We start from the raw sequence: 126,058 nt of genomic DNA on the forward strand, positions 1-126,058 counted from the left end.
GTCAATGTTGCCAATTCATTCAAACTATTTGGGTTGGGTTATTTGCTTGATGGTTAACATACCTATGGTCTATCACACCATTTGTTACTTTGGTTTTAGGTCAATGTTGCTGATTCATTCAGTATCATCGATATGTTCAAGAGAAGTCATCTTTTGCAATACCATAAACCTTCATTTTCATGGCCACCATTCCCGAACCTTGTGTCGTCAGTCAAATTCCTTCTCTAAAATCACTACACTCGTTTCATGTCGTTGATGTGGGATACATCAAGGCCCTCTGTGACAAGTCACTTCTTGTCGACATTAGCACATTATCCAAGAAGTTGACTTAGAAACACCCATTCAGTGCCTTGAGCCTTGCATGCATCAATGGTAGGTTTATCGCTTCCATCGATAGGAATACATCAATGGCCTTCGACTGAAAGACTTTGTATGGTGTTCAACATCAAATCATCCATTCACACCATGCAAAATGTACTACAGTACCTTGAGGATCATTATCATTATCGATTATTTCTCTCGCATCTGTTAACAACTTACATCATTGGTTGGTAATCAGATGGTGTCTTCCCATGTTTGACTTCAAATCACATATTCACATAGTTAGACTCGTACTTGAGCAAATGGTTGAACGAGATTGAGGACCCCAGATCTAGTTTCATCCATCTGGACTGTGATTTCAGGAGTACTAAATCATATGTACAATGGGTTTACATTGATGGCCATTCCGATCATGGGTCTATATCTGTAGATGACTATTTATGTACATGTAATGAAAGTTTATAAGTTGAGCATGGGCATGCCTTCCCTCAGTAGTTCATGTAAAATCAAATATCATGATATATGTATTGTAATTGATGCAGGTCACCTTCCACTTTGATACCTCCTCATCACATCGTAAACCATTTCATTCGACATTGGAATTTTTCCAACTTCATGCTTTAGGGGACAACTTTTACAGATCCATTTGGGCACATCAAATCCCAACATCTAGATCAATGTTTTAGGTCTCATAAAACCCTAATTTCAGTTGCTTCATGCCCTAAACAAGTCACCCCTTTGAATGACTCCTTCCCAGACAGTTTCATGACTTGAAGACATCCAGAAATAGCCTCTAGAGGGACCAGCGCAGGTAAGCCCTTATGAAGGTGCACTGAGTAGCAGTTAAGTCCACTGCCAGGGTGCTCTGTAGAGCACTTAGGCTTCCTTTCACCTGCACTAGGCGAGAATGAGCAAAATTCACATAGGGTTTGGGGAATATTCTTATCTTTTGGAGTCATCTAGAAATTTCCCTCACTTATCAACTCCCATGAGCTCGAAAATGGATGAGGAATGAGTTAAGGTGCATCATATCCTCTCATCCCTTCCTCCATGGAACTAATTCTAAGTATGGAAGGCCATTCAATGCCACCATTAATGAAAAAACCTCCTTCATCTTCCTATAAATTGACCACTCATCTAAGTGATCAGGGGCTGGATTATGTTGAATTGTAAGGAGATAATGCTACTATGAGATTTGGCTTTGAAGCAAGTATTGTGATGCTACAAGTTTGTCATGCTTTTGATGTGATGTGGATGGGATCCAAGCTGGAGGAATGGCTTTGAATCAGACACCAATGGTTGTAATTCCTTCTTCTATCTAATAAAGTGTTTGAACCTTTTTCCCATATGTTTGTATTGTTTTATAATGCTTATATTGTGAATTGTATCTAATTCATTGCACTTATATTCAATAGATCATGTGATTTGATTGGTTTTTGTCTTCTGTTGTGTTTACAGGGTACTTCTCAAGCGGATTAAGTACGAGAAGGAGCGACGAAATCGATACAAGGGAAACGAGAGGAAAGCGGAATTACAGGTAGTCCTTCTATCTTCTCATCTTATCTATTGCTTATAGGAAAAGTCTAAAACAATTTAAACTATTGTTCTACATATAGCTACTTATCTAGGGAATTAGTATTTATTCGTAGATGCTAAATTCTCCAAAACAAATTGGCGACCATACTGTTTTGGAGAATTTAGCATCTACGGATAAATACTAATTCCCTAGATAAGTAGTTGTATCTAGAACAACAATTTAAAGTGTTTTAGACTTTTCCTATAAGCAATAGATAAGATGAGAAGATAGAAGGCCTACCTGTAGTTCCGCTTTCCTCTCGTCTCCCTTGTATCGATTTCGTCGCTCCTTCCCATACTTAATCCACTTGAGAAGTACCCTGTAAACACAACAGAAGACAAAAACTAATCAAAGCATACGATCTATTGAATATAAGTGAAAGGAGTTAGATACAATTCACACATATAAGCATTATGAAACAATACAAACATATGGGAAAAAGGTTCAAACAATTTATTAGATAGAAGAAGGAATTACCACCATTGGTTTCTGATTCAAAGCCATTCCTCCAGCTTGGATCCCATCCACATCACATCAAAAGCATCACAAACTTGTAGCATCACAATACTTTCTTCAAAGCCAAATCTCATAGCAGCATTATCTCCTTACAATTCAACATAATCCAGCCCCTGATCACTTAGATGAGTGGTCAATTTATAGGAAGATGAAGGAGTTTTTGTCATTAATGGTGGCATTGAATGGCCTTCCATACTTAGAATTAGTTCCATAGAGGAAGGGATGAGAGGATAGGATGCACCTTAACTCATTCCCCAATGTGAATTTCGCTCATTCTCGCCCAACGCAAGTGAAATGAGGCCTAAGTGCTCTGCAGAGCACCCTGGTAGTGGACTTAACTACTTTGCAGCGCACCTTCATAAAGGCTTACCTGCGTTGGTCCCTCTAGAGGCTATTTCTGGGTGTCTTCAAGTCATGAAACTATCTGGGAAGGAGGCATTCAAAGGGGTGACTTGTTTATGGCATGAAGCAACTAAAATTAGGGTTTGATGAGCCCTAAAATACTGATTTGGATGTTGGGATTTGATGTGCCCAAATGGATCTGTAACAACTGCCCCCTAAAGCATGAAGTTGGAAAAATGCCAATGTCGAATGAAATTCTTTACAATGTGATGAGGAGGTATCAAAGTGGAAGGTGACCTGCATCAATTACAATACATATATCATGATATTTGATTTTACATGAATTGTTGAGGGAAGGCATACCCATGCTCAGCTTATAAACTTTCATTACATGTACATAAATAGTTGTCTACAGATAAATACCCATGATTGGAATGACTGTCAATGTAAATCCATTGTACATATGATTTAGTACTCCTCAAATCGCAGCCCGGATGGATGAAACTAGATCCGGGGTCTTCAATCTTTTTCAACCGTTCGCTCAAGTATGAGTCTAACCAGGTGAATATGTGATCTGAAGTTGAACATGGGAAGACATCATCTGATTACCATCCAATGATGTAAGTTGTTAACAGATGCAAGAGAAATCACTGATAATGATAATGATCCTCAAGGTACTGCAATACATTTTGTGTGGTGTGAATGGATAATTTGATGTCAAAAACCATACAAAGTCTTTCGGTCAAAGGCAATTGATGTTAACCTATCGCCGGAAGCAAGAAACCTGCCATTGATGCATGCAAGCCTCAAGGTACTGAATGGGTGTTTCTAAGTCAACTTCTTGGATAATGTGCTGATGTCGACAAGAAGCAACTCGTCGCAGGAGGGCCTTGATGTATCCCACATCAACGACATGAAACGAGTGTAGTGATTTTAGAGATGGAATTTGACTAACGACATAAGGTTCAAGAATGGCGGTCATGAAAATGAAGGTTTATGGTACTGTAAAGGATGACTTCTCTTGAACATATCGGTGACACTGAATGAATTGGCAGCATTGACCCAAAACCAAAGTAATGGATGGTGTGATAGACCATAGGTATGATAACCATCAAGCAAATAACCCAACCCAAATAGTCTAAATGAATTGGCAGCATTGACCCAAAACAAAGTGATGGATGGTGTGATAGACCATAGGTATGATAACTGTCAAGCAGATAGCCCAACCCAAATAGTCATGGAGATGAAGTGAAAGTGTCATGTTCAAGAGTGACCTGCTACCATAAAGTGGTTTTTCCCTTTTCCCATTTTCTCCAGTCATTGATGACCAGTACCTCTTTATTTTTATCAAGCTTGAGGAGGATAACATATGCTTGTTGTATAATTTCACCCTTTAGGCAAATCCATCGCTATTTGATGTTTTAACGAGTCTAGCGAAGGTGAAACTTTATCTTGTCTAGATGGACAAGTTTGTTGCTATTTGATGTTTTAACGAATTTAAAGACAAAGATAACTCGGTCCTTTTCATGTTTAGAGAGTTTCAAAAGGGACAAAAAGAAAATTCCACAAGTTATTTTTCGTAGATTAATCTCTCAAGCCTGAAAAAACCTAAAATAATATAAGAGAGATATCATTTCCAATTCGTTAACGAGCTAGAAAGGACAAGCACTCAACAATCTTTTCATATTTAGAGAGTCTGAAAAGAGCTTAAAGAGGACTCCATTTTTAGGAATGAGTGGTGTCTAGGGTAGAAACTGGTTCCGGTGATGTTGGAACTTATCAAAACATGTTGATTTATGTGAAGAGGCTGCCTAATACGACCACCCATTGCAATTGTTCCTCAAAAAGCGTAAAACAACCAAGTGAAAGCGTATGATCGGCAAAGGGGATGGTGGCGATGGGATGAAAATAACCAAGGCTCATCTAACGAAAGAGGCTGATAGAATGGCGATCACGAGGGTTAAAAATGGAAATGAGTTCATTTTTACACAAACTTGAACCATAGGGAACTATGCTTGGATTTAGTTTCATGTTTACACAAGGTTGAAATGAAAAAACAATGCTTGGATTCAATTTCATTTTTCACAAGCTTGAAACAAAGAACTATGCTTGAGATTAGTTTACATGCCCCCAGCATGATGAAAGGAAGAGTCTCCTGTAACTAGATATAAGTCATTGCGGTGAAGCAGGATGGTTATCCAACACCTTTTTGGCTTCGTCCAGATAGGGACAAAGGTGAATGGGGTGATTCCCTTCACATAACCTACAGGGAAACTTAACTTTACCACTAGGTGCATGCCCCCCAAGCTTCATTACATTAACCTAAGTAGACTACTCATGGTTATCAGGTGGATGGAATGAAGGTTCATTTACGAGATCAAGTGAAAGACTCAAATGGGATTTTACGAGATCTACTCAAAGAATTGACTTGGAACTTTGCTCCAGCGGACCTTGTTTCATTTTTTAAAGAGCTTGACACAAGACAAGGAACTTTGCTCTGATTCCTTGTTTCATTTTTAACGAGCTTGACACAAGACAAGGAACTATGCTCATGCTCCTTGTTACATTTTTTAATGAGGTTGACACAAGACCAGGAACTATCATCATATTCCTTTGTTTCATTTTTAAACGAGGTTGACACAAGTCTAGGAACTATCCTCGTGGGATCTGTTTCATTTTTTAATGAGGTTGACACAGTAAAAGAACTATCCTCATGGACCTGTTTCATTTTTTAACGAGGTGGACATAGTAAAAGAACTATCCTCATATCCTTGTTTTCATTTTTTAACAAGGTTGACACAACACAATGAACTGTGCTCGTGGACCTATTTCATTTTTTAACGAGGTTGACACAATAAAAGAACTATCCTCATATTCCTGGTTTTTCATGACCCATGATAGGAGGTCATGACTTCCAAGAGGTTCTCATCTAATGGGAGAACAATGCTTTGGAAGGAGAGATTTGGTTCCAATGCCCCCAGTACATAATGTACAACATCATGGAATTGATCGTCCGTTGACATAGGCATGGAACTAGTTGCCACATAATTAACCCGTGGCGGGGATAATACCATTGGTACAAAAGGACCATTTAGGGAATATGGTTGACTGGAAGCCATATTTGGACCGGAAAATGAAAGTTGGTCAACGGTGACAATTTTGCCTTCAAGCGGGAAGGAAATCACTCGAAAGAGTGTTGAAACAATAGCTCCCATGTCATAAACATAATCGCACCCAAGAATTAAATTGTAATCTAAAGGGCCTGGGACTACCATCACGTTCAGATAAATAATTTTTCCTCCCAAATTAATAGGCAACTGAGGAAGGATCCCTAATGGTTGACTGGTTCCTCTGTTAAAATCCAACAGATTTTGGGTAACAGGCACAAGAAGCGGCAAACCGAGCGCTTGCCAAGCAGTTGAGGAAAGGATACTCACAGATGCACTTTCATCTATAATAGTGCCAGACACAATCATATTACAAACTTGTACTATGATCTGGAAAGGCACATAAGAAGGAAGACAGAATCCTGTCAGTCAATTCCAATCAAAAGAAGTGACCAGACTACTTGGAGGGGGTTCCATAGAAACGAGAGATTTAACCCCTTGAGTTACGAGAGCGGGAGGAATTTCCTCTTGTCTTGATGGAATAGGACGACTTCCCCCAAGCTCATTAGAATCTAAAGAAACAAAAAGAACTTGAGTGGTATCATATTCACTCTCTTCGGGAAAGGTACGATTAGCTGAAGGTGAAATTAGGTCAATTGTTACCTCGACCTGTTGATTTGGGTCAAGTATAGGCTCATAGGATTCACTTTCAGAGACAGTGGGTTTGACCAACGGTTGATTTTGGTCAGTCAATTCATTAACTAGTGAAGGTTTTAGGGAGAGTTTCCTGTAACTAGATGGAAGTCGCTGCAGTGAAGTAGGATGGTTATCCAACACTTTTTTGGCTTCATCTAGATAGGGGCAAAGGTGAATGGGGTGATTCCCTTCACATAACCTACAAGGAAACTTAATTCTACCCTTCTTTCAATGAAATTTACTACCACTAGTTGATGGTGTATCACCAGCATGATCTCCAGAAGTTGATGACACAAGATGATGTGAACGAGAAGACCATTCTTCTAAGATCTGAGGAATATCAGGACAATTTCAAAGAAGATGGTCTCCCGCACAAAGTTTGCATGGATATCTAACTTTGTGAGGCTTGATTGACGATTTCTCATCAGATATTACATTCAAAGAAATGGTTGCTTGGTTTCCCCTCTGCTGAGTTTGCTTCTTCTTCTTCTTCCCTTTCTTCTTCTTCTTAGACACCTGGTTACTAGTACCAATACTTTCACTAGGTGAAGAAGAAGAAGGGGAGGAAGAAACAATCGAGGAAGAAGGCAAAGGGTCAACTTTAGGATCAACTGGAGGTTGATTTTGTCTAGTTGGAGGAGTACTCGATTACGGAGAAATCACAACATTTTGAACCAAGGAGGTTGAAAACAATCATATTGGCAAGCCAATGGTAAGCTCGGAAGGGACAATGTAGCCATATAAGGAGCACCAATATTTCCAAAAGGAGGAAAAGGACTAGGATTCCCATCAAAAGGAATTCCTTGATCGGTGGACTCCAGATTTGTCGCCATATGTCTCAACCTAAGATCAACTAAGGAGTGAGCGTGGAGGATGTTATCCATGGTCAATTAATTTTATTTTAATCAAAGTAACATAACAAAAAAAAAGAGGGATAATATAGGCAAAAGGTTTACCAAGCAACTGTGAACTACATAATACCTCTTGGTGAACCAAGAAGTACGGGCAGGCAATCTCCCCGAATGCTGTGTTTGGTGTATCACAGTGTACAAGGTGGCCGACTTGGTTACCTAAGGATGGATAGCAACCTAGTGTTGTCCTCCCATATATACCTGAAAGTACGTGGAGGCCCAATCCATATAAGCGTTGTCTAATGCAAAACCGCACAATGAGAGCATTCCCATATACTTTACATACTGTAACACCGCCCTATATACCCGAAGGTACGTGGACGAGCTACAATATACTCACGTACGTGGAATGAGGTATCACACTCGGGATGTATTGCAGACAAGTTAGTGACAGCTGCTTTGTTTTATGACGCCGGAACACGTCTCTAGCCTAGACCTCTAAATGTTTTTAGTTAGGTGACAATGCTCCATTAGGTAAATTCAGATAAAGTTTAAGTCGATCTTCTTTAGAATTTTCGTTTCAAGGTTCACCACGTGATGTATGTTTGCAATTCCTAAAATTTAACTAATATGATAAGCATTATTTTCATTCAATTTAACAATGAAAACCTTAGCTAGTAGGGATAAAGCAATCAGATCTTTGACAAAGAGCAAAGAGCACATCTAATGCAATTTCCCTAGCTATTCCTTTCAAGCATTAACAAACTACAATATGAAGGATGCAAGTTTTCCTTTTCGAATCCCTTAATGTTATGATGAACAAAAAGGAAATATGCACATATAATCAATCAATCTTTAATAAGAACGAAGAATTTGACGACAGTTCTGTTTCGAAGGAAAAGAAGACTTTACGATACTTTCTTTCGAACAAAGATTAATCAAATATATTCTAACTTGACTATAGACTAATAATGACAAAGAAAACATTTAAGAAACATTAATCAATAAAGTCAAAGTAGGGCTAGACAAGGAGATAGAAATTTGTTCTCTGAGACATGACATTCATTGATCAATCAGCAAGCAAAGAAATTTGTTCTCTGAGACATGACATTCATTGATCAATCAGCAAGCAAACAAATAGAGAAAAGTTGGCAAAAATACTTTCCAAAGATGGGAATTTGACCTAAGGTTGATCAACGCAAGTCAAATAGGGCCTAACTGCACTGCATAGCACCGTCTCTCACTCAAGGATGCTCTATAGAGCATTGTCCCCTAACCAAGCCTGCGCTGATTTCTGAGAGGCCACTCAAGAGTCATCTAACTTCAATTTTTGACCAAAATTCAATGCAAAAGGGCTGAAATATAGTCAATGAATACAAGTAGGGTCTGCAAGGATTGCCTAGGAGGTGAATAAGCTACTAGGAAAGGTGATCTTATCCCAGTATGGTCGCCAATTTGTTTTGGAGAATTTAGCATCTACGGATAAATACTAATTCCCTAGATAAGTAGCTATATCTAGAACAATAGTTTAAAGTGTTTTATACTTTTCCTATAGCAATAGATAAGATGAGAAGATAGAAGGCCTACCTGTAGTTCTACTTTCCTCTCATCTCCCTTGTATCGATTCCGTCGCTCCTTCCTGTACTTAATCCACTTGAGAAGTACCCTATAAACACAACAGAAGACAAAAACCGATCAAAGCATACAATCTATTGAATATAAGTGAAAGGAATCAGATACAATTCACACATATAAGCATTATGAAACAATACAAACATATGGGAAAAAGGTTCAAACACTTTATTAGATAGAAGAAGGAATTACAACCATTGGTGTCTGATTCAAATCCATTCCTCCATCTTGGATCCCATCCACATCACATCAAAAGCATGACAGAATTGTAGCATCAAAATACTTGCTTCAAAGCCAAATCTCATAGCAGTGTTATCTCCTTATAATTCAACATAATCTAGCCCCTGATCACTTAGATGAGTGGTCAATTTATAGGAAGATGAAGGAGGTTTTGTCATTAATGGTGGCATTGAATGGCCTTCCATACTTAGAATTAGTTCCATGGAGGAAGGGATGAGAGAGTAGGATGCACCTTAACTCAATCCTCATCCATTTTCAAGCTCATAGGAGTTGATAAGTGAGGGAAATTTCTAGATGACTCCAAAAGATAAGAATATTCCCTAAACCCTATGTGAATTTCGCTCATTATCGCCCAGCACAAGTGAAAGGAAGCCTAAGTGCTCTGCAGAGCACCCTGGTAGTGGACTTAACTTCTCTGCAGCGCACCTTCATAAGGGCTTACCTACTCTAGTCCCTCTAGAGGCTATTTCTGGATGTCTTCAAGTCATGAAACTATCTGGGAAGGAGGCATTCAAAGGGGTGACTTGTTTAGGGCATGAAGCAATTGAAATTAGGGTTTGATGAGCCCTAAAACACTGATCTGGATTTTGGGATTTGATGTGCCCATATGGATCTGTAACAAGGGAGAGGCGTGCAATTCCATAAGAATCTTTTGTTTGATTTGGGAATTCTTACATAGATATAAGCGATCTTTGTACCGTAAAGAATCATTTTTCCAGCTAAATGTATCAGATGTATTGGGATCTTGCTGTATCTTTTGAATGAGTGCCCACACTTCTTTGTCATTATTCCATTCACCCCTTGCTTCATTTATCCAATCTGGTTGGATAATAAAAATGGCGCAAAGCAATGCTTCCACATCCTCATCCTTTCTTGAGAGTGCATCTGCCACAACATTTTGCTTCCCTTTTTTGTAGATGATTTCAAAGTCATAACCCAACATCTTTGTGACCCATTTTTTTTTCTCTTTTGAAGATAATATTTGTTCTAAAAATTATTTAAGACTATCATGATCTGTTTTTACCTTAAAGTGTCTTCCCATTAGGTAGGATCACCATTTCTTAAGGGCATGTAGGATTGCCAGCATTTCCTTCTCATAAATAGCTTTGTGTAAATACTTTCCTTTGATTGGACGACTTTTGAAAGCAATGGGTCTTTCTTCTTGCATTAAAACAACACCAATTCCATTTTTTGAGGCATCACATTCCACAACAAAGGTTTTTGTGAAGTCTGGCATAGCTAAGACTGGTGCTTGGCACATTGCCTCTTTAAGATGTTCAAAGGCCTTCGTTGCTTCTGGAGTCCATGAAAATGCATCTTTCTTCAATACTATTGTTAGAGGTGCTGCTATTCGCCCATAATTCTTAACAAACTTGCGATAATACCCTGCCAACCAGAGAAATTATCATAGATGCTTTATGGATGTGGGGATTTTCCATTTCTTAATGGATTTAATTTTTCTAGGGCCTACCTTCACACCTTCATGAGATACAATATGGCCCAGATATTCCACCTCTTTTACTCCAAAGAAACATTTGGAGCTTTTTGCATATAATTGTTTCTCCTCCAATAGTTTGAGATCCCGTCAAAATGTTGAACACGATCCTTCTAAGACTTGCTATAGATTAGTATATCATCAAAAAATACTAACACAAATTTTCTAAGGAATGGTTTGAAAATGGAATTCATCAAACCTTGAAATGTAGAAGGTGCATTGGTAAGGCCAAAAGGCATGACCAAAAATTCATAATGACCCTCCTGAGTTCTAAATGCTATCTTTGGAATGTCTTCAGTCTTCATTCTGATTTGATGATATCCTGAACGAAGATCCAACTTGGTGAAGTAAATTGATCCATGTAATTCATCCAATAATTCATCAATGATAGGAATGGGAAATTTATCCTTAATAGTGAGCTTGTTGAGCTCCCTATAATCCGGAGACATGTGCCATGACCCATCCTTCTTGTGCACCAATACTACTGGAGTATAGAAAGAACTTTGACTAGGTTGAATTATACCAACCTCTATCATTTTTGCAACCATACGTTCAATTTCACGCTTTTGGGCATAGGGATATCTGTAAGGCCTGATGTTTGGAGGAACACTTCCTGGAATCAAATGAATAGCATGATCATGATCAAGAATAGGTGGGAGGCCTTTGGGAATCTCAAATACATTGGAATGATTGTCCAAGACTTTTTGGAGATCTGAAGAAATAGATGATTTCAATGTGGGAACCTATAGCAAACATAATTGTGTAATTATGCCTTGTTGTTCTTTCATTAGAAGCTTTGTCATTCTGTTAGAGCTGATTATCTTTCTTGGTTTCTCTGTGATACCCATTAATTCAGCTTCCTTTCCTTCCAAAGAAAATTTCATGAAAATTAAAAGCTATTGCACCCAAGGATTGTAGCCATTGGACTCCTAATACAACATCAACACCCCCCATTGGAATGGAAAGCATTGTGTTATTCAATACATATTCTCCCATGGATAGATTGATATTATGACACTTTCTAGAGAAATTTATGGTTCCTCCACTTGCAACCATCACTTGACACTCTGGTGTTGGATATAGGAAGCAATTCAATTCCTTGGCTATCTTACAATGAATAAAATTATGGGTACTTCCCGAATCAATCAACACTATTACCTTTTTCTTCTTGATATGTCCTTCTATCTTGATAGTTTGGGGAGTGGTAATTCCGACCAATGAATTACAAGATATGTTCAGATTCATTTCTTCTTTCTCTAGGGTTTGTTCCTAGTGTATATCCTCTTCTTTTTATGTTTCTTGTTCCTTTTCTTCCTCCTCTTCACAATCTATGTAAAATAATTTCTTCTCAACACACTTACGACCTTTAGTGTATTTTCTATCACAACTATAACAAAGCCCTTTTGCTCTTTTTTCTTCCAATCTTTGTGGTGTCAACCTTGTAGGTTGTGGAAGGCTAGGGGCAACAACACTTCTATCTTTATAGTTGTGAGTGGTAGGCTTCCTTGTGGCCATAATTTTTCTTTCCATTTTTCTTGCTAACCTGAATGCCTTCTCCAATGAATCGGGTTCCCAAAGTCAAACCTCATGTTGGATGTTATCCTTTAAATTCCCTAAGAACACATCAATATTATGCTCCTTTGGAATATTTTTTACCCTTATATTCAGTTTTTAGAAGTCTTGAATGTGCCCCATCATTGAACCCTTATGTTTGAGATTTATCAATTGGCTAAAAAGTGTTGATTTTTGTATCCTCATAATGTGCTATCATTTCTTCCGTTAAAATTTCCCAAGTGACAATTTGTTTATGAGATCAAAGACATTGATACCATACAAACTTATTTGGTTCCAAATATAAAGTTGCAATGCGCACCTTTTGTGTGTTTTGCACATTATGAAGATCAAAATATTGCTCCATTTGTAGTATGTTGGCATTATGACACAGGTTTGGCTCGATGGCATAAGTGTTGTCCTTGATGGAAACTCACTCAAAATTGCAGATCACAAGTTCAAGCTCTCAAAATAGAAGAAAATGAGATACCCGTAGGTTCCTGTTTACGAAGCCGCGGATGTACGCAGGCGCGTCGAACAAAAGATGCAGACATATCCACAGGTGTACCGAACAAAAGGTGCGGTTGTAAAGTACACACACTTCCATGCAGAGAAAAATGTGCGCACGTGGGAAATCTTATGGTTGATCCATGGTATTTAGTCTGACATTTTTGATCTTATGGTTTTGGTCCGTGGTTTTGCTTCTAAAGTATTGAACCCAGGTTTTGGGTCCCTAGTATTGGATCTCTATGGTTTTGGACCATGGTTTGAGTAAGGCCTAGTCTATAAAAAGGAAAGGAGATCATTTGGTTGTGCACTCATGTGTTGAATATCTTAAGAAGAGCAAGATCTGAAGTATTGGTGATCGGTTGGTGAGTTATAGTTGGACCTGAATCAAGGAGAAACCTGAGCATTAGAAGATAGATCTACTGATGGGTCGAGATCTCTGTGGTGCATGATCAGATCTGTAAATCTGATAGTCTGGGGTATACTTGAAGTCTGATAAAGTATCTATACTCACAGGACCACAAGTGCAACACAGCTTAGGTGAGGAGACCTGCATAGTAGAAACGGTGTAGGAGCGGAGATCCGCAGGCTTGGCACGACGCAGGTGCGAAGATCCGCAGGTTTCACACAGAGAGGGTGCGGATATCCACAGGTTTCTATTGGTGAAGTTGCGGACTTTTCTTGAAATATGTTTTAGCTATTTCTGTCTATTACTATTGTGTTCAGGGTTCTGAATTGGTGTCTGGTTGCTGTGTGTTGAGAAGTTATTGATTCAGTATTTGTACAAGGAAGCTGGTTGATTGCAGATCTATTTGATGTTTGATTGATATTCATGGATCCAGTCTGAAAATTTATGAAATGTGGTCCCTGGAAGAAAAGAGAAGGTTGTAGCCTTCTGTAGGTTGAAGCCTGCGTGCTGGTATAAGACTGCACCAGTACAGAATCATTGTAAAAAGAAGTTTTTAATTGAAAAAAGATAGAGACATATTGCAACAGGTGGTTTTCACCCACATTAGGTTTCCACCTTATATATTGTGTTCTTTGGTGTGACTATCTATTTTTCTTTTTCTTGTTTACTATTATATGGTTCTGACTCACAGATTAATGATAAACATCTGAAGAATATATTAAATTATAAGTCTGGAAGGTATACACAAGTTTCATTAGTCAGATCTGCAAATATTTGTATAAATTGAAAAGAATTTGATAATACTGATTCAACCCCCCCCCTCTCAATATTATTTCCAACAATTGGTATCATAGCAGGTCCTTTAGGAAAATCTTGATCACTTAAAGGAAGATCTATCATCATGAGCAACTACGAAAAGGAAGCATCTATCAGGCCACTGATTTTTGATGGAAGCAACTTCGTCTATTGGAAGGTAAGAATCACTGCCTATCTTCAATCTCTTGGTACAAAAGTTTGGGATATTGTGGAAACATGATACACATTTCCATCAACAACTCCTACATATGCATCTGGTAAGAAGCAGTATGAAACAAATGCAAAAGCTGTCAATACTCTATTAGGAAGTCTATCTCAATCAGAATTCGTCAAGGTTATGCAGCTCAAAAGCGCAAAAGAAATATGGGACAAGATCGTTATGAGCTATGAAGGAGATGAATAGGTAAAACGAGAAAAATTACAAACCCTTAGAATTCAATATGAAAGTCTCAGAATGCATAATGATGAAAGTGTGGCTAGCTATTTCCTACGTATAGATGAGATCGTAAATTGTATGAAAAACTTGGATGAAGAAATTAAAGAAGTTGTTTTGGTTGAAAAGGTTCTAAGATATTTGTCTCCTAAGTTTTATTCAAAAGTTTCCGTCATAGAAGAAAAGCAGAATCTATAGAGCCTTACCATGTCACAGCTGCACGGAATTCTAATTGCTTACAAAATGAGAAAAGGAGGACCATCAAACAGGAGAGAAGCTGCATTCAAGGCTTCAGGAAAAGGAGATTACTATGAGTCAGGACATATGACAGAAGATGAGGAAGAATCAAATTTTGTCAAGAACCTTCAACGGGGATCTGGAAGATTCAGAGGTAAGCTGCCTTTCAAATGCTTTGCTTGTGGAAGAGTCGGTCATTATGCTACAAAATGTCCTCATAAAGATAAAATGGACAAAGGTAAGGAACCTGTTAGATGGAACAGAAAACAGAATGTAAATAAGAAGAGCTATTACACACATGAAGACAGTGATGGATTGTCAAATAGTGATGAAGATGAACAAGGTAATGATGATAGACTTTTGATGGCTTTTGAAGATGATGATTTCTTGGATGCTACAAATGAAGAAGGTCTTTATGAAGAAATTTCTAAACTTAAAGTTTGTTTAGAAGAAAAGAATATGATTATAGATACTCTAACATTCCAACTTGCCGAAAAGGATAAACACAATGAAAAGTTAGAATGTGAAATTGTGGGACTTAGAAAAGAAATTGAGAAAACAAAAGCCCTTAATCTCAGATTTGCTAAAGGATCTGAAACTCTAGATGAGATTATCAATGTGCAGCATTCTCCTCTAATCAAGACAGGTCTCGGGTATTCCGAAAAAGCATCTCAAGCTCAGAAGCAAGCACAGAAGCCATCCACCTCCAAAAGTTATCTTGATGCAGCAAGGAGAAGTGAACAAGCTGACAATCGACAGCAAAATCATAATGCAGATCATCAGGTAAATCAGGGACAATTTGCTCGGGGGCAATCTACTTCAAGGATGAACAAAAGCTTCAAACAACCATAGGTAAGTCATTCTCAATTTGGCTCAAGAATGGATGGAAACTACAATCATATGGTTGGTAGATTTGATAATCGCAGGAATTTCTTCAATGGCCAATGTTTCTCATGTCATAACTTTGGTCATAAAGCTACTCATTGTGTTGCCTACAAGACCATCATGAATAGGGAAGCTCAAAAACAAAGGAGTATGACAGAAATCATGAAAAGAACCTACAATAACTTCTCAGCTCTTGAAAATGAAATAGAATGTTCTATTTGTAACAACTTTGGTCATGAAGATTCTAAATGCAGAAGCAGGTTTTGGCAAACAATTCAGAAAGAGCAAGCTTCATTGAGTTCCAAAATATGGAAAAAGAAAGAAACACAACCAGAAAGATGTGGGATAGCCTTATATGCAGAAGGACATGAAAATCAATGGTACATCGACAGTGGATGCTCGAAACATATGACAGGTAACAAAGAAAAACTTCAGTCATATAGTGCCTTAGAAAAAGAAAAGAAGGTATCATTTGGAAATGACACCCCTACATTCATAAAAGGTAAAGGTTCTATTCGTTTGAAAGAAAAGGTCAAGGTTGGAAATGTTATGTATGTTGATGGCTTAAAGCATAATCTATTGAGTGTCAGTCAAATGTGTGATAAAGGAACTGAGGTAATATTTCAATCAAATGGTTGTATTGTTCGTGAGCTTGATACAGGAAAGACAGTGATCAGAGGCATAAGAACTCCTAATAACTTATATATACTCAAGGGAGAACAACAACAATGCTATTTAAGCAAGAATGATGAACACTGGCTATGGCACAAAAGATTGGGGCATCTTAGCTTCTCTCAGATAAGGAAAGCATGCAAATATCAAGCAGTTTGTGATCTTCCTGACATCAGAATTCCAGACAATACAATATGCAAATCATGTCAATTTGGTAAGAAAACCAGAACTAATTTCCCTGAGAAGGAAGGATCAGCCAGCAGGCCACTTGAACTTGTCCACACCGATATATGTGGTCCAACTAGGAAGAGGTCACCTCGAGGAGAAGAGTATTTCATATTGTTCATTGACGACTTTTCAAGGATGTGTTGGATAGGACTCATGAAGTATAAAGATGAAGCTTTCGAAAAGTTCAAGTCATTCAAAGCTTTGGTTGAAAACCAATCAGATTGCAGAATCAAATGCCTCAGATCTGATCGAGGAGGGGAATTTACCTCAGATGAATTTTTCGATTTTTGTGAAGAACATGGAATAAGAAGGGAATTTTCTGCTGCAAGGACTCCTCAGCAGAATGGAGTTGTGGAAAGGATGAACAGAACAGTTCAACAAATGGCTCGTGCTATGCTTGATGAGTTTGGAACTCCTGCAACATTCTGGGGTGAAGCCACATTTGCGCTGTTACTTTTCTCAACAAGACAAACATCCGGGTAAACAACACTCAGACTCCTCATGAGCTTTGGTACAGTAAGAATCCCACGGTAAAATACTTCAAAATTGTTGGAAGCAAATGCTACATTAAAAGGACTGATGAAAATCTTGGCAAGTTTGAACCTAGAGCAGATGAAGGCATCTTACTTGGCTACTCTCCCCACAACAAAGCTTACAAATGTTATAATAAAAGACTTGGTAAAATTGTTGAAAGCATTGATGTGGTGGTTGATGAAGAAGGAAACACTCCTAGGCAGGTAAAATCTGAAGATTTCGAAGATGGCGAAGACTATCCGTCAACATCAAATCAGATTCATGATGAAGAAGAAACCCATGAGGCACCAGAAGAACAGATAAGGATAGAAGAAAAGACTCCATCCAGATATGTTCAGAAGAATCATCCAGAATCTCAAATTTTGGGGTAGAAAGAGGCAGGTGTACAAACAAGGAGAACCATTTCAGAAGCTTCAAGTTATCTAGCATTGCTCTCCTCCACTGAACCACAGAATGTAAGAGAGGCTTGCAAAGATGAATGCTGGGTCAAGGCCATGGAGGAAGAACTCAAGCAGATTGAAAAGAATAATACTTGGGAGTTGGTTCCTAGACCAAAAGATAAGAATGTCATAGGGACAAAATGGATCTTCAAAAATAAGCTGAATGAAAATGGGGATGTCGTTAGAAACAAGGCAAGACTTGTTTGTAAAGGGTATGCACAACAAGAAGGCATAGACTTTGAAGAAACATTTCCACCAGTTGCCAGACTTGAGGCTATAAGGATGTTCCTTGCTCTGTCTAGCTTTCAGAAGTTCAAAGTATTTCAAATGGGCGTGAAGTTTGCTTTCCTAAATGGAGACTTGGAGGAAGAAGTATATATTGAACAACCAGATGGGTTTATTCTTGGAAATGATCCAAAACTTGTATGTAGACTCAAAAAGGCTCTCTATGGCCTTAAACAAGCTCCTAGGGCATGGTATTATTGGTTGGATAAGTACCTCCATCAACAAGGCTTTATAAAAGGATCAACTGATAGCAATCTATATATAAAGGTTGACAATGAAAATTTTCTAATACTTGTTGTGTATGTTGATGATATCATCTTTAGCAGCAATGAAGAAGACATGAGTCAAAATTTTGCCTTGGTGATGCAAAAGGAGTTTGAAATGTCCATGCTTGGTGAGCTCACATATTTTCTTGGTTCAACAAAACAAAGATGGTATTTTTCTATCACAAACCAAGTATCTCAAGCAGATATTGAAGAAATATGGGATGGAGGATTCGAAACCAGTGTGTACCCCTATGGTGACAGGATGCAGCCTCAGCGCAAATGACGAATCAGCAGCAGTACATAAACCAACCTATAGATCCATGATTGGTAGTATGCTCTATCTAACAGGTACCCAACTAGACATTATGCATGCAGTGGGAATAGTTGGAAGGTTTCAGGCAAATCCAAAAGAAACTCATCTTCAGGAAGTTAAGAGAATTTTCAAGTATCTTCAAGGAACTCAAAACTATGGCTTATGGTATCCTAGAGGTACAAATCTCACACTTCATGCATACACAGATGCGGATTGGGCAGGAAGCGTGGATGACAGGAAAAGCACTAGTGGTGGTGCATTCTTCATGGGTCCTAGATTAGTATCTTGGTTTAGCAAGAAACAAAGCTCTATTGAATTATCTACGACTGAAGCAGAATATGTAGCTGCCACATCTTGCTGCACACAACTCCTTTGGATGATGCAAACATTGCAAGATCTTCAAATCACCTCCACTCCACCTATCTCTATTTTCTGTGACAATATAAGTGAAATCAGTATTTCAAAGAATCCTGTCATGCATTCAAAGACTAAGCACATACTGATCAAGTATCATTTTCTCCGAGAACAAGTGCTTGAAAAAAAGGTCAAATTGGAGTATGTTCCCTCTAAGGAACAAGTTGTTGATATTCTCACCAAACCACTTCCCAGGGAGACCTTTGAATACCTCAAACAAAAGCTGTGGGTAGTTGATGCATCATCTTGTTTTTTAATCTTGTCTATTTTAGAGATTGTTAGTTGTACGCAAGTTTCATATGGGGTATACGCGTACATATGCTGGTTTATGTGGGTACAGTCGACTTGAAGAAGAGCAAGGATGAAGAGTCCGATATGGGTATGTCAGAGACAATCTGGCACAGGTTCAGGGGGAGCATATATTCTTCTAATAATGCATTGTTGGCATTATCATAGAAGATCTTGGTTCAATTCTTCGGTTGTCTTGATTTCAGGAGGAGCAAGTGAAGAAGGAGAACATGGATACTGATCTGAATAGTGCTTGACAGATGCTACTGATATTTTGTCTCTATCTTTCTTTTGTCAAGGTCATGTAATGGCCTATCTTGGTTGCCCCACTATGCCTGGGATGGATAATGTCATATGCCTATGGGAGTCGTATGTATGAGTCTTTGGTGATAGGAAGGTCAGTTATGATGTATAAAGTCATATTTCTTTTGTAGATCATCTTCTTGCAGATCTTGCCTATATGTCAGGGGGAGCTTGGACAACACAGCCGAGCAGAGATTTTAGCATGTACTCAGAGGGAGCATAGCCCTTTGCCCTTGATGTCAAAGGGGGAGAAAAGACTTTGAGTGACTTTGGGTTGCCATCAAGTCCAAAGGGGGAGATTGTTGGCATTATGACACAGGTTTGGCTCGATGGCATAAGTGTTGTCCTTGATGGAAACTCGCTCAAAATTGCAGATCACAAGTTCAGGCTCTCAAAATAGAAGAAAATGAGATACCCGCAGGTTCCTGTTTACGAAGCTGCGGATGTACGCAGGCGCGTTGAACAAAAGATGCGGACATATCCGCAGGTGTACCGAGCAAAAGCTGCGGTCGTAAAGTACACGCACTTCCATGCAGAGAAAAACGTGTGCACGTGGGAAATCTTATGGTTGATCCATGGTATTTAGTTCGACATTTTTGATCCTATGGTTTTGGTCTGTGGTTTTTCTTCTAAAGTATTGAACCCAGGTTTTGGGTCCGTAGTATTGGATCTCTATGGTTTTGGACCATGGTTTGCGTAAGGCCTAGTCTATAAAAAGGAAAGGAGATCATTTGGTTGTGCACTCATGTGTTGAATATCTTAAGAAGAGCAAGATTTGAAGTACTGGTGATCGGTTGGTGAGTTATAGTTGGACCTGAATCAAGGAGAAACCTGAGCATTAGAAGATAGATCTACTGATGGGTTGAGATCTTTGTGGCGCATGATCAGATCTGTAAATCTGATAGTCTAGGGTATACTTGAAGTCTGATAAAGTATTTATACTCACATGACCACAGGTGTGACACAGCGCAGGTGCAGAGACCCACATAGCAGAAATAGTACAGGAGCGAAGATCCGCAGGCTTGGCACGGCGCAGGTGCGAAGATCCGCAGGTTTCACACAGAGAGTTTGCGGATATCTGCAGGTTTCTATTGGTGAAGTTGCGGAATTTTCTTGAAATATGTTTTAGCTATTTCTGTCTATTTCTGTTGTGTTCAGGGTTCTAAATTGGTGTCTGGTTGCTGTGTGTTGAGAAGTTATTGATTCAGTATTTGTACAAGGAAGTTGGTTGATTGCAGATCTATTTGATGTTTGATTGACATTCATGGATCCAGTCTAAAAATTTATGAAACGTGGTCCCTGGAAGAAAAGAGAAGGTTGTAGCCTTCTGCAGGTTGAAGCTTGCGTGCTGGTATAAGACTGCACCAGTACAAAATCATTGTAAAAAGAATTTTCTAATTGAAAGAAGATAGAGACATATTGCAATAGGTGGTTTTCACCCACATTGGGTTTCCACCTTATATCTTGTGTTCTTTGGTGTGACTATCTATTTTTCTTGTTCCTGTTTACTATTATATGGTTCTGACTCACAGATTAATGATCAACATCTGAAGAATATATTAAATTATAAGTCTGGAAGGTATACGCAAGTTTCATTAGTCAGATCTACAAATATTTGTATAAATTGAAAGGAATTTGATAATACTGATTCACCCCCCCCCTCTCAGTATTATTTCCAACATAGTATCCATGTTACGTGATCCTTGCCATCAAACTTCCTCATATCAATATTTGGAACATGGTGGGTCTTTAATCCATCGTTAGAGCTTGTGAAATCATGATTAACATTTATTTTGTTCTCCTCATGAGTTTCCTTTACTACCCTTTCGCCAGTAGTAAGCATTTCTTGTAGCAAAATTTCCAAATCTTCCATGTTGTCTTTAAGTTTTTTTCTATACCATCCATCTTAGCTTCCATGTTTGTCTTCAAATCTTCCTTGTTGCCTTTAAGTTTTTCTTATGTACCATCCATCTTAGCTTCCACGCCATCCATCTTAGCTTCCATGCCTTTCTTTAAACTATCCATCTTAACTTCTGTTACTTTTTGTGAGAGTGAATTTTGTTGCACTTGGTCTTGTAGTTTTGATATATCATGTTGCATTTCTTCCTCTTCTTCATGAGTCATGCTAGATATTTCAGGTTGCTTACTAGGTGTTTCCATTTTCTTTCTTCGAGGCATCAATTAATGATAATAATGCTTCACAATGCACTTTGAATTCCTTCAAACTATTTTTTCAAACCAAACTTATGCAAAATTAAAAAAAAAACTACACACCTTTTTTCACTTTGTAGGAGCTCCATATTGATTCTGTTGTATCTCTATAATTTAGGATCTCCAAGGTCTTAAATTGCATCCTGTGATAGCCCTTTGACTCCTCTTTCCAACCCCATGGTTATGATCAAGATTGGATTCTCCAAGGAAGAGTTATTCCAAATCTCCCACGATGACCTGATTATAGACTAGTTCAGCAGAGCGAAATTGTACGAAGCAAATGTCATTGTTTCGGACTTAGGACCTGAAACCGATAAAAAGAAAACTAAAGGTCGTTCTCTTTTTGTAACTTCTTACAAAATTTCAATCTTCTATTCAGAAAGAAAGTTATGATTATTTTCCCCAGGTCACCTGTTTGAGATATAATTCAGGATCCTGCAAAAGCCCTAAATTTTGTGGATCATGTCGCCAAAAATATAGCAAGACAAGATATGGAATTTAAACTTGAGGTTGAAATATATTTCGGCTCAAATGGGTTTTTTATTTAGTGTCTGAAACGTTGTAGAAGAAAATTTATAGCGAAATTCCACGATGACCTATTTGGAGCAGCGAAACCCTAGAATCCAAACCTCTAATACCAAATTTTATGCAACCAGCTCACAAAATAGAAGAAAAGATGGGTCAACGCCTTCAAAATCATCGTCTTCAAGGGGGAAACCTCCTTTACATTACAAAAATGAACAATTCTTGGATGATACAAATGAAAAAACCTCCTTTCTATACATAGGAGTCTAAGGGGTCACAATATAATCAAAGTCGACATAACAATAATAATATAAGGGCACAACAATAACAATAAGAGTTACAATGACAATAGTAATGGGGAAATCACTAGTATTATAGGGACCTAACGGAGTCAATGTATAAATGTATAATGTATATGCTACTCTCATCACAAGCCTAAGGTCATGGTCATCATCAAAAGTATCATCATAAAATCTCATGGGTCTTTTGAGGTCATTTGCTGTACACAGGGATATTTTTACTTCAAAATCTGTTTTTGAAGTAATGGACATGAATTTTACAAAATTGAAAGAGGTTTTTGTCAATAATAGACCAAAGAACAAAAATTTCCTTAAGTTTATGCACAGGTGTTATGATTTGGAAGATATGCACCGAGATTTGAGGCTTATGTTCAAAAAATCAAATTTTGAATTTGTTTTATTGTTTTAGTAATTGTTTTCTAGCACTCTTTTATAGCAGATGGAAAGGAATTTTGAGAACCCCAAGGAGGTTTTTTTCAAGAACGAGTCAAATATCAAAAACCTCTTTCAGTTTCTTTTCTGATGTCATGGATTGGAATATTTGACTCGATATTTACAGCCTATTTTTATTGATTTAAACATTTAATGATTTCATGTTTTAGTCATGAGATTACGACACATATTCCAAGGATATGGAGATGAATATACAAAAAATGAGAGAGGTTTCTCTCAAATACAAGCTAGTATACAAAAACCTTCTTCCATTTTGTAATAGATGTCACTATTCAAGAGATATGAGTTAGTATTGGACCCCTATTTTCATAAATTCAGTTCCTATTCGTAGTAGGGAGTGCCAAATTTAATGCAACTGTTTCTATCTTTAGGGAGATGATTGAACTCAACTCCCTTATTCTAGGGATGAGCTAATTTTATATATTTCATGAATTTCAGAGTGAAAAAGGTTTTGACATCAGTGAGTATAACTCTTGGAGCTTGTACTTCATCATTTTTTATAGGAAATCAAAGGACAATTTGCAGCGATTATTCAGAAATTCTTGTGTTGTGAATTTGTGATAATGTTTTCTCTCTGTTATAGTTTTATATGAATGATAAATCCATGTTATTTCCATGTCTATGCTTTTCAGTGATTTTCCTAAGAGGTTTTAAACATAATTCTTAAGTTTAAGCTATTTTTTGTTAGGAACTTCATGTTTATGTCACCTATCATCTGATAAATGAATTCATGCTTTCCATGTTCAATTTGATCATTGATTTTCCACCCTGCACTACATCGAAAAAAACAAAAATTATCACACAAAGGCATACCTAACCTGCTCCTTTATATCTCTTGCAGCTGAAACCTTTGATCTTTTGACCTAGTTCCTTGATTTTCACTCCTGATCCAGCAAAACCCTAAAATCCTCAAAACCATACCTAAGCCTAACATATTATCCCATTTCAGTCATCATTGGATGTGAATTCATAGAGAGATCCCTCTCTATTTTAGTAGGGCTATCTATTGAACCCAAGTGGTTTGAGGTTATTCCCTTTGATATCCTTTCTCAACCTTGGGATATTGTGGAGGATAACAGAGTGGTTAGTGGGAGACTCAGAAGTAAGTGGGTCACTGTCGTGTTTATTTCCAGAGGGAATGTGAGAAACCACTTAGATATCAGACTCCATCACTTGAGGGTCTTCGAAGCTTTAGTGCGAAATTTCCATGAGCAAGCGTCCCCTTAGAATTTGGATCTGGCTCGCGGGTGGTTAGCTGCAAGAAAGTTGTAGTGTAGCTAGCCTATGGTTGGGTGGAGAGTGAAATTCAATCTTTCACTTGCCAACCATCTTAACATTCACAAATAAGTAAATCTTATGCATATTTGGATTATGGGCTATGATAGTGATGTTGTGTTAATAACTAATGCATAGTATTGTATAATCATGATTGAAAAACATGTAGTTCATTGTTATATTCATTGGCATATTATGGTCATATTGAATGGTCGTACTATGAAGGTTTCTTTCCATATTCTTGGATTGTAGGTTGTTTTATACATGATGAGCCAAATGCATATATGTGAAATGTGCTAGCGTATCCTTAAGTCATGAACCAAGTGGAAGACTGTGGGTTTATGCATAGTTATGGTATTTGTTGTGGAAGGTGGCTATAATGGTTGAAATATTATGATATTTTTACTATTTGAAAGTTAGAATGTCGAACTCTTTGAAGGGGTTGAATTGTCTCATATGTTTACATTAAACAATGTAAGTTCTATGTAAATCAGCCTTGGGAGCTATGTTCTTATCTCCCATCTTAGTTTGGTGTGCTTCAAGCCTTTCTAGTGCCATTTTTTCTTTATGGTGATCATGCTGTCATACCCTGTAGTTTAAGGTTTGGGCCCTTACACATTAACTTACCTAAAATGGGCATTTTCAAAATTTTCACTTGTAAGGAGGCAAGCGATGAAGAATTGGTCAATCCTACCATGGTTTTGTCCCCTTTGGAAAATTATCGCCATAAAACCACCCTCACCAAAACCTTTGAAAATTATTTACTTTGCAAATAGGTGAGGCGGCGAAAGGATTCCTGATCCAACCATTATTTGAATCCCTTGGAACCTTGTCACTAGAAGACTGGTCAACACTAAGACATTTTCACATGTTCACCTTGCAATAAGATAGCAATGATGAACTCCCTGATTTGGTCATGGTTCCAATGTTCATCCCTATTATCACCCACCACTCACCACTAGTGCCATGTTAACCTTGAAAGTGGGTAAGAGGTGAAGAACTGGATAATCTGACCATGATTCTAGTTATGGAAACGTGTTATCGGGTCACCCCCAACTGTCAAAACACATGCACTTTGTTAACCTTACTAACAGGAGCATCGATGAGAGTTTGGTTTATTCGATCGTGGTGTCATCCTTTGGAACCTGTCATTGGAATAGAGACCACCACCTAGAAAAATGTACTTCTGACTTGTTCAATGGGAAACGAGAAGTTTGATGGAGGTTCCAACACTGTGGATCCTTGCCACTGGAAGGCTAGTCATTGAGTCTGTGAAAGAGTAGAGTAGTAAGAGAAGCATGGGATCTGATCCACATGTGACGTGGATCAAGGGTGGATCACACCAGCTCTAGGTCATTGGTGCTAGGTACATTCCATAACATAAGCATGGTATGGAACAAACAATTTCGATATGATGGTGGAACCTTGTAGAAGGGAACCTTGCCGTCGGGTCACTAGTTTCATTGAGTGAGGTAACTAGTCAAATGGCGGATGACCATCCAGGACTAGATCAATGATTGAGGTTGATTTAGGGCACCTCCCCTCATCATCGATGTTTAATATAGGGGTGGGAGCCATGATTTCAATTAGTGTAGATCCACATTTCCATGATCGATAACTAGAAATGATTGCGAGGCCCCCCTATCCTAGAATTGAAACCACCACTGAGGGGTCCGCACTATATATTTTTTGTTAAAGTTGTTTTACACATCAACACTGTCATAGTTCTAGAGATGGAACCTTTCCCACTAGGAGACCACCCACTAGAAGGAATTGTAAATCATTATTTTATAGCGGGGGGTCATGTGAAGGAGCAGTTGCTTCGGTATGATGTGGACCTGGTTCTTAGTTGGGTAAGTATCAAGGACCCCATTGTAATGACCTGACAGGGTCACACGATCTTAGTGGAGGCCACATGGGTACCACATAGGTAATGTAATGACATGACCTATTTTAATAAGCCAAACTTCAGGCTAACATAACTTTTGATTAGGGAGTCAGATGGGATAAATATTATATCATTTGATAACTATTGACAAGCCAATCACAAGGAATCAAAATTAAATTATGTAGGATTTGAAAAGTAAGGTTTTTGGTAATTCCATCTTCATAATATACCTTAGATATTGGGTCAAATAGGTAAACCTTCCTCAACCTGAGAATATTTAATGGGTTGGAAGGGAGGTGTTTATATAATTGTATTAGGGTGAAGGTTCAACACTAAAACTTTGGGGAAAAAATTGAGGGTATCAGAGTTTTGGTTCAAAATGGACTTGAAGAGGCTCGCACATAAATTATAAAATTTATTTGGATAGTTTAATTGTTATATATACTGAATTTAAACTTGCATATGTCATGGATACTAACCTTGATAGAATTCTTACATGTATTCTTATTTTATGTAATTGACATGGGCTTTAGATTTGTGAACAACATCATATCAATCTGTGGCAAATTAGCGTGCTTAGTGTTGCATGATGAGGCAATGAATTAATACATTTGTGCTTGATTAAGCTGACAATTTTGTGTGTGACAACACATAAGAATACACAAAAAGAGAGTACAATACGGATGTTGTCACATAAATCGTTTACCCTCTGGCCAGGAGGGCCAACAAAAAGAAACGAATGACAAAGAAAAGGAAGTTGTATAAATTATATATAACAACATCCATGAACAACAAACAAACCAATAAATTAAAACAAAATGCTTTCAACACAAACTTCTACAACCAAAAAGTATCTGGAATTTGGATTCCTTTTTGATTACTTAAACAAAAGAAACTTACATCACAACTAGGCCCTCCTTTCTATGGCAGTAGGGAGGCTACGCTATCTCCACAACTTCTCTCTCACATTAAAACCCTCATATCAATCTCTCCAAAAGGAATAAGACTACTATCCCAATGAATACCTCTCCAAAACCAATAATGCTAAAATTTCCCATGAAACTAGAGGAGAATATTTTAATAAAATATCCTAACTAATTTTCCCTCCATGAAAAATTCATTTGCATTTCTTTTGGATTTCATTTCCCTTACATTTAATGACATCTCATCTTCTAATTAAACCCAAGTCCCACTTGGATTCCAATAGGCCCTCGAAACAAAGTTGGCTCATCCCAAGCCAGGTGCAGCCAGACATCCATGCTTGCTTATGCAACCATTACACAATCCCGATCCACCTCCAAATGTTGAACTGAAACCTGCTTCTTACTCTCTACTCTACACTCCCTCCTTGTTCACTTCTTCCTCTTTCTATGAGCATCACAACCTCTTTCTTGCAAGACCCCATCTCTCTTCTTTACTCTACTTTGTTTCCTTCCATTCTACCATTAACTATTTCTCTCCCTTCTTCCATTATCTATGTCCTTCATACATACTCGGATTCTTTTTCTTTTGTCACTTGTCAGTGCCATTGGATTTCTCTATTTCTGTTGGGTTGGGGTCTTCATCTAGAAGGCTCTGTCTCTCGCCTTTTTTTGGTTTGCACAAAACTAGCTAGTATCATTTGATGGGGGTATTAAATAATACTGCCCATATACTCTACCCCAGGTTTAATTTCTGCACTACATGGGTTCTTTGTGAGCCAAAAAACATGATACTAAAATAAAGTGATATGAACATAAGTCATTGGTGTAAATTTGTTGAAAAAATGTTTGCAAACATAGTTTTTTCCACACATACATAAAATTTATGGGTTTGTCATGTTCTGGGATGGAGATCCCCTGTAATAATTCACTACAAAATTCTAAACCGAAGTCATTATCCTCTGCTAGCTCTGTATCTAGGGAGCTCTGAGGCATTAGAAGGGGTCCTCAATACCTAGAACTAATAGATCAAATTCCTTGCCTCTAGTATTTGAAATTGGAAATCTAGTTCCGAGAGCGGTTCCCATCCCATACCATTACCTTGTAAATGGGGTTTATAACTAGTTTTGTTGAATCAATGGTCAATGGCATGATTCCTGCATGTCTTCTGGCTAAAACTCTAAAAAATTCTCTTCTCCTATCTTGATCACCATTAGCAATGTCAACACCAACATCAATATCTTTCATTTTCTCACTCGAAGAATATCTTTGAAATCAATATGGATGGAAGATGTTCCTTGTGCACACCATTTTGGCTTTCTGCAACTTTCTGCCATTGCACAGTTGACTATGATCCATTGACAACATCTGTAATAGCCTTGAAAAATATGTAATGACAAAATATCCATCACGTAAGTAACTGCAACACCCTCCATGTCCTTGATCCATACTGATCAAATACTGGAATTGATATTATGTGGTCATGAAAGGTGACATCCACATTTGCAAAAACACACCACCAATGCATGCTCTCTTGCCCTTGACGCCATTAATGATGCCTATATTAAAATAATAGTTGTTGTCACTATTCCAACACCATCAATGCCAAATATTATATCCTTTCCTATTTGAAAAGAAAAGTGCCATTGTGCAATATGTGCATCACCATCTCTCCTTTGTGTTGCCTTGTGCACTCATATTTCACATGAAATCATTAGGCATATTGGTTTTAACAACTGATTGAATATGGTGAGGCATAATTATTGTCATCTTGTGATCCTTGGCTTGTCAATGACATAATTTGCACAACTTCCAAAAACTTGCGTAGCACCAAGGTATTCAATTGATGGGTTTCATAGTGCCTCTCCTTCTTCAGCACTAGGAGGATCGATTGAGCTTTGGTTCATTGTAGGTAAGGTAACGCTACAAAGGATTTTCTCCTTGGTTGGGTGTTTATCAGGAAAATTTGCATCTCCAAATGTTATACCAAGTTCGTTAAAACTAAAAGAGTAGCTTGACAAATCATCCTTTCATGGTATCTAAAACTATAACACACTCATCAACTCCTGGAACAACATATATTGGTACGAGGTTGAAAACACTATCATGACTTGAAACTGTAGACTCAAATAGCCTTAACAGGAGTTTTATTAGAATTCCTTGTAGGTTTTAACCCAGTATAAAATTTACTTGCAAACGAATTCTTCAAATAGAAAATATAAACAATGGTGAGAATAGAAAACAAATATACACAAAGTTTTTCCCCTGGATCCCAAAATCGAGACTACTAGATTGATTTTTCGTTATATTCCTTTCAATGTTACAATACATATATATACATGCCAAAGAATCCATAAACCCCAATCCATTAACCCTAGACTAGAACATAACCGTAGTTCCCTTGACCAAATCTACAAAACCATGGGCAGAAGACCATCATGCCTAAAACTATGTGCAAAAGCCATTATCAAAACCATGGGTAGGTCTTACCACCATCTTTGGACCCGCGACCCCATCCTTGGGTCCACCCAACTATTATTGGGTAGCAGGTGGGGCTAGTCGTGGAAATAATATAACACATACCCAACATTCCTCGACTTTTTCTTCTTTATTGAACCATTGAAATTGGTGGCCACAAACTCATATTGTAAATCTACAGACTCAATAATATTTTTGAGTCCTGGAGTTGCAAGAGAATCATCCATTGGAACTCCATCATTAACATCTTAACCTTTTAAAGACCCCATTTTAGTCACGAGCCCCACGAATAAGGAGAGCCTTTAGAAAAACAAATCAACCACCAACCTAATGATGAGCCAACAAACTTATAGAAACCTAGGAAATTTTCAACCAAGAAGTTAATGATATTGTGCTCTTCCTGAGGTTGCAGGCTGACCAAGTCCATAACTTTTTGTCTGGCCACAATTTCAACCACCTAGGCTTCTCTCCACCGCTGTTGTTACCCAATTGAACAGGGGAATCGGGATTTTCTCGGCTGGTGCAAATTATTGGCACAATTTTTTTTTACCCTCTAGCCAGATGGGCCAACAAAAAGAAAAAAATGACAAAGGAAAGACGACTACAAAAATTATACATAAAAACATCCACGAACAGAAAAAAAATACCAGTAAATTACAACAAATTTCTTTCCACACTGTTAAGTTATGGTATGTTCTATGCTTAGAGAAATTTACTTTTCTTTCTTATTATTATTCATAGATTAGCAATCACATGTGCATAATTAAAGTGCAGATAGAACATTAAATGATCAACTGAAAACAAGCCAAGACAAGAGACACAAGATGTGGCGGCTAGCCAGGGACAAACCCCACAATGTGTGGGGAAACCCTTTGATCAAATCTTCTTTTATCTTCAATAATTCAACAGAGAGAAATAGTACAATAAATCTGATTTATATCAGTAATAGCAAACCCTAGATCAGTGGCATTAGCATTAGTGGCTTCATCATCAAAACTAGGGCAGACGATATCTCGCAAATCGACCGTCGGATCGGCTTGATTCCACCACCAAAAAATGCGGCCTTCAGAGGAGGTCCAGATGGACCTACAGTGCAGTTTAGAGGAGGAGATCTGATGGTCAACGCTGGTCAAACTTTGGATTTGCAGTTGCAGCTTCAGGTTCAATAGCTTCCTTCCACATGTGTGAGAGAGAGTCTCTTTTCTGCGCAGTAGAGAAGAGCCTCTTTTCTGCGCAGGAGAGAGAGAGAGAGATGTGATGAGATGAGTGAGTGAAAATGAGGAAAATTCCCTCTGTATTTATACACAACTGTTGATGTTTTAATAGATGTGACTGTTGGGCTTCTGAGCCTACATGAGTTGTAGGTCGGCTCGATAATTATTCCATAATCAAAATAAATTCATATCTTCATAAATACTTATCGGAATCGGATGATCTTTAGATCAATCCTACACCTCTTGATGAGAGGAATCTAAAAAAAATATTATTAGCCATGAATAAGATGACCCACATGAAGTTTGGCCCTAGTTGCCAATTTTAACGCTCCCTTTCAACTAGGGAGAACTTCATCTGCAATCTGTCTATCGGTCGCTACTATTCATCCATCAAATGCACTACCTTGTACAGCCTGACCCTTTCCCTGCTCTACTCTATTCTGCCTATTCTACTCTTTCTTGTTCTGCCCTGTACTACTCTGCTCTATTCTCCTCTGCTCTACTTTGTTCTGTTCTGCTCTACTTTTGTCTGAATTATGAAGAAGAAGAAATGATCGAGGATGTATCATACTGACTCAAAGTCAGTCTCAGAGTATGTACCACTGGTCCCAGACCAGTCTCAACCAACTTGAAGTCAGTATCATAGTGAGTACGACTCCTACCACTGGTCCCAAACCAGTATCATCCTCCACTGACTCAAAGTCAGTCTCAGAGTGTGTACCACTGCTCCCAGATCGGTCTTAATCGACCTGAAGTCAGCGTCATAGTAGGTACCACTCCTACCACTGGTCCTATACCAGTATCATAGTCTCAGAGAGTGTATCACTAGTCCTAGACTAGTCTCAACCAACCCGAAGTCAGCGTCATAGTATGTACCACTCTCACTGGTCCCAGACCAATACTGCACTGACCCGAGGGCAGTCTCAGAGTATGTACCACTAGTCCCAGACCAGTCTCAACCAACCTGAAGTCAGTCTCATAGTGGGTACAACTCCTACCACTGGTCCCAAACTAGTATCATTGATCCCAGATCAATGAAGGTCATCCTAGCGTAGGGAGTACGGTAGATACAACGATGCGTCCATTAGTACTACTATGGTCCCTAACTTCATTTCCCTGCTCATTGATCAGATGAGAGGTACTTCCCATGAGTCCCTGACTGCATGGGTAGGATACCTTGACAGGAGAACTTAATCAATCTCGTCCTCACAAGAGAACTAATCATCCTGCTACACAATCGCCATGGAGAACACATCATCCAAGCCTCACAGGAGAACTAATCATCATGCTACATAATCATCATGGAGAACACATCATTCAGACCTCACCGGAGAACCAATCATCTTGCTACATAGTTGTCATGGAGAACACATCATCCAGACCTCACAGGAGAACCAATCATCCTACTACATAGTCGCCACGGGGTGTACATTTATACCACTAGGGGATGGTGAATCACCTTGTGGTGATATATCACTCCAAGAAGTACCCCCCCCCCCCGAGCTCCCAGAGGTCAATGCATCATACAGGACCCTCATCAGAGGGGATTTGAACAACACCAAGTTGTTCTCGGAAAGTCAGGAATTTGACCTTTCCTAGGGGCTTTGTCAAAATGTTGGCGACCTGTTCATCTGTACCGATATGTTGGAGCTTGATAGCTCCCTGCTGCACCATATCTTGAATATAGTGGTACCTCATATCGATATGCTTGGAGCGATCATGAAATACGGGATTCTATGAAAAACAAATCCCACTTTGGTTGTCACATAGGATCACATGGTATCCAATGTAAATCCAAACAACTCACTGAAGAGCTTTCGCAACTAGACTGCCTCACAGGAGGCCATGCTAGCAGCAATATACTCTACTTCGGCGGTGCTCAAAGCCACCACTTCCTACTCATCCATGATATTGAAGCAGATCCCAAGGAGAAATAGCACCCGGAAGTGCTCTTACGGTCCTCCACATTGCCTGCCCAATCAGCATCAATGTATCCAAGTAGTTTCACATCTCCGGCAGTGTATCTTAACCCATAAGTAATTATGCTAGGAAGATATCTCAACAGATTCTTGGCACCAATCCAATGTATGTGGTGAGGTTCAAATATGTTGACTTAACGTGTTGACTGCGAAGCATATATCTGGACAGGAGTTCACCAAGAACATTAATGCTCCAGCGAGTTGCCGATACATTGTGGCATTTCATAAAACAAGTCCAGCAACACTACCGCTTAACTTCTTGAATTCAAGCTCCATTGGGGTAGTTACAGGCTTGCAGTCCACCATACCGAATCTTTCCAATATCTTCACCACATATTTTCCTCGAGATAGGAAAATTTCTCCTGACTTTTGCCACACTTCAAGTCCTAGGAAATGGTGCATCGGTCCTAGGTCCTTCATTTCAAATTCAGAAGACAACTCCTTCTTACATTTGTGAATGAGAGGGTCTGCACCTGTTAGAAAGAAGTCATCCACATACAACACCAGTATGAGAGGTTTTTCATCTTCAACCTTAAAGTAAAGGTTAGGATTGGCTTCACTCCTAGTGAATCCCATCTTCATCAAGTCGCTATCGGTCCTCTCATACCATGCTCGGGGTGCTTGCTTCAGCCCACAGAGAGCCTTCTTCAACCTGCATACATGAGATTTTCGATCATAAATCTCAAATCCTTCGGGTTGCTCCACGTAGACCTCTTCTTTGATCGAACCATGCAAGAATGCGGTCTTGACATCCATCTGATGTAGGTTACATCCTTGTGAAGTTGCAAGGGCTATGATTGAGTGGATGGTCATATATCTGGAAACAGGTGTAAATATCTCATCATAGTCTATACCTTCCTTCTAGGAGAAGCCACGAGCAACAAAATGAGCCTTATACTTTTCCGTACTTCCATCTACTGCATGCTTTATCTTGTAAAGCCATTTAGAAGTGACAACTGTCTTGTCTTGTGGTCTAGGAACTACTTCCCAAACATCATTCTTCATAATATATTCATATTCTTTGGTCATAGCATCCTTCCATACTTGATTCTTGACGGCATCTGAGAATGATGAAGGCTCATTTTGTATGATCGTGCTCATGATGGTCAGGTATCCCTGATACCTGTTAGGTTTCTTACTTTCACGGAAGGCTCCTCGGGGTGCAGCATGTCCTTCAGCATCATCAAGTAGCCCCCTAAGCCATGAAGGCCTCTTCCTAGAAGAGGAAGGCTCATGTGAAGGAGGATCAATTGGATCCATGGGTTCTTCCACATCAAGCATTGTTTCATCATCCTTTTCTTTCAGTTCCCTGATGTCAGCTTCTTGAGAGCTCCTCAAAGTCAGAAGATTGTCCACCTTGCTGAGAGCCATATTTTCGTCAAAGGTGACATCATGACTAATCACGACTTCCCTTTGACCAGCTACATAGATTCTATAGCCCTTAGTATTTTCTCCATAGCCCATGAAGATTCCTTTCTTTCCAGATGCACCTAATTTATTCCTTTTCTCTTTCGGCACATGAAAATATACAGGGCTTCCAAAAATTCTAAAATGAGATACGTCAAGTTTCTTACCGGTGAACATTTCTTCGGGAGTCTTGGAACCCAATGCTTTATGAGGGCATCATTTTTGTACATATACGGTGGTGTTTGCATCTTCGGCCCATAGAAACTTCGGAAGTCTTTGATCATGGAGCATGGCACAGATTGCTTCCACAATCGTACGGTTCTTCCTTTCTACCACACCATTTTGCTTAGGAGAATATGGTGTAGTAGTCTCCCTCTTGATGCCAAACTCTTTACAAAAATCATGGAACTCATTAGATTCATATTCAGTCCCATTATCAGTCCTTAAGATTTTGATCTTCTTTTCGGTTTGATTCTTGATCAAGGCTTTGAAGTGTCGAAACCAAGAGAACACTTCATCCTTCCTTTTCAAGAAGTATATCCACGTCTTTTGAGAATAGTCATCTATAAAATTAAGGTAATATGAACATGCTCCTTAGGAGTTCACAGGCATCATACCAGATATGTCTGAGTGAACTAGTTGTAATATATCGAAGGTCTTGCTTTGGCTTGAGGGGAATGGTCCCCTTTTAAGATTTCCTTCTGCACATCCCAGACATACACCTTCTTTCTCTACTCAGAATTCGGGCATCCTTGTTACCATTTGTCTTACATCGGATAGAGCTTTGTAATGAAGGTGGGAAAACCTTCGATGCCAAAGTTCGGACTGAAGAGATGTGTCACAAGACATGACACCCAACGGACTTCCACCGACCTGATATAATGAATCAACTCGAAACCCAGAGTGAAGGCATCTTTAACATTATTTTTCCATATACGTACCTTGCCATCGCTGAAGGTTACCTTGTAACCTTTGTCTTCCATTGCCGAGATGGACACCAGGTTCTTTTTGAGGTCAGGTACATATAATACATCTTGTAAGTGGATAGTATTACCTTGCTTCAATTTGAGAGAGACATTGCCTACACCTTTCACGGGATATTTCATATTATCTCCAAGGACAATTTCCAGGTTAGTTTATTCTCTATCAGATTATGGAGAACTTCTTTGTAACTAGTGAAGTGCCTTGAGGCACCACTATCAATGAGCCAAATTCCCATTGAGTCTGAAGGAACAGAGGTATATAGAGTAGCTGGTAGATAATATTCATCCTGCTTATTTCTTAGAAACAAAACTTGAATTGCATCATTAACTTTAAATAAACTCACCAGTCTATCGTAGATTTCCTTGGAGGTGTTTAGGTCAGAGATGTAGGCCACCAAGTGCTTGTCAATTGAGTCCAGGATGATCTTCTTTGCTTTGACTTCTCCGGTTTTCCATTTGTTCCTGGTAGCAGTAGATGCATTTGATGGAGGCTCAACAATATTGCCTCTCACATGGTCCAACACTCCTTGATATTCCAGGGTTAGATCGATAAACATCTTCCATCTGTGATAGTCAGCTTTCTCACAGAGCTTTTCCTCAGCAGGAAAGAGTGATGAGGATCCCATAGTTCTTTTAGGATAGCCTTGCCAATCTTCTTCGGTGATTTCTTTTGCTCTTGCTCGGGCTTTGTCTTCACCTCAGCGCTGATACCAAGTTAAGTTATGGTATGTTCTATGCTTAGAGAAACTTACTTTTCTTTCTTATTATTATTCATAGATTATCAATCACATGTGCATAAGTAAAGTGCAAATAGAACATTAAACGATCAACAGAAAACAAGCAAAGACAAGAGACACAAGATGTGGCGGCTAGCCAGGGACAAACCCCACAATGTGTAGGGAAACCCTTTGATCAAATCTTCTTTTATCTTCAATAATTCAGTAGAGATAAATAGTACAATAAATCTGATTTATATTAGTAGTAGCAAACCCTAGATCAGCAGCATCACCATTAGCAGCTTCATCATCAAAACTAGGGCAGACGATATCTCGCAAACTGACCGTCGGATTGGCTTGATTCCACCACCAAAAAATTCGGCCTTTAGAGGAGGTCCAGATGGACCTACAACATAGTTCATAGGAGGAGATCTGATGGTCAACGCTAGTCAAAATTTGGATCTGCAGTTGCAGCGTCAGGTTTAGCAGCTTCCTTCCACATGTGTGAGAGATAGTCTCTTTTCTACGCAGTAGAGAAGAGACTCTTTTCTGCGCAAGAGAGAGAGAGAGATGTGATGAGATGAGTGAGTGAAAATGAGGAAAATTCCTCTTGTATTTATACAAAACTATTGATTTTTGAATAGATGCGACTGTTGGGCTTCTGAGCCTACATGAGTTGTAGGTTAGCTTGATAATTATTCCATAATCAAAATAAATTCATATCTCCATAAATACTTATCGGAATAAGACGATATTTAGATCAATCCTACACCTCTCGATGAGAGGAATCTAATAAAAATATTATCATCCATGAATAAGATGACCCACATGAAGTTTGGCCCTAGTTTCCAATTTTAACAAAACTGTTGCAACTAATAAGTAACTGGAATCCAGATTCCTCTTTCATTACTTAAAGAAAATAAGCTTACATAACAACTAGGCCCTCCTTACCATGGTAACAGCGAGGTTGTGTTGCCTCCACAACTTGTCTATTACACTAAAACTCTCGTATGCATCTATCCAAAAGAGATAAGACTCCAATCCTAATGAATGCCTCTCCAAAATCCCTAACCCTAAAAATTTATCATGAGACTAGAGGGGATATTTTAATAAAATATCCTAACTATTTTCTTTCCATGGAAAATTCATTTTCATTTCATTCCCCTTGCATTTAATTACATTTCATCTCTAATTAAACCCAAGTCCCACTTGGATCCCAACAATGGGCCAAACCCATCATGAGAAAGAACAAGACCTAGTTGGAAAAAGGTAAGAGGAAGGTTCCCCTGATGGAAGGGATACCCTCAGAAGCTTGAAATTTGAGTTGAGGAGTTGCAAAGTAAATAACAAAAGACTCATTAGAGAACAAGAAGAGTAGATAAGGTTGAATATGATGTTGCTACAAAATTTTCCATACATGAAAAGGTGGTTACAACATGAAAAAACCACTAGAGATATGGAAGAGTATCATAATGAAAAGATAAGGGAAAAACCTCATAAGGTTTGGAAGAAGAAAGGTGATTGAAATGTTTGGGTTTTGAAGGAAACAACTTTTCCATGAATGATCTCATCAACAACAAAAAGAAGGATAACCCATGTAAACTCCAGAGACATGGACCAACAACCGACAATGCAAAAAATATTAAATCAAACAGGACAACTTTGAAATATTGAAAATGCAAAAAGAAACATTTGCTTTGTTATTTCCCTCATTAGGGTAATTTTGAGGTAAAATTGGGCCTCAAAACAAAAAAATGTACTAAAAAAATTAACTTTAAGAGAACCACTAGGATTCAATATGATGATGTCATCCCTAGGGGTAAATATTTTGGAGGGAATGAAGAAAACTACATTTTTTATTGTATTTTCAACTTATCTGCTTATAGGTTTACCAAAAGTTCAAGTGTACACACTAGTTGGTTGTGGAATTAATTTCCACATCCAACGACTACCCACTCTGCATACTTTTGAGAAGGCCCGCATTGAAAATAAATTGAAGATACATTAAAAAGTGTGTTGAATGTATCTTCAATTTTTTTCAATGTGGGTCTTTATTTGTGCAAAATTTGACTAAAAGACCCATGGTTTGACCACTGGTTTCCAACAAAAGACTTCACTATAGTTTAGCACTTCTCTGGCATTTCATTCATCTGTAAGGGATAAATTTCTCACCCAAGGTGCATCAAGACATTCAAGGAAGAAGGGGATCGAGAGATAATGCTGAGGATCGATTGACAAATAAATCATTTATCACTTAAGTAATCATACAAAATTTGCACAAATATTTAGAGATATTTTTATAACCAAGTGTTGACGGTGTTGGATTCTGCCAACATACAGGGGGTCTCCCTGATATGAAGTCCCAACTAGACCTCACACCATTTGGTATATGAGCCTCATCCAGAAATGTGGCTCGACTACCATATACTTAAATATTTTCCTTTGTTGTAGTCATTAGCATGAGAGAGAAGCACACATGTACATTCGAATGAGCAAGTGAGTATGCCTTGTGAAATGTCGAATTATAATATGTATATAGGTTCTTTCACTAGACGTGAAGAGAAAGTGAGCCTTTAGAATAAAAGTATCATTACTATTCCAATAAAGACACATGCATATACATATGAAATAATTGTTAACTATATAGCGAAGTAGTTCACATGGACATAATGATCATCAAAACCATTACAACACACATCCAATAAGATGAGCACCAAAGTGAATGAAATAGTTCAATTTCCTTAGTACATATGAAAAAAACATACACCAAAAACATATAAAGAATAGCCTTATTACATTCACGATATATGAATTGAAGTGTGTTCGCTCAATGGGCTTCAAATATTAACCGAAATTTCCAAGATACATTGATATAATGAGACACCACTAGCTCCAATAGTGGAGAATTAAGCCACTACTTGCTCTCCAAAAGAACAATCTTGCTCTCTAATGCCTAGGTGGAGAAGCCAAGGCAAAAAGTATTTTTCTCGAGTAATGAGGCTTCTTTAATAACAAGAGGAATGACCTTTCATATTCCTCATGACTCTTAGACTACCCTCATGACTTGTGGACTTCTAATGTGACCTTTGGACTTCTATATGACTTTTGGACTTTTCCATGTGACTCTTTTGTCCATATGTGAATCTTGTACTTACACATATTTATATTTACAATATTTTCCAAAATTACATCATCATTTTCCACATCATCATGTGACAACAAGATGACAAATCATTGACATTGATGACTTGGACCAATGGTGACTTGTAACATAAAGTTCTTTGAGAAGTGACGACATTTCTACTATGTCTTCAATACTTGTAACAAATCTTGCATTGTTGTTAAAAAATCATGAGTCACTTTGATCTGTTAAAAAATGTAGAAAGAAAGGCTCAATTTGACTTTAGCTCTAGTCAATTTGAGTAAATCGAATTTCCACATCAGCAGGACAACTTAGAGGCAGTTAGCTAGTGTCACATGGCTCTTTGTCACTCAATTAGCTAAGTAAATTCAAGTTAGAGGGCTTGGAATTAATTTAGGCATGTGTGATTGCTAAATTTTAGCAATCTAGTTAAGTTATTCTTAGTTGTATTCATTTAACTGGCTTCTAACTATTGTTATAGTCATTTATGTATGGGACATCAATCTAACTTAGATATCTATTAGTTAACTAATCAATCAACTCAAAATAGCTAATTCATGCATGGAATTCAAATTCCTCAGCTTAAGTGAAGATGACAAGACAGTGTAACATGAGTTGTATACTAGTTTTGAGTGTGTAGGTGTTGCATCAGTTAGGAGATCAATCCTTGGGAAATTCTCAAGAAAATAGGAGGAAAATCCTATCTTTTAGGAGATAATTTCCTCAAGGATTGCACAGGGAAATAGGAGGCTAGATGAGAAACTAATTGGATAAGTGTTGGCCAGAGTTTCTCATTGAGCAGAGAGATCAATTATTCTTTTGTAGGTTGTTCTCAGAGATAGAGAAAGCAATTGTAATAGTTTCTCTATTCAACTGATTAATGCAAAGAGGCTTGAGGGGTTTTTCGTAGTTGGGTTCCTCTAGAAATAACTGTTTATTTGTGATTTTTCTTATTGCATTTAAATGCATGTTGTTCTAAATTGTGATATCCATCTGCATATTAGTAGAGTAGAACTGTGTCTCTTGTTTTTTAGTTTGAAATATTGAGAAATTGCAATTTATATCAAATTTCTACATGGTATCAGAGTGTTGAAATCACAATAGAAATAATATTTCGAACTTGTATCTCAGGAATTTCGATGTAGTAGCTTCAATGCAATAATTTTTCTTCAAGATCGGAGAATGTCTTTAAATTGACTGAGATTAGAGTATGTCTTGGAGGGTAGCTTGAATTCCATAGCCTAGAAGGATCAAATGGAAGTAGTGCACATTGACAATGGAGTGTTACAATATGTGAAAAATGACATTGCAAAACCTCCACAGTTGGATGCACAACAAATAGCCCAATGGAAGAAGGATGTTGCAAAGGCTAGGAGAATTACTTTGGAAGGTGTGAGAGACCATGTGGTCTCAAATCTCCATGGAAAAGAGACACCATTTTCTATGTGGAAGACATTGGCTGAGCTATTTGAGAATAACAGTGACCATAAAAAATTAGCCATGAAGACAAACTTTGAAACATTAGAATGCAAAAGAATGATATTATTCCATAGTATCTCTCTGGGTTTACTCAAGTTCAAGATGAGATTGGAGGGGTTGGGTTGAATGTTTCAAAAGATTACCTAGTGATCCTATCTCTTCTAGGCCTTCCAAAATCTAGGCACAGTTACCAGGACTCTATGAGTGGAAGGGAAATATTACCAAATTGGAAAGGTTGTGGCCCGATTTGGTTCAAGATGAGTTCAAGAGAAATAACAAAGATGAAACTTCATCCAAAGCAGAGGATGAAGAGAATTTTTCCTTGGTTGGAAAGGGGAAGAAGTGAAAAGGGAAGAAGACCTTGATTCTGGTGCCTAGTTTCATATTACGTGGTGCAAGGTGTTTTTGCAGTATCCTGGAGGAGAAGGATCTCCATATTCATATCAAAATGGGAGATGACGGGAGGTACAGTGTTATAGGAATTGGTATTGTCACCTTTGAAAGGGAGAAAGCCTCTCCTCTTCACCTCAAAGATGTTATCTTTGTGCTTGGGATGAAGAAGAACCTAATATTTGTAGTTGTATTTGAGGATAGAGGCTATGATGTTATTTTCAATAAATGGAAATCCTTTCTAAGACACATAGCTACCGGGAAAGTGAAGCAGATCATCGAGGTTCCATTGAAGAATCTATACAAACTTGAGGTGGGAGATTGCATTGCATTGAGCAGTAAGGATGGAAAAGTGTAGAGTCGAGATGTTGGAGAAATATGGCATAAGAGATTGGGTCATATACACCATAGTGCCCTAAAAATCATGCAACAAATTACCACCGATCTCCCTAAAGGTTCCCTTGACTAGTAGGATGTCTTCAAGGGCTGGACATTGGGGAAATATGTCAAATCCACTTTCCATGACTGAGATAACAGAGCAGATGTAATATTGGAGCGAGTCCACTCTGATGTTTGTGGACCATTTTCTACAGCTTCCATAGCAAAACATAAGTATTATGTTATTTTTATTGATGATTTCTCTAGAAAATGTTAGATCTTCTTCATGCGAAGAAGGATGGGTTTTCTCAAACAAAATTGAATTCAAATATTTGGTTGAGAAGGATAATGTGAAGAAGGTGAAGGCTCTCAGAAGCAACAATGGAGGTGAATTTGTTTCACATGTCTTCAAGGATTTTTGTGAAAAATAAGGTATTCCAAGAGAACTGACAAAACCTCATAATGCACATCAGAATGGGGTAGCTGAGAGGAAGAACATGAGCATAGTGGGGGTAGTAAGAACCATATTACATGATCAAGTGCTGCCATTACATTTATGTTCAAAAGAAGGAAGCACCATAGTCTAGTTGCGGAAGCAAAATCCTCATAGAATACTTGGTATGATCACACTAGAGGAAGCTTTCTTTGGGAGAAAGTTTGATGTGTCTCATTTTAGAATTTTTGGAGCTTCAATTTATTGTCATGTCTCAAAGGATTGGAGGAAGAAGCTTAAGCCTATAACAAAGTTGGGAGTTTTTGTAGGGTAAACTGAAACTCCACACAATTACCTGGTGTATTTTCCTTCACTAAGGATGGCAGTAGTAAGGAGAGATGTCGAGTTTTATGAGGACAAGGCTATGAGATGCTCTTTAGAATAAGAGCTGAGTATTTGACCAGAGTAGTAACTTCTAGATCTAAAGGAGGAACCTCAGGATGAGCTTCAGGAGGTTGTGGAGTAGACACATGCAGTGGATGAGAGTGGAGGCACCCATTCAACCAAATCCTCTAGAGAGGGGAGGAAGAGAGCCAAAAAATGCTGATAGATTAGTACATGATGCTAGGGAGAATGTGGGAGCCCTGACTTCATAGTGCAGGTAGAGGAGGTCACCTAAGAAGTACATTGGTTACACAGCTCTCATGAAAGAGCTCATTGAGACAAATCCTTCTTCATTTGAGGAAGCAGTTTCTCAACCTATTTGGGTTGATGCCATGGTGGAAGAATATGAATCCGTCATGAAGAACAATGTATGGGAGGTGGTACCAAGACTAGAAGGAAAATTAGTGTTTGGTCCTAGATGGATCTACAAAGTGAAGTATGCAGCGAATGGGAGGATCAAGAAGTACAAGGCCAAATTTGTGGCCAAAGGATTCTCTCAGGTAGGGAGTGGACTATGAGGAAACTTTTGCACCAGTTGCAAGATATTCCTCAATCAGGTCCACTCTAGAATTCGCTATGTATATGGGGTAGAAAATCCACTAGATGGATGTGAAGACTGCCTTCCTCAACAATGTTATTAAGGAAGAAATTTACATAGAGCATATAGAAGGATTTGAGACATATGATCGATAGCCACATGTGTGCAGACTGAAGAGAGAATTGTATTATCTTAAAAAGGAACCCTGGGCATGGTACACTCAGATCAAGGATTATCTCAGTGAATTGGGCTTCACAAAGTGAAGTAGATTCAAACCTCTATCACATTGTGGTAGATGGTAAGTTACTTATTCTTGTTTTTTATGTTGATTATTTAATATTGACAAGTGATGAGCACCTAATATTCTCTTGCAAAGAGGATCTTGAAAGGGAATTTGAGATAAAAGACATAGGATTAATCTGTTACTTCCTCAGGCTGGAAGTATGGAAGGGTGATGGTGAATTTCTTATGTCTCAGGGGAAGTATGCCTCTAAAATAATTCAGATATTTCACATGGAGAGTTGTAAGCCCATGGACACACCTCTAGCTATAAAGTAGAGGAATGAGAATGCCACTTTAGGTGAAGAGGTTAGTGCTACCATTTATAGGAAACTTGTGGGGTCTTTGATGTATCTTACGAACACAAGGCCCAATGTGTGCTATGTAGTAAACTAGCTAAGTCAAGCTATGGTGAGGCCTACCAAGATGTATCAGAAGGCAGCTAAGCATGTGTTACATTACCTCAAAGGCACTACTGAGTATGTCTTATGGTACAAGAGGACACAGGGAGTGAAGCTCCAAGGCTTCATCGATGTAGACTGGGTAGGGAGTCCATCAGACAAAAAAAATTACTTCATGTGTTATCTTCAGTGTTGGGTCCACAACTATTTCCTGGTACAAGAAGAAGGAGAGGTTTGTGGCACACAGCTCAATAGTGCCTGAATTCATGGATGTAATTCAAGAAGCATGTGAGTCCATATGGATGAGGAAAATACTTGTGGGGATTTTCAGTCAGGAGATGGATTTGATAGTGATATATTGTGATAATCATAGTTTCATTAAGCTCTCTGAGAATCTGGTACTTCATGACAGGTCCAAGCACATTGATATCTAGTATCATCATCTGTGGGATTGTGTAAATAGGAGAATTATGTTGCTACAGTACATTCCAAATGAGGATCAAGATGATGACACCTTGACAAATGATTTTTCAAGAGGTAAGTTCAAGTTCCACAGGTGCAGGATAGGGGTGGTGAAAAATCCATTTCTTGCTGAGAGAGAGAGTGTTAAAAAATGTAGCAAGAAAGGCTCAAATTGACTTTAGCCTTAGCCAAATTGAGTAAATTGAATTTCCACATTAGTAGGACAACTTGGAGGTATTTAACCAGTGTGTCATGGATATTTTCATTCCGTTAGCTCAATAAGTTTGAGTTAGAGGGCTCGGAGCTCAGTTATGCATGTGTGATTGCTAAATTTTAGCAATCTAGTTTAGTTACTTTCAGTTGCATTCAATTAAATGACCTATAACTATTGTTGGAGTTAGTTTAAGGTCATTTGTGTAGTGGGACAATAGTCTAACTCAAAGATCTGCTATTTAATTGTTCAATCAACCCAAAATAGCTAATGCATGCATGGAATTAGAATTCCTCAATTGAAGTGGAGATGACAAGGAAGTGTAACATGAGTTGTATACTATTTTTGAGTGTACAGGTGTTTCGTGAGTCAGGAGATCAATCCTTGGGAATTGCATAAGAAAATAGGAGGAAATTCCTATCTTTTAGGATATAATTTCCTCAAGGATTACACAAGGAAATAAGAGGCTAGGTGAGCAAATAATTGACTAAGTGTTGGCCAGAGTTTCTCATTGAGCATAGAGAACAATTATTCTTTTGCAAGTTATGCTCAAAACTAGAGCAAGCAATTGTAATAGTTTCTATATTCAACTAATTAATGCAAAGAGGATTGAGGGGTTTTTCCTAGTTGGGTTCCCTTGGAAATCGCTATGTATTTTTGGTTTTTCTTATTGCATGTTTGTGCATGTTTTCTAAATTGTGATTTCCATTCCGAAAATCAGTAGAGTAGAATTGTGTCTCTTGTTTTTCATCTTGAAATCCTGAGCAGTTGCAATTTCTATCAAATTTATACATGATCATCCGGATCCATCTGTCCTTCAATTGTCATGATAAGGTTCCTTTGTGCATTTTTTCTTCAAGATGCTTCTATGGGAAACCTTTCTTGAGAAATATTCTCACAGATCTCTTCCATGCTTTATTGAACACCTACAAGTATAGATCACTCATGCAAGCAAACATTAGCTCAAAAATCTCCTATTCTATCATGTTTCATGAAAATTTTCTATTTGTTGCTCAATAGTGCACAAAGGAGAGGGAGAGAGGCCTTCTGGGTGCAAAGCACACTTACAAGAGATAGAGGAGGGCTTCACTTCTCACTAAATCTACGCCATGCACAATTCTGGAGGAGAACGAGGTAAGGTGAGTGCATGTCACACTTGCAAGAGAAAAGGGAGCAAGGTTGTTCACTAGAAATGCACCATGAACTTGGGAGGAGATATAGGGTGCACTTACAAGGTGTAGGGGAAAGCATCACTACCCAATAGAAGTGTGCAGTGCACTCAACTAGAAGACAAAAGCTTAACTGCCACAAGATGAAGAGATTTGGAGGGTCTGCTGAATAGAAATGTGTTGTGCACTAAAGGGAGAGGAAAGGGATAGGTTGGCGTAGGGCGCAATTTTAGCTAAGAAGGAGGGTTCCACTAGGCCTTGTAAGTGTGCAATGCACCTTTACTAGGCTATAGGGTAGGCTTACAAAGTCACAAAAATGTCTAAGTCTGGAAGGGTGAGACATGAAAAAACACAATGAGTTAGAGGTATAATCAAGCGCGAAACATCTAAACTCATCATTAATACTTAGACAAGACCCAAGGCTAAGAAATATACATCACAATTCCAATTCACAAACATTCCCCAAGTGTAACAGGTAAAGTATGTGCAGTTCTGACCAAAAAGTGTTGTTTTGTGACTAGAAAGTGTATTATGACTTCAAAGTGTATTATTTTCTACTCTTAGTGACCCGAAGACACTTAGTAAAGAACACATGCACTTGGAACATGTGTAAAAACATGAAATGACACTTGACAATTAAAAGCAACACTTCACATGATAGAAGGTAGGCTCCAAAATTTGAATATAGAAAAATTTTGGAGGGTGTTGTAGCAGCGACAACACCAAGATAGAAGAATTTACAAAGGTAAATACTAAAAGAAGCATTTAAAGTACATAATAATAAATTTTTTGAAAGAGGCCATCTAATTCATAAACATTCCATACATATACATAGACTGATCCCCGCAACACCTTATTTTATTAATCAAATTGGACCATTACACTATAGATATGTGAGAACACATGAGTTATTTCACATGATAAATAAGTACATAACACAATGGAACCAATTTACAATCAAATATAGACACAAAAATTCATTCTTTAGTCTGAAAACATTTCGGTGTGGAACAAATCTCTCTCTTAGTTCATTTCCTGTTGCCTTATATAGATTTCTTGCTTTGATCTTGCTCACTTGATTTGGTCCACTTGGGCTACTTTGATCATATTCACTTGATTTGGTCCACTTCGAAAACATATAGGTGGTTTGGTCCATATCATATCGATTCTTTCAAAACCAATGTACAAATCCTTCTTCTGAATCTTCCACAAGTTCCATGATAATTGATTCTGACCTCTACCTGCTACTTTCGTTTTTCTGTTCTAAGATTCTGGCTAATTCGATAATTTTATTTCCTGCATGTGATGATCATTCCTGAAATCTTTTCCTAACCAAAAATTGATCAAAACTTTCCTAAAACAAAGGACCCAACAAGCCCCAACCACAATTCACTGACTTTCCCTTGAGGCAATATTTTGGATGCACACTTGGCCTTGCTTGTAGTTATGCAACTTCTGTAGATACTTCTTCTTTTTCTTGCTCCAGGTTTGAAAGTAGCATATTCTTCCATAGCAGAATTACAAGTGCCAAGTAGTGCAACAACCTTATTAACAAACTAAGTGGTATTGTCAGCATTTGGCTGCTCAGGATGAGAAGCAAGTATTGTATGACATTTAACATCAACATCATAATTAAGCTTCCTCAAGTGTAGAATTTTTTTTGTGTTGGGGGGCAAAGATATCGCAATACAACTTTGGCTGCATGCGACTCTTCTTCCAATTGATGGATTTTCTTTTTAGGTGCTTCATCCTGACTAAATAAATACTTTTTCTACGTAAGATCAACAGTGATGAAATCTTGGTCAAAGAGATGTTGTGTTTTCTTTCATAATTCATATAGTGGTTGATTCTTCTTAGCAAGTAGACCTAACCAATCTTGCAATTGGAAAAATATTTCTTGAGAGTCACTTATGACCTGTTCAATATTATCATAGAAGGAAGATCCTTGTGCAATCTCTTGTGTAATATGTTGCTCGAAATGATCAATTGGGTTAGGGAACGTTTTGCACAATTCAATGATATTGCAACGCAATTCAATATTGGTGGTAACTAACTCCATATAAGCAGCTTAAATGAATTCAAAAAGTTCAGTTGGCTGACACATAAAAAAAATCCTCTAACGCATTAGGCACAAACTCAACAAAAGTCAACCACATTTGTCGGAACTTAGAACTAACATCTTCAATTTTTTAGTTTCTCCTTTTCTCCTTGCAACTAGTCTCACTCCTCTGTTACAATGATGAATTGTTGCTGCTATTGCTCATGGGAAGAACAAGTTCATTATATCAAGAGTCGGAAAGTACCAAACAATATTCCAATTGAGTAGTTGAAGCTCTGATAAATTGAAAGAGTTGAGAGGGAGACTAATTTTGAAGATCATCAACAGATAAAATGTCAGCTCGAAGAAATCTAGTATGCATAGGTTGACCACTTGCAACTAAATTTTCTGATTGTCCCTAAGGTGAAGTCTTAGGTTCCTGAGTATGTTTCTACTAAAATTGTTCATGGATCTTAGGAATAACATCAGAGGGAAAAACAAGAGTTATATCTTGTAAATGTGCAACCAAATGTAATACATCTTGACATTGGGTTGGATCTTGACTGAATAGGGAAACTTGAGCTACTGAATTGATTATGCTAGACTCTGGCTGAGATGTAGACAAAACTTATACATGCGGTCTAGTAATAAATTTTGTATTAGTTCCTTGCTCTGTCTGGGCCATATCTTTGGTATTTGACTCAACCTCCATGTCGACAACATCTTTGGTAGTGGCTCTAGTGTCAATATGGTCAGAAATGGTTGTAGATGGGGACGTAATGCAAGGTGATGGATGATGTTGTTCTTCAATGATAATAGTAGGTTGAACAAACATTTCATGCTCATCATTAAAGAGATTGATGATGGCAGAATAATCAACATAAGGTTTGGTGGATTTAGAAGAAATGTGAGCAAGAGCTACTTGCACAAGAGAAAAGGGATCAAGAGTGGATGGTTCAACATCGATGATAGTATGAGGCACAATGGAAACATGGTTCATCATAATAAATGGAAGAGTCAGGGGTTTGAATGAATGATCAACAAAAGGAACAACATCAAGTGTACCCGAAGTAGATCCAAAAAACTTACCATAGAGCCAAATTTTGACATAGTATGATGAATGGAGGACATAAACTCCTACAACTTCTTCATCATAGGTTGAAGAGCATGCGCAGGATCAATTGTGCACTGTTTGGAGGATGATGGAGCATCAAAAGATGAATAACAAGGTTGCATTGCATCTAGAGAATACATAATATTGCCCTCTTTTTTCATGCATTGAACTCCTTGCCAGGATAGGACCTCATTATGGAATTCCTCCTCAGACATATAATAAGGAAATTTTCACATTTTGAATGTAACTGGCCTAGTGGTTTTAGGGGGAACATATGTATGACCATGGTTGATACCAAACAACATTTGATGCACATAATTATCTAAAATTGGTTCAGGCACCCTGTGAAACACTAATGTAACATCCAACATTTTAGTATGCCATCACTCGAACACCTTCTCATTGAACTCTTTGTTAATAGGACCAGTCTACATTCTCCAAGGAGCAATATAAGCAATAACAATAGGCTCACCATCTAGAACTTCAGCTGGATCCCTACCCTATGGCCTTTACAACTTCATCATTGCAATGGAAATAACCAAATATCCATAGATAAAATATGTTGCCCGCTTGTATACATCCTCACATGCTTCAAATAGTTCATTCAACAAATAAATGCACCAATTTTAGTATTCAGCTTAGACATAGGCGTTCACAACAAATATGGCATCTAAAGTGCACTCTCCCTGAGTATATTGCCACATAAGTTTCCCAACGATAATGTAGCAGGTGAATTTGATTTTTTCATCATTTATCTTGTTAATGATGGCATTGTGACTTTTTGCTTAGTGCCATATTTATGATATAAGTTGTCATCCCATTTTTTCTTTCCACACTTTGAAAGGCACTTTAAATATGAGATACATTCATGGATAATCTTGTAATCTAGTGAATGTCCTTTACATGGAGAGGATACTCCTTGTCGATCCATAATTAACCCCCATGCAAACGGTGATAAGAAACTTGGTGTAGCGCATGAATTCACCTGTGTTGCCTAACATAGGAAAATCTTGTAATTTGATAATGGTAGACCTTTGCAGGGGACGAAAATCAATATTGAGCTACATGTTAACAGCATGAATTGGTGTAGCATGAGAATTCATATACACTTTTGATTGTAAGGCTGGAAAGAGAGCAAGATCATACAAGTCATTGTTGATTAGGGTAGCCTTTTCATATTTCTCCAAAGTTTCCTCAGTAGGAACTATATGAATATTTTAGAAAACAACAGAGATTTCAGTTTTTGTACCACAATCCATAGTTGATGATCGACAAATATAAATAAGTTGAATAGATGGATGATGGAGGACTAGAGACACAAAAGAACTAGGTATAGAATCCAGGGAGAAAGACTCTAAGGAATACTCAGATACAATGAGGAAATAGAATGACATGCCGCGTCACTTATAGAAAGAGAAAAAAAATGTAGAATGATTAGACCATTAAGAAATAAATGTGACAACTTGGAAAATCAAGCTAGATTCAGGTATCAATGGGAGTTAATACATAAATCCCTATGACATGACACAAAAAACCCAAAAGGGAAATGACACGGTAACAATTATAACTAACAATAGTGCATTGAGACGAAAAAATGGAAGTTAAATTAAAAATTAGTTGTTATAGGGAATTTACTAAATGACCTAAAAGACCTACATTTAATGACTTAAGAAAAGACAAAAACAACACTTTACACCTCCTCAACGATAATGAGTTGCAGTGGGTCACAACTACGAAATAACTTAGCAATTGATGCAACTAAACTGACTGAGTAATTGACACAAATGACTCAATCATAACCCTAAGTGGTGCCCCCTCTCAGAGAGAAAAGAGTATATAAAAAAAATTTTTGGGCCATGGTGGGACTTCATGCGTGCACTGTTAACCCAACCAGGAAAAGGAACTTCATCAAGCTAAGCAAGATTAACAACCCTAAAATATCTTATTTTTGCAATAGAGAAGGGACCCAACCAATGCATCTGCACCTTACCTAGATGTTTGAGATACTTGTTGTCATAAAGTAATACTTGATCTCCTATAGGAAATATTTTTTTTTAATATGTATGTCATTCCAAGCCTTATGTCATTCCTTCTGAATGACTTGATGTAAATCTGCAAGGAACCTTTCCTCATCCAACTCCCACAACTCTTGTAAGCACTCTCAATTGGACTCATCTTCAAACATTTTGGTGGCCGGGGCTATGAAAATATTTGGAACAATAAACTCAGCTAGTACCACAAATTCCCATCCATAAACAAGTTGAAATGGTATATACTTATGCAGTCATTTTATAGTGGTGTGATAAGCCCATAAAGTGGCTTGAACTCATTCATCCCAATAATCTCTGTTCTCGAAATAGACATTCTTAAGCCCCTTTACTAGAATCTTGTTAATGGATTCAATAGTTCCATTTTATTGCAGATGATATGAGCTACTCTTGTAATGTTGAATCATAAATTCCCGCAACAGTGTAGCAACAAAATCATTTATAAATTGTGATCCCTGATCACTCATGTGGCTCCTCAGACAACCAAATATGGTGATAATATTTTCAAATATAAACTTGGAAGTAGTATCAATAGTGCAATCCATAAAAAGATTTGCTTCATCCCAATGCATCAAATAATTTGTTGTAGTGATGATGTAGCAGGCATGTGAATGTCGTGTAGGGGGGTTTATAGGTCCCACAAAGTTAACCACTCACTATTCAAAGGCTTCAAGAGCTCTGATTTGATGCAATGGAAGTTCATCATGATGAGAAGGTTGCCCAACCCATTGAAAAATGTCACATTTCCTTGCATACTCCTTTGCATATTTAAAAAGTGTTGGCCACCAAAGTCTACCTTGTAGCACCTTCCTTACAATTGCTTTTCCCTCGACATGGCCTCCCGCAACTCCAAATTGACATTCCCACAAAACATTTTTCATCTCATGATCCAACGCACACTAGTGTAGAATATGATCAAGCCCCATATTATATAAGTAACCTACAATGAGATGATAGTTTGCAGTGCGTACCACCATATGCTTCTTTTGGGTTGTAGTATAGTCATCCTTGCACTTGCTAGTTTTTAGGAATAATGAAATATCTTCAAGGTAGTCTGGTACTACTTCAAATATGAAAATATAAACATTAGGAAATTGGTCATTAACTGACCCTCCCACTTCACCATATTCCAAGTGAGAAAGGTTTTTGGACCTACATTAGAGCAACCTAGTTTAACAGTAACTTCAAATTAAAATTATTGAAACAACAAAATCCATCTGCATATCCTCCCTTCTAAGATAGGTTTGTTAACAAAATAATTTAAAACTGAATGTTCCGTAAATAATTTTAAAGGAACCCCAAGAATATAATTCTTGAATATCTAGAGTGAATACACCATGGTGAGAGCCTCCCGCTCAGTAGTTGTCTAATTCCTCTTATTGTTAGAGATATTTTTTATAGAAAAATAAATGGAATGATCTAGGGCACCTTCTCTCGGCTATGCCAAAATAGAACCCATGGCGATACTATATGTGTCTATATGGACACGAAGTTCCTTGTTCCAATCCAGGTAAACTAGAATCGGAGCACTCACAAGTTTTTCTCTTAATGTATCGAATGCAGTATCACACTCAACAGTCCATATGCAACATTCAAATTTCTTTTATAATTTCTCCAATGGTGTAGTAATCAAGGCATAGTTGTGAATGAACCTGTGATAATACCATGCGTGTCCCAAAATAAACCAAAAATACTTAATACTTGTCGGCGACAACATATTCAAGATCACTGTAAGTTTCACAGGGTCCACTCAAACTCCATATTTACAAACATTATGTCCAATAAAGGTACCAAAGGGAAAAAAAAAAATTCATTTCTTCATATTTAATGAAATATGAATCTATCAACAATGATTAAACATTAACCACAATAAACTACAATGCTTCTTCAAGAGGCTATACATTGTCCAATCATCCATGTAAACTTCAATGAATTTATGAATATAATCCCTAAAAGAAGTGGAGAACACGGCTAGAGCATTCCTAAGAGAAAATGGCATGACATAATGAGCATATGAACCCCGTTATGTTGTAAAATTAGTCCTTTTTTTATCTTCCTCTACAATTTGAACTAGATGATTCATAGAAAACCCATTAGTAAAATAATAAGATTCATTACCTGCAACATTTTCCAACACTTTGTCACTTAAGGGAGTAGGAAATTGGTCATGGATGCAAGCATTATTAAGACTTTTGTAGTCAACACAAACTTGAATTTCATCTGAATCCTTCTTGTCTTGAATCATAATAGGATTGATCCATTCTTCTTCATCAATTGGAAAAATAAGACATGTAGCTAGCATCTTATCAATTTCTTTCTTCACCTTCTCCTTAACCCACATATTCAACTAATAGGGTCATTTTTTGACTGGTCATAAATCATGCTTCAAGAAAATCATCATTTCTCCCAAATATCCTTTGATTTCCTTCAGCGATGAAACTGATGCAGGAAAAAAATCTTCAAATTCATTTAACAGTTCAAAAATATCTTTTGTATTTTTCTCGTCCCATTAGTCACCAATAGAAGCTAGCTTAGATTTTTCTTTAGTTCCAATATTATTCTTCCACATCTTCAAAGGCTTTAGATGTGGGGCATATTTTACAGGATCATCCTTTATATTTTTCTCCCCTTTAGATTCCTTAAAATATAAATGCCTTAACTCCTCTAAATCATCTTCATCATGTCCTTTGTTAACCTTGCTACAAGAAACAACGTAATGAAATCTAGATTTGTACAAATGTCCAAAATCATCATAGCCACTAAACTCATCAACAATATTTCTAGTTGGGAACAAAACACTTTTAATGGATTTCAAGACCTCTGCTATTCTAGCATCTTCATCTGAAAAAGAGAAATCACTGCAAAATTGAAACACCATTGCCTTCCAGTTGATTGTTTGTCTTTTAATTTCTTCTTTTAGGTACCAGGCTTGTGGAAATGTCCCAAACATATGAATAAACTGATGCATCCACATTTCAACAAGGAGTTCAATCTTTGTCCAAATAGCACTGCAATTCTGAATATGCTTATGTGGACTAGTATATCCCTCATATGTAGGAATTTCATTTGAAGGCTTCTCTGGAACAAAAACCCAACATAACATAGCAAACTTGACTGATTCCCAATATTGAAACTAGTTACGATGATCTCCCTACCATCTTCAAGAGTTATTTCCAGAGAAACATCCATCAAAGGAATCTTTTGTTTCTTCAATGTTTGAATCAATTTCCTTAATAAAATTAACAACAAATCTTATGCCATTGAAAATAGGGTAATCCATTACCATAGTTTCAATCCAACGAACACAATGAACAATTTTGCAACGTCTAGAGTGTAGCTCATGGTCTCCTTGTTTCCAAGCATCTAACCCAACATATGAACCAACCTATGTGTTTTGAACACTCCTCCAACTGATAGAAACATCCAATGTGGGATTTATATAGTCTTCTCTTTATCCTGCAGAGAGATGATATAACTGAATCAAAATATTAGGCTCTTCAACATCACCTATAGACTTTGTAAACCTCAGACATTGATAAGGATATAGGGGCTGTATAATAAAAACTCCGTCTACCTCAATGGTCATTGTTTCTGATTTCAGGTTAATAATAACATAGTTTTAAATGCCCAATCTATTCTTACCAGTACTGGATAAGGATATTTTTAACTCGTGATGTCAATGACATTAGATTTTTCATATGTCTTCACTCCTGCAATATCAACTTCAACATCTTCAAGATGACCAATTCAAAGAGTACAATATTGATTAGCCATTCATAATTGAATAGGAGAAAATACTTACTTGGGTTTTCCCAATGCCTCCCAAGTTTTCCTCGGCAAGGAATTTGCATCTGACCCCAAATACAACATAGAATATTTGATTTCAAATCTTGAAATTTGGGAATCCACACAAAATTATCTTATCATTATTATGTTGTTTCAGAAAACAAGTCTAGAGTGTCATTTAGGCAACTTAGCAGAGATAGACCTATCTAAGAATTCCTCGTCTTTGACAACTATCTTGAGCTTCTTGCACAACTGGCGAGATAGTTGGTCATCACTCATAAATTACAGAAATAATTTAAACCACTACATAATGAGATGAGATATCTCCTGGGAAAATATAGGACTCCTCATGTGTACCCTCTCTTGTTGTTTTTCATGAGGGCTATAGGAAGAAACAATTGCATAAAAATTTAAACTGCATCCTTGTAGTACTCTTTCTATTGGTTAGGATCATAGGACTTCTTTTGCGAAACAATATTTATTATAATAGGTTGCTCAGGTGTCTCCTTATCTACCCCAGTAATTTTTGCTCCCCTAGTAATAATATTAATATTAGGTTGTGAGGTTGAATCAGGGCCTCGCGGTTCTACATTGATCAAATTTGTTCATGTTTTTTAATTGCACTCTTCCCATCTAGCAATTAATTGTGTACATTCCCCAGTGTCATGTTTATTCACTCTATAATGGGATAATCAGGGCCTTCGTGGTTATGGACAATGCCACGCAACATGAACCTCCTGATCATTGTTATAACATATGACCAGACCTCTTTCTCTAGCTCTTCCCCCCTTGAACCACCTCCTCCTCGTCCTTGAGGAGTTTCATTAAATTGAAATGTTGCGTGGTCAAGGTGATCAAATAAAGCATCTAAAGCTCTAAAAAATTTAGTATGGTGAGTTAGAGACCCACATGAATCACAAAACATATTATTGGAAACATTAGAGTACTTCTGCAAAACAAGGCAAAGATGAGGTGGTTGTCCATAAGTATGACAAATCTCACAGTATTCATTGGTAGATGTACCTTGATGATTTGGGAACACATGATACTGAGTATGTCCTTGATACAAAATACTTGAAGAAACTTATGCAACTCTAGCAGTAGGTGGTGGCAGAGGTGGTCCCATAGCCACAATTGATGTTGTCTGACCCCTCAATCGTGGACACTCAGTGGCGTGTTTCCCCTCAAGATGTCAGTTACTGCACCATATTTACGGATGAAAAGGGTCTATTTTATGTATATCCTTCAACCTCTCTGTTAATTTATAAATATGATGTTGTAATCCAATGATAGTTGGATCACTAGAAGTAGTACTTGGATTATACTGATTTGGGTAGCCTTCCATTGCTTCAATCTTCATAGCTTATTCCAGTGCATCATATAGAGTGTCAATCTTTTGTTTCGTCAGAGGAGTTCTTGTTAACAAAAAAAGAGATTTAATAAAATAGTCTTGTTGATGATGAGGATCAACAGGGTAGGTGAGTTTCCTGATTGTGTCTTTAAATCACTACATGCACTTCCACACAGTATTACTCTCCCATTGTTTAATATCCCATAATTTTGTTAAACCCTATTGATCTGTATGCGGGAGATTGAATTCCTTAATAAACTAGTGTTCAACTGCATCAAGGGTTGGGTTTGCATTTAAACCAAACCATTTTTTAAACCATCTAAGTGCTTGATTCCTCAAATTTGTCAAAAATTAAATAATCTTATTACAATCTAGAGCCTTTCTAGCCCTCCAGATGGCTTCATATAAGTACCAATACTTCTCAAAGGCAACACCCTCCTCCCACATTTACCCAAGTTAACCATTCCATTTCGGTAGACATGTGATGATAGGCTACTACGATGTGATTCAACTCCCCATGTCCAGTTAGGGAAGTGGAACAAATAAACAAAAAATCATTTTGACCTTCCACACATGTTACAAAACCTTCAAGATTCAACCGACCTTTCCAGTTGGTCAACCTTTAAGAAAACTTGACATTTCACGGATTTGTACCCTTAGTCACTCCCATGAAAATCCATGCATATGAATGAGGCCTTCTAGTCGCTCCCACAGCAAGACATGCCAACGACTCTGGAATTTTTCAGCTAGTTCTGAGCCAGTGACCCCAAATTTTGTGTCACTTTTTCAGGGCCAGGAGTTAGGCCACTGCTTGTAATTTCATGAAACCTTAAGGAATGATAAATGACATTGAAACAAAGGTACTAGTTTAAACACTAGAGTAAGGACTTGAACGCACCCCTACTAGCCATGAAATTTATTTCGTCAAACATGTCACAAATATGCAATCTATATGTAATAACAACAAATCTTAGCATAGGGGTCTCATACTTATCTGAGATTCATAAAGATGTAGTGTTTCCATATCACAATAGTTGCCTTATCATCTATTAGGTCCTGTATTCATTGTACTTTCAATTACTATCAAAACATGATGGAAGCCATACATCAAATCTATCATAAAACATACTCATAGACATCATATAACCAACAAAAATAACAAGGGTATAACAACCATAATAATCACATATAGACCAAAATATTTACACATGAAATACCAAGGAGAAAGATCTTTTATTAATGAATACATAAGCCAACCAGGTTCCGGACTTCCACGAACCACCTGCCCATAGATTGGTTGAACCAAATCTTTGTTTCAACCAATCATCCCCATGCCATATTCTAATCATGAATGTGGGACTCAAAACCAAACCAAACTAGGTTTCCCTAGGCTTTACCACACTCGCCACTGGATCACTAGGCCCTAAACAAGCATGGATGCCACCAAATTTCTCCGCCTACACCGTGAGGAATTTTCATGTCTCCTAGTCTCCAGGGTTACCGTATATCCCGCTATACAATGGTCGAGGATTCCTAGGCCTAATCAAGTCTCCACCCTCCAAGATTTACCATACATATTGCCATTCACCAATCAAGGTGTCCTAGGCCTGATCGAGGTCACACACCTCTAGGATTTATCATATATCCATCCATTCACCAGTCAAGGATTCCTAGGCCCACTGAGGCACACAAAATATGGCTTTATCGTAATCCCACCTTCTCCAGTCTAGGGCTTCCTAGGCCTTGTGTTCCTTATTTCATAGACCACCTTACTCAGTTTTGAAACCATACGACAATCCATCTCAACCAAATACAAGAGAATCCATCACACCATGGTTATCTGAAAATGGCAAGGAAAGGATGACAAACACTATCACACCTGGAAAAACCCATGCCAATTATAGCAAGAGAACCAAATACACACATGCATGTAACATTCATGCCAAATCTAGCAAGGAGAACACACATGAAAATCGATACCTACAATAATCTCACTGTAGCTCCTAGATGCTACTCTTCCTTACTTGATATTTTTTTCCTTTGCCTTCTTGGCCCTTCCTTTTCTTTCCTTGAACCAATACTAGAGTGCTCCAAGAATGCTCTAAGTGTCCAAGAGAGAGAGAGCTCCAAAACTCAACTTACAAAAGGTACCAACTGATCCTCAGAAGCCTTTTTATTAATGAGGCCTCTATTTTCTTCAATTTTCTATTAATTTCCTTCATCTTCCTTCTCAAATGAAACTTGTGACCTTTCACCTTCCTTTTCTCCTAATTTCCATTATTTTCATAAATAAATTGCCAAAAATGTCATTTTGCCCTTCCAAATACTTTTCCATTGCCTTTGCCAATTTCTCTTAGCCATAGTAAACCAAATGAACCCACACTAGGATGTTTTTCCCAACATTCATCTTGGAATAAGTGTCCCACGACCTTGGTTATTATTTTTCCTTTATTAACTTTATTACATGGAATTTTTTACCAAGGTTGTTACAAAACCCTCCCCCCTGGGGGAACACCATCCTTGGTGTTTAATGACACCTACAACTAACAAGATTGTTGAGAAGTAAAACATACTTCCCATGGAGATTTATAACTTAGCTCGATGCATTATTTACAATGATCAACCTGCTCAGAAGAAAACCAACATGACAACATAACAACATGACAACCATAATGTCATGACACCCATACCGCTTATTGGAGCTTTATAACACAGATCATGGAGGTATTTACATCCATATACATATGTACATATACCAAAAACCTTCACCTAGGGGAATTTCATACCTATTCAAATTCTCAACTACGAGGAATTCCACCTGCATCATGTCATGCATATCCTGTCATCATATCATGTCCCATCCCTCCTCAACTCTGTTGGTTGAAACATTCTCAAATCTAAAGAAGTAGAATCATCAGGAAGCTAAAGCTACCACCCTCTAAATTTTTGGAGAGCACATCACAATCCAAAAACAAGTTTAGGGGGCACATCTCAACCCAAAATCTCATCATGGAGCTAAACATCTACAACCCCATATTGAGAAATAGGTGATATAAGGGAGAAAATATAAACCCATCCTATTTCCCAGTGAACTTCCCAAGAATGACCCTCTAGAGTCATGTGGTAAAAAACCTGCATCATAATCAACTTGGGTTGTACACCCCCAAGTACACTCTCAGCCCATTGGCTAGATGGGGAGTGGTATTCCCAATAAGCCCAGCTTGTGGGTATGATGCCAACTAGGGTGTACTCTGCAAAGACCAATATAGGGGAGAAGCATCTCCAACTTTATGGATAACAAATAGGGGAGCAACATCTGCGACCCTATTGTCTAGAGATGCCTCAACCCCAAGATCTCTTCATCTCAATTCCTCACCATGGGAGCTCACACAGGGGGAAGAGTTGGCTCAGTGTTCTCGATCAATGATGCCCCTTATCAAGAGGGGTCACATCCATCTGTCCAACCTGCTCTATGAAGACCAATAACTTCCCTTTTGGTAAATCCTTGGTGAGAATATATAAAATCTACTCATCTGTTGATATGTGATGAAGTCTAACGGCTCCTATCTATACCATGTATTGAATGAAGTGATATCAGATATCTATGTGCTTGGAATTTTCATGAAATACATAATTCTCTACTAGATAGATCCCACTCCTATTGTTGCAGTGTATCAACGTTGTGTCTAGGACCTGCTCAAATAGCTCTCCAAAGAGATTCCTCAACCGAACTACTTCGCAACTAGCCATGCTAGTGGAAATGTACTATGCGTTTGCGGTACTTAATCCCATGGACTTATACTTCTTTCTCATCCAAGATATCATGGCAGAGCCAAGTCTAAAATAACATCCATACATACTCTTCTTGTCGACAACATTTCTTGCCTAGTCAGCATCAGTGTATCCATGAAGTCAAACATCTTCGGTAGAATATCTTAGACCAAGTGTAATCGTCCCATGCAAATATCTCAAAATGTGTTTGTCAATGATCCAATGTGCATGGATAGGCTTGGTCATGAATTGAATCATTTTATTCACTGCGTAGCATATGTCTGGATGGGTGTTCAGTAGGAACATCAAAGCCCCAATATATTTTGTATACTCAGATTGATTCACTAAATCAGGTCCTTCAACTTCTCCACATAACTTCTTGAATTTAATTTACATCAATGTGGGTAGGGACTTGCATTTTGTCATTCCAAATATCTCCAACAACTTCACAACATATTTTCCTTGTGAAAGGAAAATCTCACCAAACGTTTGCTACACCTCAAGGCCTAGAAATTAGTGCATGAGTCCAAGGTTCTTCATCTCGAATTTAGAGGCTAGCTCCCTCTTACACTCGATCATCAGTGGCTCACTACCCATCAAGAATAGATTGTCAACATATAAAACCAAAATCAACGGCATACCTTGGACTACCTTGAAGTAGATGCTAGGATCGACATTGCTTCTTATGAATCCCAGCTTCACCAAATAATTGTCTATCTGGGTGTACCATGCTCTGGGTTCTTGCTTCAAACCATAAAATGCCTTCTTCAACCTGCAAACATGCATCTTTCAATCCTCTACTTCAAATCCTTGTGGCTTCTCAACGAACACTTCTTCTTATAACATGCCATGAAGGAATGATGTCTTCACATCCTTCTTATGAAGTGCCCATCCTTAACTTGTGGAAAAGGAAAGTATCAAATGAATGGTTGTATATCATCCACAAGTGAAAATGTATCATCATAATCTTCTTCATCTTTCTTAGAGAATCCTCGGGTCACGAACCTTGATTTATATTTCTCAATGCTACCAACAAATCCATGCTTGATCTTGAATAGTCACTCTGAAGTTACCATGGATTTCCCCTTTGGTCTCGGCACAACATCCCATACGTCATTCATCATGATTGATTCATATTCGTTGGCCATAGCATCTTTCCAAACTTGTTCCTTCATGGATTCTTCAAAGGTGGGAGGTTTATCTTGATTCATAGTTCTCATGGATGCAACATATCCTTGGTATCTGCATGGCTTCTTCCTTTCTCTAAATGATCTTCGAATAAGAGCTCGTCGCTCATCATATTGTAATGTGTCTCGAAGAAAAAGTGGCATTTTCCTGGTGGGAGGATCACATGGAGGAGGATCTAAGGTATCCATTGGCTCCATGGGATCATCAACAATATCTGTCTCAAATTTGGGCACGGAAGGACCATCTAAAATATCCATATCATCATTCTTCTTAGGAGGAGGCAGAGGAAGGTCCCTTTATTTCCAAAGGGTAGCATCTTCATCAAATGTTACATCCCTTCTAATCTCAACCTTCCTTTGACTAGGAATATATATTCTAAAATATTTAGAATTTTCACAATATCCAATAAATGTACCTTTTCTTCCCGTGGCCTCCAACTTGTTTCTTTTGTCCTTCAGCACATGAAAGTATATGGGGCAGCCAAAGATATGGAGATGACCAACATTGGGATTGACACCTGTGAATACTCCTTCGAGGGTCTTGTTGTCTAATGCTTGATGAGGCACCTTCTTTTGAACAAATGCGGCAACATTTGTTGCTTCTCCCCAAAGTAACTTTGGCAACTTATGATCATGAAGCATGGCATGTGAAACTTCTATAATGGACATGTTATTTCTTTTAACCACTCCATTTTGTTTGGGAGTATAGGGCATAATTCTCTCTTTCTTGATACCTTCTTGCGAAAATCAATGACCTTCTTAGATGTGTACTCTCCACCATTGTCAAACTTGAATATTTTGATTTTCTTCCTTATTTGATTTCCGATTAAATCTTTGAACTCATTGAACATTTAAAAGGCTTCATCCATATGCTTCAAATAATATATCCATGTCTTTCTTGAGAAGTCATCAATGAAGGTGATGTAGTAGATATGGACGCCAATAGAATACACAAGCATTAAACCACATATGTCATAATGAATGAGATGGAGGATGCCATTTGTATTGTTCTCACTGGAAGGGAATGGTCCCCTTGTCTTGTTTCCACTAGCACAACCTGGACATACTCCATCATGTTGAGCTTGAACCTTGTGAATCCCAGAGACCAATTGTTCCAAATTTTGAAGAGAATCATAATGTAGATGGGTCAGTCTTCGGTTCCACAACTCGCTTAGATGATTAGTATCATGGACCAATCTAAGAAGAGGTCTTCCAGTAACCCTATAAATTCCTTCATATCTTGATCCCAATGTGAATGCATCTCTCATTGGTGATCTAAAAGGCCACGTAAGAACCTTTCCCTTGATGAAGGAAACCCTCATCCCTTTGTATTCCAAAGCAGATATTCATACCAAATTATTCTTCAATCTTGGCACATACATCACATCATGGAGAAAAATAGATTCCCTAGAATTCAAATGAAATTTGACAGACCCAAAGTCTTTGATGGGATGAGTGGAGTTATCTCCAAGAATAATTTTCAAATTTGACTCCCTCTCTACCAAATTAGAGAGAACTTCTTTATATCCAGAGAAGTGATGAGTGGCCCCACTATCAACCAACCAACTATCTCACGAATCCAGAGGAGATGAACTAGTAAGGGCAGAAATAAGAATATATTCAAATTTATTTGCAACATTACTTTCATACATGGAGAATCTTGAATTTTTTTTGGGATGAAGATATTCTTGATGGTTACTAGGAGCATCTCTTCTTCTTCTTCCATCTCTTCCATTATGATCATTCCTTTGTTCTTCTCTTCTTCTTTGATCATCGAAATTGTTGTTGTTTCTTTTAGTGTTGTAGCGTGGACCATTGTTCTTCTCGGGGAAATCTCAAGCATAATGACCTTTCTTGTGACAATTGTAGCATTCAATGTGAGATGATGATCTATCATTCCTTCTCTTTGCATCTCGAGGTGGAGACTTTCTTGAATTTGATGGACCTCATTTTCCTTTCTTCTTCTTATTTCGAGTGACAAATGTAGTGGTATCTCGCTCTTCATTCTTTTGAATTCTCCCTCTTGATATCATTCTTGATTCTTCTGGAGTAAGATTTCCAACAATTTCATCAAATGACCGGAGGGTATTGTTGTTTCTTATAGTAGTAGCAGAAGTTTCCCAAATAGGAGGGAGACATCTTAGAGTCACAATAGCCAATTCCTTGTTAGACACAGATTCCCCAATTCTTTGCAATTGATCTCTAAGACGAGATATCCTCATAATGTAGGATTGCACAGACTCCCCTATAACAACATCGGGTTAAAAGTTCATGTAATAAAGTTAATAAAGGAAAAATAATACCAAGTTCATGGGACATGTATTCCAAGTTAAATGTTGGGCAAAGTATCCTAGTGGGCATCACTTGTTGTTTACTATGGTTAAGGGGAAATTGGCAAAGGCATTGGCAAAGACTTTGAAAAGGAAAAGAGGCATTAATTGGCATTTTATTTATGAAAATAAAGTAAATTGGGAGAAAAGGAAGGTGAAAGTTCACAGGTTGCATGTGAGGAGGAAATTGAGGAAAATAGAGGGAGAATGAAGAAATTAGAGGCTTCAACAATAAAAGACATTAGAGCATCAGTTTGGGGCCTTTTGTTAGTTGAGTTTTGGAATTGATTCCATAGAGGAGAAGAGAACCAAGGAAAGAAATAAAGGAAATGAAGGACAAGGAAAGAAAAGGAAATCAAGGATCAAGTAAGGAAAGGTTGGATCAAGTGGTTTTAACGAGAATACTTATAGGTAAAATGTTGCATGTATGATTTGTTAGTTGGTTTTGGAATGCATGTGTTTGTTTGGTTCATTGTTGTCATTAGAACGATGTTTTCTAGGTTTCGACAGTGGTTTTAGCCATGTCTTTCCATTTCTGGATAACCATGGTGTGATGGGATTCATTATTGGTTTAACTTTGGATTTCCAGAAGGTTTTAGATATCGGTGAGGTGGTCTCAGAAAAATACCAAGGGTTGGGTGTGGATATGGTTTTCTCCAAGAATCCCTCAATAGGTGGGTGGAGACAAGAAAATTCCTCAAGGGATGATGAAGGAATTCTGAGGCATCCAAGCTTGGTTTGGTTTTGTGATCTCAGGACCGGTTTAGGTGAGATCACGGCAGTGTGAGGGTGGATGTGGTTTAATCTCTTGATTCCCTTGGTTTTTTATGGATTGATTTATCCCATGATATCCTACATTCATGATTGGAATATGGCATGTGGGTGATTGGTTGAAAGAAAGAATTGGTTCAGCCCAATCTATGGTCAAGTGGTACATGGAAGTCCCTGACTTGGTTGGATTTTGAATAAGGTTAATAAAAGACAAGTTCCTCTTATATTTATGAGTAAATTTACTTTTCATTATGTGGCTTTAATGGTTGTTCTACCATTGTTGATTATCTACTTATATGCTTGTTATAAGAATTGTTTTATGACATATCCAAGTTAAGGCTCTTACCATGTTTGATTGATGAATGGTTAATGAATGCATGATCTAATAGATGTTATTGCAACTATTGTGAGAGGGCATTAGTCCTTCTTGGTAAATCTCAGATAAGTTTTAGATCTCTATGTTTAGATGTGCATTCATGATCTGTAGGTTGCATGTGCATCATGTATTTGACAAAATGAATGTCATGGTTAGACCAGGCTAGGTCATGTCTTGGATAAAGTTTTATGTTAGAGGATTTATCTCTATGTTATTTATCTTTTATAGAAGTTTCATTAAGTTATGGGTAGAGGTTTAGATCGTAGCCCTAACAAGTGGCTTAGATTTTGCAGTCACTAGCACAGAACTACTTGAAAAAGACTACAGTCACTAGGAAGCAAGCTTGTGGGAGTGACCGGGGTCCTAATTCACTGAAAAAGCAAGTTAACTCAGGGGTTGGGCACCTAGAATGGTTGGTTAGTTCCTGGGGGTATTATAGCACCTGGGGGGAGTCACTAAGGTCTTTTTATGTCGATTCCATTTTGTTAAGGTCATTTAGGAGGTTGAGTCATGTCATATTAGCCCCTCAGTGCATGTTTACCCTGGGCAAGCCGGTGAAAGTGGGTAGATATGAGAGGAGGTGTGTTACAGAGTGGCATCAGAGAAGGTTTTGCTCTATTTGGGTGATATCTGATAGCATACAGTGGTATCAGATCATGGTTCAAATACTAGGACCCGATGGGCTAGATGCATGTGGTTATGCATGCATTGTCATGGTTATGGTTGTCATGCATGAGGTCATGGTATGCAGTTGGTATTGTCATGCATGATGTTGATATATTTATTTTCTGATGATTATGTATATATTATCATAATAAATGCTAATGTGGACTAATTTTGCAAATTATATAAGCCTCCCCTAAGCGTCATTGAGGTATCATTTTGGTTGTGGTATCTATTTGGTTATTTGACATGGCACACTTGTAGGAAGAAGAGAATCAAAGATGATGAGAAAAATGGTAGACTACAGTTCAAGTGACTCTCCCTACATATTAGTTGGGTAGCAAGGAGATTGTTATTGTCTTGATATAACAAACACATTGAGGAATTTGAGGGAAGAGATCAAAAGTTGCAAGGATGACAATGATAGGTTGGTTGAGGCTCATGAAAGACTTGCAAGGGCTCAATAAAAGCAAGCAGAGGTCAATGTGGTCATTCTTCAAAGTTTGTTAGACTTTGAGAGACATGGAAAGTTGAGGATTAGTAAAGAACAAGAAGAGAATACTAATGGATCTTATGATAGCAGGTCTTGGTCAAGATACATGTTGGATAAAGGGGACATAGTCATAGGTGGAAGAGTATTGGATACACCTTACAAGAGGACTGGTATATATGGGTATCACTCTATTTCCTCATCTAGGATACATCATCACAATCATCACTTCCATAATCCATATAGGAGGTGTGAGTACTTTCCTGAGGAGTTCAAGAAATTCAAGCTTCCTACATTTGATGGAGATATGAAGAATTCAGAAGATGCAAAGGCATGGTTGCTTGGGATGAAGAAATTATTCAGATTGCATAACTATTTAGAGAACATGAAAGCCAAAATAGCCACCTTTAGTTTGAAAGGGAAAGCAGATATCTAGTGGGAAGATGTGAAGAATGTCAAGGGCATTCAAGAGGAAGAGTTGATTTGGGATGAGTTCGAGAGACTCTTCAAGAAGAAGTGCCTATCTGAGAGAGATTATGATGACAGAGCTAAGGATTTTTATAAGCTGCATATGGGTTCCATGATAGATAATGAGTATACTAGCAAGTTCTTGGAGTTGTTGAGGTATGTGCCTTACCTTAAGGATGAGAAAGCAAAGATTCAAAGGTTCATTAGTGGGTTTCCAGTAGCATATAGATACCAGATTGAGTTTTATGAGCCACAGTCATTGGAAGAATCCATCAGGAAACTGAAGGATTGTTATGAGCAGTCAAAGCGTAAATATTATCCTAAGAGTGAATTGAAGGGGAATGAGAAAATTAAAGGTAAGTGGCCACCGAAGCGAGGAAGACCTTAGGATGCAGGTGAGAAAGAAAATGTTGGTCCTTACAAAAGTTTAATGTGGTCGAGAAGGGACATGGGCCATAACCTAGAGATCAACAAAATAAAGGTGATGGTAGAGGACCATTGCAGTGTTGGATATGTGGAAAAGGTCATCGTAAACAGGATTTTCCATTGTATCAGGGTGGCAGGCCTCGAATCTATAGTGTTAAGGAGGCACAGATGGTTGGGGATGTGGGACATAACATTCCTCAGATTTATGCGGCTATGGAAAACAAATAGGTAGATCTTCAAGAATCAATTATTGAGATGGAAGGTAACCTATGTGGTCAAGTTGTTTCTATTTTGATTGACGCTCGATCTAATTATAGTTATGTTAATCCTGACCTAGTGGATAAGTGTGGTTTGAGGAAAGAAGTGAATGTAGAGTCTTGGTTGGTGCAGTTGGCTATAAGTACTAAGAAGAGAGTTCATCACTGGGTAAAAGCTTGTTCATTTGATCTAAATGGTATGCCTACATTAGCGCCTACAAATGTGCTTCGATTAGGATCATATAGTATTCTTTTGGGTATGGATTGGTTGTATCTCCACAGGACCAAATTAGATTGTTATGAAAAGGATATTGAGTGCCCAAATGATAATGGAGAAAAGAGAATCTTGCAGTGAAAGAAGAAGCCTACATCAATGAGGATGATTACAATTATGCAAGACAAGCATAGTCATAGAAAGGGGTGTGTACTATTTGTAGTCCATATTTTTAGTGAAAAGGATTAGGATGTTGAGGATGCAAAAATATTCCAGAGGTACCCTGTATTATAGCAATTTCAGGATGTCTTTCCAGTAGAGATTTTAGAGTTGCCTCCTCACAGGGAAGTGAAATTTTCTATTGAGTTGGTACTAGGGGAAGAACCAGCATCAAAGGTTGTTATGATATTGGCCCATGAGAAATTTAGAATACTAAAAATATGAAGAAATATAGCCCAGAACATAGAATTATCACATGAAATGAGAAAAATTGCAAAGTAATTTATTATTCAGAAACAGATTCAATGTTTGCTTTTCCTTTCGAGGGGGAAACCTCTAGCAGAGAAGAGCTCGATTAGAATAAGAGTGGATGATATTTCCCTTACTAACTAACACTATTTATAGCTAACTGACATCCAAAACTATAACTACAAGTGGTCCCTTTCATAACAGGGGTTAACCACTTTATTTATTAACTATGGCCCATTTACAACTAACTGTGGTCCCTTTTCTCTAATGAGGGTCAACCACTTACAATTATTAATGCAAGCTTGATTGACTCTCTAACTAACTATGACTCTAACTTGCCCCATTGGGTTTATTACATAAATAAACGGGTTCGGGTTGGACCGTAACATGCCCTCCACCATCAAAAGCAGCCTTGTCCTCAAGGTTGAAGCTACGGAAATTGCTGAAGAATAGTGGTTGGTTCTCAGGTCACATCTTTTAGAGAGGTAGCTTTGCACTTGATGTGGACTTCCTTGATCATGCATCTGCAAAGATGTCTTTCATGAGTATCAAGGGCCTATTCTGGTTGGAGCCAAAGTGAATCTTCCTCATCCAATTCGGGTAGACTTTTTTGAACTCTACAATTGTTCCCCACCACTTTCTTGAGGCATGATACATGGAAGACCAGATGGATTTTTAAAGTAGGTGGAAAGGCCAGTTTGTAGGTGACTGATCATATGCACTGAAGTATCTGATAAGGTCCATAGAATTTTAGTGCTAGTTTTTGGTAGCCCTTTTCTTTGAGAGATGTTTTCTTATATTGTCGGATTCATAGGAATACTTGATACCCTTCATGAAATGTGTGCTCGGAATGATGTTGGTATGCCTTTTTCTTCATTCGGTTCTAAGCTTGATGTAGATTATCTTTGAGATGAGCTATCATGGTGACATAATTCTGTAGGAGTTGATCAATTGCCTGTAGTTTAAAACATATAAGGATATAAGAAATAGGTGGAGGTGGGAGTTGGCCATAAGCTACCTCATATGGAGTCATCTTGGTGGCTTCATGATAGTTACTATTATACCACCATTTAGCTAGAGGTAGCCACTATACCCATTAATCCTACTTTTCTGAAGAGAATCACATTAGATATGTCTCCAAACATTTGTTGACTGCTTTTGTTTGACCGTCGGTTTGGGGATGATAGGCGATATTTAGTTGGAGTTGCATCCCATGTAGCTTGAAAAGTTCTTGCCAAAATTTGCTGGTGAAAGTGGGGCCGCGATTAGACACAATGGAAGTCAACATGCCATGCAATTTGAAGATCTGGTCCAAGAAAACTTGAGCCACCAAAGTGGGGGTAAATAGGTGTGGTAGAGTGCAAAAATCAACATATTTAGAAATTCTATCCACATTGAAAAACCACCATGATGATTGATTTGTTTCTTGGTTTTGGGAGACCAGTGATGAAATCCATGGAAACATCTATCCAGATGGAGGCAGGGAGTGGTAATGGTTGTAAAGTTCCCGGTAACTTGACTGTTTCCCCTTTGTTACGTTGGCACACATCACATTCAGTTACAAAAGTAGGAATGCCATTTTTCGTGCCAGTCCAAAAATTGGCACAATCATAAGTCTTATGAAATCCTGAATGCCCTAAAATTGGAGATGAGTGCATCTTGTCCAAGATGCGGGTTTTGAGGGTGGATGTCGGTGATATAACTACTCGATCCTTGTAGAGAAGAATCTCATCCTTATACGAGTATTCGGCCGGGGAATTTGGATCTTCTCTCAAGTTATTAATGAGTTGGGAAAGAGAGGAATGGGAGAACCATTCGGGCCTCTTCAATCAAATCTGGTATGGGTAGAGATTGATGTAGGATGCTCTCATCCTCAAATTGGAGCAATAAAGCATCAGCTACTACATTTCCATGCCCTTTCTTGTAAATTATCTCATAATCATATCGCAGCATTTTGGCAAGCCATTTATTTTTTTGTGGTGATGATAGACACTGCTCCAAAAAGTATTTTAGGATTTGATAGTCCATGCAGATTTGAAAACATTGCCCCAACAAGTATGACCGTCAGGTGTCTACTGCATGTTAGATGGCCATAATTTATTTTCATAAGTAGATTGATCCAGATATTTTCCACTGAATTGTTGGCTGGGGAAATCAAATGGTCTACCTTCTTGCATTAATACAATGCCAATATTGGTACCAGAAGCATCACATTCAATCACAAAATATTTTGTGAAGTCTAGAAGGGCCAATACAAGGGTGGAGCACATGGCCTGTTTGAGAGCCAAGAAGGCCTGTTGAGCTGCATCATTCCAAAGAAATGAATTTTTCTTGAGAATATTAGTGAGGGGTCTAGCAATGCACCCATAATTGTGGAAAAAATTGCGATAGTAGCCAGTGAGACCCAAGAATCCCCCCAAACTCTTCAAGGTTTTTAGTTGGAGCCAATATTGCATTTCCTGAATATTTTTTGGATCAACCCTCACTCTTTCATGACCCACAATGTGTCCCAAATACTCGACTTCTTCCACGCCAAAAGAGCACTTGGATAATTTGACAAATAATTTGTGATCTCGGAGCAGTTGCAATATCTAGTCTACATGTTGAAGATGTTTGTCCCAAGTTATGTTGTAGATGAGAATGTCATCAAAGAAGACTAGGAAATTTTTTTGGAGATATGGTTTTAGTAGTGGTTCACGAGGCTTTGAAAAGTACATGGAGCATTATAGAGACCAAATGGTATGACCAGGAACTCATAATGGCCTTCATGAGTTCGGAAGGTAGTTTAGGGAATGTCTACTTCCTTCATGCGTATTTGGTGATAGCCCGAGCGAAGGTCTATCTTGGTAAAAAACTAAGCACCATGCAGTTCATCAGATAGATCATCAACAACCGGAATAGGAAATTTGTCTTTGATAGTGAGCTTGTTGAGGACCTGAAAGCTTGGACAGATGTGCTTTTCTCAATCTTTGTTTAGAACCATGACCATTGGAAATGAATAAGATTGATGTTGGGATGAATAACACTGGCTTCTAGGAGTTCCTTGATGATTTTTTCAATTTCATTATTTTGCGAATAAAGATATCGATATGGGCGGACATTAGGCATTTGGGCCCCTGGGACCAAAGGGATGCTATGATCATGTTCACCCCTAGAGGGTGGAAGCTCTTTAGGTTTGTCAAAGACCTGCTGGTGGCGATCTAAGATGCATTGCATCTCAGCATGAATATGAGGAGTAGTGGATTCAATGGCCTAGATGGAATTAAATTGGGTGACTACTCCATGATGGCCCTTTTTTAAAATCTCCTCCATTCAATGCGAGTTGATGATAGTAGGAGAACTTGCCTGGAGTCCCCTTAATGTATGAATGTGGTCATTATTCTTAAAGATCATATATAACTCCTGGAAATCCATTATGATAGGGCCCAGTGTGCAAAGCCATTCAACACCCAGGACAATGTCACAACCACCCATTTCAATAGCAAACATGTGGGTCTTTAGGTGGTAGTCTCCCATATTAAGCTTAATATTTGCACAACGACCTTCAAATTTCATAGTCCCCCCATCAATGATAAGGAATTGGAAATTAGATACCACCCACACAAAGAAATGAATAGCTTCTACAACTCTGTTATGGATAAAGTTATGAGTGCTTCCACTGCCAATCAATTCCACTACTATTTGATGTTTAATAAAGCCTCGAATTTTGAGAATCTGAGGTGAAGAAATTCCAGCCAAGGCATGTAGTAATATAACTAGCTCATCTGGCGTAGCTATGGGATAGTTGTCAATTTGGGTTTCCTCAAATTTGTTCTTAGGAACCTCGTGGGATGGAGCTTCCTCTGCTGAGCTATCATCAGTAGCATTAATTTAAAATAATTTTGGTTCCTTACATTTATGTCCAGGGGAGTACTTGTCATCACAGTAGTAGCACAATCCTGGTTTTCTTCTTTCAGCCATTTCTACTGGTGACACCTTTTGAACCTTAAGTGTTTGGGTGGGGCCCTGAGCCTGGGTGGGATGCGCCTTGGTGACAACATTTGGACAATGGACTGAGAATTTAAGGCGATTTCCACATCTAAGGCCTTCTTGCATGTGTCCAACTAAGTAGTTGAGTGGTGCATCTAGACATGGGCTTGGATGGCTTATTTAGGCCACTGATGAAACAATCTAAGTAGAATTCATCTCTTATACTGTCATTTATGATGGCCAATTTCTCAAAGGATACAATGTAGTCCTTTATTGTATCTTTTTCCATAGATTAGTGAGATGACTCAAAAAATTAGATTCTTGGTCAAAGCAATCACATATGGATTTTGAGAACATGTTCCAAGTTACTTTCCTTGGATAACATTTATTATGCCACTGCCACCATTTCCATCTCTCTTGGTCCAAGTAAAGGGCTCCCACATGTAGTTTAGTTTCATCTTCGTAGATGTCATTAAGGGAGAAATATTGTTCCATTTGTGCTACCCATACTGCAGGGTTAGAGCCATCAAATTTGTACATGTCCAGCTTGGGTGTTCGGTGGTTAGAATGGTGGTGATTTCCATGGAAGTGAATGTGATGGCTAGATTCTCCTTCTATGTGTGCATCAACACTAGGCTCCTCCTGATGAGAATTTGTCATAAGTTTTGTTAGTCGTGAGAGCTTTGTGTTAATATTGTCCATATTGTTCTGGAATTATTTAAACCTTTTTTCAAGGTTGTCGATCCTCTCAGAAGCCATAACTTGAGATCTAGTACCTAGCATTCACCACCTCGGTCAATTAATTAAGATTAGTCTTCTTGGAAAAAGGGAGATCTCGGGAGTCTAATGGCATGGGTCACTTGAAGTCACGTAAAAAAAAATAAAAAAATTAATAATAATAATAATAAAAAATAAAAAATAAAAAAATTGGACCACCGAAAAATTGGGGGTTTACAAGTGAATGTTACCACTACGACTAGCTCATCGTCATGAAGCTTATAGGCTAAGTCTCTTGCAAGCATCTCGGGATGGTCTCAGACTTTTTTTTACTCCCTGTTGATCAATACTATAGTAGCAAAATTCCAGAAAGCTTGATATTGCCTAATATCCTATGAAAATCGGGCCTAGACTGTAGCAACAGAACCCCAAGGTTTTGGTCTTATCGAATGTGCTGCGACAATCTGATCTGGACTATGATGGCCAAACTCCTCATTTCACAAACAATCTGATCTACACTGTCAAACCCCAACTGCTGAATCTGAGTTTTATGACGGTGACAGAACCCCAACTATTGGATCTGATCTGGAAGAAAAGGTAGAGGGTGATATTCAGATAACAGAGGGAAATATGGTCATAAAGGAGTGTCAAGTGCTACAGATTGTGATATACGTAGGGGTCTATCAATAGTACTTGACCCAGTATTTTAGGGTACTAACTAAGGAGGATCAACTGTACCCTTAGCCGTACTACCCGACAACCCTAATGTACGTGCAAGGAATCTCCCAGAATTCTTTTCTCAGTGTATTGTAGCAACAAGATGATCGATTGCTTATCTAAGGTTAGGTTCCAGGCAAGCCTAGGGGGCTTCTGATATACCCGAGGTTACATGGAAGTGAAGTCTGTGCGTGGTTTTGTCTAATGCTCTACTACTCGAATGGGTACCCATAGGGGTTACAAGTTGGGAGTTCAATAGGCATGACCACCTCTTGTATTTCCTGTGTGCATGCCTCCCCAAATCCTCATGTTTATGCGCTCAATGACATATCCTGTGGTTTACAGACATCAAAACACTTCTCTAGCCTATTTTTTTTTTGCGAAAATTGGAGGTACAATTGGCCCTAGAAAGTAGTCTGATACCACTTGATATGCTCTTGACCTAAGAGAGATTCAGAATACCAAAAATACGAAGAAATAGAGTTCAGAACACAGAATTATCACATGAAATGAGAAAAACTGCAAATTATTTTATTATTCAAAAACAAATTTAATGTTCACTTGCCTCTTTGAGGGGGAAACCTCCAGTAGAGCAAAGCTCGATTACAATAAGACTCTATTATATTTCCTTTACTAACTACGACTATTTATAGATAAATGACATCCAAAACCATAACTACTAGTGGTCCCTTGCATAACATAGGTTAACTGCTTTATTTATTAACTATGGCTCGTTTAAAACTAATTGTGGTCACTTTTCTCTAATGCGGGTCAACCACTTACAATTATTAATGTGGGCTTTATTGACTCTCTAACTAACTATGACTCTGACTCGCCCCATTGGGCTTATTACATAAATAAAGGGGTTAGGGTTGGACCCTGACAAAGGAACCTTACAAGATGAGTACTCCAAATCTAGTGGAATTGAAGTTGCAGTTGAAGAAAATACTTGACAAGGGGTACATTAGGCGAAGTGTATTGCCTAGGGGTGCACCAGTGTTGTTTGTGAAGAAGAATGATGGTACTCTCAGATTGTGCATTGATTACAGGGAGCTAGACAAGGTGACCATCAAGAATAGGTATCAGTTGTTGAGGATTAATGATTTGTTTGACCAGTTGAAGGGAGGAGCATTGTTTTCAAAGATCGATTTGAGATCAGGATACCATCAAGTAAGCATTAAAGAAGAGGATATCTACAATATTTCTTTCTAGAACAAGTATGGCCATTATGAGTTTGTTGTAGTTCCTTTTGGTTTGACTAATGCTCCATCTAATTTTATTTGCTTGATGAATAGTGTGTTGTGTCCTTATCTAGACAAGTTTCTAATTGTATTCATTGATGATATATTGATATATTCTAAGAAAGAGGAAGAGCATGCCAAACATTTAGCAGAAATATTGAGATTGCTAAGAGAGCATCAATTGTATGCCAAGATTAGCAAATGTAGTTTCTTTCAGACATAGGTACATTACTTGGGGCATGTTGTTTCCAAGGAAGGCATAACAGTGGATACGGAAAAGATAAGAGCTATCATGGAATGGGCAACTCCTAAGAATGCGGATGAGGTAAGATATTTCATGGGGTTAGCACATTACTAGAGGAGGTTCATCAAGAACTTCTCATGAATCACGTATCCTATTACATTATTGTAGAGGAAAGGAAATAAATTTGAATGGACAAAATAATGTGCAACAAGGTTTGAGAAATTGAAGAAGTTGTTGACAAGCGCTCCAGTATTAAAGATTGCAGATCCAGATAAATAGTTTGTGGTGTGTACAGATGCTTGCAAGAGAGGAATTGGTGGAGTCCTGATGTAGGAGGGACAATTGATGTGTTATGAGACAAGGATGTTGAATGAGCATGAGCAGAATTATGTGACTCATGATCTTGAGTTCGTAGCTATTATTCATGCATTGAAGATGTGGAGGCACTATATTCTTGGCAAGAGGTTTGTATTGGTGAACAATCACGTTGGGCTGATGTACTTATTTGACCAACCAAATCTAAATGTCAGGAAAGCTATATGGTTGGCCTTTCTTAGTGAGTTTGAATTTGAGATCGGAGACATTAAAGGAAAGGAGAATAGAGTTACAGATGCTATCAATAGGAAAGTGTACATAAATCATGTTGCAAATATGAGCTCTTATGGTATGGATTTAACGGACGAGATCCTACAGGAAAGACAACTAGATGGCAGGTACCAACAACTTAAGCACAAGTTATAAAAGGGTATAGGTGATATGGATATGGACTATCGTCTCATAGGAAATGGCTTGGTTAGATTTAGGGACATGATCTATGTGCCAGATCACATTGAACTCAAGAATCTTATCTTGAGGGAGTTTCATGTCAAGCCATATTCAGGTCACCTAGGATATCAGAAGACATTGAAAGTGATGAAGAAGTTCTACTATTGGTCGAATCTGAAGAAGGAAGTGGCAGAGTTTGTTTCTAAATTCTTAGATTGTTAGCAGGTGAAAGATGAGTGTAAGCACCCAACTAGTTTGTTACAACCTATTCTGATTCTAGAATAGAAATGGGAGGTCATTTCCATGGATTTCGTTATAGGTTTTTTGAGGACATTGAAGAAGCATGATTCCATCATGGTTTTGGTTGAAAGTTTGAGTAAGGTAGCTCACTTCATTCCAGTGAAGAATACTTATTCGACTAGTGAGGTAGCACAGGTCTTCATCAGGGAGATAGTGAGGATGCACAGTGTTTCAAAGAATATTGTGTCCAAAAAAGATGCTAAGTTCACTTCCAGGTTTTGGAAGGAGTTATTCGCAGGTTTGGACACAGAGTTGGCCTTCAGTACATCTTATCATCCACAAGTAGATGGACAGATAGGGATGGTCAACAAGAACATGGAGGATATGTTGAGGATGTATATGATGCATAAACAATGGAATATGGAGGATTATCTTCCCATGGTTGAGTTTGCTTACAAAAATGGTTATTAGGATTCACTAAGGATGAGTCTGTTTGAGGCACTCTATCGGTAGAGTTGTAATACTCCCGTAAGCTGGAGTGATCCAATGAACATGGTGTTGATAGGACCAGACATGTTGGCATATATAGAACAAGAAATGTAGTTCATCAAGAAGAATCTAAAGGAACCACGGGATAGGAAGAAGAGTTATGCATACCGACACAGGGAATTAATGAGTTTCAGGTTGGGGAGCATGTCTACTTGTGCATCAAACCCAAGAAGAACTACTTAAGGATTGGGTCATGTGCCAAGTTGGCACCTCGATATTGTGGGCCTTTCGAGATCCTTGAGAGGATTGGACCGGTGGCCTACAGAATTGCACTATCTCCATTAGTGAAAGTCCATGATGTTTTCCTTGTTTCATAGCTTAAAATATATGTAAAGGATGTTGATCATGTGATTGATTGGTTTGTATTAACAGGTGGAGCTAGAAGGAGGATTCCAGCCAAAACCTCAATGCATATTGTAGTGAAAATAGCTTGTGCTTCAGAACAAAGAAATTGAGAATGTTGAAGTGTAGTGGAAGCACTTAGGGCCCGATGAAACTACATGGGATATGGTTGATTAGATGTAGGCCATGTATCCTTCATTGTGTGTTGGTTGAGGCAAAGAATTTTTGTTATATGTACATATATATGTATGGTTGGTATTGTAATACCAGAATGAGTTGTGTTATAAAATTCCAATAAGTGGTATGGTTGTCATGTTGTCATGTTTTTCATGATGGTTTTTTTCTTTTGAGCAAGATTTTTGTTGTAAACACTACAACGAGTTGGGTTATAAAGCTCCATAAGCAGTATGTTTTGGTTTTTCAGCGGTCTTGTTGGTTGTAGGTGTCATTGAACACTAAGAACAGTGTTCCCCTAAAGGGGAGGGGTCTTTAACAACCACGAGTTAAAAGTACATGTAATAAAGTTAATAAAGGAAAAATAAAACCAAGGTCATGGGACACGTATTCCAAGATAAATGTTGGGAAAAGTATCCTATTGCGCATCACTTGTTTTTTATTATGGATAAGGGGAAATTGGCAAAGGATTTGAAAAGGCAAAGAGGCATTAATTTGCTTAATACATATGAAAATAAAGGAAATTAGGAGAAAAGGAAGGTGAAAGGTCACAGGTTGCATGTGAGGAGGAAATTGAAGCAAAATAGAGGGAAAATGAATAAATTAGAGGCTTCAATAATAAAATACATCAGAGCATCAGTTTGGGGCCGTTTGCCAGTGGAGTTTTGGAATTGGTTCCAGAGAGGAGAAGAGCACCAAGGAAATGAAGCAAGCAAAGAAAGGACAAGGAAAGGAAAGAAAGGATAAGGAAAGCTAAGGAAAGAAAGGATTAAGCAAGGAAAGGTTGGATCAAGTGGTTTCAGCTGGAATGCTTGCAGGTAACAGGTTGCATGTCTGATTTCTTAGCTTGTTTTTGCATGCATTGTTATGCATGTGTGTATTTGGTTCATTTTTTTCATTAGCATGAGGTTTGCTAAGTTTCAACAGTGGTTTTATCCATTCCTTCCCATTTTTGGATAGCCATGGTGTGATGGTATTAATTCTTGGTTGAGCTTTGGAATGTTGGAAGGTTTTGGATCTGGGTGAGGTGGTCTCAAGAAAATCCCAAGGGTTGGGGGTGGAGATGGTTTTCTCTAGGAATCCCTCAATAGGTGGGTGGATATAGGAAAATTCCTCAAGGGATAGTGAATGAATTCTAAGGCATCCAAGATCGGTTTGGTTTTTTGATCTCGAGGCCGATTTAGGTGAGATCGCAATAGTGTGATGGTGGAGGTCCTTAACCTATGGATTCCCTTGTTTGTTTATGTATTGGTTTTTCCCATGAGATCCCACATTCATGCTTGAAATATGGCATAGGGGTGATTTGATGAAAGAAAGAATTGGTTCAATCCAACCTATGGCCGGGTGGTACATGAAAGTTCCTGCCTTGGTTGGATTTTGCATATGGTTAATAAGAGCTAAGTTCCTCTTGTCTTTATGAGTAAATGTACTTTTTATTATGTGGCTTTAATGGTTTTATATCATTGTTGATTATATATTTATATTTTGGTTATAAGCATGGTTTTATGACAAAGCCAAGTTAAGGATATTACCATGTTTGATTGATAAATTAATGGTTAATGAAAGCATGACCTAATGGATGTTATTGCAACTATTGTGAAAGGTAATTAGTCCTTCTTGGTAAATCTCAGATAATTTTTAAATATCTATGTTTAGATATCCATCATGACCTATAGGTTGCATGTTCATCATGTGTTGGATGGAATGACTATCATGGTTAGACCGGGCTAGGTCAAGTCATGGATTTAGTTTTGTTTTAGAGGCTTTGTATTTGTGTTGTTTATCATTTCTAGAAGTTTCATTAAGTTCTGGGAAGAGATTTGGATCCTAACAATGAGAAATGGCCTATATTTCATGGTCACTGGCATAGAACTGCTTGAAAGAAACTATAGTCACCAGGAAGAAAGCCTATGGGAGGGACTGGATGGTTGCAGTCACTTGGAGCCCTTTTCAAGGGAGTAACTAGGGGTCTAGTTCACTGAAAAGGAAAGTTAACTTAGGGTTTGGGTACCTGGAATGGTTGATTAGTTCCTGGGGGTCTTGTAGCACCCGAGGGAAGTCAGTAAGGTATTTTTATGTTGACTCCATTTCCTTAAGGTCATCTAGGAGGTTGATTCATGTCATAGTAGCCCCTCATCTCATATTTATCCTGGGAAAGATGGTGAAAGTGGGTAGATATGAGAGGAGGTGTGTTAAATCCCCTTTGTTCATCTTTGTGTCTTTGAGTTGATCTTTCAAGGAGATGATTTTATTCAACTTGTTGACTTCATACATGCTAGCTATCTTATCATACATGTCCTTAGACTTCCTCAAATTTCCAACATTTACAAGTAAATTATCTTGTAAACCATCAGCTATAATTTGTTTTGATTTTAGCTCACTTTTCTTGTGCTTGTTCCTAATAGCAGAAAAAAAATTCTCGAGAGGCTTAGGTACTTTTCCCTGAATGTAATCCAAAATATTATTATTGTTAGCTATGATCTCCAACTTGACTTTCCATGTAGAAAAGTTAGATGATTCACCCAACTTATCATTTTCCTTCAAGAAGAAAGACATCTTGACATGACTAGATTGGATCCTTCAAATTTTCCAAAGATTATTGCTTCAATGCTTGTTTCCTTTCGGGATTGTCCTTCACCTTAACTCTAATACAATGCTAAATTTTTAGATTGTTCTATGTTGTATCAATTAATTTTGCCCAATTCAACACTTCAATTAGCAATCTTTCCAATAGCAATTAATCTTTTCAATCATCAATAGTAATTGAAGATAGAATAATAAATGCAATGACAAAGGATACAATCAACACATCAACAAGAGACACTAGGTTTGGTCAAAGACCATGGAAAAACCCCACAAGGGGAAAACCCTTTAAAATTATTCTTCTATTAGATTGTAGTAAAATGTTCAGTAGAGAGTACAATGAGCCCAGTATAATATCATTTAACAAAATAACCCAATAAGATTTAGAAATATGTTTCCAACATCAATATATATATATAAGAGACCACTTTTACTGTCTGCGGTCAAATTTTGTCAACAGTCAAACTTTCTAATCGTAGGGAGGGGGAGTTGTGCCGGTGACTTTACGCTTTCAATCGCTGCAAGCCAGTTTTGGTTCTCTCGAAAAGAGGAATTCAATACAATCATCATCTCCAAAAAATGAGTTATCCAAACTAGAATTAGCCCTAGTTTCCAATTTTAACAATCCCTCTCAACTAGGGGGAATTCCACATGCATCATCTCATGTATATCTTGTCATCATATCATGTCCCATCCCTGATCAACTATATCTGTTGAAACATGGTCAAACATAAAGAAGAAAAATCATCGGGGAGCTAAAGCTAAAACCCTCTACATTGTCGGAGTGAACATATCAATCTGAAAACAATATTAGGGAGCACATATCAACCTGAAACAACATCGGGGAGAACATCTCAACCTAGAATCTCATGGGGGAGCTAAACATCTACAACTCCATATCCGGTAATAGGTGATATAGGGTAGCACATCTCAACCCATCATATTTCCCACTAATCTTGCCATCAATGGTCCTCAAGAGTCATGTGGTAGAACACATGCATCACAATCATCTTGGGTTGTACACCCCCAAGTACACTCTCAACCCGTTGACCAGATGGGGAGAGGTATTCCCAACAAGCCCAGATTGTGGGTATGATGCCAACTGGGGTATACTTTGCGAAGAACAATATAGGGGAGAAACATCTCCAACCCTATTTTCCAGAGATCCCACAACCCCAAGAGCCCTTCATCTCAATTCCTCACCCTGGGAGCTCAAACAGAGGGGACATTAGGGGAATTTTGAGGTCTAAAATGAGCCTCCTAAGGAAATTATAAAATAATAGTAGAAATAATAAAATAATATTAGATTACATCATCAAATTTTAGAGGGAAAAAATAAAAAAACTATTTTTTCAACTCGTATTTTCAACTTATCTCCCTATGCGCTTACTCAAATTTCAAGCAAAAAGACTTGTTGGATGCAAAATTTGATTCCTCATCCAATGAGTACCCATGTTGGATACTTTTGATGGACCCTACTACATGAAAAATGAGAAATACATGAAAAACGTGATTGTAATCACGTTTTTCATGTATTTCTCATTTGTCATGTAGTAGGGTCCATCAAAAGTATCCAACATGGGTACTCATTGGATGAGGAATTAAATTTTGCATCCAGAAAGTACTCTTGCTCAAAATTTGAGTAAAACCTTAGGGAGATAAATTGAAAATACAAGTTGAAAAAGTAGTTTTATTAATTTTTATTTATTTTTATCTTTTTTACTCCAAAAATGGTGAATCATCCCCCATGGTTGACATCATCATCTTGAATCCTATTATTTCTTATAAAGTTTATTTTGGTTGTACATTTTTCTTAGGAGGCCCATTTTAGACCTCAAAATTCCCCTAATGAGAGTTGGCTCAGCGTTCCTGATCAATGATGCCCCTTATTAGGAGGGGTCACATATATTAGTCCAAGCTTCTCTCTAAAGACTAAGAACTTCCCTTTCAGCAAAGCCTTGGTAAGAATATTTACAATTTTCTCATCTGTCGATTGTGATGGAGTATAATGGCTCATCTTTGCACCATGTCTCGAATGAAGTTATATCGGATCTCTATGTGCTTGGAATTGTCATGAAATACATGATTCTCTGCCAGATGAATCCCACTCTTATTGTCACAGTATGTAATTGTAATGTTTATTACCTACTCAAATAACTCTCCAAAGAGCTTCCTCAACCAAACTGCTTCGTAATTAGCCATGCTTGTGGAAATTTACTCTACCTCTACGGTACTCAATGCTACAAAAATTATCTTCCTACCCATCCAATATATCATGGCAAGTCCAAGGCTAAAATAGTATACATACATACTCTTCCTGTCGACAACATTTCCTTCCCAGTCAGCATCACTGTATCCTTGAAGTCGAACATATCTGATAGAATATCTCAGACCAAGTGTGACTATCCCATGTAATCATCTCAAAATATGTTCAGCAGCGATCCAATGTGCATGGATAGGCTCAGTCATGAATTGAATCAACGTATTCACTGCGTAGCATATGTATGGATGAGTGTTCACTAGGAACTTTAGAGCCCTAATAAATTGTCTATACTTGGATGGATTTTCTAAATCGGGCCTTGTAGCCTCTCCACACAAATTCTTGAAGTAATTTCCATCGGTGTGGGTAGGAACTTGCTTTCTGTCATTCCAAAATTCTCCAACAACTTCACAACATATTTTTCTTGTGGAAGGAAAATGTCATCGGGCCTTTGCCACACCTTAAGGCCTTGAAATTAGTGCATCAGTCCAAGGTCCTTCATCTCAAATTTAGAGGCTAGCTCCCTCTTAAACTTGATAATTAGGGGCTCAATACCTGTCAAGAATAGATCATCAAGATATAAAACCAAAATCAATAACATACCTTGGACTACCTTGAAGTAGAGGTTAGGATTGACATTGCTTCTTATGAATCCTAACTTCACCAAATAACTGTCTATCTAGGTGTACTATGCTCTGGGGGCTTGCTTCAATCCATACAATTCTTTCTTCAACTCACAAACATGTGTCTTTCAATCCTCTACTTAAAATCCCTGGGGATGCTCAACATACACTTCTTCTTGTAACACACCATGAAGGAATGTTGTCTTCACATACATATGATGAAGGGTCCATCCTTGAATTGCAGTAAGGGCCACTATCAAACGAATGGTTGTATATCGAGCCATAGGTGCATCATCATAATATTCTTCCTCTTTCTGGGAGAATCCTCGGGCCAGGAACGTTGCTTTATATTTTTCAATGCTACCATCAACTCCTTGCTTGATCTTGAATAACCACTTTGAAGTCACCATGGATTTCCCCTTTGGTCTCAAAACAACATCCCATACATCATTCTTTATGATTGATTCATATTCTTCGGCTATAGTATCTTTCCAAACTTGTTCATTCATGACTTATTCAAAGGTGGGAGGTCCGACTTGAATCATAGTGCTCATGGCTACAACATATCCCTGGTATTTGCATGGAATCCTCCTTTCTCTAAATGATCTTTTAACAAAAGCTTGTCTCTCATCATCCTGTAATGTGTCTCAAAGCTAAAGTGGCCTCTTCCTGGTGGGAGGATCACATGGAGGAGGATATAAAGGATCCATTGGCTCCATGGTATCATCAATAATATCTATATAAGATTTGGGCATGGAAGGACCATATAAAATATCCATGTCATCATTCTTCTTAGGAGGAGGAGGCAGAGGAATGTCCTTTTCTTTCCCAAGGGAAGAATCTTCATCTAATGTTATCCCTGCTAATCTCAACCTTCCTTTGACCAGTAATATATATTCTAAAATATTTAGAATTTTCACAATATCCAAAAAAATCACCTTTTCTTCCTGTGGCGTCCAACTTGTTTCTTTTGTCCTTTGGCACATGAAAGTATACGGGGAAATCAAACATAAAAAGATGACCAACATTAGGCTTGACACCCGTGAATACTTCTTCGAGGGTCTTGTTGTCTAATTCTTGATGAGGCACCCCGTTTTGAACATATACGACAACATTCGTTGCTTCTCCCCAAAAGAACTTTAGAAACTTTTGATCATGGAGCATGACATGTGCCGCTTCTATAATGGACCTGTTCTTTCTTTCAACCACTCCATTTTGTTCTGGATTATAGGGAACAACTCTCTCTTTCTTGATACCTTCCTTCTTGAAAAAATCAATAAACTACTTAGATGTGTACTCTCCACCATTGTCAGACCTAAATATTTTTATTTTCTTTCTTGTTTGATTTTAGACCAAATCTTTGAACTCCATGAACATTTCAAAGGCTTCATGATTGTGCCTCAAATAATATATCCATGTATTTCTTGAGAAGCCATCAATGAAGTTGATGTAGTAGATATGGTTTCCAATAGAATACATGGGAATTGGACTACATATGTCAAAATGAATGAGATGGAGGATGTCATTTGTCTTGTTCTCACTAGAGGGGAATGGTCCCCATGTCTTATTTCCACTAGCACAACCTGGAAATACTCCATCATGTTGAGCTTGAACAATGGGAATCCCAGAGACTAAGTGTTCCAAATTTGAAAGAGCATCATAATGTGGATGGGCTAATCTTCATTTCCATAGCTCGCTTAGATGATTAATATCATGGACCAATGTTAGAAGAGGTCTTCCAGTAACCTTGTAGAGTCTTTCAGATCTTGATCCCAATATGAATGCATCTCTCATAAGTGATACAACAAGCCAAGTAAGAACCATTCCCTTGATACCAAATTGGATAATGATACCAAATTCTTTTTCAATCGCAACACATACATTAGATCATGGAGAAAAATAGATTCCTCAATATTCAAATTAAATTTGATGGAACCAAAGCCTTTTTTAGGATGAGTGGAGTTGTCTCTAAGAATAATTTTCAAATTTGACTCCCTCTCTACCAAATTAGAGATAAATTCCTTATATCCAGAGAACTAATGAGTGGTCCCACTATCAACCAACCAACTATCTCACGAATCCAGAGGAGATGAACCAGTAAGGGAAAAAATAAGAATATATTCAGATTGATTTGCACCATTACTTCCATAAATAGAGAATATTTACTTCTTTTGGGGATGATGATCTTCTTCATGGTCACTAGGATCATCTCTTCTTCTTCTTCTTCCATCTCTTCCATTGTGATAATTCCTTTGGTCTTCTCTTCTTCTTCAATTATCAAACCTATTGTTGTTGCTTCTAGTGTTTTAGCATGGACCATTATTCTTCTTGGGCCAATCTCAAGCATAATGACCCGTCATGTGAAAATTGTAACATTCAATGTGAGATGATGATCTATCATTCCTTCTCTTTGCATCTCAAGGTGGGGGATTTCTTGAATTTGATGGACCTCCTTTTCCTTTATTCTTCTTGTTTTGAGTGATGAATGTAGCGGGTTTTACCTCTTCATGCTTTTGAATTCACCCTCTTGATATCATCCTTGATTCTTATTGAGTTATCTTTCCAAAAATTTCATCAAATGATGGGAGGGTATCGTTGTTTCTTATTGTAGTAATGAAAGTTTTCCAAATAGAAGGGAGACCTCTTAGAGTCACAATCACCAATTCCCTGTTAGACACAGATTCGCAAACTCCTTGAAATTGGTCTCTAAGACGAGATATCCTCATAATGTAGGACTGGATAGACTCCGCTTTGTTCATTTTTGTGTCTTTGAATTGATCATTCAAGGATATGATTTAATTCAAATTTTTTACTTCATACATGGCAGCTATCTTATCATACATGTCCTTAGACTTCCTCAAATTTCCAATATATGAAAGTAATTTATCTTGTAAACCATCAGCTATAATTTGTTTTGCTTTTAACTCACCTTTCTTGTTCTTGTTCCTGATAGCAATGAAAGCATTCTCCGAAGGCTTAGGTACTTTTCCTTGAATGTAATCCAAAACATCATTATTTTTAGCTATGATCTCAACCCTGACTTTCCCTGCAGTGAAATTAGATAAGTCACCCAACTTGTCATTTTCCTTGAAGAAGGAAGACATCTTGACCTAACTGGATTGGCTCCTACAAATTTTCCAAAGATGATTGCTTTAATGCTTGTCTCCTTTTAGGCTTGTCCTTCAAATTATCTCTAATACGATGTTATATTTTCAAATTGTTTTATATTGTATCAATTACTTTAGCTCAATTCAACACTTCAATTATCAATCTTTCTAATAGAAATTAATCTTTTCAATCATCAATGGTAATTGAAGATAAAACAATAAATGAAATGACAAAGGAGATAATCAATACATCAACAATAGACACCAATTTTGGTCAAAGACCAGGAAAAACGCCACAAGGGGTGAAACCCTTTGAAATTCTTCTTCTATTAGATTGTCATTAAATGTTAAGCAAAGAGTACAGTGAGCCTAGTACAATATCATTCAGAAAAATAACCCAATAACATTTAGAAATATCTTTCAAGCATTAATATATATCAGAGGTAACTTTTCTTGTCTGCAGTCAACTGCGATCAACTTTGGTCAACGATAAAATTTCAGTCAAACTTTCCAGTCATAGGGAGGAGGACCTGTGTGAGTGACTGAAGGCTTCCAGTTTCTCCGTTGAGCTTGTATGCTAGTGACTGTAGCCAAATTTATCCTTCGACGAGCCAGAACCTGTAACCCAAAACCCTAAAAAAAGATGCAAGCTTCGGGAAGAATCAAGACCTCTGTGAAACAATCAATGAACAAGGGAAGAACAATATGCTTGGTGATATCCAAATGAGATTGAGGTCACTTGTATTTATAGGCTTCCAAGGGTGATCAATTTACCATTATGGTCGACCTATCCAAATGTGCATATGTGGGATTTTATTCATAAGTACACTTTCCCTTCTCCAAATTTAATGATATTTAGGTCGATTTTGGTCCTCGCGAAAAGAGTAAATTCAATTAAATAATCATCTCCATAAAATGAGCTATCCAAAGTGGAATTTAGTCCTAGTTTAAAATTTTAACAAGTGGCATCTGGTACTCCTGTACCGTGGTTGTTTGCAAAAATATATCCAGGAAGAAATGGTGTTCTTGGACATCTCCTCGCTTGGTGTTGCATACCAATATGCAACAATATTGAAAAAAAATTCAAACAGAATAAGCGAGAATTTGGATCTGCAAATCCGAAGTAGGGAAAAGGCACCTCCAAACTACAAAGCAAAGCATAGAGCCAAGGTGAAGTGACCTAGGACAACCCATTGAAGCCACAAGAAAATAATAGCACCGTGAAGACGAAGAAGTGTAACACCCTCCTCCCACATTTACCCAAGTTAACCGATCTACTGGGGTAAACATCTGATGAGAGGCTACTATGATATGATTCAACTCCTCATGTATAGTTAAGGAAGTGGAATTGACAAAACAAAACCATTTAGAAAAATTTTCTTCTCTCCATTTAGAAAACAAAACCATTCTGACCTTCCACACATGCTACAAAACCTTCAGGAGCCAACCAACTTTTCCAAGTGACCAACCCCTGAGACAACTTGAAATTTCACTGGTTTGGACCCTCAACTGCTCTTATGACAAGCCATGCATGTGACCGAGGCCTTCCAATCACTCCCATAGCAAGGCATGCTAGTGACTGTGGACTTTTTCAGCTAGTTCTGAGCCAACGAGCCTGGATTTTGTGCCACGTTTTCAGGGCCAGGACTTAGGCCACTGCCTAGAGCTTCATGAAACTTTCAAGAATGATAAATGACATTGAAACAAAGGTACTATTGCAAACACATGAGTAAGTAATTGACCGGACCCGTACTAGCCATGACAAGCATTTTGTCAAACATGTCATAAATATCCAATCTATAGGTCAAACAACATATCTGAGCATAGGTGTCTCATACTTATTTGAGATTCGTAAAGAAGAATTTTTTCCATATCACAATAGTTGCATTATCATCTATTAGGTCACGTATTCATTGTACTTTCAATTACTAATAAAATCATAATGGAAGCCATACATCAAGTCTCTCATAAAACATACTCATAACCAACATATAACCAATAGAAATACCAAGGGTATAATATCCATAATTACCACATATAAACCAATATATTTACACATGAAATACCAAGGAGAAAGAGCTCTTATTAATGAATGCATAAGCCAACCAGGTATAGGACTTCCACGAACCACCTGACCATAGATTGGCTGAACCAAATATTTCTTTCATCCAATCATCCTCGTGCCATATTCCAAGCATGAATGTGGGACTCAAAACCAAACCAAATCAGGTTTCCTTAGGTTTTACCACAATCCCTACCAAATCACTAGGCCCTAAACAGGCATGGACACCATTGGATTTCTCCACCTACATCGAGAGGAAATTTCCTATCTCCTAGTCTTTAAGCTTTACCATATATCACACCATACAACGGTCAAGGATTCCTAGGCCTAATCAAGAGTCCACCCTCCAGGCTTTATCGTATATCCCGCCATTCACTGGTTGAGGATTCATAGGCTTGATCGAGGGAACACACCTCTAGGATTTACCATATATCCCACCATTCATTAGTCAAGGATTCTTGGGACCACCAAGGCACAAAAAATACAACTTTACCACAATCCCACCTTCTCCAGTCTAGGGATTCTTAGGCCTTGTGTTCTTTCTTTCAGAGACCACCTCACTCAGTTTCGAAACCATCTGGCAATCCAACTCAACCAAATACAAGAGAACCCATCACACCATGGTTATCTAGAAATGGAAAGACAAGGTTGACGAACACTGTCACACCTAGCAAAACCCATGCCAATGACAACAAGAGAAACAAATACACACATGCATGTAGCATGCATGCCAAATCTAGCAAGGATATCACACATGCAAATCGATACCTACAAATAATCTCGATGTAGCTACCAAACGATGCTCTTCCTTGCCTAATCTTTGCTTTCCTTTGCCTTCTTGGTCCTTTCTTTACTTTCCTTGATCCAATGCTAGAGTGCTCCAAGAATGCTCTAAGTGTCCAAGAGTGTGAGAGAGAGAGAGAGAATAGAGAGAGAGCTCCATATCTAAACTGAAAAAAGGTACCAAATGATCCTCAGAATCCTTTTTATTAATGATGTCTCTATTTTCTTCAATTTTCCATTATTTTCCTTCAGTTTCCTCCTCACATGCAACCTGTGACATTTCACCTCCCTTTTCTCCTAATTTCCATTATTTTCATAAATAAATTGCCAAAAATGCCATTTTTCCTTTCCAATTCCTTTGCCATTGTCTTTGCCAATTTCCCTTAGCCATAATAAACTAAATGAACACCCATGCTAGGATGTTTTTCCCAACATTCAACTTGGAATACAAGGGATATTATTTTTCCTTTATTAACTTTATTACATGGAATTTTTTACAAGGGATATTACAGAACCCTCCCCCCTGGGGGAACATTGTCCTTGGTGTTTAATGACACCTACAACCAACAAGATTGCTGAGAAGTAAAACATACTTCCCGTGTAGCTTTATAACTTAGTTCGATGGATTATTTACAATCATCAACCTGTTGAGAAGAAAACCAACCTGATAAAATAACAACATGACAACCATAATGTCATGACACCCATACCACTTATTGGAGCTTGATAACACAACTCATGGTGGTATTTACATCTATATACATATCTGCATATACCAAAAACATTCGCTCAACTGAAAAATGGAGAAGGATACATAGCCCGCATCTAATCTTCCATCTCCCATGTAGCTTCATTGGGCCCAAAGTGCTTCCACTCCACTTTAACCTACTTGATTTCTCAATTCTAGAGCATAAGCATCTTTTTCTGCAATATACACTGAGGTTACAACTAGAATTCTCCATATGGCTCGACCTGCAATACAGACCAGTCAATCACATGATCAACATCTTTAACATACTTCTTAAGTAATGACACATGGAAAACATCATGGACTTTCACTATCGGAGGCAGTCCAAGTCGATAGGCTACTGGTCCAATCCTTTCACTAATCTTGAAAGGTCCACAAAGCTGAGGTGCTAGCTTGGCACATGATCCAATCCTTAAGGATCTCTTATTGAGCTTGATGCACAAGTACACTTGTTCCCCAACCTGAAACTCCTTAAACAACCTATTATGATATGCATAACTCTTCTGTCTATCCTGTGTTTCCTTCATATTCTTCTTGATTACCTTCATTTCCTATTCCATCTTTTCCAACCTGTCTGGTCTAATCAACACCCTATTCAATTGATCACTCCCACTGATCGGGGTGTTATAACTTTGCCCATAGGGTGCCTCGAACAAACTCATCCCCAGTGACTCCTAATAACCATTATTATAAGCAAACTCAATGAACATAAGCTACTCCTCCCATCTCCTCTGTCAATGCATCACATACATCCTCAACATGTCCTCCAACATCCTATTGACCCTCTCTATCTATCCAGCTATCTGCAGATGATAAGTTGTGTTGAATGTCAACTATGTCCCCAAACCTACAAACATCTCTTTCCAAAACTTAGAAGTGAACTTAGCATCACTATATAACACAATATTCCTTTGAACTCCATCCAACCTCAATACATCTTTGATGAATACCTATGCCACATCACTAGCTTAATAAGTAGACTTCATTGGAATGAAGTGTGCTACCTTTGTCATCCTGTCTACCACAACCATTATGGAATCATGTTGTCTAGATGTCCTCAGCAAACCTGTGATAAATTCCATGGAAATGACCTCCCACTTCCACTCTAGAATCAGAATTAGTTGTAGTAGTCCACCTAGATGCTTACATTCGGCTTTTACTTGCTGAAAACCCAAATATCTAGCTAGAAACTATGCCACTTCCTTCTTTAGATTCATCCAATGATTAGAATTCTTCACTGTTTTCAATGTCTTCTGGTATCCTGGGTGGCCTAAATACGATTTTGCATGAAACTCTCAAAAATAGTCTTCTTGATCTCACTATCATTCGACACATATATCCTATCCCTAAATATGACCAAACCCTCTGTTGTAAGATGATAGTTATTCACTGCTAAGAACTCATAACTACTAATTATTCACTTGTAAGACCATCTGCAACCCTTGTCTCTTTCCCCATGATGTACCTAATCTCAAATTCAAAATCAGTAATTGTGTCCAACCATCTAGCTTGTGTCGCATTCTAATTTGGTTGGTCAAATAGATACCTCAATCCATTGTGATCACTCATCAATACAAATCTCTTGCCAAGAAGATAGTGCCTCCACATCTTTAATGCATGGATGATCGCTACCAACTCAAGATCATGTGTCAATAATTTTGCTCATGCTCATTCAGTTTCCATGACTAATAGCATACTACTTTTCCTTCCTGCCTAAGTAATCCACCAAGTCCCCTCTTGTAAGCATCTATGCACACCATAAATTCTTTGTCTAGATTTATAATATTTAACATCGGAGCAATTGCTACAACTGCTTCAACTGTTCAAAATTGGCTACACATTCCTCTGTCCATTCAAATTTCTTGCCTTGGCTCTACAGTAACGTAATATGATATACAATGTGAGAGAAATTCCTGATGAACCTCCTATAATAGCTTGTTAGTCCCATAAATGACCTTACCTCATCCAAATTTCTAGGAGTTTCCCACTCCATGATAGCTCTTATATTCTCTAGATCTACTTCTATACCTTCGTTGGAAACAAAATTTCCCAAGTAACGTACCTTTTTCTAAAAGAAACTACATTTTCTAAGCTTGGCATACAATTGATGCTCTCTCAGTAATCTCAACACTTCTGCTAAGTTCTCAACATGCTCTTCCTCATTTTTATAATATTTCAAGTTGTCATCAATGAATACAATAAAAAACTTGTCCAAATAAGGACACAATACAATATTCATCAAGCACATGAAAGTAGTTGGAGCATTAGTCAAACCAAATGGAACTACAACAAACTCATAATGCTCATAATTGGTCCTGAAAGCATCTTGTATATGTGTTCTTACTTAATGCATACCTGATCATATCTTGTTCTCAGATCAATCTTTGAGAACATTGTTCCTCCCTTAAACTAATCGAACAAGCCATCAATCCTCGACAACGGATACATTTTCTTGATGGTCACCTTGTTTAACTTCCTATAATCAATGCATAGCCTAAGAGTACCATCATTCTTCTTCACAAATAACACTAGTGCACCCCAAGGTGATACACTTGGCCTAATGTATCCCTTGTCAAGCATTTCCTATTGGGTTGTGTTATATTCTTTCCACGACTAGCCCACGTAGTTAACCAGGGGGTTAGAAGGGGCACAGAGGCCCCCCTTCGTTGCGCTAATTGCATAGCGGGGGGAATCACAGGGGGTTTGAGGGGTGCAGGTAACCCCACTCTATGGGGTCCGGGGCATGGCCTCGGAAAATTTTGGTTTTGGACCCTATGTTGGGTTGGGTGGACCTACCTATGGTTTTGTGCATGATATTCGCACATGGTTTTGGACGCGATGGTTTTCAGTCCATGGTTTTGGATGCGATGGTTTTTGGTCCATGGTATTGGATCCTTCAACATGTATAAATATGTATTGTAACATTGAAAGGAACATAATGAAAAATCAAGCTGGTAGACCCAGTTTTGGGATCCAGGGGAAAATCTCTGTGTATATGTGTTATGCTCTTGCATTGTTTATTTTCTGCAGGTAATTTTTGTATGAGGTTAAAACCTACATTTGGTATCATAGTTGTTTTGGCTTCAAGGGGACACCTTTGTTGCTGAGGGGTTTCGCTCAGGCCTGTGGTGGACCTTGTTCAGTGGGAGATCTGTGAGATCGGTTCTGGTGGTGAAAGAATATGGTGAGCAGTGGAAAGATAGAGATTGATAAATTTAATGGTCAGAGTTTTGAGTTGTGGAAACTCAAGGTGGAGGATCTATTGGTGGATAAAGATCAGTGGATCGTTGTAGATCTGGGTACTAGACCAACAGAAGTGTCTGATGAAGAATGGAAGAAGTTAGATCGGAAGGAAAGAGCACAATACGATTGTGTGTCTCAGATTTAGTATTGCTAAATGTATCAGGGGAAGCTACGACTAAGGCTTTGTGGGACAAGTTAGGGAATTTGTACCAATCTAAGTCTGTGGTGAATAAACTGTTCCTACGGAAAAAGATTTATAACCTGAGGATGAAAGGTGGAGACTTGGTGACAGAGCATCTAAATGCATTTAATACTATGGTAAATCAGTTATTGTCTATTGATATCAAAATTTCAGATGAAGATAAGTGCATTAGTTTGTTGTGTTCTCTACCAGATTCGTGGGATAGTCTGGTTATTGCAATAGGTAGTAATGCAACTGCCTTGCAGTTTGATGAAATAGTCTCATCCTTGCTGGTGGAGGAGATGAGACGGAAAATTTTGGAGAGCCAGAATGGTGATGCCTTGTCTGTACAAGGACGATCCCAGAACAAAAACAAAAATAAATCATTGAGAAGGAGATCTAAATCTCCTGGAAAACCTGTAAAGGTGGTGTGCTGGAAATGAGGAAAGGAAGGGCACTACAAAAGGGATTGAAAATCTAAAGCTCCTGACAAAGGAAAGGGATCTAATGATGCTCCTTTTGCAGAGGCAAAAACTACCTCAGATGAAGGTGGGGATGTGTACTTGGCTTCTTCAAGTACACATGTAGATCATGAGGCAAGGTTAATTGACTCAGGTGCATCCTTTCACTTCACTCTCCATAGAGAGTGGTTCTGGGAGTATGAGAAATACGATGGTAGTGATGTCTTCTTAGGGGATGATAGGAAGGCTAGAATCATTGGTCACAGAAAAGTAAAGTTGAAGTTGTAAGGTGGAAGGGTTAGAACACTTCTGGGTGTTCTACATATTCCTGCATTGGCCAAAAATATGATTTCTGTAAGAAAGCTAGATGATGCAGGTGTAAAAACAGTGTTCGAGAAGGATACCTGCAAGATTGTTCGGGGAGATGTGGGGAGTTCAGATTGGAACTCTATACAAGCTGCAAGGTATCACTATTGTTTATGGGTGCAACAGTTCCGTGGTTCCTAAAAGTGGAGCAGAAAATCTAGTGGTCTCTAGAGAGAGTTGTGGCATCAAAGGCTTGGACATATTGGATAGAAGGGCCTTCGAATACTTCATGGTAAAGGTATGGTAGAAGGTATGAGTAATAGCTCTCTAGATTTTGATTTCTGTGAAAATTGTGTATATGGGAATCAGAATCAGGTGAGTTTCCCCTCTGGTAGTAAGAGGGCGAAACATATATTAGAACTTGTGCATAGTGATGTCTTTGGACCTGTCAGGGTTCCATCACTGGGTAACTATGTGTACTATGTATCATGTATAGATGACTTCTCAAGGAATACATGGATATATTCCCTTAAGAAGAAACCTTAAGTCTTTGATAGGTTTAAAGAATTTAAAGCTCTGGTGGAAAACTAGACAGAGAAGAAGATAAAGGTGCTGAGGACAGATAACGGTGGAGATTTTTGTAGTAAGGAATTTGAAGAATTCTGTCAGAAGTGTGGTATAGCACGGCAAAATACTACTTCATATACACCTCAGCAAAATGGAGTTGTAGAAAGAATGAATAAGATGTTGATGGAAAGGGCAAGAAGCATGCTCAATGGTGTCGGGTTAGGACATGAATTTTGGGCAGAGGCAGTGGAGACAACATGTTACTTGGTCAACAGATCACCTTCATCAGCGTTGCAAGATAAGACTCCACAAGAGGTATGGACTGGTAAGAAACCCTCTCTTTCACATTTGAGGGTACTTGGATGTGATGCATATGTACATGTTCCAAATGAGAAACGAACCAAGTTGGATAGTAAATCTGAAAAGTGCGTCTTTATTGGGTATAAGGACGGCTTAAAGGGTTATAATCTTTGGAACCCAGTAACAAGGAAGGTTGTTTACAGTCGAGATGTGGTGCTGAGAGAGGTGAAAGATGTTATTAAACATGAACTCCAACCAAAGGAACCTGAGAAGATAGAGTTTGAGCTGAAGGAGGAAGAATCAGACTCTACATCAGAGGAGGAATCAGAAGATGAAGAGCCACAAACTCTGGGTGTGAGAAGATCAGTTCGAGAAAGAAGGTAGCTAGAAAGGTATAGTCCATATGCTTTCTGCTCAAATTTTGCTTTATTTATTACTGATGCTGATCCCAGAACTGTGAAGGAAGCAGTAGATTCAGAGGATGGAAAACTCTGGAAAGAGGCAATGGTTGATGAAATGGCATCTTTGCACAAAAATGAGGCTTAGGATCTGGTGGAGTTGTCGGCTGGAAGGAAACCCATTGGCAGCAAATGGGTGTTCAAGAAGAAGACAAATGCAGAAGGAAAGGTGGAGAAATATAAAGCTCGGTTGGTAGCAAAAGGTTATTCCCAAGTGTCGGGAATTTATTTTGGTGATATTTTTTCTCTTGTTGCCAAGGTAGCTTCTATTAGATTACTTTTATCTATTGCTGTTGCTTTTGATTTTGAGGTAGAATAGATGGCTGTGAAGACAACATTTATTCATGGGGATCTGGAAGAGGAGATCTACATGAAGCAACCTGAAGGCTTTGCAGTGAAGGGTAAGAAATAATTGGTATGCAAGTTAAAGAAGTCTATGTATGGGTTAAAATAGTCACTAAGGATGTGGTATCAGAAATTTGATACATTTATACGGGGACTTGGCTTCACCAGAAGCAAAGCAGATCACTGTGTGTATTTTAAATTAATTGGTGACCATGTTATTTATCTTGTCTTGTATGTGGATGATATGTTGCTAGTTGGAAATGAAAAAGAAATTATCCAGGATTTGAAGACCCAATTGTCCTCCAAATTAGACATGAAAGATCTTGGTGCTGCAAACTATATTTTTGGCATGGAAATTAAAAGAGATCGGGCAAAGAGGAAGCTCTGGTTAAACCAGAGGAGGTATGTCAAGACAATATTGCAGAGATTTAATATGCGGGATAGTAAACCAGTGAAGGTTCCTATTCTTGTAGGTGTAAAGTTATCTGCTGAACAGTGTCCCAAGACACAAGAAGAGGAAGAGGATATGTCCCGTGTTCCATATGCAAGTGCAATCGATAGCCTGATGTATGTGATGGTCTGTACTAGACCAGAAATTGCACATGCAGTGGGAGTATTGAGCAGGTTTATGTCAAAACTAGGGAAGGAGCACTAGACAACAGTGAAGCGGTTTTTCAGGTATTTGTGTGGCACTAGTGATTATGGTTTGTGCTACCAAGGAAGACCAGGATTGGACAGAGTGTTGGATATTCGTGGCTTTGTTGATGCAGACTGGGCTGGAGATCTGGATCATAGAAGATCTACAAGTGGGTATGTGTTTAACCTATTTGGAGGTGCAGTCAGTTGGATGAGTAAGAAACAATCTTTAGTGGCACTATCAAGTACAGAGGCAGAATACATGGCAACCACTCATGCAAGCAAGGACGCAGTTTGGTTGCAGAGATTGTGTTCAAGTATGGGGTTAGTACAGGGAGCTATAATGATAGACTGTGACAGCCAAAGTGCAATTTTCTTGGCAAAGAACCTTGCATATCATTCAAAGACAAAGAACATTGATGTTCAGTATCACTTTGTGAGGGATACGATAGAAGACAAAAAGGTGTTGCTGTTAAAGGTGGACACTTTGAAGAATACTGCAGATGCATTGAAAAAATCTGTGAGCTCTGAGAAGTTCTCTTGGTGTAGAGAAACAATGGGTGTTGCAAGGCTAGATAAATGACTAAGCACTCTTATGGCCCCCTGTGGAAAGAAAACAACAAGTGGGAGAATGTTGGGTTGTGTTATATTATTTCCACGACTAGCCCGCGTAATTAACTGGGGGTTTAGGAGGGGAGCAGAGCCCCCTCTTCATTGCACTGATTGTGTAGTGGGGGGAGTCACAGGGGGTTTGAGGGGTGCAGGTAACCCCACTCTATGGGGTCCAAGGCAGTGCCTCAGAAAAAATTTGGTTTTGGACCCTATGTTAGGTTGGGCGGACCTACCTATGGTTTTGTGCATGATTTTCGCACATGGTTTTGGACACGATGGTTTTCGGTCCATGGTTTTGGACGCGATGGTTTTTGGTCCATGGTTTTGGACGCGATGGTTTTCGGTCCATGGTATTGGATGCTTCAGCATGTATAAATATGTATTGTAACATTAAAAGGAACATAATGAAAAATCAAGCTGGTAGTCCCGGTTTTGGGATCTAGGGGAAAATCTCTGTGTATATGTGTTTTATGTGTTATGCTCTCGCATTGTTTATTTTCTGCAGGTAATTTATGTATGGGGTTAAAACCTACATTTCCTTCAACTGCAACTTCAACTCTACTAACTCTGTGGTGTGGTCATCTTGTATTGTGCCTTCGATACTGGTGTTTCCCCTGTTACCAACTCAGTGGAAAATTCCACTTCTCTATGAGACAACAACTCTGAAATATCTGTTGGAAACACATCCTGAAAATGTTGCAAGGTCAAATACCTTCTCAATAACTTTGCATCCTCAACATCCTTACCTTTATCACTAGAAATATGCACTGCAAATAACACACACCCTTTTCTGCAACTGCGCTTTGCCTACATATATGTCACCATTCTAACTGATGTTGCCTTCTTCTTACCCTACAAGATTCTATGTTCTCCATTGTCATCCAAACACTCAATGGACTTGTCATAACAATCCACTTTGGTCCTATGAAGATACAACTAGTCCATACCCAAAAGCATATTATATGATCTTAACGGCAATACATTCAAATGTGTTGATGTAGGCATGCCATTCAACTCAAATTCACAATATCTTACCCAATGATGAACTCTCTTCTTTGTACTTGTAGCCAACTACACTAACGAAGATTCTGCATGCACTTCTTTATTAAAACCAAACTTATCCACTAGGTTGGGACTAGCATAACTATAATTAGATCTAGGGCTAATCGAAATGGAAACAACTTGATCACAAAGATTACCTTCCATCTCGATAACAGTTTCCTAGTCATCTACCTGCTTGTTATCCAGTGTTGTATAAATCTGTGGAATGCTCTGCCCAACATCCCCAACTGTCTGCACTTCTTGTACATTATAAATATGAGGCCTACCACTCTGATTCCTTAGACAATCCCTCTTAAGATTCTCCTTACCACATGCCCAACACTGCAATCATCATGTACCATCACCTTTATTCTACGACCCTCCATGTTGTCACCAATTAAACTTCTTGTAAGGTGAAACATTTTATTTCTCACCTACATCCCGAGGCCTTGTTCTTTTCGTCTTCCATTTACCTTTAGCTTTATCTTTCCCTTTCCAACCTTACTAAGACTCTGTATTACGCTTTGACTGCCCATAACTATCAGAACAGGAAGTAACACCTCAAAAACAATTCATTCGTATTCATTCAGGTTGGTCTTTATTATATACATGAGGGAGAGACGGTTCACTTCATCTCCTAGTGATTATTCATATTTCTTATTATTTATTTACATCAGTTACACTTATCCACCCAATCTTGGTGATTAGGTGTCAACATTCCCCCCCTTAATCTGAAGGGATGTTGGTGAGTCCAAGCATCGTTTTGAATCTTTCAAGCTTTTCTCTTCCAAGCACTTTGGTGAAGATGTCTGCAATTTTCTCATTAGTGGAACAATGGCAGAGATGGATTGTTTTGGCCTCAACATGATGTCGAATCGGATGATATTTCGTATTGATGTGCTTTGTTCGATCATGGAACTTTGGGTTCTTGGCCAAATTTATTGCCGAGGTATTGTCAATCATGAGTGGAGTCGATTGTAATTGTTTTACCTGCAAATCTTCAAGAATTTTCTTGAGCCACACAATTTCTTTTGTTGCCTCAGCTACTACCACATATTCTGCTTCCGTTGTGGAATCTGCTGGAATTGATTGTTTGTGTGATCTCCAGGAGACAGCTCCTAATCCAAGACTCATAGCATAACGTAAAGTAGATGCCCTAGTCTCTTTGTCTCCATTGAAGTCTGAATCAAAGTATCCAATCAAGCTGAAGTCATCCACCTGTGTATACTTGATTCCAAAGTCTTGAGTCCCCTTCAAGTACCTTAAAACTCTTTTTGCAGCAGACCAATTTCCCTCACAAGGCTTTTGCATAAACCTAGAGAGGATTCCAACAGCAAACGAAATGTCTGGTCTGGTAGTAGTTTTGTAGTTGAGACTTCCTACAAGCTGTCTATACTTTGTTGCATCCTCAAATTATTTTCCTTCAATGGATGTGAGCTTTAAGTTTTGTTCCATTGGAGAAGTAAGAGGATTTCATTCTATCATGCCAAACCTATTCAACAGATCTCCGATGTACTTCTTTTGAGAAAGGAATATGGACTTTGGATGTTGAGTTACTTCAATACCAAGATAGTAATGAACATAGCCCAAATCAGTCATTTCAAAACCTTTCCTCAATTCTTTCTTTATGGATGCAATGTAGATTTCATTATTCCCTGTCATCAAATGATCATCTACATATACCACAAGATATACAACTGTTTTACCAACTTTCTTGACAAATAAAGTTGCATCATCAAGATCATAATGTTTGAAATTGAGTCTCAGAAGATGCTCAGTTAGTTTTTCATACCAGGTCCGCGGTGCTTGTTTGAGGCCATACAAGGATTTCACAAGTTTGCATACTTTATGTTCATGTCCTTTCGCAGCAAATCCTTCAGTCTGGGACATAAAAACATTCTCTTTTAGAGCTCCATTCAAGAAAGAAGTTTTTACATCCATTTGATGGACTTTCCAACTGTTCTGAGCTGCTAGGGCAAAGAGTGTCTGGATGGTGGCCCATTTTGCTATGGGGGAAAAAGTCTCATAATTGACCCCTTCCTTTTGTGCAAAACCTTTTTCCAAAATCCTGGCTTTGTGCTTGTCAAGTGAGCCATCTACTTTATACTTGTTCTTGTAGACCCACTTGCAGCGAATTGGTTTGGTTCCTAATGGAGAATCAACCAGCTTCCAAGTGCCATTATTTATCAGTGCAACATACTCCTTTTGCATTGCATCTTTCCATTCATCATGAGAAGCAACTTCTTTGAAGGAAGTTGGTTCAAAATCTGTAGACAAATTAAATTCACAATCATACGAAACATCCATATCAACAAGTGAATCAAAGTCATCTACATCACCTCCATTTTTCCGATTTGAATTTCTAGTTCCTGTCTTTCCAACCTCATCAGGATGAACACTTTCAAGTGTCTTTGTCAGCCACTTTGGGGGACCTTTCTTAGATGGTCCAGGCTACTCCGTTGATTGAGTTGGGACTGAATCAATATTGAGTCTCCCAATTCTATAAATCACATCACTTAAAGTATCATCCGTTGTTGGAGTTTCATGTGGGGGAGAGAGTTCTTCAGAAGAAGGTTCCACAGGTTGATCTAGTATAGGAATCCCCCCTTCAAGATGTGGAATCTGATTATCAAATTCTTGAAATGATTTTTCATTTTTGAATCTATCCAAGCGATCAAGTTGCTGCTCAACAACATTGTTAGTTTTGGATGATTCAAGAAAGATTACATCTCTAGATACAACAAACCTTTTATTGACTTCATCATAGACACGGTATGCTTTGGAGGTATTTGAATACCCCAGGAAGATACACTTACGACTTCTTGCACCAAGTTTTTTTCTATGTACCTTTGGTATCAAGGCATAACAGGTGGAACCAAAGACCCTGAGATGATTTACCGAAGGAACGTGCCCATACCACATTTCATAGGGAGTCTTGTTTCTGATAACATTAGATGGACATCTATTCTTTATATATACATCACATAGAACTGCATCAGCCCAAAAAATCAATTTTACATTTTTGAAAAACATCATGGATCACACCATATTTAAAATTGTCCTATTCATTCTTTCAACTACACCGTTATGTTGGGGATTATAAGGCACAGTTGTTTGATGTTTCATCCCATGTTGGCGAAGATAGTTTTCAAATTCATTTGAAGCATATTCTTCTCCATTATCAGTGTGAATAGAGCCAATATGAGATTGTGCATCATTTTCAATCCATGTATGAAAGTTATTGAATGTTTGAAAAGCATTAGATTTGTTCTTCAATAAATAAACCCCAACACATTTTGGTGTAGTCATCAATAAATGCCATCATATATTTGTTTCCATTTGCAGAAGGAATAGGCATTGGACCACATAAATCTGAATGAATGAGTTCAAGTTTTCTATGTGCTCTTGAATGTGAATCATGAAAAGACTGTTTGCTATGCTTTCCTAGAATGCAAGCATCACATTGCTTAAGTTTACTAGGAATTGTAGGCAAACCAACAACACCTTTTTTCTTCAACAAGTGAAGGTTGTCATAGTTCAAATGTCCAAATCTAGCATGCCATAATAAACTTGATGGAATCGTACCTTCTTCATAATGAGAGTTGTATGAAAAATGTTGTTCACAAGCAGAGGTACCCTGCAGCTTGAGAAGCCTTTCTTCGTTTATTCCCATCATGACAAGTGAGTGGTTAGATGTTTTTCTCACCTCAAGCTTGTCATCAAACATATGAATGGAGTGACCTTGCTGGCAGATGTGGACCAAGGACAACAAGTTTCTCTTCAGCCATGGGAGATATAGAACATGATGCAGAAGAAAGTCTGGAAGACCAAGAAATTTAAGCCTGATTGTGCCAAGCCCTGATGACTTGATTTTTGATTGGTCTACAAAGTATACTGCTCCATCAACATTGTCAGTAAATTCTTAAAAAAAATATTTTCTATGAGTCATGTGGCAAGTTGCTCCTAAATCAAGCAACCAATCATTTTTTCCAAGAAGTAAGTGAAGCATTAAATAAGTCTTCATTTACTCTAATATTACATTGTGCCACAACATAATGAGCAGATTCAGGTGCTTTACCTTTGTCTGTATCATTAGTTTTACCTTTCTATTGGTTTCTTTGCTGCTTAATTTTGTCCCAAGGTAACCTGCATGTAGAGGCATCATGTGATCCATTTCTTTTGCAGCGTATGCAGTTGAAATCTAACTTTTCTCCTTGAGAGTGTCTGCCCCCCTGCCTCTGAAATATCTTCCTCTTCCTCTTTGACCACCTCTTCCTCTGGAAGAATCTTGGGCAAGATTCTTTTATGAGCAAGGCACACAACCTCCTGAGAAGATTCAAGGGTTGTCTTCTTTCCAAAAGCATTCTCTCTTTCAGTAAATTTTTTCACAAGAGAGTCAAAGGTAATATCTTTGAGATTTCCATTTGCTTGCAATGACTCAAGATAATTGGAGTAAGTAGGATAAAGTGCCTTGAGAAAAGCGATAAGAGGAATATCCAATTCAACCTTAGTGGCTTTGATATCATGCATTATAGATTTTACTTCGGATGCAAGAGCAAGAGGATCATTATTTTGTAATTCAAGAGTGAACAATTTAATCATGAGTTGAACAACTTCAAGTGCAGAATGTGAGTCATAGAGTTCTTTCAGCTTTTGTAAGGCTTCAAAAGCAGTTGAAAATGGTGAAATATGGTGACTCACCTCTTCACTTACAGATGCTGCAATTAATGCATAGGCTTTGTTGTTCTTATTTTCCCAAATGGTGAACTCTTTGTCTGAGGTAGGCTGTTCTGGCTCTTTGTCTCTGTCTCCAACACACACTCCTTTCCACAACTCATTGAAAATGAGGGTGTGTTTTATCATCCGAGACCACTCAGGATAGTTCTCCTTGCCAGTGAGAACTATTCCCACAATAGATATGATTGAATGCATTGTAAAATCTGTGTGCTATAAAAAAATACTTCTGCTGGCAAAAAAAACTTCTGCTACTAAAAGAATACCTCTGCTGATAGAAAAAAAATACTTTTGCTAATAGAAAAATTAATTTTTTTTTTTTCTAAAGTTGACGTGCACTTCATATATTATATGCCCATTATATATCAATCACATATGGCTCAACATATAAAAGATTTCAACCAATTCTCAACACATGCACCATGGATACCATACATATTTATGAGCCAATGCATTCATATTTAAAAATCCAATGCACCAAATAAAAAGCATTGGGAGCATGCATACACAGTCTTCAAAAAAAATGTTTAATGCAGTCTCCAAAAATGTTTAATGCACAGGAAGCATCCAACCACCATTAGTGCTCCCACCACCGCCACTGCAGACCACTTCCAGTCAGACCACTTCCATATACGTTTCTCACTGCTTTGGACGTTTGCACACTGAAGGTCCCCAGTTCGGACCTGGGCAACACCACCATGTATTCAACTGCGCATAGATAGTGTATTCAACCGCGCATAGATAGTGGCAAAAAAATGCACTGCGTGGATGGGGGAGAGCGTATGGAGCTAGAGGTATGGCGCATATTATTTCACCATACTAGGAATTGAGAAGGATTCTCCAGTCGAAGAATAGGCAGCGCATGTATTAAAATGAACAGCATATGGCCAGGTTGAAGAGATACCAAGATTGGCAAGGCTCACAGGAAATTATCGTTGAAGATACATAATGGTCATGGAAACAAGAAAGTGCAAGAAAATAAAAAGCAACGCACAACCATTGGGAGTGTATTAACCGTGAAGTAAATCGTGGGAGTGTATTAACCGTGAAGTAATGGAGGGGAGTATTACCTACAGTATTAATCGTGACTGTAGAGTGGTATTAACCATGGATACCAGAGAGTATTACCTACAGCATTAACTGTGACTGTTCGAGGGTGTAATGAACAACAGAGGCAGCATAATATGGGGCAGAGTTATCACAGTAAAATGAAGTGTAAGAGAAAGAGCGGATAGGTATGGACAGCATGTAGTACAGTTACAATATACAACAGCTGTCACCAAAACATAAAAACGCATATGACAGTGGTTCAGGAATGTGGGTGTAGGCCTCAGGAGCATGGCAGAGGTGTGAGTTCTGTAAAATAGGCAGGAAACTGACACCACGAGTTACACAAAAGCTAATTTTGGAGCTGGCTCTAATACCATGTCAGACCAGGCAGTAAATCCTCAAAAAAAATTCATTCGTATTCATTCAGGTTGGTCTTTATTATATACATGAGGGAGAGACTGTTCAATTCATCTCCCGTTTTGACTATTCATATTTCTTATTATTTATTTACATCATTTACACTTATTCACCCAATCTTGATGATTAGATGTCAACAATAAGAGTGCTTCAATTTCCCAATAACTTCCTCAAGTGACCAAGGCTCGTCATACTCAATCCAATCTCTAAATTTTAATGGAAATCCAATGACAAATCTTTGAACTTTAGTTTTTTCATCCTTAAGATATGGTACATACCTCGATAACTCTAAGAACTTGGTCGTGTACTACTCATCTATCATAGACCCCATCTTTATCTCATATAATTCTTTGTCTTTTCTGTCGTAGTACCTATCTGACAAGTACTTCTTCCTAAAAAATCTCTTGAATTCATGCTAACTCAAGTCTTGATGTGTCTAACCCACTTCACGCATTCCCACTAGATGTCTGCTTTCCCTTTAAGGTTGAAGATAGCTATTTTTGCCTTTATATTCTTAGTGTATTCGTGCAACTTAAACAATTTCTTCATCTCAAGTAGTCGTGCTTTTTCATTCTCTGGCTTCTTCAAATCCCCATCAAAGGTAGATGGCTCTGCTTTCTTGAACTCATTTGGAAAATATCCCCTTTCACTCCTCCTATAAGGATGATAGTGATGACGATCACAGTGCCTATCAGAACTAGAACTAGAATAGAACTTGTGTCCATTTTCTCTCCTATCAGGAGTATCCAAGAGCCTTCCATCTATGATCACGTCATCTCTATCTGACCTATGCCCACCATGAGACCTACTACCATATGCCCCATTTTTCCCATCCTCTTGCCCATGGATGATCTGAAGTGGTCACTGTCTCTGCAATTCTGACAAAATCTGAAGGATTAGCGCATTAAATTTTACTTGTTTCTCCTATGCCTGAATGACCCTGCCATTATCTTCCTTGCAACTCCTTATTTATGCCTTCAAGATTCTCAATGTGTTTGTTAAGTCAGAAGAATGCCCAACACCATGCAGCTCATCCGACCCATAGGGATAATCTCGTGAATTGTAGTCTACCATCTTTCTAGTCATCTTTAATCTCTTTCCTGCAAGTACACCATGTCAGCTAAAACCAAAACATAACATAATCAACATACCTCATTATAGTTCAGGGTAAGATATCTCATCTGCAAGATCAACGAGATTAGCACCATACATGTATAATCATAATCACGTCATCATATAACATGTTTAATGACTATCTAGTTATCAATGCCTAATCATATCAACCACATACCATGACCTCATGCATGATGAATAAAACCATATCAATGTATGCATAATAATATATAAGCAATGACATGCATAACCAATGTATAACTGACATATAATCATGATGACCACATCCAACAACACACCATCCACTTTCACATGGAAACCCCACTACAACCATGACCACCACCATGCATACAAAATAAGTACATTGACCACAAGCATAAAGAACACATATATGCAACTAACATGAATGCATGAAGAACACACCACCCATCCAGTTCATGGGGTGAACCATGCTGTGATACCACTCTGTAATACCCTCCTCCCAAATTTGCCCAAGTTAACTAGTCCCCTAGGGTAAACATGTGATGAGAGGATACTATGATGTGATTCAAATCCCGATGTAAAGTTAAGGAAGTGGAACCGAAAAAATAAAAACCATTATGACCTTCCACACATGCTACAAAAACTTTAGGAGCCAACCAACCTTTCCAAGTGACCAACCCCGGAGACAACTTGACATTTCATTGATCTAGACCCTCAATCGCTCCCATGAAAATCCATGCATGTGAATGAGGCCTTCTAGTCACTCCCACAGCAAGGCATGCTAGCGACTGTGGACTTTTTTAGCTAGTTCTAAGCCAATGACCCTATACTTTGTGCCACTTTTTCAAGGCCGAGACTTAGGCCACTACTCGACACTTCATGAAACTTTCAGGAATGATAAATGATCTTTAAACAAAGGTACCAATGCAAAAAATTGAGTAAGGACTTGACCAGACCCCTACTATCGATGACAGAAATTTCAACAAACATGTCACACATATGCAATCTACAAGACAAAACAACAGATCCGAGCATAGGGGTCTCATACTTATCTGAGATTCGTAAAGCAGAATTGTTGCCATATCACAATAAATGAATTATCATCTATTAGGTCATGTATTCATTGTACTTTCAATTATTAATCAAAACATGATGGAAGCCACACATCAAGTTTTTCATAAAACATACTCATAACCATCATATAACCAACATAAATAACAAGGGTATAACAACCATAATAATCACATATAAAGCAGTATATTTACACATGAAATACCAAGGAGAAAGAGATCTTATTAATGAATGCATAAGACAACTAGGTTTGGGACTTCCACGAACCACCCTAACATATATTGGCTTATCCAAAATTTTCTTTCAGCCAATCACCCCCATGCCATATTCCGAGCATGAATGTGGGACTCAAAACCAAACCAAACCAAGTTTCCTTAGGCTTTACCGCAATCCCTACTAGATCACTAGGCCCTAAATAAGAATGGATGCCATCAAATTTCTCCACCTACACCATGAGGAATTTTCCTATCTCCTGTTCTCTAGGCTTTACTGTATATCTCGCTAGACAATTGTCGAGGATTCCTATGCCTAATCAAGACTCCACCCTCCAGGCTTTACCATATATATTTCCGTTCACCAGTCGAGGTTTCCTAGGCCTGATCGAGGGAACACACCTCTATGCTTTACCATATATCCCACCATTCACTGGTTGAGGATTCCTAGACCCACCAAGGCACACAAAATCTAGCTTTACCACAATCCCACCTTCTCCAGTCCAAGCATTCCTAGGCCTTGTGTTCTTTCTTTTAGAGACCACCTCACTCAATTTTGAAACCATCCATCAATCTAACTTAACAAAATACAAGAAAACCCATCAAACCATGGATATCTAAAAATGGAAAGGCAATGCTGATGAACACTGTCACACCTGACAAAACCCATGCCAATGGCAGCAAGACAACCAAATACACACATGCATGTGTCATGCATGCAAGATCTAGCAAGAATATTACACATGCAAATAGATACCTGCAAATAATCCCACTATAGATGTTATATGTTGCTCTTCTTTTCTTTATATTTTATTTCCTTTGCCTTCTTGGTCCTTCCCTTGCTTTCCTTGATCCAATGCTAGAGTGATCCAAGAATTCTCTAAGTGTCCAAGGTGGGAGAGAGAATAGAGAGATAGCTCCAAAACTGAACTAACAAAAGGTACCAACTGATCCTCAGAAGCCTTTTTATTAATGAGACCTCTATTTTCTTCAATTTTCCATTATTTTCACTCATTTTACTCCTCACATGCAACATGTGACCTTTCACCTTCCTTTTCTCCTAATTTCCATTATTTTCATAAATAAATTGCCAAAAATTCCATTTTTCCTTTCCAAAGCCTTTGCCATTGCCTTTGTCAATTTCCCTTGGCCATAATAAACCAAATGAACACCCAGACTAGGATGTTTTGCCCAACATTCAACTTGGAATAAGTGTCCCATGATGTTGGTTATTATTTTTACTTTATTAAATTTATTACATGGATTTTTTTCCTAGGGATCTTACAAGAAGGACATTTGAAAGTGGTGTGAGTTGCACAAGAGCCCCACCCAAAACATAAATTAGTGTCACGCTAATCACTCCCTGGTGGCAGAATTAAAAGAATGAGAGTTAGATGCACGTTACAACTCTGAACCAGAATTCAACAAGGGGAAAAAAATTATAGATGTAGAAACCAGTGTCACCATTGCCACAGTCAAGACCCACAAGAGTGAGCCCGAAGATCCATAGGAGGGGTAACGTCTCTTCCACTCTCAAATGTGGGTGAAGGGTTCTCCGCTAGAGTTCATTATCGATAGTGGGAGCTAAAAGGAACTCATTCTAGCATAGGTTGTTAAGCAGTTGGGTCTTCCAACCACACCACACCTACAACCATACACCATGAGGTAGTTCCACTAAGGGTGAGATCTTAGCATCAAACAATAATGTCTCCTTCCCTACAACATCAATCCCTTGATGAACGAGGTACTATGTGATGTTTATCCCCTTGTATTTTGTCATGTTTTATTATACCAAACACACTTGTGGAAGCATCATGATGTGTATGAGTCCATACCTCATACTGTTATTATTACTTTGGGCAGAAAATTATACAGGATATCAGAGGTAGCCTCGTCTACCTCCATTTCTTTAATCTATGCTAAGTAATGTAGTAAGATAATCTCCCAGACCGAGAATTTTTTTTTCTTTCTGATTCGCTCTAAAAGTAAAGGGAAGATCGTGGCCACAGCCATGGTCCCCAAAAAGGGTACCTCTGCTCAAAAAAAGTAAGTTGACAAGTTCATGAAAGATTATACGGACATCTTCTCCTCACCCACAAGTGTACCCTTGCACTATCAGGTCAAGCATTTGATCGATCTAAGCCTTGGAGAGCCTCTACCCAATGGGCCAACATACCACCATTCTATTCTATAAAATGAGGAAATCAAGCAGCACATCTAGGAGTTGCTATAAAAAGGGCACATCCGACCAAGTTCCTCACCTTATGGGAGCCTAATTGTACTCATACAAAAGAAAGATGGGACGTGGAGACTCTCCATTGGTTATCAGTCACTAAATAAAATAACTTCCAGGAACACAAGCACGATCCCACGGATTGATGACCTTCTTGAGCAGCTCAAGGGGGCTAATTACTTCAGCAAGATTGATTTTAATTTTGGTTATCACCAAGTTCCAATAGAACCCACAATGTATGGAAGATTGCCTTCAAATCTAAGGAGGGCCTCGTTGAGTGGTTGATAATGCCCTTCAAATTTATAAATGCCCCTACAACTTTTATGAGGCTAATGGATGAAATATTGGCACAACCTTTCACCAACTCATTTTTTATTGTTAATTTGGACGACATCCTCATCTTCAACAAGATTTTGGTAGGGAATTTGAAACATATTTGTAAGGTCCTTAAAACCCTACGACAAAACAAACTATATACCAAATTGGATAAATGCTCCTTTGGCATGAATCAGGTCCAATATTTAGGCTACATAAATGATGATCAAGGCCTGCATGTTGATCCAATGAAGATCTAATTCATTTGGGATTGGCCAACCCAAAAACTCTAATAGATCTTCACAAATTTTCAGGCCTTGCGAATTTCTATCGAAGGTTCATGTTGGGGTTCTCTCATATAACTTCACCTTTTAGTCTAGTGTTGTGGGGAAAAGTATCCAACACGGAATGACCCTATCCCACTCTAAGGGTGACAGTTCCTTAGCAACAGCTGAAAGCAAAGCTATCTAAAGTTTCTTCTTTATGACATGCAAGAGATAAAAGGAAGAGATCCACTTACCGATGTCTTGCGCAAATGGTCGATCCAATCTCCTCTGTTTGCTGCTTGCTCCCAGCTCCAAGTCTTTTCACGGGCCCTGCTACACGAGATCCTGCAAAGAAGACAAGAAAAGGAAACTACAAGAAGCATGCATTCATAATCGATTCAAGGATTAGCATAAATCAAAGACGCAAGTAAGACAATACACCATTGAAACACATGCGAATAGAAGAACCTCAAATGCTTTATTAATATATGGAAGTAAGGTTCAGGCGGTGATACAACCATGAGAGGTCCAATCCAGCATCACCTTCCCGACGGAGAGAAATCTCTTCTTCACCTCCCTCGAGCAATCACCCAATACTCTCAACTGTAAACCAACAGCAATTCTTTGCACTCAATTCCGGCCTCCTAGATCCCATGGGATGAGATCCTTATATAGAGTTTTGGAGTGAAGATAAGTCAGCTTGATGTGTGACTTGTTGTCCTCTTCAACCCCAGTTGTTCTTCAGTCCTTCACTTAGAGTTTCTACCTTCCACTTGGAGTTTTAGAACCTCTTAACTCATCATTAGGCGAATCTTCTGATCCAAGTGTCATTTTGGAAGCTTCCTGGGCACTGGCACATTGAGAAAAGATTCCTCCACATGTCAAAGTACGCCCAGCGCAGGTAGCCTTTGTTCCACTTGCTATGCAACGCAGGTACACCATAGAGCTTTTGACATTCAGCGTAGATGCTTAGTGGAGCAGCGGCGTTGATCCAAAATTGACCTGTTTTTGAGTGTTTTTCAGTGGAGAACTGATTTGCAGTGCTGTGGTTTGCTGACCTTGTTCCTCTAAGGGTAAGAACAACATGTTTAGGGGCTTTGGATCCCTCAGATTATTGACATTTCATGCTCCATGTTGTTAGGCACAAAAATGTCTATAACAGTTGCCCCCTAAAGTATGAGGTCGTTTATCGGGTGAAATGCTTTATTAGGAGGATCCGAAGTTCATTCAATCGTCGGGAGGTGACCTGTAACAAAATACAATACAATACATTATCTTTTCATACTTTCTTTTCATGATCTAGCTGATGCGGGCATTTCCCATGCTCAGCTTTATAAATACATTTGCTGTACATAAACAGACGATCATCTGATAATAGACTGATAATTCTCTGCTTTTAATTATCATCCTTTTAGTAGGATGATCATCTGCTGCACATGTCTATGTTTTTATCTCCTGAATATATATCGCAGCCCGGATGGATGAAACTAGATCCAGGGTCTTCAAACTTGTCCGATCTTCACTCTAGTACAAGTCAATCCATGTGAGAATTTCTTGAAGTCGAACATGGAAAGACATTGCTTGATTACCAGTCAATAATGTAAACTGTTAACAAGCGCGAGAGGAATCACCGATAATGATGATGACCCTCAAGGTACTGCAGCACAATTCACGTGGCGTGAATATAGGATCTGACGTCGAACACCACGCAAAGTCTCCCGGTCGAAGGTCATTAATGTATACCTATCGTCGGAAGTGAGAAACTTGCCATTGAGGCATGCAAGCTTCAAAGTACTGAGGGGGTGTTCCTAGATCAACTTCTTGGATAATGAGCTGATGTCGACAAGAAGTGATCCATCAAAGGAGGGCCTTAATGAATCCCACATCAGTGACACGGAATGGAGCTAGTGATGATGGTGAAAACGATCTGTGAAATATGATTCAGGGTGGCGGTCATGGAAGGATGAAAGATGATGTATGGTAGTGGATGGGACCCGGTTGACACTTTCTGAATGACATCTCTTGAACATATAACGACACTGATGTGATGGATCGGTAGCATTACCCCATGTATGGATGGTATGGCGAGACCATGGTGAAGGGACCGGTGAATGATAATAACCCAACCCGATATTTACGGAGGCAAAAGTGTCATGTTCAAGAGCGACTTGCTACCATTAAGCTTTGAGGTTCTCCCAATTTTTCCCCAGTCATTTCTGACCAGTACCTCTTTATTTTTGTCAAGCTTGAGGAGGATAACATATGCTTGTTCTATAACCTGCCCTTCGGGCAAGCCCATCGCTATTTTTTAACGAGCTTAACGATAGGGAAACTCGTTCTCGTCTAAAGACAAGTTTGTCGCTATATAATATTTTTAACGAGCCCAGCGACAAAGACAACTCGGTCCTTTTCATTTTTAGAGAGTCTGAAAAGGGTACATAAAGTGGACTCCAGGGGTCCTTTTTCGTCATCTAATCCCTTAAGTCCGAAAAAGTATAAAACAATACAGAAGGGATGAATGTTCGATATCTTTATCGAGCCGAACTAGACAAGCGCTCGATCTTTTTGTGCAATAATCCCTCAGGTCCAAAAAGATTAAAATCTAGAGGAGGGATAGCTCTTCCGGTCCTTTTAACGAGCTGGAAGGCCAAAACTCGGCAAACTTTTCATATTTTACGAGTCAGTGAAAAGAGCTCAAAGAAGACTCGTCTTTTGAGGAACGAGTGATAAACAGGGATAGCAGCAGATTCCAGGTACAGGTTGGAATTTTCCAATTACGGCAGTATTACAAGGATGGCTAAGTGAAATCACTCTTCGCAGCTGTTCCTCAAAATAGGTAAACAATCAAGCGGATGTGAATGATCGGCCAAATGAAAGGTGGAGGTGACGGTGCACAAACACGACCAAGGCTCTTATGGCTGATGAATTTACGGTCTCAAGTGGCTATTTACCGGTTCATTTTTCTTAATGAGATTGAACTCTGGGGGAAGCTTGCTCACATGTGCATTTATTTTTTAACGAGCATGAACTCTTGCTAAAACTGCTCGGTTTTGCGTTTATTTTTTAACGAGCATGAACTTTGCCAAAACTGCTCATGTTTGCGTTTATTTTTTAACGAGCATGAACTTTGCCAAAACTGCTCATATTTACCAGTCATAAAGTAGGAAGGTCTCATGGAAGATCGCTATTTTTTAAAGAGCTTCATCTCCCTACGTATTGCTCCATATCCTCTCTTTGTGCAAGCTGGGTATCGGCCTATCCTACGGGTTAGAGGGGTTAGTCCTACCTAAAACTAAAAAGCCGCCCGTGCTTGCATTCCAAGAGGTTTGCATGCCCCCAGGTGTAAGTCTAATTTCAAGGTCGCCCCTACTTTTCCATCAAAAACCTTAGTTTTCAATGGGTGAGGCTTACCTCTTTCAGGTTATCCGAAGATCGTTCTGCTAATTCTTTCAAACAGAAACTCTCTTCGGCGATGTCTATCATTAGGTTACACAAAGATGGTTACAGTTTGTTGCAGCAAGAGAATCCCTTTCTTTGGAGGCTGCCCCTACTTATCCTTTAAAACATTTGTTTTAATGGGTGAGGCTTGCCTTTTACCCAAAGATGGTTACTACTTGCTGCCGCAAACGGATCCCCTTCTTTGGCAGAGCCTACTTTTTTAGACAAAGGTGAATGACGGCGCTTCCGCCACACACGTAACTTTAACAAAATAATCTTGTTCTAGAACAACCCCATTCCTAACAGCCCCTTCTTCCGCATGAGAGCTCTTACTGGCCCTTCTGTTTTACGAGGATGAAGGAGGGGACGGGGTACGGACTAGTCATATTCTCCCGCGGAAATTCTACTTTACACCCAAGGTTTTTTCTGACCCTAGCAGACCAGGATGCATGCCCCCTGGGTCCCGGCCCTACTTTCCCGAATCACTCGCACTCATCAGGAAGGAGAACCGGAGGTAGAGACCTTTCTTGATCGAAAAGACCATTGAGGATAGGTATGTGACTACTTGCAATGCGTGATCCCGGAAGTGAAAGTTGGTCTACGAGCTTGACCATTCTTCCTTCGTATGGAAAACGCATTATTCGAAAGAGTGAGGAGACTATTGCTTCCATGCAATATATGTAGTCTCATCCAAGGAGTAGGTTATAATCCAAGGGTCCTCGGATGACCATCAAATTCATCTTGACAGCCTTCCCTTTCAAGGTAATAGGCACATTAGGTAGAATCCCTAATGGTCGACTGGTTCCTTTGTCAAAACCCGAGAGATTCCTTATCTCAGGCAAAAGCGCTGGGCAACCCAGTGCTTTCCAAGCAATAGAGGACAGGATACTCACAGATGCCCCTTCATCAATGATAGTCCCAGCCATCACCATTTTGTATATTTGGACTATAATTCTAAATGGTATATTGGCTGGTAACCGGGGTCTGCCTAGTTGGTTCCAATCAAAGGACACAACACGGTTGCTTGGTGGTGGGACCGAATATACAGCCGGGTATGATCCTGACGATGCTCCTTCCTGCGATAAAGGAGTGGGCACATTGCCCTGATGTCCATCAGAATCGGTGTTAATGAAAAGAATCTGGACGGTGTCATCCTTACTCTCTTCGGTAGGGGTGTCAGCTGAAGATGAATCCTCAGTGACTGTGGTATTTGAAGATGAAACTTCTAAAGGGAGAACCGGGTCAACTGCCATTTCGACCTTTGGACTTTCGTCCGGTTCAGATTCAGTAGGTTCACTTTCAGTGACTGACACTTCAGCTGGCCCTATGAGCGGGGCAGCTGTATTTTCGACCAACGAAGGACTTGGCGTGAGTTTATGGTATCCGGTGCAACCGGTTGATCTTCCAAAACTCTCTTTGCTTCGTCTAAAAAGGGACAACGGCGGAGGGTGTGATTGCCTTCACACAGTTCGCAGGGGAATCTCATTCCCCTTCGTCGTCTAGGACCTTCACTTTCGTTGGTCGACGGTAAGCATTCAACCTGGTTGTCAGAGGTTGACGCTTCCGAACTGTGCAAACGAGGGGACCAGTCCCTTAGTATCCGGGGAATACTGGGACAATCACGGTGGAGGTGGTCCCCTCTACATATGACACATGGCGATTTGGGCCCGGTCCGTGCTGTGTGTGGATTTTTGTTAGATGCCTTTTGCTTGCCCCCAGGCGCCTTTGGCTCCTTCTGCTTCTTTTCTTTCTTCTTCTTTTCCTTCTTCTTTTCTATGGGAGCTCCGCCTTCGGCGGCTCGACCCTTCGAAGAGAAAGGATCGGAATCCTTCTTCCTCTCCCCCTTCTCTACGGGAGCACTGCTTTCGGCGGCTCGACCCTTCGAAGAGAAAGGATCGGAATCCTTCTTCCTCTCCCTCTTCTCTACGGGAGCACTGCTTTCGGCGGCTCGACCTTTCGAAGAGGAAGGATCGGAGGAAGATTCATAAGAAGTGGAAGGCTGGACGGTAGCTCTAGACTGGTCTAACTGTTGACTCGACTGTTCAGGAACCGTGGTGTTCTGAACTACAGTGGTTGAGAATAGCCAAACTGGCAGGCCAATTGTCAGTCCTGGAAGCGACAATGTGGCCATGTGGGGCGCACCAACTTCTCCCCAAGAGGAGAAAGGGCTAGGGGTCCCATCATGTGGAAACCCTTGGTTGGTGTGTTCCATGTTCTCAATCTTAAGATCAACATAGGAATCAAGGGTAATTATGTTCCGTTTAAGATGAATTTTATATGACGACGCTTTAGACACAACTTGCTTTTTCAATTTTTAAGAGTCGAGAAAAAGCTAAAGATGACTCTAGTCTCCTTCGATGTATTAACGAGCCCGAAGTGACAAATGCTCGGATGGACTTTTTCAGTTATAGAGTTTGAAAAAGGCCAAAAGAAACTACTCTGGAGTTCTAGGCAGAGGGTGTGCCAAACCTTTCGCGAAACCACAGAATACGTTTTACGGTACGAGTGGTCGATCTTCGTGAATGCTGTGTTCACTGCATCGCGATCAGTAGGGCGGCCGACACGGCTTCCTATGGATAAAGGCTTTTTTCCTATAGGGGTCCCCCAATATACGTGACGGTACGTGGGAGCACAAGTCCGTATTAGTGCTATCGTCCCTCAGGAGGAATCACCCACCTTCGTAGAGATCGACAGTCACTATGTTTAACGACGCCGGTTCACGTCTCTACCTAGACCTCTACTCTGTTTCGTTATGTTTCAAAGCGTTGTTAGATAAATTCAGTTCTTTTTAGGTTGATCTTGCTTAGCAGTTTGCCTTTATGGATCACCACGTGATGTATGATACAACTCCTAAATGCAGTCTAAGAATGATAAGCAAGCTTTTTCAATTCTTTCAACTTTATGAAAATCTTAACTACTGAGGGAAAAGAAAGACATCATCTTTTCAAACAGATCATAGAGCACACACTGATGCACTTTCCTAAATCGACATGCAAACTGTCAATATGCACATGCACAATGCAAGTATTTCTTTTCTTCTTCCTTAATGTTGATGTATTACAAAAAGAAAGCTGTTGTACGATTTCGAATTCTATTTCAAGCGAGAGCAAACAAGTATTTGTCCAATAATCAAAAGAACACCTTAAGATTCACTCGTTTCAACACAAGAAATACTGAAATCCGAACCATATAACGAAAGCAAATGCTCAAGCAGCTATGAACAGCAATAAACTAGCTCTTAGAATCACAACGACACTTTCTTTCAGGCCTAGATCCAAGAGGTCACAGCAAGACTAGTTCACTTTCGCTATGGGAAACTGTGAATGAAAGCAAGAAATACAATAAGAACAATCACGGTTTCTTCACACAACTGAGGCGGAATGAGGGCAAAGAAAGGTGGTTTCAGCTAGGTATACAGGTTGACAGCAGGCTGCAAAAACAATATTGAAAACTGGGCAACAGACAGTGGGGAACCCCAGTTGCACAAGGCAAAACTGGATCAGCGCAGGTACTGCACTGTCAATCTGACATGCAGCGCAGGTAGCCCCTTCGGGACCTGCGTTGCAGCGCAGGTAGCCTTTGTGGCAGCTGCACTGATGAGACAACTCTCGTCTCTCTCAGATTCCGGGTCACAGTTTGCTCAAAAATCAACAGTTTTTGGCCAAATCAGAAGCTATCAGTCAAGTATACTCTAGAGGATGATTGAGGAAGATGAACACTATCACAAAGAGCTAAAAAGAGTCCTTGTGGATCAGCTCTTTAAATCATGAACATGCCCAGCACTGGGCTAGAGTAGCTGCCCTCTACTTTGCATTCGAAGGATTCGAATGCAGTTCGATTCGGTACTCCCTTTGTTCAAGAGATAAATAGCAAGAATACACAAGCTACCAACAAGACACGATCCCCAGTGGAGTCGCCAGTCTGTTGTGGGGAAAAGTATCCAACACGGAATGACCCTATCCCACTCTAAGGGTGACAGTTCCTTAGCAATAGCTGAAAGCAAAGCTATCTAAAGTTTCTTCTTTATGACATGCAAGAGATAAAAGGAAGAGATCCACTTACTGATGTCTTGCGCAAATGGTCGATCCAATCTCCTCTATTTTCCGCTTGCTCCCAGCTCCAAGTCTTTTCACGGGCCCTGCTACACGAGATCCTGCAAAGAAGACAAGAAAAGGAAACTACAAGAAGCATGCATTCATAATCGATTCAAGGATTAGCATAAATCAAAGACGCAAGTAAGACAATACACCATTGAAACACATGCGAATAGAAGAACCTCAAATGCTTTATTAATATATGGAAGTAAGGTTCAGGCGGTGATACAACCATGAGAGGTCCAATCCAGCATCACCTTCCTGACGGAGAGAAATCTCTTCTTCACCTCCCTCAAGCAATCACCCAATACTCTCAACTGTAAACCAACAGCAATTCTTTGCACTCAATTCCGGCCTCCTAGATCCCATGGGATGAGATCCTTATATAGAGTTTTGGAGTGAAGATAAGTCAGCTTGATGTGTGACTTGTTTTCCTCTTCAACCCCAGTTGTTCTTCAGTCCTTCACTCAGAGTTTCTACCTTCCACTTGGAGTTTTAGAACCTCTTAACTCATCATTAGGCGAATCTTCTGATCCAAGTGTCATTTTGGAAGCTTCCTGGGCACTGGCACATTGAGAAAAGATTCCTCCACATGTCAAAGTACGCCCAGTGCAGGTAGCCTTTGTTCCACTTGCTATGCAACGCAGGTACACCATAGAGCTTTTGACATTCAGCGCAGATGCTTAGTGGAGCAGCTGCTTTGATCCAAAATTGACCTGTTTTTGAGTGTTTTTCAGTGGAGAACTGATTTGCAGTGCTGTGGTTTGCTGACCTTGTTCCTCTAAGGGTAAGAACAACATGTTTAGGGACTTTGGATCCCTCAGATTATTGACATTTCATGCTCCATGCTGTTAGGCACAAAAATGTCTATAACATCTAGATACAAAGGGCCGATATAAAACAAAGATTTTTTGGTCTAAGTCACAATAGAAGGCATTCATTGAGCTAAAACACTACCTTTTCTCTGCATCAATCCTCAAATTGCTACACCTATAACTGCCATTTGAAATTGAGACATATGCTTCTAACTATCCTATTGGTGTAGTTCTCACCCAACAAGGGAATCTGGTCACATCCTATCACAGTGAAGCACTCTCCGATACTATTCAGAAATACCCCACCTACGATAAGGAGATGTATTCCACCGTGAAAACTTTCTAATAGTGGAAAAATTACATTGTGGGGAAGGAGAAGATCATCCACACAGATCACCTATCTCTCTAGTTTATGCAGACACAAGGGAAGTTGAAGAAAAATCGCCATCGGAAATGGTCCACATATCTGAAACAATTCCATTTCAACATTAAATAGAAGAAGGTTGACACTAATAACATTGAAATTTCCTCAATCGGCCCTCGGTTGTGGCACTGACCACCGTTCTCAACTCTTGTAGGAACGAGACTTCTAGATGGACGCAGCTATTAAAAAATGATCCACAATTTGCCACCACATATTAGATGTTGATGGATGGAAAGAAAGTACTACACTTCCACCAACAGGACACATTGTTATGCTACCTAGGGCACCTTTGTGTTCCTTCAAGTGAGTGTGCCAAGATGATTTGGGAAGAGAACTATAGTTAGGTCATAGGACACTTTGGTGTGGAGAAAACAATGGTAGTATTGTAGAAGTATTTTCAATATTGCAGAAGTATTTTTATTGGCCAAAGCTTTGACATGATGTTGGAAAATATATCATATCCTGCATGTCTTGCCCCATCGCCAAGCCAACCATTAAGAAGTAATGTATGTACACTCCTCTGCCTACTCCTATCCAAACTTGGGAATCCATCTCCATGAACTATATGTCTAACCTTCCTTCTACCAAGCATGGTAATGACTATGTATTTTTGGTCGTTGATATGTTTTCTAGGATGGCTATATTGTTTGTCTACAATGCATCACAAAAAAAACACTGCTAGACTCTTCTCTAAATGACTATGGGTACATTTTAGGATCCCACAGACCATTATATCATATCAGGATAGAAGGTTCCTGAGCGCATTTTGTTCGAGCCTCTGGTCTTTATTGGACACCAAGCTCACCAAGTCGACGACATTCCATCCCCATACTGATGGCTAGACAAAGGTTGTCAACAAGATGATAGTGCACATACTACGCATGTACAACTCTACGAATTGAAAAACATGGGATGAGAGTCTTTCCTATGTGAAACATAACTATAACAGAGCTATCCATAGCTCAACTGGCCACAACACCTTTAAAGTGGGCCTAGTATTTCAACCATTGTGCCTCGTTGATGTTGTTATACCTCTTGCAACTACACAGGAAGAATCTGCACATGTTTAGTCCGAAGCTAATAAAGCCACCAAGTTTATTGAACACATTCAACGCATCCTCCTATAGGTTCATGATATCATGGATAATGGTAATGGAAAGTAAAAAAAACATCATGACCAACATCGGGTGCCACATAAGTTTCAAGTGTGTGACAAGATGTGGATGCATTTGTAGAAGGAACACCTTGTCGGAACCCATAAAAAGCTTCAACCACTTTGATATGTGTCCTACACCATCACCAAGGCTATTAGTGACAATTATTTTGAGCTAAGTATCCCCCCATTCCTTGGCCTTCACCAAGTATTCAATGTGGACCACCTTCGACTATACTTTCCACCATTTTTGGACACATCAAACATTGTTGATCAATTGACACCAATATAACTCAATCTAGATTGCATGGAATAGGCCTCGACTGATTAGATCATGGACACACATATTAAGAACACTCGTCAACAGAGTATTCAACTATATCAGGTTGTCAAAGTTTGCCAACTCCTGCACCAAGGAGAGTGGCTCACCAAGGACCAAGTTCAGCAGAAATTTCCTCACCTCAAGGAGGCACTCAGTGCAATGGGGACCATTGCTTCCTAATGGGGTAAGACTGATCAAGGTGGATATTGGTGGACACCCACCTATTCCAATTTGACCCCCAACACTATTTTCTATTAGTTTTCTATTCTTCAACATACTTTCCTATTTCAATAATTTCTATTTTGGTTAGCTTTCAACAATGTAAACTTTGAAACGGGAACTGATACGGTTACCCATTTTGTAGAGATAGCAAAAAAGTGACCCGATTTTGAAAAGGGGTGATGCAGAATACACATGTTTTTTTTAGAGCATAGTTTTTTGCACTTTCATTTTTTTTATGTACATTGCGTTTTAGAATGGTAGCGATTTTCATGCTAATTTTAAAAAATGGTTATTCTGCATCAGACCCTTTTTTTAAAACACCTATTTTTTGACTTTAAATTTTCTAATGTATGAAATGTAAATAATTATTTCGTAACCCTTTTTTTAAAAGACCTATTTTTTGACTTTAAATTTTCTAATGTATGAAATGTAAATAATTATTTCATAAATTTAATAATTTTGGAAGTGATCTTCTTCTTCATATTTTCTAGTTTTTATTTTTTTTTATTTTTATTTTTGTAGTGGGGCTTTTATTGATTTGCATATTTAAAGAAGAAGGTCGATATTTTACATTTTCGATATTTTACATATTTATACATCATTAATTAAATTTTCAATCCACATGAAATAATTGTCTCTAAAAAACAAATATAAAAATATATATAAAAAAGACAAAAACAAAAAATAAAAAATGTTAAAAAAAATTTATATCATAAACCATAAAAGAATTTGGAAAAAAAAACAAAATTATAAAATATATATATATATATAAGTAAGTAAATATTGAGAAATAAAAAATATATATATATATTAACAAAAACTAGGAAAAAAAATAGAAACAAACCAGTTTAAAGAAAAAAATAGAAAAATAACGAAAAAAAATTTAAAAAACTAGTGAAATTAATATTAAAAAAAAAACAAAAAATGTAAAAAAAAAAAAAAAAAAAATCTCACAAACCATAAAGAATTTGGAAAAAATAAACAAAATTAAAAAAAATATATATATATAAGTAGAAATAGAGAAATTAAAAAAACCATTATAAAAAACTAGGAAAAATAAAAAAATAAAAATAAAAACAAACTAGTTTAAAAAAAAAATAGAAAATTAACGAAAAAGAATCAAAAAACCAGTAAAATTAATATTTAAAAAACGAAAATAAATTTAAATTATAAAAAAAATAAACCCAAAAAAATGGTTATTTTTTATTAAAAGAAACAAAAAATACAATTATCTTTTATTAAATATACCTATTTTATTTAAAAATAAATAAATATATATATTTTTTTTAACAATCTTGTCTTTTATTAAAAAAAATAAAATATTTAAACAAATTTTATTATTATTATTTTTTAATTTAAAATTTCAAATTATTAAAACTACATTTTATATTTTCAAAAAAAATAAAAAAATTAAACCTACATTTTAGGTTTAAAAAAATAAATAAATAAATAAATTTACATTTTTTTTAAACTATCTTTTTTTAATTAAAAAAAAAATTATAATGTTTTTTTTAAACAATATGTTATTTATTTCAAAATATAAATCATAAAAAAAAAAATTAATTCTTTTAAAACAAATTTTAATTTTTTAGTTTAAAATTTAAAAAATTAATAATTTTTTTTTTTAATTAATATATTAAAAAAATTAATTGTAATTATGTGTGTTATAAAAAAATTAAAACATATTATTAAACTTTTTTATTTTTTATTTATTAAAATTTTTGTTTTAAAACAGATTAAAAAAATAATAAAAAAAATAAAAAGAAAATTTTTATTTTTAAAAATAATAATTTTTTTATTTATTGTTATATTTAAAAAATAATAAAAAAAAAACAAGGCCCCCGGCCACGCCACCAGCGGGCGGCGGGAGGGCCGTGGGTCGATTCCAGGAATCGACCCACGGCCCTCCCGCCGCCCGCTGGTGGCGCGGCCGGGGGCCCAAGGGCAGTCCGAGCAAGGAGGTCGCGGGTTCGAGCCAGCCGGGGCAGGGTCAGGGTCAGGGTCAGGAGATTTTCCAGCGGCGCGTGGGAGAGCTTTTCCAAACCCTGGTAGAGACGCCAGATGAGCTGCTGTCCCTGGCATGGCTCCGCGATGTCGTGGAAACGGCGCTTGGCTGCGAATCGGAATTCAAGTCGCTGGTGCCACGGCCGAAACCTCCACTGTCGAAGGTCGAGGAGAAAATCGCGGCGGACTTTTTTGAGCGCAGCGTGAAGGCACTAGACCTCTGCAACGCCATCCGCGATGGGATAGAGCAGGTGCGCCTCTGGCAGAAGCATGTCGAGATTGTGCTCTGTGCCTTGGACGGGCGCCAGCGTTCTCTTGGCGAACCCCAATTTCGCCGTGCGCGGAAAGCCCTCGGCGACCTCGCGCTGGCCATGGCCGCCGCTGTCGATGACAAGGATTCGCCCGCTGGGGCCGCCGGACTGCTACTGCTCGCAAGCCGGAACCGCTCGTTCGGGCGCCCAAGCCAGCGTGGGGGGGATGCGCCTTTGCATTTCCGGTCGCTCTCCTGGAGCGTTTCACGTTCGTGGTCCGCCGGCCGCCAGTTGCAGGCCATGGGTTCGAATCTCGTGGCTCCGAAAGGCACCGAAGTGGCGGCCTCGAATGGCTTAGCTACTGCAGCCTACACAATGAACAATGTCACCTTATTCGCCTTGTGGGCACTCGTGGCGGCCATCCCTTGCCAGGACCGGGGTCTCCAGACACATTTCTCTGTACCGCGGAATTTCGTATGGGCTGCCCCACTTGTCTCAATTCACGATAAGGTCATGGAAGAGTCGAGGAAGAGGGACTGTAGGAGCTCCGGCTCCGTGGGGTTGCTAAAGGAAATTCACCAAATTTCTACATGCGTTCGCCATCTCTCTGATCTGGCAGAGACAGTGAAATTCCCTTTGGCGGAACAACAGGATCAGGAGGTGAGGAGACTCGTTCTGGAACTCATGCATCTTTGGGCTGCTTTGAAGGACGGGCTTGACCCCCTGGAAAAACAGGTCAGAGAGCTTTTTCATCGAATCATTCGCACCAGAACTGAGGCCTTTGATTCTTTCAGCCGCCCCAGTTCGCAGGATTAGATAGTTCTTAAGATGGTATGTCATTGTGTTTTTCTTTCCACTGTACTTCTGCCCCATGTACAGTTTTGAATGTTGTGGTGAGGCTTGCAGGCAGGCCCTTGGGCCCCCGGCCGCGCCACCAGCGGGCGGCGGGAGGGCGTGGTCGATTCCGAGAATCGACCACGGCCCTCCCGCCGCCCGCTGGTGGCGCGGCCGGGGGCCTAAGGACCTGCGTGCAGGCCCTTGGGCCCCCGGCCACGCCACCAGCGGGCGGCGGGAGGGCCGTGGGTCGATTCCCGGAATCAACCCACGGCCCTCCCGCCGCCCGCTAGTGGCGCGGCCGGGGGCCATGTTTTTTTTATTATTTTTTAAATATAACAATAAATAAAAAATTCATTATTTTTTTAATATGTTTTAAAACAAAAATTTTAATAAATAAAAAATAAAAAAGTTTAATAATATTTTTAAAATTTTTTATAACACACATAATTATAATTAATTTTTTTAATATATTAATTTTAAAAAAAAATTATTAATTTTTTAAATTTTAAATTAAAAAATTAAAATTTGTTTTAAAAAAATTAAATTTTTTTTATTTATATTTTGAAATAAATAACAGATTGTTTAAAAACAAAAGTTATAAAAAAATTAAAATTTAATTTTGATTAAAATATTTTAATCGATATTTTTATTAATTTTTTTTAATAAATTAAAATTTAATAATTTTTATTACTATTAATTAATGAATTTTTTTTTCAAATTTAAAAAAAATAAAATAAAAAAATACATTTAAAAAAAAATTATCTTTAATTTTTTTTGTTTGTTTTTAAATAAAAAATGAAAATTTAATAAAAAAATTTATTTATTTATTTATTCTTAAATCAAAAAGACTTTTTTTTGTAAGTTGAAAATGTTTTTTAATTTTTTTTATTTTTTTTATTGGAAAATACCTATATTTTTAAAAGTTCGATATTTTTTTTGTTTTTTTTTTTTTTTTTTTAATAATTTGAGCTTATTTTTGTCTTTTTAGTTTTTTCTAAATGTTTTTAATATTAATTTTACTAGTTTTTAATTTTATTTTTTTGTTAATTTTCTATTTTTGTTTAATCTAGTTTGTTTTTTTTTTTTGGCTAGTTTTTGTTAATGATTTTTTTAATCTTTATATTTTTACTTAAATTTATATATATAAATTTTTTATTGTTTTTTAATTTTTTTTTTTCCAAATTCTTTTATGATTAAACAATTTTTTTTTTTTTTTTTTTATTTATATTTTGTCTCATATATATGTATTTTTACATTTATTTTTTAAGTAATCATCATTTTAATCTTAATTTCACTAATTTTTATTTTTTATTTTTGGTTAATTTTCCATTTTTTTTTTTTTTTAAATGTAGTTTGTTTTTAATTTTAATTTTTTTTAGTTTTTTGTTAATGTTTTTTTTAATTTTTCTACTGTTACCTACTTAATTTTATAGTTTTTTAAATGTGTTTTTTCTTCTTTTCACAAATTTTTTTATGGTTTACATATTTGTTTTTTTCCCCAATTTTTTTTAGATATGTTTTTTTTACTATTTATTTTTTTATAATTTGTAATTTTTTTCTAGTTTTTTAATTCTTATTTTTTATAGGTTAATTTTGTTTTGTTTTTTTTTTTTTTTTTACATTTTAAATTTTTATGATTGATTTTATTTTTGATGTTTGATTTTTTTTGTTTTGTGTTTTTTATTTTATGTTTTGTTTTTAGTATATATTTTTATTTATGTTTTGTTATTTTTATTTTTTTGTTTTGTGTTTTTTCATTGTTTTAATTTTATTTTTTTTTTTTTTTTTTTTTTTTTTTTTTTTTTTGAAATTTTAATGTTTTTCGGGGTCATGATAAAATATTTTATGCTATTATTTTGAAATGTTGAAATTTCACCCTTGAAAAAAAATTTGTTATTCCACCATCAACACTTTTCGTTTTGAGGGTGTTTTTTGCACAAACATTACCATTGAGAAAAAAAAAATGTTATTCGAACATCAACACTTCGTTTTGAGGGCGTTTTTTGGACAATTTTTGCACCAAAAATTGGTTTTCACCGCCATTTTTAAAACATGTTGAAAATTTAGCTTGGAAAAAAAAGGTGTTATTCCAGCATCAACACTTTTCGTTTTTAGCACTGTTTTTGATGTTTTTTCGGGGTTTTTTGGCCAGAGTTCCCGTTTTGAGTTTATAGTTCCCGTTTCAAAGTTTACATTGTTTTTCAAGTCATGAAATTCTAGAGCTGTTTTAAGGCCCTAAATAATGTTTTTTGGGGAAATGAGAAAACGTGAGTCTTTAACTAATGTTTTTATTCAAAAAAATTTGTCCTCGGATAGTCCTTTCTAGCAGGCTATTGTACACATGAATCAAAGTTCATATGCCAAAGTTATGACCTCAGGAAGTTGACGTCCCAACAAATACTATTGGGGCCAAGACCTTTTGGCGGTTCATCTCCTAGGGTTAGGTTTTTGGACGGTTTTATCATTATTTATTCATGATAAAAGGGCCTCTAAGCCTCAATATACTACACAGTTTGAAATGCATGTAGTGATCACATCTCTTCTCAGAGATAAGTTACCATCACTTGAGCTAGTATGTTTCCTTTCTGCATGTAAACAATTTTCAGTAGTTGTTTATTAATCGAAGTTCTATTTTACTATATCTCTATGTTTTGTTGTTTAAATTGGTATTTCATTTGATTCCTTCATAAATATGGATCAGTGGTATCAGAGAGTCTTCTCTTTCTATGTTTTTCTTTACATGTCCCCAACGTAGTCGGGGTATAAGGAGTTGGGACTTGAATTGGCCCATAATTTTTTCTACAAGGAAAATAATACGTTTTCAATCAAATCCACTCCTCGTGTCAAGGATTGGTGGGAAACTTATTATGAGCAGAGGAATGAGGAAAAACCAACACTACTTTCAGTCACACCCTCTTATAATTATTTTCTATATGTCATCAATGAACAACATTACTCTTCGATAGCTATGAAGATAAGTACATAAAATGGACCACACTATAGTAGGAAATGGCCTAAGATGTGCTCGATTTCACGAATGTTTTTCATACCCGACACACAAATTTCGGTATCAAGGATTCTGAGTGGCATCTCGTACTCAAGCACTGTGGATGTTTGTACAAATACATCTAGGAAGAAATGGAGTTCTTGGAAATCTCTTTTTTTGGCACAACATACCAACATGTTGTTTTTATCGAGAAAAAATTTAAATAGAAGAAGCAATACTTTGGATCTACAAATCCAAAGCATGGAAAAGGTACCTCCAAACTATAGAAAAAAGGACAAAGCCAAGGTGGAATGACCCAGGAAAACCCATCGAATCCAAAAGCAAAGAATAACACCACAATGATGAAGAAGGACACATGAAAGTGGTGTGGGTTCCACAAGAGCTGCACCCACAACACAAATGAGTGTCACACCAAGTAGTCACTAGTGGTTGAGCTAAAAGCTTCAGATTCATATGCATGTTCTGACTCTGAGCTAGTACCAGACAAGGGGAAACATAATATTGATGCAAAAACTAGTTCCACCATTTCCACCACTAATGTCTAGAAGAGTGAGGCCGAAGATCCAGAGGAGGGGGGCGTCTCTTCCACTCACATACGTGGGTGGGGGGGGCATCTCTTTAATTTTTATAATTGTGGGTCTTCTCAAAATTATGCAAAATGGGTACTCATTGGATGTAGAATTTAATTCAGCATCCAATGAGTGTCTACACTTTAAATTTGAGTAAACCTATAAGGAGATAAGCCAAAAATACAATTAAAAAAAGTGGTTTTCTTCTTTTCCCTCCCAAATTCATAACAATTATTTTATTATTTTTCCTTAGGAGGCCACTTTTAGGCTGAAATTTCCTCTAATGTGGGTCATCCTAAAGACTTCCTCCCCACTTTCCTTATATTTACAATAATCTTGATATTTCACCAATAATTTTTATTTCATATGTGTCCAAGTGTGGATGTTGTCCCTGCTAAGGCTCATAAACTAATGTAGTGTAGCATTCTTGCATTTAGTAGAGAAGAGTTTCAATTTTTGGTAATATAACATGCAGTCATAACTTCTACAAGGAATATCAAATTCAAAGAGGAATTTGTTAGGATCCTCTTTTGATAATCCATGAATGTTAGTCAAAGTTGAGAGTAGAATATTCTTCATCTTGGTCTCTTCATCTAACACTAGAATGGGGATTTTGAAGGTGTATGTCTCTTACTTGATAGTATCACATGCCATGTTTTCTTGAGAAATATTCTCCTATTTTATAGGTTCTTTGAGAGAGTTAGGAAAATTCATCTCTTCAGAGTGGGACTACTCATTTACCATACCTTTAGAGAACAATATTTTTGTTTTTGTAGAAGATGAATTTTGTACAATTTCAAGTCTCCAAATATAGGATTCAGGTTTCTTCTTGAGAAGGGAGCTTATTGTTGGAGTTAAACAATTCGACTGAATGTGCTCATTTTCCTCTTAAGAATGTCCTACATCGTTAGTCTTGTGGGGATTCTCAGTAGAGATAATGAATATAATTTGTTGGTCTCTAACTTTGTGCATGGAAATTTAAAAAGAAATTATTTCTAAAACAAACTATTATAAAGGAAAGTTTGAATAAAACATATCATACCAATTACTTAAAACAAGTCTATTGACTAAATCAAACAACAAAACAATGATTGGACTATTGAAAGTTCCCCAACAATAGCACCAAAAATGATGGATTCTTCAATTACCTCCTAATTAATTAGTAGATAGATGAGAAATTGTGCATTTAATTATCAATATAATGTTCATATGGAACTTGCAAACTTTCATGCATTGTATATGCTAGTACAAATATGTTAAGTTCCAATGAGGTTGTAGTATCCTAAATGAGTGTTTCAAAGCAAGATATTAATCTTCTTTTACAAGTCACAAAAGAAATCAAACCACACATACAAGAAATTAAAGGCCACTCTTGCATAATTAAAATAATACACTTCTACCCAGCGGGCTTAGGAAGCTTAACATTGTAACCCCAAACACAGGTAGAATGACTAATCTACATTTTT

General features: G+C 38.2%; 1 pseudogene; it reads left to right on the forward strand.

The window, feature by feature from the left end:
- The first annotated feature begins 19,763 nt into the window (after nt 1-19,763).
- Nucleotides 19,764-121,055, forward strand: LOC149174939 (protein BYPASS1-LIKE pseudogene; annotated as a pseudogene).
- Nucleotides 121,056-126,058: the final 5,003 nt, after the last annotated feature.

This window comes from Pinus tabuliformis, chromosome 4_1 (assembly GCF_031772625.1).
Source record: "Pinus tabuliformis cultivar Carrire ecotype Pingquan chromosome 4_1, CPIR1, whole genome shotgun sequence".
NCBI classification, from domain to species: Eukaryota; Viridiplantae; Streptophyta; class Pinopsida; order Pinales; family Pinaceae; genus Pinus; species Pinus tabuliformis.